Source organism: Balaenoptera musculus, chromosome X (assembly GCF_009873245.2).
Source record: "Balaenoptera musculus isolate JJ_BM4_2016_0621 chromosome X, mBalMus1.pri.v3, whole genome shotgun sequence".
Lineage (NCBI taxonomy): Eukaryota > Metazoa > Chordata > Mammalia > Artiodactyla > Balaenopteridae > Balaenoptera > Balaenoptera musculus.
Genome location: NC_045806.1, coordinates 116441771 through 116573176, shown reverse-complemented (window position 1 = coordinate 116573176; position 131406 = coordinate 116441771). Strand labels below are relative to the sequence as shown.

Below are 131406 nucleotides of genomic sequence, written 5' to 3'. Positions count from 1 at the left end.
TGATCATTTCTTAAAGTAGTAACATCTTCTCTTTTAACCATTTCTTTTAATTGAGGTGTAGTTGATTTACAATACTATGTTAAGTTTCAGGTGTGCAACATAGTGATTCACAAGTTTTAAAAGTTATACTCCATTTATAGTTATTCTAAAATATTGGCTGTATTCCCTGTGCTGTACAATATATCCTTGCAGCTTATTTATTTTATACATACTAGTTTGTACTTCTTAATCCCCTACCCCTATCTTGCCCCTCCCACCATCCCTCTCCCCACTGGTTACAACTAGTTTGTTCCCTATATCTGTGAGTCCGTTTCTTTTAACCATTATTTTATCCTTTTTTGTTAGTGTGTAAATGTCATTTTGTTGGCATAATTGTGGGAGACATTTTATGATAGTGTGTTTTCCTTATATCTATGGATTTTACCTGTTGTCGGATCTCAGAGAATGTAAGGGGCCTTGGAAAGCATTTGTTGTAGTACCCGCAGAGGGTAGTGAGCTGAGGGGTAGGGAGTGACTTGCCCCAGATCCCAGAGCTGCTCAGTGGCCGAGCCAGCACTGGGCCCAGGTCCTCCCATTCCCAGCCCTCGGCCTTTTATTTTATGACCTGATGCCTCTCTGATTATGTGAATGGATTAAAAAAAAATTGTAGAGTAAGTAGACATAGTTTCTGTAACTGTGCAAGAGCCTGAATGGTATGGGAGGAATCAGGTTGCAGATATTAGTGCTTCCAGATCTGCCACATGACATAAAATTTATCCATTTATGTTGATAGCTATTTCTACTGATCAAAGCAGGGGAGAAAATTGGGTCTTATTATGTAGGAATATTTTAATGCCTAATGCTCTCATCTAAACGGTAGAACACATTTGGGGCATTGCCACTTGTGCAGGCCTCTGAGAGCAGAGAAAGTTCTACTCCTCTTTGCACTATCCCCATCTCATCCTTCCTTCAGGTCTCCAGGCGTAAAAATGTCAGTATATGACACATGTTTGTGACTGTCATAAACACATGCTTTTATCAGAGGAAGCATGTACCATTGTAAAAATAACTGCTTTTGGCAGTTTGGGTTGTGAAGACTGGGACGTACCAGGAGCCTAATTTTTTAAAATTACAAGACATTTTTAGGAATTGATTTTTATGTCCTGACAAATGGTGGATTTTTAATGGCATGTTTCTTATGAAAAATAAAGTTGTCAGTGAATTTATGTTTCAAATCATGTGTGTGTGTGTGTGTGGGTGTGTGCTTGTGTGTGTGTGGCTCTGTAACAGAGGCCCTATTCCACTGTCTGGTGTGGGTCATTGAGAACTTGTCTGTTCAGGGCCCTTGAGCAGGATGGGCCCTGATCCACCACCTCCGTATGGTATGATCTGAAGAGCACTAAGAAGGGTAATGTGTCACCAGTCTGACACCACCAGAGACCAGGTCTTTGAAGGCCCTGTGTATCAGAGGGCAAGGGGAAAATATGGTTTCTCTGAGAGATGTCACAGGCATTAAAACCAGCAATCCAAAATAGCTGAGTTTGATGACCCATTTTCTTTTAAAAAGTTATCCTTGCTCATGGACCAGAGGCAGGTAGTGAACTTTGACCTGGGGCCCCTGTAGAGTTCACTAGAATCGAACATTACAAATTAGCACTTAAGATCTGGGACAACTAAAACATATTGAACATCACATGGATGTGTCCCACCTCTAGTGGTCAAAGATGAGTTAATAGGCTGCTGTTCATGGAACACTGACTCTTACGCCAGTTATCTTGCATTTGGTCGGCAAGGCACCCTGTGGGGTAGATGTTATTATGCCCAGTTTACAGATAAGGAAACTTGAGGCTCTGAGAGGCTAAGTAGCTTGTACATGTTTATACAGCCAGTAAATGCAACAAGCTGGGATTGGAATCTAGGTTTCTCACATGCTTAACCAATACTTTGTACTCGCTCTCTGACATTTTTCCTGACCTGTAAGATGGGATAATAATACCTTTCTCCGGGTTATTTTGAGGATCCAATGCGATAAACGATCCGAAAAGTGCTTTGTAATCGCTAATAAAGCTTTGCGGAGTGAAAGGCATTATTAGAAGTAAAAGACACTATGCCAGTGTCTCTACGTGACTATCTACCCTTTAGATAAATAAATCTGGATGTCCTGGAGTTTGGACCTTTGCCCCTCGCTTTCTGGTGAGGGAGAGTAGTTTATGTACCGGGCGTAGATTCTGAGAACGAGGACACTGGTCCTACTTACCCAGTGATATTGTCCAGAGTGTGATTTCCTTCTTATGTGGCTGAGAGGAATAAAGAGAAGGTCAGCAGTGCGTCTGGGGACGCAGATCTGCGGGACCCCCAGAGTTCTTTTCGGCACGATGAGAAGTCATGTGTGCGTTTCTGGCTGTCCTCTAACGTGCCCGCTGTTTCTCTCCCTTTCTCGTTTGTCATAGAAACCGAGGTGCTCCTCCGTGTGAAGGACATCAGCCATTTCTTAATGCAAGACATTGCCTTCCTGTCTGGTAAGCAGACGTTTTCATATATTTAGACCAGGTAAATGTTTGAATCTATTAGCAAAGTTAGTTTGGTCCTTCTTATATAAGTGGCTGTATAATTTTTATATTTTAATAAACATTCATACATTGTGCATGTAGTTGCTAAAAAACGGACATTTAGAGAATAACTAGAGGTTTGAAATATGTTTAGATATGTGATTAAAACCAGTCTTACCAGTCTTGTATATTGGACGTTTGGACAAGTCTTCAGCAATCTGTGATGGGCGAAAGGGGAATACATCTCCTAGGTGGGTGCAGGCTGAGTGAGAGGGTAACCCCTTGGGTGGCCTCTTTGAGGTTTCCCCCTCCACCACAGCTCTGATGACTTAAATGTTCATTACAAATGCTACAAGTCACCCTAATTAAGCAACATGTATTAAGTTTTTTTTTAAAGGATTTCATTTACACATGATAAAAAAGTTTGCTTTTCTAAAATATGTATAGGTATTTGTATATGTATATGCATTTGTATATAATTTCTAAAAATTGTGATGAAATACACATAACATAAAATCTACCGTCTTAACTATTTTTTTCTTCTTTTTTAATGAAATTTATTTTATTTATTTATTTATTATTATTTTTATTTTTGGCTGCATTGGGTCTTCATTGCTGTGCACGGGCTTTCTCTAGTTGCGGCGAGCCAGGGCTACTCTTCGTTGTGGTGCGTGGCCTTCTCATTACGGTGCCTTCTCTTGTTGCGGAGCACAGGCTCTAGGCGCGCGGGCTTCAGTAGTTGTGGCGCATGGGCTTAGTTGCTCCACGGGCATGTGGGATCTTCCTGGACCAGAGCTCGAACCCGTGTCCCCTTGCATTGGCAGACGGATTCTTAACCACTGTGCCACCAGGGAAGCCCATTTTTAAGTGTACACTTCAGTGGCATTAAATACATTCACATTGTTGTGCAACAATCACCACCATCCATCTCCAGAACTCTTTTTTTTTTTTTTTTTTTTTAATTTATTTATTTATTTATTTATTTTTGGCTGTGTTGGGTCTTCGTTTCTGTGCGAGGGCTTTCTCCAGTTGCGGCGAGCAGGGGCCACTCTTCATCACGGTGCGCGGGCCTCTCACTGTCGCGGCCTCTCTTGTTGCGGAGCACAGGCTCCAGACGCGCAGGCTCAGCACTTGTGGCTCACGGGCTTAGTTGCTCCGCGGCATGTGGGATCTTCCCAGACCAGGGCTCGAACCCATGTCCCCTGCATTGGCAGGCAGATTCTTAACCACTGCGCCACCAGGGAAGCCCCTCCAGAACTCTTTTTGTCTTATAAAACTGAAACTCTGTACCTGTTAAAAAAATTACCCCTCATTCCCTCCTCCGTCTAGCCCCTGGCAACTACCATTCTACTTTCTGTCTCTAGGTATTTGACTATTCTAGGTGCCTCATATGAGTGGAATCATTGCTGTATTTGTCTTTTTGTGACTTGCTTATTTCACTTCGCATAATGTTCTCAAGGTCTTTCTATGTTGTAGCGTTTTTCAGAATTTCCTTCCTTTTTAAGGCTGAATAACATTCCGTTGTATGGATGGACCACATTTGTTTATCCATTTATCCATTGATGGACACTTGGGTTGCTTGCACCTTTTGGCTATTGTGAATAATGCTGCTCAAAAGAATTACATATTTTTAGAGATATAGCAATGGGAAACCACCCTTGTCTTTTTAATTTGGTCAGATATCTAGGGAAGGCTTTGCCTAAAGACAAGCAGATTCCTTTCAGGTGTTAGAGTAACTTGAACTATGCCATTAAACATTATATTTATTGTATTAAACAGATAAGAAGAATTTACGAGTATATGCATTGTTTGCATGAAAATCCTTCTTAGGTGTTGAGAGTACAAGAGACCATCTTATTCCTTTTAAGTAGTTTAATTATTTCTTCTGAAATGATACCTACATGCTCGGTTTACTAAACAAACATTTACTTTACAGATGATCCTAATTGGACACTTCAATCTGGCCTCTGCTTTAATGATTATAATTAGCGGTAATTGTGGTGACTTAATTAATGTGGTTTTATGTTTTATTTTATAAGTGGTATAACTGTGTGATATGCTTTCACTGTTGAGATTCAGGGATTTTACTGAAGCTTCTTAGTGTTTTTGCAACTGTGTTCCAAATAGAACCACCCTCAGGACCTGTTCCCAGACCTAGATCCCGCTCCACAACTTCTTTCCTTATCTGATTTTTGTAGTTGTTTTCAAAAATGCTTATGCCTATCGTTTCTTTTGAAGAAAGGGTTCCCAATGGGAAAAATACTGAAAACCTCCCAATTTAGAATATAAATATCTCCCTTGTTCTTTTCTCGCATGTTTACTACCTAGTGTAGCACTTGTAGGTACTCAGCGGTAATAATGGTTTATAGATTAGTCAATGACAATCTGTCCTTAACAAGAACCAACATTCTTTCCTTTGACAGGTATAGTTTGCCTAAGTGTTGCTTGGCAAGTCTAAGTTATATTATATATAATATATATATAGAGAGAGAGCATTATATGTTATATATTATTTATATTCCTAGTTCTACACCATACGGTACCTATAGAGGCCCTTTGTTTCATGATTGGCTAATCTCTTGGTTCAGAGTTGTACAGTTTCTCCTTTGAGTTCCTTTAAAGTTCTTGGGTGGGTGCCATCATTTTTCATGATTATCTTTCTTCATCCTGCTCTTTAAGTCTAGAATGTTATAAAGATTTATCGTCATTTGATTTATTACTTTGGTCTAGTTTGATTCAACAGATACTATGGGAATGGGGACCTCCCTTCAGTTTCCGTTGGTAAAGATTAAGGCAAGGAATGAATTTGATCTTTCCCAAGTACACTTGTGTAGAATATGTGTTCTGCTTTTGTTGGATGGAGTGTTCTAGAAACGTAAATTAAGTCACAGTGCTGAGATTGTTATTCGGGCGTACTGTTTCCTAGTGAACTTCCTGTCTACTTGTTCTATCACTTATTGAGGGGGTGGTGAAATTTCTGACTAAAATCTGGATTTGTTTATTTCTCCTTGCAGCTCCATCCATTTTTGTTTCATGTATTTTGAAGCTCTGTTATCAGATACATAAGCGCTTAGGATTGTTATGTCCTCTTGATGAATTTACTGCTGTTTGATTATCAAATGATCTTCTTAATCTTGACTCTGAAATCTTCTTTGTCTAAAATTAGACACCTTCCTTTTGACTACTTAGCATGTTATATCTTTTTCCATCTTTTTGCTTTTAATGCATTGTGCCTTTATATTTAAAGTATATTTCTTGTAGGCAATATATAGTTGTGTCTTGATTGTTTTATCCAATTTGACGATCTCTAACTTTTAATTGGGGTGTCAAAATCGTTTACATTTAATGTGATTATTCATGGCTCAGTTTAAACCTATCATTTACTATTTGTTTTCTATTTGTCCTATTCTTCGTTTTTTTCCCTCCATTTTTGCTTTCTTTTGGAATTAGTTGCTTTATCATTCTACTTTCTCTCCTTTGCCTTTGTCATAGTTTTATTGCATCTTGAATTTTTTTATATCCTGTACCTTTATTCACTTAAATTTAGCCAAATGAGAATTACAACTAAACCTCTCAAAAAATTTCTTTTAGCAAGCTAAATTCAAAGGCCACCGTACAACTTTCCTCCTAAAATAATCTGTCAACTTCCATTTAGCACTAATATGTATTGAGCACCCACTCTGTGCCCAGGTGTTAGGCTGACTACAGAGTGGGACCTTAGGCACATCTAAGGCTCATCCCTGCACTAGGTGGCTTTCATTCTCAATCCTCCAGGCTGCGTAGAGGGCTGTGGAGTGGGGTGCACACTGAATTTTAACCCATGGAGAATTTGTGGTCTTTCTTTCTTTGCATTAGTAAGATTCCTATTCCATTGTTGGTATTATTGCTTATATTGTTTCTTCCACCAATCCGTTAGAACATCACTTATTTCCTATAGCTTGTATCCTATACTGTTTTCATGCTCACCATGACTCTAAGTGGTCAGTTTTATCAAGGTTTCCACTTGTTATCAAGCTGTCAGTGACTCACTTTGAATTTAGGCTCATAACACTGGTATAGAAACAGTTATTTCCCAATACCCATGGTTGTCCAATATGAGTGATCAGCTCTATTTTCAACTGCATTTATTATACATATTCTGTGAAATTTTTTCTCATTTTGCCTTCTCTACTCCCTCCCTCCCCTCTTTCTTTCTTCCTTCCTCCCTCCCTCCCTCCTTCTCTTTCTTCCTTTCTTTTCTTCTTTCTTTCTTTCTCTCTGTCTCCCCCCCTTCCTCCCTTTCTTTCTTTCTCCTTTTTTATTTCCAAACCACCCTGCCACTTTTTAGACTTCAGCAGGAGCATGGTGCCGTTTTGCTTTCTGTGGAGATCATCATCCTTATAAAAGTTGCATTGGCCCCAGACTGTCTTCTAACCACTCCTCTCAAATCTAAAATCCTCTTTCTTACATTGTTGTCACATAAATGCTAATTTGGTTTTTTATACTATTTTAGGTGGCCGGGGAAAGGACAATGCTTGGATCATTACGTTTCCGGAAAATTGTAATTTCAGATGCATACCAGAAGAGGTGATAGCAAAAGTGCTGACTTACTTGACGTCTGTTGCAAGGTATACCATTTCATTACATTTTTTTTCAGTTCGGTTTCTATTGGCTACCCATTTGAATGTAGTAACAGGAAAATGGTGTTTTAGTGTGGCTTTTGTTATTGTAAATGATCATAAGACTCACCTTCAGAGTAGATAAGAAATAACTTAGAAGGGGAAGCTGACAGCTACCTAAATTGCTATAAAAATTATACTGAGGATCTATGAAAACCAAATTGGGGGCCTAGAAGTATTTGTCCCCATGCAGAAGAACATAGGTTAAAAATGATGATCATACATAAAGCCTTTAATTCGCCTAAAAGGAACTCTCACTAGCCAGTAGCTAGACAGTTATTCTTCATTTCTTCCAAGGATAAAATAAGAAGACTGAAAGTTAAATAGACTCAAAAGTGATATTGGAATGGATTAGGAGTTACTTGATATTAGAAATCATTTGAGATGAGAATGCTTTACGGGGAAAGTTTCAAAAGCTTCCTTAAAGATTTTATTTAGGTTGAAAACAAATTTTTTAAAGGAAACATTTTCTGGTTATTAATCCTGAAGACTAAGAAGGCAGGAATCTAAAATCATAATATTGTGAAGAACCTCATGAACAAAAATCAAATCCCAGAAAACTAAATTTACACTGCACCCCTTAAAGCTTGAAAGTGGTCTTTTTAGGGCAAATGAAAGTTTTATTATCCATTACACTGCCTTCCCTCAAGGAGCACGCAAGAGGTAGGGATATGTATTTAACAGTGTTTTTCTGAATGAATGAATGAATGAATGAATGGATCATTGACTCCTGATGGATTGCCATGAAGTTACATCTGATGTCATGAAGGACAGCTGTCTATAAGGTTTTCCCATGCCCCAAATCGTAGTATTCCGAATCCATTTTAGTGGCCTACCTGCATGACACTATTACTTGCCTATTTAAAAGATTGACATTAGTGACAAAAAAGAAATTTTAAATAGTGAGTAGTGGAATATGGAATTAAATTGGCTTTCCATTGTAGCACTTTGTGATAACTTTCCAAATCTGTCTTCAGGCAAGGCATCACATGTAAATGAAATAATCAGAAGTAAGGACATATCTAGCAAAGTTGGGTTATTACTAAGAAAAACAGAGTATTTCCTCTCATCTTGTAGGAAAAATGGATCTGACTCCCGATTTACCATTATTCTTGATCGAAGACTGGATACCTGGTCTTCTCTCAAAATCTCTCTCCAAAAAATCTCAGTGAGTACCAATTTATTCTACAGTAACTTCTTTTTTTTTAAGTAGATCTTTATTGGAGTATAATTGCTTCACAGTGCTGTGTTAGTTTCTGTTGTACAACAAAGTGAATCAGCCATATGCATACCTATGTCCCCATATCCCCTCCCTCTTGAGCCTCCCTCCCACCCTCCCTATCCCACCCCTCTAGGTGGTCACAAAGCACCGAGCTGATCTCCCTGTGCTATGCGGCTGCTTCCCACTAGCTAACTGTTTTACATTTGTATTCTACAGTAACTTCTTGACTTTGTTTTGCATTATACTTTCTGTTTGTGGGGTACAGCTTATTTTGATACTGATGGAGACAATAAAAATAGATGGAATGGGGAGGTGGGAAACTAGAGAGGCGAATTGGTAGAGGAGATTGAGCTAACCAACTCTACCCAAAATAAAACCTAATAGGAAAGAATGAGTAGTTAATGGTTCAAGTTGAGTGAGAAGTGATTCATGGTCCCCTATGCCTTTCAAAGCAAGGCAATTTTTTTATGAGAACTGCTTAAAAAATGGAAATAGGTGTGTTGCTGTATACTTATTATATATGGAATAGTATAAAGAAGAAGGTTTAAAACAATAGTCAATAATCGAACTGTCCAGAAATAAGCACTTTTTAATATTTTGGTGTGTATCTTTCTAGACTTTTCTTTCCCCTGGGGTAGAGAGGGAAGGGAGTCACCTGCAAAATGACATATTGTCCCTATTGGAAGCTAGTCCCCAGCTCTCCAAGACCCAGAGAGGAAAAACAGTTTCCCTAAAGGAGACAATATGAGAGATGCAATCCTGCCCACAGCCAAGATGATCTTTTACATTATTAGGCTCATCTGGATATTGTCTGACACTTCTCTTTCATAGAAGAAGAGGGAGGTGAGGAACCCATAGACTCCTCCTGAGCTGGTAAGAGTGGGGCTGTCTGCAAAAGTGCCATGCAGTCAACTTCCTCTATCAGACCAGAGTAGCTGGGAATCAATATATGTTTTTCTTTGACAGTCCAATGTCATCAGCCATCTGAAATTCTTCCTTGTCTCCGGACTCACGCGGGAGGCCACACCCAGCAGAGGCAGTTGGTTTAGTTGTGAAGGCAAGAAAAAAATCTAGGTTGTTGGACTTCTGAGCCAGTGTTCTTTTTGCTCTACTAACTTGCTGACGAGTGTAAGAAATACACTGGCACTCAGATGGTAAAATGAATGAGATCATTATTCTTCTCATACCCAGTATGAATTATTCCTCATCTTGGGCAAGTCAGCAAGGTGGTTTTTTGTTTATTTTTTATAACAGAAGTGTTTAATCCTAAGCAGTGAAGAGAAGAGTTAATTCCAGATTCATAAAAGTTACCAGAATAAAATAGTAAAACCTCGATTTTGGATAATACATTTTTGCTTTTTCAAAGGCATTCACATTTATTAAGTCATGTTGATTCTCTTTGTTTCCTGATTAAGTCCTGTGGGCAGGTATCATTATAATTGTCCCATAGATGAGGGAATTACATTGATATATGCATTTTGGAAAGATTACGTGTTGAATCCAAGGTCAAATACCTGCTGCTTCCTATCATTTTCCAAATGACATGTGGAGAGACAAATACATTAAATTTTTTTTAGAAAAAGGTAAAAATTCCTTTGGAGAGAGTACATCTGGCCTGCAGGTACTATTGAGCCCTATCAATGGGCTGAATGATATAAAAGGTATTTATCGTGCCCTGGCCTTTAGGATCGGTCCTTGGGCTTATTGAGCAGACTTTAGTTTATGACAATTATCAATTATTTAATACTAAATATAGCACTTGTTACAATAAAACATTTTTTTATCACCCAGCCCAGCGTTTTTTCTTTTGGCCAAAACTACCTGCTTGATGAGATTAATTTTCACTGAGTGACTGGTTGGCACATGGCATCAGTTTTTTGGTAAAGTTTTATTTTTATTAATCAAATAGATTGCTTAGAACAGAGGTCTTGTTTTTCCCAAAAGAGAAGTACAAAATTGGGTCTTGATACTATTGGTTTGGGGTCAACAAAGGAATAATGACTTTGTTGACCCCAACAGAAAGGGGAGGTAATGCTCCCCTTTCTGTTTCCCTAGGGAATGCTCTCTCAATGGGGAAGCGTGAAGTATGCCCAACAAAGAGCTTTGAGCCCAAGGTCGCTTTACTTGCAGAACAGCCGGGCAGGAGTGGGAGGTGGGGGGACGGCAGGTGACGATGACATGTAACTGGCTATAGATTAGTTTAAGCGTTGTTTCTTTTTAGCATTTTAAATGTTTCTGCTTATGGTAGAGCTTCTATACCCATACCCAAAAGCACATTAATTATATCTCAACCATTAATAGCCATTGGACACTGTTTGCAATAGAGGTAAATATTGAATGCAAGCCAATTTCAAGAACAAAAGTTGACATTCAGAAAGAATTTCTGGTGAAAATGGCCATTGTGTAGATAGGTCTAACTGTCTTTAGTACATTATTTTAAACTAGTGTCTATGAAGTAATTATATAATTCAATTTGAAGATCTTAATTTCTAGATTCCAAAAGAAACTACGCAGTTAGGCTATACTTCATAATGATAAGAGACAAAATTTTTTGTTTTTTAGTTATACATTTTGGGGAAGTGTTCATTTGGGAGAGAATCCTATCCGTCTTAGAAAGTTTGCACGTTCTGCTCTTTCTAGATTATCATCTGGCCAAAATTTCACAAGCTATTAACCTTTCACAAGGCTTAAACCCAGAATAGAATTTAATTTAAAAAAAAAACAAACAATTGAATTTCAAGTTACAGACCAGGGTAGGACAAGATTAAAGATATCAGTTAATACTACCTTCACAAAGATTCTTAGCATTCCACCTTAAAAATCAAATTGCGCAGAGGAGAAAGCCAGTCCCATCTAGCCCCTAGGAGGAGAGTCGTTTTTTTTTCCTTCCTCCACTCCCTGGACGAGGCTGATCTTGAGCAGTCCAGCACCAGCTAATCCATGAGGTTCAATCAGGCTAAGTAATTGGGGGAATGTGTCGACTCTGAATTACAATGAGCAGCAGGGAAGGCTCTGTCAGCTGACGAATCAGGGATAGTGGTTTTTTTGCAGCGCTGCCACGGTGGTAATGGAAGCAGCTACGGTAGCTTTGTTTGATAGAGATTTTTGGCTGCCGCTTTTAAATACTACCTAAGAAGCAGCTCATATTTCATCAATGTGGCATTGACAATTGGAAAAGAAGAGTGTTATTGTGTATAGGCGAGATGGCAGAAGCAACTCCCCCGAGAGGCAAGATGAGGTTCAGAAGGAATGCGGTAAGGGCTCTGCCTGCAGTCCTGGAAAGCCTATTGCCAAGTTCAAGTGCAGGGATGCGGCAGCATGGTGCTATAGCACAAACTGCTGAATGGGGCTTTTAAGGACAGAGGGCGAGAATGGAGACTTGTGTTTGCATGGACTGCATTGATGTGATTCCTGTGATACGGACACAGGGGAATGTTAAGGCCAAGGTGGTAGAATGTAATTTCAAAATCTAAACGTGATCAAGTTTATGAGGAAGCACCATCCGTCATGGTATTTGTTCAAGACTGTATGAGCAATTTTGAATCGTTGGGCAGAGTAGCTTTAAGTGACTAGTTAAAATAATATGTAACGAAAGGATTCATCCTTCCTTTCACCATGGTCAAGTAGAGTATGATATCATGGACAGATCTGGAGACGACTTCATCAGCATTTAAAAAGGCAGCCCTTCCTGGGTGTTACCGGACAAGTGAAAAAATGTTGAAGTCTGATGATTTGAAATCTTTCTGATTTCATTTCTTCCCCATATTCAAACTTGAAAGATGCAGATTTCTAGCCTGTTGACAACTGTGTCTTAAAGGAAGAAAAGTGACTCACTGTTCTTTATAAGCTAGAATTTAGAAATCTCTCCTTTCAGATACATTTTCAAATTTTCCCATCGTTGGTTCACTTGTATACTAAATTCCCAGCAAATTTCTGAAGGGGTATTTAGATGTATTTTGGAGAGATACGAAGTAACACTAGCTAATTTGATAACTAACTGGTCATCAGCAAGGTTTTCAGTGCTACTCTTTTTCTTTCAAAGCTTAAGGTAATGTTGTTGATGTTGTGATTTAAAATATAATACTTGCTTATTTAAATAATCAAGACAACACACAAAAAATAAGAAAGTGAAAATCAGTCATAGAAAAAAATGACACTTGGAATCAAAAGTAAGATCAGGGAAATAAACCAGTAAGAATTTTATTGTTGTTGAATGACAGTGAACATCAATGGGTAAGTAAACGGTTTATTTTCTAATGAAGCTCTTGACACAAAATGATATATTAAAAATTACAGTTTAGGATATGAATCTTTTTATTATGACAAAATTGTATCTCCAGCTCTACACATGATTTTGTATTATGGGAATAATAGCTTCAGACTTTTAACAGACAATTCATGGTGCACAAGAGATGCCTGTGTATATGCTTTGCAATACTGAGTGCAACTGACATCAGTACTTTTGTTATCAAAAGTAATTTACTTAAGCTTTCAGAAAATTCCTAATTCCTTTATATGCATAGATGTTTTCTCAGTTCTGAACTTTGTTTCGTGTAGATGCACATCCCTTAATATACACACAAATTAATACAGCACACAAGTACTCAGTGAATAGATATATCTAGTACTGTGCCACACACAACATGGGTTACAAAGGTAAACATGGAATGGCTACAGAGCTGAAGGAGCTTTCAGTCTAGCAGAGAAGGTAGGACATGTTCATAAATAACTTAAATAACTATTATGAAAGAACTTCTAGTTGGTAGGGAAGGGCTCACAAAGGAGATGACGTTTGTTTGGACCTTAAGGAAGAGCATATGTGTCTATTACTTTCTTGGTTTCTTTCTTCTCTTTTTCTCTCAAATGAATTACTTTAAGTGGTCCCTATGAACAGCTAGCTTGAAATGAAATTGATTGGATTAAGCCTGAAGCCCAGAACTATGGTGGAAGACAAATTTGTTCTGCTTGCATGCATAGGGCCTGACCAGAGTGAAAAATTTGCAACTCAGTTGGTGACACCATAGTTTGACTTGGAAGGATCTCTGGAGTTGGGCTGATTCTAGAGGCTATGATAGGTAGCACCTGGAAGGATGGTAGCAGTGGATTTAAAGTCCAAAGAGAGGCTTAAACTGGCTACTTGGTGGAAATTGCAATGAGTGTGAACAAGTGAGGGGGTTGAGAATGGATATGGGACAAGAAGGGCGAATCACAAGGAAAAGAGTATTGCCTGGGACTGTCCCACTCCTGAGATCACTTGGCAAGTTATTTGGGTATCTGTGGAGTAACTCTTCCTTTCTATACTCTTTAAGGGTGGGGTATGTGGGAAGAGTGCAGGAGTAGCTCACGGCCTTGGAAACTCTTCTCTGTAGCTTGAGGTCACAAGATGTTTCCCAGTGTATTCTAACGTGATAGTTTGGACCTTATCGAGGTCAATCACATGCCAACAATTCAGTATTTTATATTCTGTAATAGTTATATTCTGTAACTATTGTAATATGAAATTATAATAGTTTTGTTCAGTAGGCTCCATGTTGCTAAATTGTTTCAAACATTTTGTTTTTTTTTTTTTTCAAACATTTGTTTTTACTGTTAGTATTTGTCCCATTTTCTAGATGGCAAGGTCAAGTTATTCCTAAATGCGAGGCAGCAAGTCTGAGTTTGCATTCAGCCTGTGCGTTGTTAAGTACGTGTCCTGGAAAGGGTTAAGGGTCCTGGAAAGAGCTTGTCCTTAGCATTCAGACTGGCCTGGTTTCCCTCTTATTGTGACTGCATTTCTCTGCCCTAAGGATGCAAAGAAAAAGCTCTAGGAATATAAATTGTTTTCATAGTAAAATAATCAAATTTTTATGTGGCATCAGCCACTGTAAGCGTTTTTAAAGAAATAACTAGAATAACTGAAAAGCGAGCAGAGGGTGTATGAATTGCCTGTCTGAGATGCCGCACAAAAGAATATTAAACAAGGTTAATTTCCAGACTTCAGTAGTGAAAAAGCGATGCCTTTTGTCATTGTTATCGCTGTCCAAACTGCCGTGAGGCCATATAACTGGGTGATCGGAAGACAGGCATGAGGAGAAGGGAGTAAATGTCTTCTCTAGGAGGGGAAGGGGAGAGAAAACGAATTCTGTGTGCCTTAACTTGAAGAACCGGTCGGAGCTGCTGCCGAGGGCTGGGGTGGGGCCGTGCTCAGAAACGGGAGAAATGGCTCTGAGCCCTATGAAGACAGGCGGCATGTTCATTTTTACTGAGGCGCCTTCAAGCAGTCACATGTTGGAACTACAAAAAAAAAAAAAGCCTGCAACCAGTGCCTAAAACCAATGCTGTTTCCTCTCTCATGCTGCATGCTTTTTTTTTTGGTAAAGCAGAAAGCAATAAAAGAAAACAAGGCTGACCCTTGCTCACATCTTTTTGCTTTTTTGACAAGCTCTCAAAAACGATTTATAGTTTGCAAATCTAGGGTTTGATTTTGGAGAAAATAGAAACTGTGCCTTTTCATGTTTATATAACCATCCAGATTAGAGATCTTTAAGGCAGCATACCAGAGAATGTAGAGATGTAGTTTCCCCAAACCGAATGGGAAACCTCAGGGGGCTTGCGCTATATTTGCTATAAGATACGTGCATCTGATCCTGTTTATGATATGTGATATGCTGTTTGAATGTTCATTTCAATAGCGGCTTTAAAATAGATTATCTTGAATCTTTTAGTTATGCAAATATCTGTATATAAAGAATAGAATCTGTCTCTATACCTATTTGTATGCTCACATGCAAACACATGCAGACTGACCCTAAATCCAAAATGGCCTTTCAGGTTAAAATTTCTCAGGAGTGCCCTGTCCCCTCCAGATTCTCATAGCCCGCGATCACAGCCAGAGAAGTGGACAGAGCGTTGATACTGGCCCAGGTTCAGATGTATGAAGCTTTAGTTCCAAGGTTGCAAACTGGTACTCCATACATGTGTTTTGTTGAGACCATCCAGTGCTTTAACAAACTTTCCATTTGTTTCCCATCTTTGAAAATCGTGTTTCCCACAGAAGTCTGGATTTCTGGCTTCTTTTGAGAAATCACAGCTTTGGCAGAGCTGGGCCCACCTTCCCACATGACAGCGTTTAGCTGGAACTGACTAGTTGTGAAATGAGGATAAAAGAACCTATTGCATGTAAAATACTTAGTATGATGTCATAATATCATGATGAGGATAATTCTCATAATAGTCATTCAATAAAAAACAACACTCCCACCCATGGCCACCTAACCAATCTCCTGTCCCTACCTTAAGGCTTTGAGGGGTCCTGGATACATGTAAATATATGTACATGTGTATACATATATATATATATATATTTTTTTTTTTTTTTTTTGCTGGAGAGAAGCTATTAAAAGTCATTCACATGAGGTTGTGGTTTTACTATAACTAGTTTGACAAGCACCTATTTAAATTTGGGATAAGTGAGTGGGACTGGGATTAAAAAATCAAGTTTTTCTGATTCATACATGGGATCTGATGAATGTGAGGCATAGAAACAATATGCCTGGTCTGAACTGTATGATTTAGTTTTCTAAAAAAATAACTCTGACAAATCAAATGAATTGTTTGAGTGCCACCCAATTGTTTAGTAGTTTTGCCTACTAAATAATAACTATTGCCTACAAGTTATTTGTTCCTTCAAATGGCTTAGATTTGAGAGTAGCTATTGGGTTAACAGAATCCATGTATTCTAGGAAGATTTGCATGGCAGCTCAATAAAGGTCCTAAAATTATCCTATAATGAACAACATTGCAAATGTAATTATACAGGCAATAAATGAAGTGTTCATCCTTGATAGTGCATTTTCTTTAGAAATGCAAATATTTGTAGGCTTTTAAAATATATATATATATTTATTCATTTATTTGGCTGCATTGGGTCTTAGTTGCAGCACGTAGGATCTTCGTTGCAGCATGTGGGATCTAGTTCCCTGACCAGGGATTGAACCGAGACCCCCTGCATTGTGAGCTCGGAGTCTTAACCACTGGACCACCAGGGAAGTCCTATAGGCTTTCTGTGATGAGCGAATCACTAAACATTTTGAAGGAATTAAGGGAGGAGAAGGTATGATAAAATAATCAGGAAGTTTTACTTAAGAATGATCTGCTTAGAATGTAGAAATATCTTTAGAAGCATTTTATTCAGCTTTCAATGTTTGGGATAAACCACTTTATCAAATAGACGGAATAACTGATTTAATAAAACAGCCAACATGAAATCCCTGACTTAGGAGCAGCTGAATACCCCCAAACCCTGCCTGAACTCTCTTCCCCATGGATGCTGTGAACAGTGGTTCTGCTTCTCTCTCCTCTCTACTTTGTTCCCTGCTGTGTGATCAGCTGTCCCAGGGCCTGGCTGCTTGTTCTCCTAAGAGTGGCAGGTTAGAGACCAGGGCCTGACCTCGGGGCAGAGAGTTGCCACATGGTCTTCTCTGCTCCCATAGTATCCTCCCCACCCCAGTTTTGGAGGTGGGTCAGTATTCCAGGCTTTAAGTTAGTCATCCCTAGGGTGTTGCATCTAGAGAATTCCAATGCAATACCAGAGAATATGACATTAAGGAAAGTCAGAGACAAAAAAGACAATGAGAGCAGATCAACCTAGAATCCATGAAACAATAAAAGTAATAGTGCTTTAAGTGTTGGCAAAAGTAGGATGCTTTCGATTTCATTTAAAAGTGAAAAAATAAGCTGGGGCAAGGCAGGTTAAGTATAATAATTATACTGGTAATTTGCCCCTCTGAAGGAGAAGGAAAGGCTTAACTCCTAAAGTGAATAGGATAGAAATACACTTAGTGCTGTCAGTCTAGAAGTAGGTCCAGAGTTCTCACAAGTGCCTGTCAGAGTTTCCCCTTAAGCAAGCCTTTATCCATATTCCGAAAAAGTTTTCTACCTAAGTCTGCTTGTTCTTCTTTAGGTCCAGGAACCCAAGGTAAATTAAAAAAACTATCTTATTAATTTTTTTAGAGTTGACGAAGTAGCTTTATAGTCATTATTCCTTTTAATTCTTATAATAACTATGGCAAGTATGTACCATTCTTAGCATAAAATATAATAGACATTATGTACATAATAGACGGTAGGATACACATTATCATTGGGACTCTCTGTCTCTACTTCCAGTTCTCTATACATTGTTGGCTTTGTTCTTTGGAATGAGCTTCCTCTAGCAGCAGGGGTCATGGCTACCAGTAGCTCTGGAACTGCACCCTCAAAGTTTCCTTCCCTCAGCGCTAGTTTGAAAAACCCTAGTGTGGGACTTTTTACATCAAATTTTCATCCCACTACAAATCATTGTGTGTTAGAAGGGCAAGGTCATGAAGAAACAGAACAGTTCTCATTAGAAACCAATATTAAGAATAATAAGAGGTTGGGCTTCCCTGGTGGCACAGTGGTTAAGAATCTGCCTGCCAATGCAGGAGACACGGGTTTGAGCCCTGGTCCGGGAAGATCCCACATGCCGCGGAGCAACTAAGCCCGTGTGCCACAACTACTGAGCCTGCACTCTAGAGCCCACGAGCCACAGCTACTGAAGCCTGCGTGCCACAACTACTGAAGGCTGCACGCCTAGAGCCTGTGGTCCACAACAAGAGAAGCCACTGCAATGAGAAGCCTGTGCACCACAATGAAGAGTAGCCCCCGCTCGCCACAACTAGAGAAAGCCCATGTGCAGCCACGAAGACTCAACGCAGCCAAAAATAATAAATAAATAAAACAAATAAATTTATTTTAAAAAAAAGAACAATAGGAGGTTGTCTTAGTCCTTATGGGCTGCTATAACAGAATACCATAGACTGTGTGGCTTACAAACAACAGAAATTTATTTCTCACAGTTCTAGAGTCTGAAGTCCAAGATCAAGGTGCCAACAGATTCGGTGTCTGGTGAGAGCCTACTTCCTGGTTGGTTCATAGATGGCCATCTTTTCTCTGTGTCCTCACATGGCATAAGGTGTGAGGGAGCTCTCTGGGGTCTCTTTTGTAAGGGCACTAATCCCATTCATGAGAGCTCCACGCTCATGCCCTAATCATCTCCTGAAGGCCCCACCACCAAATACCTTCACTTTGTGGGTTAAGTTTCAACATATGAATTTTGAAGGGAGGGGAAGTAGTTTCTCATGAAGGGAGAGGGTAGTACAGATATGGCCACCTAGAGGAGTTTTCAGGTAGATAGCCATCCCGATTTGTGTCTATTTGTCATCATTGTTTAGTTTAATTGATTTAATTTTGTGCTCCTTTCTTTTACCTATTTGTATCACACTCAGTTCTCTTTCCCTGACTCTAGTTCTCATTGCCACTTGTTTATGTTTTTATCATCATCTCAAGTTGAATTTTAAAAATCTCCAGTTTTGAATGTCATTTCAGAGTCTAGGTCTTATCCCTCTATGAAAGTTACTCTTTTTTTTTTAATAGACTTTATTTTTTAGAGTGGGATTAGGTTCACAGCAAACTGAGCAGAAAGTACAGAGTTCCCATATACCCCCGCCTCCACAGTATCTTATTAATTTTTGTTTTATAGTTTTGTTCAATTATTAATATTCCAGCATTCCTAAAAGATGACTGTATTTTAAACATTTTGGACATATTTTGCTTTATTATGCTTTAATCCACTGTTCTGAGACTGATGACTCCCAACTCTACATTCCCAGTGTAGGCTTCTTTCCCTCCTTACTTGTATATCCGTTTGTCTGATGGATATCATCAGATTGTCCTGATGACCCTTCCAACAGGTCAAGGAATGGGAATCAGTATCATATCCCCCTCCTGAAAACCTGCTTCTCTTGTGTTCCCATGTCAGTGAGGGTCGTACCATTCACCCAGTTACTCAAGCCAAAAATCTGGATATTGATTGTCCTAGTCTTTCCTTTCTCATCAGACACAGCCAGTCATCATGCCTTGCAGATAGTACCTCCTAAATTCTACCCTCATCCCTGCTATTGTTGCTCCAGTTCAGAAGCTCACCATCCCTGGCTTGGATGACTGTTCCAGCCTTCAGGCTCATCCGTTTGCTTCCACTCTTGTCCAAACCCTGTCCTTTTCCGAAGCCAAAGTGATCCTTCTAAAATGCAGATCTGATCGTGTTGCTCTGCTGCTTAAAAACTCTTGAGTCTCCCTTTGCCTCCAGGAAAAAACCCAAGGTCTTTCCTGATCTGGCTCCTGCTCATCTTTCTAGCACCATCCATCTCCCATTGCTGCACCCCTCCACCCCCATCAGCATTTTCCTCTAGCTTTCGGGACTGGGACCTCTTGATGTGGGGCAGACTCGGGTGCCAATTCAGACTTTACCAGCTGGGTCAAGTTATACTTAAACTCTATGAGCCTCACTATTTTTTGTTTGTAAAAGAGGATAGCCTAACTAATTCACAGGATTATTATGAAGAGGAACTGTGATAATGTTGGCAAAATACTTCGTATACAGTAAGCGTTTGATATGTGGTGTTTTATCATTTATATCAAGCCATACTATTCCACCCCTTGCAAATTCTGCATAGCGCCCTCCTTGTCTTTTGCATTCTTTCATTTAACGATTATTTCTTGACCACCTACTATGCCCCAGTATTCTAAGAAGCTGGGAAACATGGGTGCACCAGAACAACATTCTAATCCAATTTATTCCTCTTTATGGGAGACCTTTTTGACATTGCTAGGTCTAGGATGCTCTGTGCTACCACTTCCTGTTGTATATTATTCTAATTCCCTTGTTTCATTTATCAACTTATCGTCCTATAGAGTAAATGGTACTAATGGACTCTACTATTAGACTGTCATTTTCTTGCAAGCTGGGTAGGGACTATATTTTATTAATTTGTGTACACCAAGTGTTAACAGTGCCTGATAATCATTCACTTAAATACATGGAGTAGACACGTAGAAGATATTCTGTGAATGTTGCTTGGCTGAAATAAAAATATGAGTCCATAAAATAGTTTTCTTCCATTGTTTACTGCAGGTATTCAGTATTTCAGCTCCCTTGGGCATTTAGGGCTATCCTAGAAACCTGCCTCCTAATTCTATTTTACAGGGATTAAATGCAATTTGAGTATAAACAACTAAGTTTAAAATGAAGTTTAAGAGTATAATTTTTCATAACTTGTGATTGACTTTAGTGTGAGAAAATTCCAGGCCACGAGAACTGCAAGGATCTGACCTGATGACCTTACATTAGTTTTATTTCTATTTTCGTGTTTTTAGATTTTATCAATATCCATTTTTTGAAGTTTTATCCTTTTGGTGGCTTTTATGACTTTAGAATTTGTTTTCTTTAACTATATATTTTCTGCCATGTGCTCACTTGAATGCATGTTTTGACAATTTTTTCTTGCTTTCCTGTGGTCTTTCTTTCTATAGGCTTCCTTCCCTGGGAACTTGCACTTGGTTTTGGTCCTTCGTCCTACCAGTTTTCTCCAACGAACTTTCACAGACATTGGATTTCGATTTAGTCAGGAAGATTTCATACTCAAATTACCAGTAAGAGTATTTAAATGTTTTGTCCCTTTCTCATGAAGACTTTGCACCATGCTATTGATGTTTTACATGTGGTCACAGAGCATGTAAAAGAAAAAAATAGAATTTGTCTTCCGAGAATGTAAAATCAAAATGCCTAAAAGTCTTCTGCTCCTACTGTTAAAATAGAGGAAAAGATTAATCAACTTGTAACAAAGCAGTTCCTTTTGAAAAAGATGTATGTCACATATGTTGTATATGTGTATATATGTATGTGTGCATGTGTATAAAATCAGGACATTTTATTTTTAGAGAAAAAAAATGAGTGTGTGTTTTATGTATTTGAACTCCCATGAACTTACATCCTGAGCTAGTTCAGAGTAAAATTTTTTTTTTCCAAAAGATATTTTTATACGTTTTTAGAGTTAGGAATAGAGTGCTCATAAATTTTGGTACTTTTGCAAAGATCAGTCCCTCCTGATAAATTATAATTTACTGCAGAAAGCCCTTTTACTTTGTTATGGGCTTAACATTCTTTCAGAAGGTTGACCATTGACAGTGCAAAATTTTAGATCAGGGAGAATCAGGTGTTTGGGTTTCTATGGAGATTACTTTCACTTTACAGAGAAATGTTTTGTAAATGACAACTGTTATTCCCTGAGGAAAGGTAGTGTATCCATGTGGGAGGGGATGTACAGGAGAGAATTGTTAGAACCGTTTATAAAAGATAGCATTCTGCTAAATGAATGCTAAAGTTCATTGTACGGCTGTGTGGAGGGATGCCACGGAGGGCAGTTAACGGTATCTTTCTTGCTTATTTATATAGGTTGTTATGCTGAGCTCAGTTAGTGATTTGCTGACATACATTGATGACGAGCAGTTAACCCCTGAGTTAGGCGGCACCTTGCAGTACTGCCACAGTGAATGGATCATCTTCAGAAATGTATGTTTCTTTTGCCCTTACCGTAGAGCCTATAGTTTGTGTCAGCTTTGAAATCTAGTTCTAGAGTTGTTTTTTTTCCTCCTTGGGAAAAACAGGTTTCTGGGGCTCCTATTTTTCAAAAAACATGTATAATTCAACATCTTGATTCTCTTCCCTAGGAAATATCTAGAAATGATGCAGAGTCACTGAGGATGGCATTTGAATGAGAGGCCTATAGGGAGTAAGGGGATCCTACTCTACCCACCCCCTCCTGTGGCCATGTAGTAACTTGAAGAAACCAAGGGTTTGGGTTCAAATCCTAGCAGTGCTGATTTTTAGGGATATAACTTTGTGCAAGTTGTAAAAGCTCTCTCAGCCTCAGTTTTTCCAAATATAAAATGGGAAGAATAAGACTTTACCTCATAGGAATATCAGGAAGATTAAATGAGATTACAGATGTAAAATGTTTGGCATTGTGCCTGGCCTATGGTCCACCCTCAAAAAATGCAAGTAATCTTATTAATCTCATCAGCCTAGTGATTCTCCTGGGGCAGTTAGATTTGTAGCAAAGATGCCTTCTGTTCTAGAAATGTACGAATAGGCAAGGGCCCTGTGCCTCACAGGTGTGAATCTGTCCTATAAGTATCTTTACGCCAAATCCCAGAGATATGGGAACCCTTCTGAAGGAAATAATGATATTTAATTCAATCAGGATTCTATTTTCCTCATCCTTAGTTTCATTCAGCAGTCCTGTTCACTCGTATGAAAGTGTATTGTCAAAATAAGCAGTGTCTTGCCTTTAATAACCTATAAAGCTATAAATAAAAGAGCAGACACCTTGAGTTGCATGGTAAACAGAGGGTTTATATGGTCTCTACATGTTGTCTTTCTTTCTCTGAGTCATTGATTTTGGAAACAAAATAAACAACCCAACCTTACTTGACATTTTAGGGCAGCAGAGCCTTTGGGGGTCACAATTTCAAATCTTCCCCAGTACCTGAAATGAACTGTTGTGACTAATATTCCTCTGTCACCTTAGTCCATTGCCTTGTTTGAAATGCTAATACTTGCTCATAAATGATAAATATAAAGTGGCTTTGATGTTCTCATTTCTCTTCAGGAGCAAAGTTATTATAAAATAATTTTGCAGTTTCAGAATTTAATAGAATAAGGAAACACTGTGTTTTGCAAGAGAATAAAACAAATTACTCTTTACCTGGCATCTTTAAGAAAGAGTTTTCATCGGCGTTCGAGAAATAAGTACGGAAGTTTAGGTAAAAGACATTTGAGAAGACTTTCCACCTCACTTTAGTTTCTTAGGGGCTTAGATGGAAAGTTAGAGTTGATTGTCGAGGGCATTGCCAGCTTTCCTCAGCAGAGTTCATAGTATATATGTTTGCTGTCATACCTAAATGAAAGTTAATACAATTGCTGGTCTAGGTTTTGATATGCTGGCAGAACTTCCATACAATTAAAAGAATCACGGGCTCTTTGCAGGCTATAGAAAATTTTGCCCTCACAGTGAAAGACATGGCTCAGATGTTACAGTCCTTTGGAACTGAACTGGCTGAGACAGAACTACCAGATGATATTCCCGCAATAGAAGAAATCCTTGCAATTCGTGCTGAAAGGTACCACCTGTTAAAGGTATGTCTGATAGAAGGGACAAACCAAAATTTCCCGTAGTCTTTCTTTTGATAGAGAGATGTTCAGTGTCCATTTCACACAGATTGCTGGGTAGGGAGACAAAGGAGATATTTATATATTATAAAGCACACTGTTAAAAACAAAAGAATACTTTACAAGAGGAAGATGTCCTGGATATGTTGAATCGAAGTGTCCCTTGTTTAAATGGTGCATTCTCTTGAGCAGCTGTTTATTTGTAAATAGAATAGTTTATCAATGCTCCAGAATAAGGGATCCACAGTCATTTTTGTTGCCATGCATTCTGTGTCTTATAGAAAGGCCCTCTCATTTGGAAAGCTAGAGTGAGGATCAAGAGGCAGACAGGTGTTCTGTTTCAACATCCAGCAGAGGTACACTGTGAAATGGAGAAGGAGAACTTGATGAGGAGTCAGGAGGCCTGGTTTCTTGTTCCAACTGTGCCATATACTAGCATTGTGACCAAGCCAAACATTGCTAAATTGATTACAAGCTTTCTTTTCCACAGAGTACTAGTTCTTGATGTCTTCTACAATAGACCATAGCTAGCAAGTTGATCTTACTCTCCTCCCCAGTTGTCTGGAGTGTTGTGTTGTGAAGGATTCTGAGTCACGTTTCAGACAATCACCAAATACTTTTAGATTCACTTTCCCCCAAAAGTTTGAGCATGATCTGAACAAGCACCAGGCATCCCTGTAAAACTTATGTCCTTTGTACGATAACAGGCATGCTGGGGGCACTGACAGATACAAGCTCTATGTGGAGGTGACATTTTTATGTTAAGAAGAGGAGAGAAATGGAAATTTTGAATCATAATCTAAAAGCAAAACTCTATTCAAGGAAAAAAAGCTCTGTCCCTCACAAGCTGAGTGACTTGGTCATTTGCTTACCCTCTCTGAGTCTCAGTTTCCTTATATGTACGATGGGGTTGATGATGATGATGATGATACATGCATACCTTGTAGGGCTGTCATGAGGATGAAATGAAGTAAGTATCTGATGTATGTCAAACAGTGTTTGACACATGGTTGGCACTTCATAAACAGTAGCTCTTAATGTTTATGTTATTATTTCGTGTTGGTGGTGGTATCTTGGAACCTGTTCCCAGAAAATACATGGGCACCCAAATTTTTCCTTAAAATTTCAGAGGGCCTTTGCATCTCCTGAAGGGAGTCATAGATCACTCTTAGATCCCTAAAGGATCAAGATCCTCCTAAGGTTAAGACCTTCTGAATAGAAGTACATGCTTCATGGTGAATTCATTAATCCAAACGTGAAGTAACAGAGTACTTATGGCCAGCAGTGATTGGTAACAATTAAGGATTAGTAGGAAAGATATCTAACTATATCTGAATATGCATTAAATATCATTTGTAACTGTATGCTTTCTAGGGTGGTAGTCTTTATTACACTACTACTGCTTTATTGGAGCACATTAAAAATATTAACAAAATAGAATAGAATAAATTAGAACTTTCTTTTTTTATTGAGGTATAGTTGATTTACAATACTATATTCGTTTCAGGTGTACAGCATAGTGATTCACAATTTTTAAAGGTTATGCTCCATTTATAGTTATTATAAAATATTGGCTATATTCCCCGTGCTGTATCCTTGTAGCTCATTTTATTCATAGTAGTTTGTACCTCTTAATTCTCTACCCCTATTTTGCCCTCCCCCCTTCCCTCTCCCCACTGGTAACCACTAGTTTGTTGTCTATATCTGTGAGGCTGTTTCTTTTTTTGCTGTATTCACTAGTTTGTTGTATTTTTTAGATTCCACATATAAGTGATATCATACAGTATTTGTCTTTCTTTGTCAGACTTACCTCACTTAGCATAATACCCTCCAAGTCCATCCATGTTGTTGCAAATGGCAGATTTCATTCTTTTTAATGGCTGAGTAATATTCCATTGTATATATATACCACATCTTCTTTATCCATTCACCTGTTGATGGACACTTAGGTTGTTTCCACATTAAATTAGAATTTTTTTTTATTAATTAATTAATTTATTTATGGCTGTGTTGGGTCTTCGTTGCTGCGCGTGGGCTTTCTCTAGCTGCAGGGAGCAGGGGCTACTCCTCATTGTGGTGCACGGGCTTCTCATTGCAGTGGCTTGTCTTTGTTGTGGTGCACGGGCTCTAGGCGCGCAGGCTTCAGTAGTTGTGGCACACGGGTTCAGGAGTTGTGGCTTGAGAGTGCAGGTTCAGTAGTTGTGGCGCATGGGCTTAGTTGCTCCGTGGCATGTGGGATCTTCTGGGACCAGGGCTCAAACCCATGTGCCCTGCATTGGCAGGCGGATTCTTAACCACTGTGCCACCAGGGAAGTCCCTAAATTAGAACTCTCTACCTGTGACAGAAGGAGGCTACAAACCGAGCATGGGGTACTTCTGTCTGTAAGGATCTTATAAAATTAGTGATTGCAAATCCATCTCAATAGGCAGGGCTTCTTGGAGATCCTCACAGCTTTTGGATTCTGTGGTAATGAGGTATTCCTTGATTTTTCACTTATGAAAGCAAAGGCCGTTCTAGAACTGCTGTTTCTATTCTGCATGCTGTTGCTGTATGCTTCCTTTTCCCCAGGTCATTCAGAATAGGTTCCCAGCAGGCTGATTCATCCTATTTTGCCTTTGTACAGAAGGATATTACAGCTGTAACCAAAGAAGGAAAAATCCTGCTAACAAATCTGGAAGTGCCTGATGCCGAGGATGCTGTGAGTTCAAGACTTGAAAATCATCAGCAAATTTGTGGTGACTGGCAAACTATTAATAAGTGAGTAGTACTCTTCTGGGTTTAGAGTTACTTATTTCATACCTCTGAAAGGGAATTATACACTTTTGCTGCTACCTGTTAAGTGTGGAAGTATTCCTGGACCTCTGGGAATCTGAGAACTCCTTCCTGAGTTGTCTCACAGAGACTAGTTTGCTCATAGAGGAGGTTCTGTGGACACTGATAGTCTCTACCTGGACCAAATGTCATGGGCTGTGACTTTGCCTATAATTCTTAACGTCCAGACCAGGTTTATCTGCATACCTGCAACACAAATCGCTGTTTTAATTATGACTTTGCTTTGTTAAGATTGCTGACTCAAGTACATGATATGGAAATAGCTTTTGATGGATTTTGGGAAAAACACCAGCTAAAAATGGAGCAATATCTGCAGCTCTGGAAGTTTGAGCAGGATTTTCAAGAGGTCAGTTAAAACTTTCCTTGATACAGTGTTTTGCATTATGCTGGAGGTTCTTACTCCTTGATCATCAGAAACAGTCTCGCGAGGTGCCCATTTATACCCCCAGAGAGGTGAAAAGAGGCAGGTGTGAGTGAACCTTGACTTAGAATGAAGAAAACAGCTACGAAAATGCCAAGACTTCTACTTATCTGGCTTAAACTCATTTCTTATGAGAAAGCATTTAAGTGCTAACATAGATGACAGGGATAAAGTTGCTATCTACACTGATGTTTGATATTCAAATTTATTTTAGATACAAAATGCTTTCGGCCTATGGGATAACCTCCAAGGAAATAATGCCAAATTCCTTCATGATTTTTTAAATACCATATATCTATGCTGACCATATTTAATATAATCTAACGAAACATTTTTTTCTGATCCAGCAATTTATTTTCTATGAAAAGCCTGATGTGTGAAATTAAATCATGTTTAATTATACATTATTTAAAAGGTTATAAGTATATTCTAGTTCCATCCTTCTGAAAAATCCATCCCATATGGATTTATTTTCTTCTTTTCTTTAATAGTCAGCATCCAAGCTTCTCCCAGTCTCTGTCATAGTATTTTCCCAAGGGTCCAAGGAAAACTCACTTCTCTCTCTTGCACGTGGTCAGCTTGTTTCTACCCATGAGTGGCTGACTCCTCTGGCAGAATCAGTTGGGGGAGGGGCACTGCATTCTGGACTCAGGGCTCAGTTACTACCAGCCTTTTCCCTCCAGTGATTCAGATTTTGAAGTGCTGTGCTCTCCATGAAACCTTTCTTAAAGACAGAATAGGTCAAATTGCTCTTGGGCCTTCCAGATTATTTGTGTCCGTCCCTCCTCCCCAACCAAACACATGCAAAAACAGCACTTTTCCTGAATAGACCCATTGCGCCTCTACTTATATGTTAATTTGCCTCCAGGTTAAATTCTTGTCCCGTGGTTATAGTCTGTTTCATGAAGTCATTGTTGCCTCTGATCAGTATTGCTGTTGTTTGTCTTGGATTGTAATCTCACTGACACGATCTCTCTCTCATAGTGACATGCAGATGGATTCTGGATATTTAGGAATTAACTAAATAAAGGCTTATTTGGCAATTCAGACTTACAAGAAAAAATTGAATATTCTCAAACTTGAGATACACTTGAACATACAGAATAGGAATATTTTCTTGCATAATCACAGTACAGCAATCAAATTTTGTACATTTACGAATAATGCAATAGCTTTCTAATTATCTGCCATCAGTATTCGGATTTTGTCAATTGACTCAATCATGCCATTTATATCATTTTCCCCCCTCAGCACAGGATCCAGTCTAGAGGGTCGGGTATTGCATTAAGTTGTCATGTGTCTTTAGTCTCCTTTAATCTGTAACATTTCCATAGCCTTTCTTTGTCTTTTATGACACTGACATTTTGGAAAAATAGTCATTTTTTAAATAAAATATTCACCATTTTGAGTTTGTCTGACATTGTCTCATGATTAGATTAATCTCCACATGACCAGCAAGAATACTGCATAAGTGATGTTTCCTTTGGGGGGGGTATCACATCTGCAGGTAGATGAGGTCCATCTGCCCCTCATTGTTGGTAGGGGTTTTGATCACCCCGTCAGAGTGTTGTTGAATTTCTCCAGAGTATAGTTACTTTTTTCCCTCTTGCAACTAGTAGACAATATGTGGGGAGAAAATTTAAAGCCATGCAAATATCTTGCTCCTCATCAAAAATTCCCCATCCAGTTTAGCTTCAAAGTATGATGGTTGTGAAATGCTGATTTTCATATCTCAGTGTAGGTATGTCATGGAGTTGTAACTGTTTCAAGCCCATCAATAGGAACAAGAGTACAAATCATTTTGAAGAAGCTAGGAAAATGTCTATCAAGAATGCTGTTTGGGGGAGTTCCCTGGCGGTCCAGCGGTTAGGACTCTGCGCTCTCACAGCTGAGGACCCGGGTTCAATCCCTGGTTAGAGAACTAAGATCCCACAAGCTGTGCGGTGCAACCAAATAAATAAATAAACAAATAAAGGGGGGTTTTCAAAAAAAAAAAGAATGCTGTTTGGTGTTTATCTATTTATTGGGCTCATGGCTTCTAGTTTTTAATTCATTACTGTTCTTAACTGTTTTGGTGTTTCCACCTGACTGCTGTGTCCTTGTGACATGTCCAAACATTTTGATCACTTCTTTACTTCCTGGCATAAAGAGATGTTCCAAACTAATCTTATTCCTACTCTGCCTCAGCCCTGGAACCAGCCAATTTCCTGCAAAGCCCCGGTTTCTTTTTCTGGGAAATGATATTAAAGACCAAGATCTGGGTGCTAGGTGTGCTCATTGCTACTGAAGGGTCTTTGTTTCTAGAACCATTCACCATAGAGCTAGGGAATACATATGCATGTATATACACGTATATATACTTCCATACCTGTCCATATACACATGCCCTTACATGTACATAGTGATCTTTTATAAATCATCAGTACACACTGATGTCTAGCAGGTTAAATTTTAACAGATTAAATTGATTTCTGTGAATAAAATAACTGAAGACATTTTCCATATGTGCAATTTTTCCATATTGATGTTCTTAATTGCTAGCATTTACTACAAAACTTGATTATTGAGGGAAAATGCTTAATAATCTATATGCTTTTAAGACTTTTTCTCCCCCTTATTTTTAGCTCGTGAGTGAAGCTGAACTTCTTTTAAACCAACAAGCAGAGTTGGCAGATGTAACAGGGAATATAGCTCAAGTAAAACAAAAAATTAAAAAGTTGGAAAACTTAGATGAAAATTCTCAGGTAAGATTACATTTTAGATGTTCTCTATATTTATGGAGTATAATAGTCACATTTTGATGTTTTTTTTAGTAATATAAACCCTTATTATGATTAATCTCTCATAGCAACAATCTGTATAATTGGTTCAGTAATATTGGTCTATATTCTGTTTTGTTCAATGTGGCCCTGAGTTGACTCTGCAGTTATGTTATGTAGTTGTAACTGTTTCAGGCCCACCAATAGGAACAAGAGCATAAATCATTTTGAAGAAGCTAGAGAAATGTCTATCAAGAATGCTATTTGGTATTTGAAAATGATGGAACATAACAATATAATTCCTTAAATAACCATCATTTGATATATGCAACTGAACCAAACATAGATTCATACAGATAGATCTACTTAGCCTTACCAGTTGTGTGACCTTGGGTAAGTCGATTTAAGTTTTCTAAGCCTCAGTGTCCTCATCTATACATTGGGGATGTGATGACCTACTTCTCAGAGTGATTGTGAGGATTTATTTAGATGCTGTAGATAAAACACTTAGCACAGGGCTTCCCTGGTGGTGCAGTGGTTGAGAATCCGCCTGCCAATGCAGGGGACACGGGTTCGATCCCTGGTCCGGGAAGATCCCACATGCCGCGGAGCAACTAAGCCCGTGCGCCACAACTACTGAGCCTGTGCTCTAGAGCCCACGAGCCACGACTACTGAGCCCACACGCTGCAACTACTGAAGCCCGCGCGCCTAGAGCCCGTGCCCCACAACGAGAGAAGCCACCACAATGAGAAGCCCACGCACCGCAACGAAGAGTAGCCCCCGCTCACCGGAGCTAGAGAAAGCCCCGTGCGCAGCAACAAAGACCCAACACAGCCAAAAATAAATAAATAAAATAAATAAATTTATTAAAAAAACAAAACAAAAAACACTTAGCACAGTACCTGGGATATATGGATATATGGTAAGTACCCACAAGAGCCAGCTATCATTGTTCTGCTGATCTTAAAGCTTGGACTCATGGCTTTAATACTCAGCACATTCTAGCTTTGCTCTCCTGTCTCGTATGTGAGAGCAAGGCCATTGTTTTTAAGGTGTGTTCTCAGCAAACAAATAGATTTATGGGTGTACCACAAGCATCTAAAAACCAAAATTGAGAGGCAGCAGTTGTGGTGCCCAGTTCTGAAATTGTGCTTGTAGATCTTTGTGATCATGGGGCAACTTACAAATCTTTATGGTATAGGAGAAAGAGAAGGCAAACTGGCTTGCAAACTAGGGAGCTTTGAATTTTTTGTTTGGTTTTGTTTTGTTTGTTTTCATTTTGTTTTGTTTTGTTTTGTTTTGAATAATTTTTAGTTTTAATTGTGGTAAAAGACACACGACATAAAATTTACCATCTTCACCATTTTGAAGTGTACAGTTCACTGAGTGTATTCACGTTGTTGTATAACAGATCTCCAGAACTTTTCCATCTTGCACTATACTGGGTGGGGTTGGGGGGCGGTCAGTAGTTGATGGAGTAGAGGCTAGGCTGCTGAGATCCCTTTGACAGGGAAACCCTGTGACAGTCACTTCATGTGTGTAAAGTACTCAGGTAGATGCCGACTAGACCGAATGGGATTTCCGAGACTGAAGTGATATGAAATCCCTTAGCTTTCATTTGGCTTTTGTGTACCTCATTTGATATATGCGGTTCTGTTCTAAATCTGTACATAGGGGCTTCCCTGGTGGCGCAGTGGTTGAGAATCTGCCTGCTAATGCAGGGGACACGGGTTCGAGCCCTCGTGTGGGAAGATCCCACATGGCGCAGAGCAACTAGACCCGTGAGCCACAACTACTGAGCCTGCGTACCTGGAGCCTGTGCTCCGCAACAAGAGAGGCCACGGTAGTGAGAGGCCCGCGCACCGCGATGAAGAGTGGCCCCCGCGTGCCGCAACTAGAGGAAGCCCTCGCACAGAAACGAAGACCCAACACAGCCAAAAAAATAAATAAATAAAATAAATAATAATTAAAGGTGCTAATAATTTTCTTAAAAAAATTTTATATCTGTACATACCAGGAGGAACAAATCTAATCCACATTCTGGGCAGGCTGGTTAATTTTCTGTTTCTGTGACCAGAAGTGCATGAGCTTCTGATGACATCACTGCCATAGCTAGTGACTGACTGGAGGCTTTTTTTGCAGCCAGCAGAAGTATGACAACAAACTGTATATTTGGCAATATCTGTCTCTGGTTCAACCAATTATGCTTGTTTAATTACATTCTTTTCTCCCCCTCTATTCACACAGAGATCATGCAGTTTTTGTTTCCCTTCTTTCTTAAAATCAGGACCTGTTAGCAAAGGCCCAGTTCGTGATACTACATGGACACAGGCTCGCAGCAAATCACCATTACGCCCTGGATTTGATCTGCCAGAGGTGCAATGAGCTACGTTACCTTTCTGATATTTTGGTGAATGAGATCAAAACCAAACGGATACAGCTCAGCAGGACCTTTAAAATGCATAAAATCCTCCAGCAGGTAGTGTCATGGGACATGGTGCATTTCTGAAAGAGAAGATACTTTTTTTTTTCCTGGGTCCTTCTCAGAGGCTATGGGGCTAAGGTCTGGTATAGCTTTGGAATTAAATTTATAAGAAGTCTGAAGGACTGCGTTTGATTATCCTTGTTTAATCTGTCTACTTTGCAATATTCAGAGCAGGTCCAGTACTGTACGAATTTTGGCCTCTGTTCTGAATATTGACATGGTGGTGGCAGTGGCTTCCTCTGTATTTTCGGTCCATCTCTGTAGCCTCTGCCCTGGCGATAGTTTGCAATCAGAACACTTAAAAAAGCCCTGGGGGCATTTTGCTAAAGCCTGACACTCATTCCACATTTCATAGTTACAGCAATAACAAACAGTGATTGAAAACTATTCCTCCATGGCTTGTGGGTCTGACCCCTTTGATGATTAGGCGGTGAAGAGAAGTTGTGATCGTGGCAGTGGAATGTAAAATAGGAGTATCACTTATAGGCATCGGATCTGAATGTGAGCATTCTAATCTGTACATCTCCTTCTCTGGCAAGGAAACTTTTATCCTTGTCCTTGGCAATCATTATGCATTTATATTACACTTGATATTTTGCAAGGAGTTTCATATTTCAATTATTGATTTTGGGAAAATAGCGTGCAGCTGAAGTGCTGGTGTTGAGAGAATGGTCAGACACCTGCTGCAAAATGAATTCCTCATTATGAAATGAGTGCAGCACTTCCCAAACTTGGCTGTGTGTCAGAAATACCTGTGGAGACAGAGACTTGTGGTTGCCAAGGCGGAGGGGGGGGTGAGGGAGGGATGGAGTGGAAGTTTCAGATTAGCAGATGCAAACTATTACATATAGGATGGATAAACAACAAGGCCCTACCATATAGCACACGGAACTATATTCAGTATCCCGTAATAAACCATAATGGAAAAGAATATGAAAAAGAATGTATGTATATGTATAACTGAATCACTTTGCTGTACAGCAGAAATTAACACAACATTGTAAATCAACTATACTTCAATTAAAAAAAAAGAAGGGACCTCCCTGGTGGTGCAGTGGTTAAGAATCCACCTGCCAATGCAGGGGACACGGGTTCGAGCCCGCAGGGGACAAGGGTTCGAGCCCTGGTCCGGGAAGATCCCACATGCAGCGGAGCAACTAAGCCTGTGCACCACAACTACTGAGCCCGCATGCCACAGCTACTGAAGCCCATGTGCCTAGAGGCCGTGCTGTGCAACAAGAGAAGTCACTGCAATGAGAAGCCCACGCACCATAACAAAAAAAGAGCAGCCCCCGCTCGCCGCAGCTAGAGAAAGCCCGCGCACAGCAACGAAGACAACACAGCCAAAAATAAACAAACAAATAAATTAATTAAAAAAAAAAAAAGAAGTACCTGTGGAATGCTGTAAAAATATAAATGCCTGGCTTACAGCCCAGAGCTACTGAATCAGAATTTCTGGGGGTAGAAACCAGATATCTTTTTTTTTTAACAGCTCTGAAAACAACTCTGATTCACGGAAGCCAGAGCTGATAAACACTCTCCTAAGGGACAAACATATTTCTTCTTTATTCATTCATGGTTTGTGCATGTGTGTGATTTGCTCACCAGGCTCGCCAGTGCTGTGATGAAGGAGAGTGCCTTCTGGCTAATCAAGAAATAAATAAGTTTCATTCTAAAAAAGATGCTCAGAAAGCCCTCCAAGACATCAAAAATTTTCTTGAAATGGCTCTACCCTTTATAAATTATGATCCTGAAACCCTGCAGTATGAATTTGATGTGATTTTATCCCCTGAACTCAAGGTAAGAGGCTTTTGGGGGCAAGTAAACAAACTTTAAAAAACTATAATTGCATTAGTGTTGATAAGAGTTTTACTGCTTCACAGGTAACTTTATATCACATTGCAATTACACAGTTCTCTTAAGGATTAGGGGTTCTATCAGAGCCACTGTTAGGCGTCAAAGAATCCAAAGGCTTATGTTTGCCTTATAATGAAGAGTAATTTCCTTTCTGAGCTCTGACTGCAGTATTTTTAATTTTTTAATTTATTGTTTATTTATTTTTTTTGGCCACACCGCGCGGCACGCAGGATCTTAGTTCCCCGACCAGGGATAGAACCTGTGCCCCCTGCAGTGCAAGCGCAGAGTCTTAACCACTGGACCGCCAGGGAAGTCCCATGACTGCCTTATTTTTAAACTCTTTTCACATACTAGGAGCTCTCACATACATTTTCTTGTGCATCCTTGAACTAAGGCCCCAAACTGTCCTAGAATATTGGACCCATATCAAGAACACTCTACCCAAAACATCTTTCCTTTGTGCTGCAGTGACCACCAGCAGTTGCTCTGGGGACACAGATCTGGCTTTCCTACTCAGTTTGAGGATGAAGAGATGAGGGAAGGATCTGGGTCTTCTTGGGGAACGGGGAGCAGCGGAGGCTGGTGTTGGCAGGGGGAGAGAGCTATAGGTTAGTTCAGCACCACCCTGTTGCAGCTGCCATGAAGCCCTGTCTCCACATTGTGGATAAGAGCATTTGTGATGCTATTTGCTGCTAAAATGTCTCATTGACTCTTAAGTTTGGAGCAGTATCTAAATCCATTCTTAGCTGCAGATCTGAGGGGAATGCCCCAGAAGATCAGAAACATGGCGATAACCAAGTGATTCTCTAGCTGCCTCAAATCATCAGTGGCTCTGAGGAGCCTTTTACAACATGGTGAACTATAGAATGTCCTGCAGGCTAAAATATAACAAACTACCGTGATAACGCTTAACTTGGTGGCTTTCTCGTACTAAACACGCCTTCTTTTCAGGCCTTGATCCCCTTTCAGCCAATGAAGGGTAAATCACTTTATGCAGTGACCTATTTCATGACTGCTTGATAAATTTCTTCTTCAAGTTGTTTTGGCTGAGACCTTCTGGTTTTGTAACCATGTGAAATAATGCATTAATCTGTTTCCCATTACTTTCCTAAATTTCTTCTAGTTATATATTAAACTCTATATTAATTTTTTATCTGAGTCTGAGAAATGTAATAGGATTTGTAATGACCCCCATTTCAGAAACTATTTCATAGAACTCTTATGCAACCTGCAGGCTCAAGTGCAGACCATACAACTCAAGCTTGAAAACATCCGAAGTATATTTGAGAACCAACAAGCCGGTTTCAGAAACCTGACTGATAAGCATGTGAGGCCAATTCCATTTGTAGTACCTGCTTCTGACAGTTTGATCAGATCTAGAGAACCATTTTTTTCACCTAAACAAGGTAGAGTATCTTACATTCCCCCTTTCTATCTCTTCTTTCCCTGCTATTGTTTACTTTGTTACTCTTGATGTAAATACTGAACTCATTCTTCAGTCCCGAGAAACTGAAATTTTATTTTTAGCGTCCTTGGTCATGTACAAATTATATTGCACAAGGCAGGAGTTGTGATAGAGATTATCGTACAATAATTAAACATAGTAGTAGTATAGTATAGTACAGGATGATGAACATCTGGACGGAATTGCCCAGTCTTGCAATGAATATGAACATTATACTAGCATCAAACTCACCCTTTTCTTCAGCAGGTGGAGGAAAGCATATGAAACTGGTATATACACGCATACATTTACCACTTCTTGGGATAAACTATTACTTGGTTCTTATAAGCTTCTAGTAAGTGAATGATAAGATAGATAGATAGGTAATTGAGTGAATTGCCTTTTCTAATAGGCACAGGTAAATTGAATAGTTTCACTGGTAATTAACTGTTACAAAGCTCATTTACTCACTTTAATCTTTGTAGACTAGTGTTAAACATGTAATATCCATTTCTGTTTTCTACGTTCTATGGGATAAAAGAATTATCCTCACTGTGGTGTTGAGCTACTTTGGAAATAAGATGACTATTGCCCCAAGGTTTTTCTTGAGCTGCCTCTGGGGCCTCTTAGGGGAAAGAAATTTGGCCTTTGGGGCCCTAAGTTAGTTGAGTGGGTGAACATGGGACTCAATTCGGTCTCTTTGATCTGAGAGAATCAGAGACTTCATTAATGATGGGAACTGCTTTGAAAATCAGAGAAAGCCTGAGCCAGGCATAATGAATATAAAAATCCAGCTCAGCCCCAGCATGGATCAGATTAAAACGAGGTGATGAAAGCAGATAGCTAGGCTAAGATGATAAAAGTTATATAGTTAACAGTTATTAAATATAAAAATATACTCACAAGTAAAACCATGAACAATGCCATAAATAAATTATACTAAGAAGATACTGGGAAAAAGAATAAAAAGAACAAACAACCAATAGGGGATAAAAACCAACAGCTATGAGAATAAAAATAGAATAGGTTGATATTCCTAAACAGAAGACAGAGCTCAGATTTCTGGCTCCATTCATGGGTTATGTGACCTTGGGCAGTTCACTTAATCTCCTTTGTTGGTTTTGCCTTGGTTTCCTTGTCTGTAAAATAGGAACAATAATACCTACTGATTTCAAAGTGTTGTTGTGAAGACAAAGTAGAAAAAAATTGTAGGGTATAAAAAAATACTCAATAAACTAGACTATTCTTTCCCTCATGACTAAGGCCTCTTGCTTTATGGTCTTCTAAAAGCTCAACTGCTCTGAAGGCGTTCCGAAAGCAGCATGCCTCGGGTTGAGGAACAGGGCTCTGAAAAGACTGCCCAAGGCCCACTCAAGGCCTTAGTCACTAAAAGTACATTTTGTTTTGTGTTGTTTCATTTTTTTTCTTTCTGATATTCTTATTTAATGGCGTTACACTTTCTTTCTGCAGTGGGAGTTGGATACTCTTTCTTTCAAGCATGTAAACTTTTTTCAAAAGGTACCCATCTTTATTACTTTTCATCAGTACATTTTCTGAGTTTGTGTACGTGTGAAAAACCAGTTTGGCATCTAAAACCAGCAGCAATTCATTCTTGCATTCTGCCTAGGATTAACTTTCTCCTTTTTTTCATAATAAGCATCCATTATTCTCTCAATACTAAACTTACCTTGGAAAATAACTATATAAAAAGTAGATTATTCCCTTTCATCAAATGACCACTCATAAGACGAAAACAGGAAAAACAATTGGCCATGTTAAAATAAATCAAGCTTGCTTTCACTGTAGAGACTCTCTGTCACCCAGGATAAAACTATTTGTTGGGAGTAGCTTGAATTTGCCTCGGTTTAGAACTGCCTAATGTATTTATAAGGAAGAAGGCAGCTTACTGAATAAATGACATGGACGGATAAATGATTTTATCTGTTATCCATCATGGTTTCTAAATTAAATCAGAGCATTATTTATGCTACAAACACTGTTCATTTTACCTAACTGGTCTGTGAGTAGTGGGGATTCTAACAATCAGTTCCAAATAATTCTTCAAGACTTTTAATTGCTAAGCCAAATATATAAGATTGGTTAAAAAAAGATTTGGTCAAATCAAGGCATAAGTGTTAATTTTTTATAAAATAAGTCAAACTGTTTTTTTGTTGTTTTTGTTTGTTTATTTTCATTAATTTGCATCAAATAGAATCTTGTATCTAACACAGTGCCTGGCACCTAGCAAGATGTAGTAACTATTTGCTGAATTAACATTTCATACAGAGGGAAGTTATGGGAGAACATTGTGTGCGAGGGGTAAAATGTGGTTTGAGCTCCCAGATCTGTAGCTCTAGTCTAGATCTTTCTCCTAAACTTCAGAGTTTGCGTTTCCAATTTGCCTCCTTGAATTTCCTATCGGCAGCTCAGTCTCAGCATACCCCAAAACTGATGCCATTTCTCCTGCTCCCCTTTCTCACTCATTCCCGACCTCTAATCAGTCCAGAAAAATCCACTTGTTTCCATCTGCCCTGCTAGCCCTCACTGCCACTTCCGGAATCCAGCCTAACAACCATCTGTTGCCTTGGCAACTACAGCAGTCTCCCTGTTTCCCACTTTCTTTTCTTAAATGCCCCTAGTTGTCTTGCCTTTTGGACTTTACACCTACTGTTCTCTCCTACTCCGCCATCAGATTTCCTATCTCTAGGCCTCTTCCTTCAGGTAAGCTTTTCCTTCCTGCCTCTCCCTCCCCTGCACCCCAGTTCGGTCAGGTGTTCATGCTATGGCATAACAAGCCCCTCTTCATTTCTTCTCAGCTTTAGCGTCATTGCCTGTTTCCTGTCTCTCTTGCTAGACTATAAGCTCTGTAAGAGCAGGGACTGTGTGCAGTTCACGTTTGTATGCCCAGCACCGGACACAAAGCTTAGCAGAGAGTATAGGTGCTTAAGAATTATATATATATATATATATAGTCATATTGTTAAAAGAATGAATACATCTACCTTGCTTTTCAGAAAAAGATGCATTCTTCATAAATTGTGTATATATTCCTTTTTCACCTCTTAATGTATTTGCAAAGAATTAATTAGTAAAGCTAATAAGTAAAGCTCCCTAAGTTTCCTTTATAAGTATCTTTGGATGTCTGTATATCAAGTTTCTTTAAGGTGATGGGTATCAGTATTTATTGAGAAATTGATTTTATATGGTAATTGCCACTAAGTCTAATTTATATTTATCTATTTACACATATATCGTGTAAAGGTAAATATTCCCATATAGAATCTATATTTAAGTAAATGAAAGTGAAGGATAAGATTTAGAGAACTTAACAACAGAGTCTTTCCCTGAGTGGGCCTTGTAATGGCTCCCACCGAGGAGGAAAGGACAAAAAGTCTATTCCTTCCAGCAGCCCTGAGAATTAGGAGCCTAAACGGCCTAGTCTTTGGCTGGACCATGCCCTGGGCTGTGGAGGAACGTCTGGACTCCTTTCTTAATAATACAGGGGCTCACCCTTTGTAAACAAAACAGAAAGATTAAACAGAAAGAAAAAGAAAGATTACGTAGGAAGAACAGAAAGATGAAAGCTTGGAATTTTGATAAAGTATTTTTTTTGTTTTATTTGGTTTTCTTTTAGCATTTTAATGTGCTTCAGAAATGTTGTTTTATATAGTGGTTAGAAACACGGATTCTGATAGTAGACTATATGGATTTGGGTACCACTTCTGCTTCTTGGACAAGATATTAAGCTTAGTTACCTATAAAATGGGGATAGAAGTAGTACTTATCGCTTAGGGTCGATTTGAGGGTTAAAAAAGAAAATGCACATGTAGGGCTTAGAATAGTGCCTGGCATGTAGTAAGTGCCAAATAAATGTCAGAGGCTATAATTGTTAGTTAAATTGAGATTTTTTTCCGAAATTCTTTTTGATTCAGTTAATCATTGAGCTACGATCTGATTAAATGCTTATGTTATCAGAATGAACACTAAACCTGCAAATAATCATGGGTACTAACACCTAGCTTCGTGCTTGCTCGGCAATCCAGCGAATGTTTGATGAATGAGAGAATGGGTGAATACATAGCAAGATCATGCTCTGTAAGAAGTTGAAATCATATAGATAAGTCTAACTAATCATCTGTTATGTATAGTGTGATTTAAAAATACTAATATAAACATGATGGAACATTAATGTCTCTCTAACACACATGCACGTATTTTTATGAAAAGTGTTGATTTTAATTCTCATTTGAAATTCTTCTTTCATATTTCTCTACCAGGGAGGAAGACTTGGAGACAAAATCAGAGCAACATAAAAGTAAATATCATTAATTAATTCAAAATTGGCCTTATTGCTGTAGTTGCAGAATTGGGATAGGGGCTAAAACCATATTTTTTCATTCACTAAACCAATATTGTGCATTTGAAAGCCTATTTCATCTAAAAGAAAAAGCTGCTGTTGCATTGTGTCTAATTGCAGTACTGGCATAGCCCCAGATATATGAGCAGTTTCTCAGGTCTTGGCTCAAGTTCAGAATAATTGCTGTAGAACATCTCAGATAAGTTCCAGCTTCTCATTCCTGCCCCCACCGCAATTCACCTAAACAATTGTTGCATCTTCTTACAAAAGGAGATTTCTTTCATAAGTGATTCCAGTCCTGCAAGTATGAAACATGGACAAAGGACAGATTCTTTTTTTTTTTCTTTTTTGGAACATATTTGCAAAATCATCAGAGTACACCCAGAACTGCAAAGGACAGATTCTAATGGACCATCCCCTGGGCTCAAAAAAGACATCTATTCATTTCTTGATAGATTTAAGATTCCTTTTCAGTTAGCCATGATATTCTGGTATCTGCAGAGAGTAGCCTCCTCAAAACTGCAGCACCCTACGTTTTCTTTGTGTGTTCTTTTTTTAAAATAATTAATTAATTAATTAATTAATTTTTGGCTGCATTGGGTCTTCGTTGCTGCGCGTGGGCTTTCTCTAGTTGCAGTGAGCAGGGGCTACTCTTCGTTGCGGTGCGCGGCCTTCTCATTGCGGTGGCTTCTCTTGTTGCGGAGCACGGGCTCTAGGCACGCAGGCTTCAGTAGTTGTGGCATGCGGGCTCAGTAGTTGTGAGTCGCGGGCTCTAGAGTGCAGGCTCAGTAGTTGTGACACACAGGCTTAGTTGCTCCGTAGAATGTGGGATCTTCCCGGACCAGGGCTCAAACCTGTGTCCCCTGCATTGGCAGGTGGATTCCTAACTACTGTGCCACCAGGGAAGTCCCAAAGCACACCTTTCAAAGAGGGAGCATGTTAATGGTGGCTGACCATGGGCTTGACTCTGTTTCATCACTTACTAGGTGACCTTGGCCCTGTTGCTAAACCTCTCTGAGCCTCAGTTTTCCCATCTGTAAGACGGGGATGGGGATCAGTGTGCCATCACTTGCTAAATTGCTGTGCGGATTAGATATAATGAGGTGTGTTGAGCACCTAAGACAGTGCCTGCTCAATATATAGAAAGCAGTCAATGAATGTTTGTTCCTTTCCACGTGTATCGGTAATAAGTAGGTCATATCGTGTGGAGATGCTTTTCAGCTGATAGATCCTGTACTTCATTTTCGGTTGTAGCTGTTAAGAAGTAACACTACATTTACTTGGGGGTTAGGCTTTTTGCAAGCTCAGCTGTCCAGTACAGCCAAGATCCCTGGAATATGCTTCCAAAGAGCAAATAACCATCACAAATCTCATGCAGTCGACTCAGTAGGGCAGTCCAAGTCCTGTGGAGTCTGCAGAATAAGGCAGCGGTCTAGGATCAAGGAGATCACTGACATATGACAGAGAGCAGAGAAAGATGAACAGGTCACAGCCATTTCAAGACACAGTAGACAGTTTTGCACATCTTGTTGGCCTTGGAGTGTGTCATTAGATTTTATCATATCATTCATGTTCATGATGATGCCACTGAGTCATTGGGAAAAGGGTCAGTGATACTGTGTGTCCTTGGTTAAAGAATTCAAGGATTCATGTAATATTTGCTATCCAGATTTCCATAAAAAAATCAGTAAGGTTAGGGACTTCCCTGGTGGTGCAGTGGCTAAGACTCTGAGCTCCCAATGCCGGGGGCCTGGGTTTGATATCTGGTCAGGGAGCTAGATCCCACATGCATGCTGCAACTACGAGTTTGCATGCCACAACTAAGGAGCCGGCGAGCCACAACTGAGGAGTCCACCTGCTGCAACCAAATAAATAAATAAATAAATAAATATTTTTTAAAAATCAGTAAGATTAAAAAGCCATGTTGGTTCTTCAATGAATAAACTTTAGTTATCTGGACAATCAACTTTTTTGGCAGCGGTGGGTGGGGGGGGCATGCCGCATGGCATGTGGGATCGTTTTGTTTTTTTTTTTTAATTTTGCCTGCATTGGGTCTTCATTGCTGCGCGCGGGCTTTCTCTAGTTGCGGCGAGCGGGGGCTACTCTTTGTTGTGGTGTGAAGGCTTCTCATTGCAGTGGCTTCTCTTGCTGTGGAGCACGGGCTCTAGGCGCGCGGGCTTTGGTAGTTGCAGCACGTGGGCTCAGTAGTCGTGGCTCACGGACTCTAGAGTGCAGGCTCAGTAGCTGTGGCATGCGGGCTTAGTTGCTCCACGGCATGTGGGATCTTCCCAGACCAGGGATTGAACCCGTGTCCCCTGCATTGGCAGGCGAATTCTTAACCACTGCACCACCAGGGAAATCCCGGCATGGGGGATCTTAGTTCCCCAACCAGGGATCGAACCCGTGCCCCCTGCAGTGGAAACACGGAGTCTTAGCCACTGGACCGCCAGGGAAGTCCCAGTACAATCAACATTTTATGAATTAACCTCATTTTCCCGAAGTGCCAAAGAAATGAAACAATCCTTAACATATAAAGTAAATGGTAATGAATATCTTAAATCTGTCCTCTTAGGCAACTAAAATCATTTTTTTAACTAGTACATATCAAAGTTATTTCTGAAAAAATCATACTCATAGTGTTACTTTTCAGTTTATCTATACAGTTAGAACGTAGAAAGAAGAAAACTTAACTTGAGCTAGAGTTCCATGAAAAAGAACTATACCTACGTAGATGCTAATTTCACGTTTATTTTCATTTCAGATTGAAGCGGTGCATGATTGTCAGGAGAAGAGTAGTTCTGCTCAGTCCTCCAGTTTGGACAATGGCAATAGCCTGGATGTTTTAAAGAAGTATCTTTTATTTATTAACATATACCCATATATACATCTACCAGTAGGAGGCTCTGATTCAGTGTTCAAGGCAAATGTGCTTAGAATTTTGAGTTCACAGAATGGGGTTCTACTGGATGTGATGAAAAGTACACTAGAGAAGGTGTCAGAAGTCCTGGATTTAGGCCTGGCCAACCTATATTCTGTTTATGTGACTTGAAAATTAACTAGATCTTTTCAGAATCTTAGTCTCCTCTTTTATGAAAGAGGTGAGAGTGAATGGGTCAGTGTTTCAAAAACTACAAAGGATTATGTAGATATACAATGTGATTTTATAGGTGCTAATAAAAATCATTGTTTCGTTCACTTTTATATTATTATGTTAATATTCCACACATATGAATATTCACCTTTTAAATTTTATATCACAGACTTTTGAGTAAGTAGCCAGTATTTTGGAGCAAGTTATATATATAGTCAAAGATGGTTAAATGTTAATTCTTAAAAGTGTAAAAATTTAAAAGAGGCCAAGGATAGAAGTTAAATTAAATGGGTAACTTATATTGGGGAGTGAGGAAATAAATTTTAAATATGATGTCAATTAGAAATCACATTGGAAGGAGAATGTATTTTATTTTAAAGAGACAGTAAAAAAATTACTACAGAAACTTAAGTATGATCTATATTTGGGAAAACCAGTATAATCATGTCTTGGAAAATTTCAGAACATTACTGGGAAAAAAAGGAAAAATTGTGCCTAAAATGCTAATATTATTTTTTTCTGAGAGAGAGAGGGAACTATAGCACAGAAACTGTGCTGTTCAAAAAAGTATTCCCAGCTTTTGCGCAGTGGCAGTATCATAGCCAATGAGGTTTATCCGAGGCACAATTATTGCTAATTGAAAAAAGTATTCCCCAGATTTTTAGGAATAGATTTTGTGAATTTTTAGTAAATGATTCTTAAGCTTAGTGAGTTAGAAATAAGATGGGTTTTTTTTTTCTCATTTAAAAATAACTCCTGAGCCCCACTCCTCTTTTTTAAAAAAAATTTTTAAGAGTCTTGTGCGTAGTACTTACTCTAGAAACCATAGAATTAATTTTATATTTTGATGATAAAACCAAACCATTGGTAGTTCCCCTGCATTATTAATTTTCATCTTAGACAATTTATAATGATAATAAGTGAAATGTTGCAATACAATTCTAAAGCCGTAAAATAACTGACAAATGTGGTCCTTTCATTTTAGCCACGTCCTAAATGAGCTGGTACAGACAGAGAGGGTGTATGTTCGGGAACTATTTGCTGTTTTGTTGGTAAGTGACTCAGATCGTATTTTCCTGTCTTTTAGGAAGTGCTTCGGGCAGACTTCTCTTTTTGTCTCCTTCCTTGATTGTTAAATGTGCATATTCAGGTTCCCCCTCAGCAGTGAGAATTGTAGGTTCAGAATTTATTACAGAACAGATAAGCTGTTCCCTTAGGAATACAGCAGATCGTTATAATTATTCCCAGGGTGCTCTTTAGAGATTGTGATGTAAAGCATTAAGTATGGGAGAAAAACATTCTCTTGATACAAATGTCATAATATTAATTTGGTCTGAAAAAACCCAAACAATTATTGCCTGTTTAAGGAGAAGTTAATGACCTGTAATATCATTTTTCATACCTGGTTTCTATTTTGTTTCCTATTTTGTTTCTATTTTGTTTTCCTATAAGCTACCCTGAAGGCCAAAGAGCTGTCACTTTATTCTACCCATTGAGTAGAAAACCTTGACTTCCTTGTTCTGCTATCTAAAATAATAATAATAATAGTGGATAAATTTGGGAACTAGAAAATTTGAATGTTAAAATTACAAACAACTTTACCCATTAATCCCATATATGTTCTGCTATACCTATACCTTTGGTGGCCCAATCAAATGTTGATGTAAATATTTTTTAAATGAATAAATGTATTTATTTTGAGTAGGGCTATAGAGAGGAGATGGATAATCCAGAGATGTTTGACCTTATACCACCTCTCCTGAGAAATAAAAAGGATGTTCTCTTTGGAAATATGGCAGAAATATATGAATTCCATAACAAGTATGTAATTGCTGAATTGAATTTTCTTTTTCATGATTATTATTTAAAAGGTTATTGACCAATTTAGCATATTTTACACAAAATCATATCATTTTTTTCTTTGAAATCTTTACAGCGTTTTCATGAGCAGTCTGGAAAATTGCGTTGTTGCTCCAGAAAGAGTGGGACCTTGTTTCCTGGAAAGGGTTAGTTCAATGATTATTTCAAAATATATAAATATAGGCCACCAAAAGAGCAGGCCATTTTACAGATTTAGAGACAAGGTAGGCATTATTTTTTATGTCTTTATGTTTTTGGAGGAAACACATCACTCCAGCAAGTATTTGAGGCTAAACCAAGTTTTGTTACAGGAATGGGGTATTCGAACGTGCAAATGGCCATTGTATTCTGTGGTATCAAATGCTACAATGGCTCAGCTTGTGTCCACTGACCCCTGGGTGATCCCAGGAGTCCAAGGACCATCCTGGCTGTGAAGATGGGAGATCTGGGATCATCTCAGCACAACCATTCTTGGCTTGGTTAATTTTTAGCCTAAGAGATGCCTTGATATTCCCCTCTAATACATGTGAAGTCTTTGAATCAAATGGAGTCTGGCTTTCAGACACCAAGGCATCTATCACAGGAACTTTGCAAAATGGGGAGCTGTGTGTTCCTTTTATTCTACAAGATCATTCAGGGAGGCTCATTTCTCTGTGTCCTAAGAGTGTACTTAGTACAATTGACTTCCCAGGCTTTGTAATCATACTCTCTTCCATTAGAGTTTTCTCTCACAATGTTCTCTGCTTATCTAGTTCCTCCTCTTCTTGAAAGATCAGTTTTGTCTTGATTTGAGAGTCAGTTTGATAGAGGTGATCACTGAAAGCTTCCAAGGAGATATCTTATCTCAGAAAGCGTTTATGGTGTGAGAAGATAATAGGGATAAGGCAGAACCTTTCTCAACATATCCAAACTTCAAATGCGTTTAAACCATGGCCAAATTCCTCCCCGACCTCCCTAAGCAACAACAACCTCTCTTTCCTTTGAACTCCTGTAGTACTTAATGTCTGTGCTACTCATTGGGAATTTTACATTACTACGCATCTTTACACATATTCATGAAATCTGCTCCAACTAGATGGAAAGCTCATTGAGGCAGGGTCCATATCCTATGTATTTTTGTATCTCTAATAAGATCAGCATGGTTCTTGGCAATCAGTAGGGGTTTAATAAGTGCCTGTTGATCTGTTCATTCATTCAACAGCCATCTACTGAATACCTACTCTGTGCCAAGCACTTTACTAGGCAATGCGGAATACCGAGACCATCCTCATAGAAAGACAGGGAATCCATTGTGTACAGTGTGAGATGTGGTATATTAGAGATATACAAAGGGTCCTATAGGAGCCAAGAAGAGGTGCATCTGATATTGACTGGAGGTATAAATGATGGCTGTATAGAAGAGATGACTCATGAGATGAATGATAATGAGTGAGTAGGAGGTAGCCCATTACATGAGGGTCAAATAAAGATGATTCCAGGGAGAGAGAATAGCACGGGCAGATACCTCGCAGTGTTACGGTACAATGATGATGCTCCGAGGAACCAAAGACCTCGGGAGTTACTATAAGTTCATTCACTAGGGAGTCGAGAGACTGAAAGCATAGAAAGAGCATATTTCTTGGTACCCTATTACCTCATAGTAATGAAAAAAGTAGTCTGTTTTCATAGTTCATTCAAAGAAGGCTTTTCTCCCTCTGACTTTTCTTTTCTCCCTCTAACTCTTAAACTTGGTAAATGGAAGTTATGAAATTCCTTGGATAATTATGTGTCCCTCTACCTGGTCTGATGGGCATGCTGTTCTTGGAATATAAAGAGGGCTTCTGACCAGCTGCCAGTGTGACAGGCCCTTTAGGCCACATTCCCTGTGATGCTTGGCCATACTCACTCTTGCTCAGCCTTCCTTGATAAGAAAAGTACATGCTCACAAATTGCTAATACCCTTGAATTTTCTTTTTATCACAGAAAGATGATTTTCAAATGTATGCAAAATACTGTCAGAATAAGCCCAGGTCAGAGGCAATTTGGAGGAAGTATTCAGAATGCGCCTTTTTCCAGGTATAGTAATTGTTCAGGTATTGGATGTACTCTCTGTGGAAGATACTGGGATATTTCTTATTTATAAATTCATTTTCTGCTTTAAGTAAGTTATATATATATATATAAGAGTGGTTTGACCCTCCCCAAAATATACATACATGCACACAAACATATATGCTGCTCCCCAGAGGCAACTACTTTCTGCTCTTTTAGCTACTTCTTTCGGTATTTACCTCCATACCTCCAAATATCATACTCATATTGCTACTTCCCATGATGGAAGATGAGGATGTAGCTTTCTTTCATTGTTCTTGCTCCCCAGCACGCAGACACACACACACACACACACACACACACACACACACACACACTTCTTTTCCTCCAAATAGTCCAATCTAGTTATATTGTGTAACTCTGGTTAGATTGATATACAGTGTTAAATTATTAAGACTATGTAATTTCTGTGCTCAGGTGAATAATGTGGAATAAGACAGTTGCTTTTCCATCCTTATTGTTTTTCTTACAAGTGTCTTTTTTTACTCACTTAATTTTCTAGGTACTTATCCCTATTCTACCCCAAACTCTCCCAGTTGTGAGAGTTACATCAATCTCTTCTAGTACATTTAAACATTATATTTTCTTTGAATTTCATCTTGAAAAAATCTCCCCTCGAGTCTTCTGACCTGCTCATCTAGACTCACTAAGCCCGTTGTGCAGCTACCATCTTGGAATGCTGGTGAATATCAATTTCGGGGAGTCTACTCACGTGTCTCTTGCCTAGGCTCTCCCGTTTCCTAGGCGCCATATCTGTCTCTTCCTTGTTTTATTAACTTGTTCAGCAGAATACATCCTCCAGTAGCTTTACTGAGAAAATGTGCATGATAGGTAAATGTTTTTGAGAGCTTGCATGTCTGTGAATGTCTTTATTCTACCCTAACACTTGATTGCTAGCTTGACTGGGTAGAGAGTTCTATGTAAGAAATAATCTTCCTCAGAATTTTGAAGGTATTTGCTCCATTGTTTTCTAGTTTCCAGTGTTGCTGTTAAGAAATCTTATGCCATTTTGATTTTTGTTCCTTTGCATGTGACCTAGTTTTGTCCTCTCTGTGAAAGCTTATGGGAGCTTCCTTTATCCTCAGGGTTCTGAAATATCACAGTGCTGTGCCATTATCCAATCTTACGGTGATCCCTTTGAATTTGGAACCCCTTGTCCAAATTTACTTGGATTTTTTTTCCTTTGATTTTCTCCACACAATTTTCTCCATTTTCTCTTTCTGGAATTTCTATTGTACAGATGTTGGAGATTCTGGACCAGTCCTCTAATTATCTTTTCTTTCTATGTTCTGGGTCTTTGTCTTGTTGCTGTATCTTCTGGGATTTATCTTGCAGTCCTTCTGTTGAGGGTTTTGTTTCTGCCATCATGTTATTAATTTTGAAGAGCCTCTACCCTTTTTTGTTCTCTGAATGTTCCTTTCAGTACAACCCTGTTTATGTTTCATGAATTCAATATCTTTACTTATCTATATGAGGAGAATTATAATAGATTTTCCTTTTAAAAATAGCTTTCTCCTCCTTGCAGAGTTTCTGTTGTCTTCATATTGCTTTTCTTCTTTCTTTTCTTTTCTTTTTTTTTTTTGTTTCTGTCACTTTCCTCAAATGTCTGGTGATATTTGGTTGTCCACTTGCTTTAGGAATAAGCACTAAAAAGCTCACTGGAAGTTTCCTGTGCTTATGTGGGTTTATTGACCATGGTCCTCACTGTTGGGTCCTTGGAGGATCCCCAAGACCTGTATGTTTAGGTCCTTTTGCTCAGGCTGGTCAGATTCTCCAGTCTGCTACCTGGAGAATAAGGATCTGGCTGCCAGTGTTCTGGTAGCCAAGTGGGGGGAAAGGCTGAGAGTCTCTTAGTTGGCACATAAATATTCAAGTAATCTCTTTGCTTTCAATATGGTATGACGCCGTCAGCTGGACCTGGTATTCCCTAGTCCAAAGGCCCTCTGTTTCACTCTTTTCAGATAAACATCGTTTCTTCTGCTGTGGGGACAAGGGCGGCAGCCACCCAGTTTTGCACAGTGGCGTGCTGGCTCAGATGCTTACTGTTGCTGCTGCTGCCGGTGCTGCTTTGTTTAGATTTAATTCTCATTTAATTCTTTTTTTTTTTTTTTTTTGGTAACAGCTTTGTTGAGATATAATTAAAATAGCACAAAATTCACCCTTTTAAAATGTACAATTCAGTAGTTTCACTATATTCACAACATTGTGCGACCATCACCACTGTCAACCTAAGAACATTTTCATCACTCCAAAAAAAAATACCTTTTAACAGTCACCTCCCATTTTCCCCCAAGCCCCACAGCTCTCTGCAAATACGAAGCTACTTTCTGTCACTATAGATTTGCCTGTTCTGAACATTTCATATAAATGGAATCTTAAAATATGTGACCTTCTGTGTCTGGCTCCTTTCATTCAGCATCATGTTTTCACAGTTCATCCATGTTGTAGCAAGTGTCAGAACTTAATTCCATTTTATGGCCTAATAATATTCCATTGTAGGGATGGATAGTCCACATTTTATTTACCCATTCATCAGTTGATGGACATTTGGGTTGTCTCCACCTTTTGTGTACAAGTTTTTGTGTGGACATTATTTTCATTTCTCTTTGCCATAGACCTGGGTGTGAAATTGCTAGGTCATATGGTAATTCTGTTAACTTTTTTTTTTAATAGTAATCTTTTATTTATTTATTTATTTTTATATTTGGCTGTGTTGGGTCTTCGTTTCTGTGCGAGGGCTTTCTCTAGTTGCGGCAAGCGGGGGCCACTCTTCATCGCGGTGCGCGGGCCTCTCACTATCGTGGCCTCTCTTGTTGGGGAGCACAGGCTCCAGACGCGCAGGCTCAGTAATTGTGGCTCACGGGCCCAGTTGCTCCGCGGCATGTGGGATCTTCCCAGACCAGGGCTCGAACCTGTGTGCCCTGCATTGGCAGGCAGATTCTCAACCACTGCGCCACCAGGGAAGCCCCTGTTAACTTTTTGAAGAACTGTTGGGTTGTTTTCCAAAGTTGCTGCACCTTTTTACATTCCTACCAACGGTGTATGAGGGGCCTGATTGCTCCACACCTCTACCAACACTGGTTAGTATCTAATTACTTCTTAAACAAACTTTTAAAATTACTTCTTAAACAGCCATCTTTTTTCAAACCCCACCTTCATCTCCAACTGCCAGAGGTACTTGATTCTGGAGTCTTTGTGGAGGAGGGGGAAGTGTGTTCTTTAACATAAATTGAGTTGTTCCTTGGCTTTTCCCTCTGCCAGTTTCCAAATTTTGTCAATGTTTTTCCCTCTTTCATCTTTGTAACTTTGGGTTTTTTGTTGTAAAAATAACTTTTCCATCACTTTAATTGGGTTTCATGAGTGGAGAGCTAAATACATGTATCAGTCCACCATTTTTAACCATAAAAGTTGATAATCGAATTAGATTATGTATTGGATTTTATCACATACAGAGGAGGGTCCTGGATCTTCCATAGATATCTCCTCTCCCATTCCCTTTGTGTTCTGCACTTCCTATATGCAGATTTCATCCTAAACAGCTCCATCTTGCCCTAATTATGGACCCTACAATGTTCCCAGGACTCAAAGTCATGGCTTTTATATTTATAGTGGCAGCAAGCCAATAATCAGATGAAATGTAGCACCAGTTGATAAGGGCTGTATTTTTCTTGTGACATTTAAAAAACTCTTCTCATACCCAGTCTGATTTATATTCAGTACAACCTATTTCTTTTCTGGGTCTTGGCCTGCACAGCTGAGCCTTTTGTTAATTTTCTTGGATACTTTGAAGAACTTTTTGGTCATGTTAACCTATGGTCGTTCATTGCTTTCTTACTTTTTAAGCGTTTCCACATCATTGTGAATTTATGCATAAAAACTTTTTAGTCTTTGAAATTTGGGGATTTTCTAGCTCTCCGATCCTCGAAATAAAGTTTACTGTAGTTTTTTAGACATACTGCCTCTTACGATTTCCATACCATATATAACAGCAATTTTTCTGGTAAATTTTCCTTGAGATGTAAGAAACATGCATGCATTGGGTCTAATCAATGAACATTTGACATTTTCATAGGTAAATGTCAATTTAAATTTATTGATAATTGTATTTTAATGACAGGAATGTCAAAGAAAATTAAAACACAGACTTGGTCTAGATTCCTATTTACTGAAACCAGTGCAACGGATTACTAAATATCAGTTACTGTTGAAGGTAATTACATGAAACATTTGTTTCTTTCTTTACTTACTTCTTTGGGTCAAAGGTGGCAAAGCCATTAAAACGGGAGCAACTGACTAGTAAGCACTAGAAATAGGTCGGCTTCCTGACTGAGACAGCTGCATTTAGCTGTTGAATCAATGCTTCTAGCTATTTAATCGTCCATACAAGTTACACTGATATATGGATAACCCTGACTGTAGAACTTTTACTGTTGTTAAGCAGAACTAAACAAATATAGTTTTGAGACTGTATTTCCTATAGTTTTGAGACTGTATTTCCTATGGGCCTTCTCAATGAAAAATGAAGATGGCACACCTCTGAGTAATGTGAAAAGATTCCAAAAATGTCACGTTAAGTATAAATACAACACAGCTTGTTTTAAAATATCTTTTTACAATGTTCTATGGTATATGCATAATGAATAAAATGAATTGCTGTAAGTGGAGGACCAAAAAATGTGTAATTGCTTTAAAAACGGATCTGTAGTGTGTCCTAATACCTATTGTCCTCCAGCTCCAGAAGCATTGAATGCCCTTTGCTTTCTTTTTTTTTTTTTTTTTTATAAAGTATGTGAAAGTTATATGCTCTGACATTTTATTTATTTATTTATTTATGGCTGTGTTGGGTCTTCGTCTCCGTGCGAGGGCTTTCTCTAGTTGTGGCAAGCGGGGGCCACTCTTCATCACGGTGCACGGGCCTCTCACTATCGCGACCTCTCTTGTTACGGAGCACAGGCTCCAGACACGCAGGCTTAGTAATTGTGGCTCACGGGCCCAGCTGCTCTGCGGCATGTGGGATCTTCCCAGACCAGGGCTCGAACCCGTGTTCCCTGCATTGGTAGGCAGATTCTCAACCACTGTGCCACCAGGGAGGCCCATGCCCTTTGCTTTCTACTGTTCAGTCACTATTCCATTTCTTCCCCAGTTTTGACATTGTTATTAAATATAGTATTAATGTGACAAATAGCATATGAAAGAAATTACTCGAAAAACTGCCATTATCTTTGGATTCCTCCTCGAAAGCGTGTTAGCCAACAATGTATTCATATTCTCCAGTTGTTAATATCTGCCTAATATTAAGTTTAATTCTTGACTTCTAATTACAGGAGCTATTAAAATATAGCAAAGACTGCGAAGGATCTGTACAATTAAAGGAGGCACTTGACATGATACTGGATTTACTGAAGTCAGTTAATGACTCAATGCATCAGATTGCAATAAATGGCTATATCGTAAGTAGATCATAATGATTGTTGCAGTTTTACAGGGTAAGCATGTTAACATCTCTTTCTTCCTCTCCTGGAATCAACTGAGAAATAAGATGTAAGAGGCAGACAGATGAAGGATCCGAATGTCAGCATTATTACTTATGATGCTAAGTGGAAAATTGGCTTCAGATCAGCAGCCAAATGAATTTATGACATTCCCCGTGTCCCTAACAAGGCCTACCCCCAAGTGCAGACCTTGGGAGATCCCGCTTGCTGGAATGTTTGGGTCTATTCTAAGGAGGCATATGGTCCCAGAATTGCTCTTTGCCTCAGTCCAGGATAGAGATGGAAGAAAGAGATCAAATCTTTAGAGTTAACTGCCCCCTGTGGGAAAACTTGGACTGGGAGAGGTCATTTACCAATTAGGATTGAGGAAGTAATGGAAACATGAAGCCAGGGAAAAGGAGGCTTCTTCTGTCTCCTGGTCCCACAGTCATTTTGTAACTGGGTGACACATGGCATGTTTTCCTGTGAAAAGTTATGATGAATGAAACTTTAAAAAGTATAAATTAAGCTTCAGGGTTTTAGTAACTCACATCTAAACACTGTAATATTGATGTCAGAGGTCTGAATGTTGCTCTGCCTTGTACTAATGAGTTTGGGTTTTCCATTCCAGGGAAACTTAAATGAGCTGGGCAAGATGATAACGCAGGGTGCATTCAGCGTTTGGATTGGACACAAGAAAGGTGCTACAAAGATGAAGGATTTTGCTAGATTCAAGCCAATGCAGCGGCACCTTTTCTTGTATGAAAAAGCCATTGTTTTTTGTAAAAGGCGTGTTGAAAGCAGAGAAGGCTCTGATCGATACCCGTCATACAGTTTTAAGCACTGTCTGAAAGTAAGACTGTTTGAATTGTGTAATGTAATAGTCTTTCATATATACATATACTGTATTCCAGTTTGTATACTTTTTCAGCTCAGATGACTAGGCTGAAAAAGTATATATACTCTTATACTCTAGTTGCACATCTTTTTTTTAAAAGAAAATCTTTCTTTTTAAATTGAGGTATAACTGACATATAACATTACATTAGTTTCAGGTGTACAGTGTAACGATTCAATATTTGTATATGTTGTGAAATGATCACCACAAGTAACATCCATCACCACACATAGTTACAAACCTTTTTTTCTTGTGATGAGAACTTTTAAGATCTATAATCTGTTAGCAAGTTTCAAATATGAAGTACAGTATTATTAACCGTGGTACCCATAGTCACCATGCTGTGCATTACATCCCTAGGACTTATTTATTTTATAACTGGAAGTTTGTACCCTTTGACCCCCCCTTCACCACCCATTTCGCACGCTCCCACCCATGAAACCTTAAGTAGAAATCTTAGAGAGAAGTCAGGTGAAGCAGAACTTTTCTGCCTGAAATGAGAGCCACAGAGGGCAGACCGTGGCCTCCTTCCTTTCCTCTCTCACTTCAGTCCCAGGCAGTCCCCAAGGGGGCGCCCTAGACTCCTGCACGGCACAGTTTGAAATTGTGGGCAGTGACCCAGGCTCCCCCATTAGCACTCTCTTACCAATGGCACCAGGTGGAGTTCTTGGTCTTGGTAGCAAGGAGCTTTTCTCATACGGGAGAGTCAAGGAGGAAAGAGTTTCTTCCTTTTTTTCCGTGTGATTTAAAAATGGATCACTTTTATGGTTAGCACATTCCCATCGTATCCCTCCTCCATCCCCTCCCTTCCTGGGTGTCCAGAGCCGCCTACAGCTGGATCCTGCCCACACCTGTCCTGTCCGATCCTTAGAAATTACTTTCTTCTCTCCCATAACCCAAGCTGCCATTGTGTCCTAATGTTAGTTTGGTATTAAAATGAGAGCAGTATTGTTTGAGGAAGTCACTGGCAATCCAGTGACACTCCCAGCTGGTTTTGACATTTGACAAGAGGAACCTCCAATCCACATGAGTCTGTAATTGGCAAATTTGATTTTTTTCACACCTAATTAATTTTATCTTTCAAGTTCTACATTGTAAAAGCGGTATGGCATTTGTTGAAGAAAATTTGGAAAATGGAGAAAATTATGACCCTCGACTCCCCAGCCACTGTTTCTTGGTTGTTGGCGTGTTGAGAACTGATGCGATGTCCCGCAGTGGTAATGGAGAGGACGTGCCATGTGTCCTGAGCCAGGCCCGAGGGCTTTGTGTCAGGAGGCCACCCAAGAAGCAGGCCCTGCTTTTGATTCTTCCCAGAGGCCAACGACCCCATGCTGTTCCTAATGGGGTTCCTGCCCAGGGTTAGGTTTCTGACTTCTTCCTACTGTCTACTTTCCCTGCTTCACTTCTGAACCCACAGCAGTGGCTATTCAAAACCCTCACTGTTTTCATAACAAATGCCCAGTTGCTCCTTTTAAAAAATTAATTAATTAATTGATTTTTGGCTGCGTTGGGTCTTCATTGCTGTGCCTGGGCTTTCTCTAGTTGCGGCGAGCAGGGGCTACTCTTCGTTGCGGTGTGCGGGCTTCTGATTGCGGTGGCCTCTCGTTGCAGAGCATGGGCTTTAGGCGTGTGGGCTTCGGTAGTTGTGGCATGCGGGCTCAGTAGTTGTGGCTCGCGGGCTCTAGAGCGCAGGCTCAGTAGTTGTGGTGCACGGGTTTAGTTGCTCTGCGGCATGTGGGATCTTCCCGGACCAGGGCTCAAACCCGTGTCCCCTGCATTGGCAGGCGGATTCTTAACCACTGTGCCACCAGGGAAGCCCCCCATTTAGTTTTAATTTATATAAATATTATTCTGTTATAATTCTCATTTTCTTTCTTTTTTTGATCCCAGAAACTATTTTCAAGATACAGTTATGTTACTGTTTTATACGCAATATCTTGTTTCTAACTGCTTCACGGCAGTTCAGCCTAGCTACGTTTTTTTGTTGTTGTTGTTATTGTGAATCAAGATCAATTTTTTTTTTTTTTGGCTGTACCACGTGGCATGTGGAATCCTAGTTCCCTGACCAGGGATCAAACCCGTGCCCCCTGCATTGGAAGCGCAGAGTCTTACCCACTGGACCGCCAAGGAAGTCCAAGATCAATTTTTTCATAGTACAGACCCAAGAAGTAATTATTATATATCCCAGAGACAGAAATAGAAGTCTTTTTTCTTTTCAGTTTTACAACATGGACTTTTCATTTAATATATCAAGTGCTTTCCCTCCCAATATTCAACTAGTTTTTTTTTTAATAGATCTTTATTGGAGTATAATTGCTTCACAATACTGTGTTAGTTTCTTTTGTACAACAAAGCGAATCAGCCATATGCATACACGTGTCCCCATATCCCCTCCCTCTTGAGCCTCCCTCCCACCCTCCCTATCCCACCTCTCTAGGTCATCGCAAAGCACCGAGCTGATCTCCCTAATAAAAGTCTTAAGATAGGTAGTTATTGGTTATAATCCCAGAGTTCTGACCCACTGGGTGACTTTTAACAAGGTAGTTGACATCTTCACACTACCCTGAAGACAGAAAATTAGGTTAAAAGTTGGGGCCCTGAGCACTTGATACAACAAGATGTCTTCAGATAAAATGCTTTAAAATAAAGAAAATATATTCATAGCTACCAGAAATCATCAGTGAAAATGTGAAGGATGAGGCAGAGACCACAGTTAGGGTATAACTGTAGAATCACCTCGTTCTTTTATATATATTATTTATTATATATCGTATAACTATATTCATATAGTTAGAGCTTTAACTCTGCCTCTAGGTTCTAAAGGTAAGTTTTCATGGTATAGTAAATATTTAATAAGAATAAAAACCTTTTGATAAAACCTTTATATTGTGTTATTTGAGAAAATATCTACAACCCATGAATTACAAATGGATTGTATTACAGTGGATCATTTGTAGTGAATTGTTTAGAACTAAGAACAGTGTTGTTTGATAGCTATCATGGTTAGGTTTCCAGAGTAACTCGAAAAAGCTCATTTAATCTATAATGCTGTGCTCTATGTATACAATGAAAAATAGCAAAACCATTGCTATTCAAATAAGGGAAAGTTGAGAAAGCAAACTCATACTTTTAAAAACTCATCATGTTATCTAAGCCTTTAGTGCATGCTATTTAATCCTTATATCAACTCTATGAAACAGGTACTCTTCCCACTTTATAGTTGAGGAAACTGAAATTCAGAAAGGTTAAGCAACTTGTACCAGGACACATAGCTAGCACATGGGCTTTCCATCTTATCATGCTGTTAAAAAAAAACCATGTATTGAAACAAAATCAATTTAAATAGAGATTGAATATGAGATTATTGTTTATCTTAAAACCTGATGTTTGAGCAAAAGTAGGTTAGTTAGAGTGGTTGAGTAGGAATGAATGTAAAGATATTTTTGGACATTCTGAAAGTAACTTCTGAGTACATTCCGGGTAGATGTCACAGGCTCTTTCATTTCTAAGTATAATCCTTTTTCTTTTCCTTGATATGGGGATCTCACTAGCACTACTTTGAATGCTTATCAGCTCTAATTAGGGTCATTTGGGAGGCATGTAAATGGAACAGAGAGTGAGATATTCCTTTAGTTAATTAGGAAAGGATTGAAAGGAAAGAGAAGGCAGAAGGAAACTGAAAGAGGATGTGTGTACAAGGGAGTGAAATTGCTCAAAATGAAATTAACCAAGCTATCAGCAGCACAGGATGAAAGAAAATGGAAGAGTTTGTGCTTTGCACAATCATATGAAAGAGAAGAAAAACTATGGTAAGGAAGGGATATTGAATACCTAATTTTCACTGGCTACAAGAAGACATCACTGTCCCATGACAGGTTGTTTTCTAGAGAGGCCAAGAGATTGGTGGAAATAGAGGGGATTTCTGTGTACCTGGTTGGTTCTCCCCTGACCCATAAATTGGATGTCTATAACTTGTAGGGCTTCTATAGACATAAGTAGTAATTTGTGAGATTAGCTTATCTGGCATAAAGTTATTAAAAAGAACCATTTAAATTAATTTTGGATGACCTTTTCCACGATGTTTAATTAGTTTTACTTCTGTGTTTGACACAATAATTTGTTTTTATAGTGTACAGTTAATTTATAATGGAATTCAATCTTACGTGGGCTACTTGGATGCTCAGATTTGAAACATTTGTTTCACTCAGTGGAATGGAGCATGTAGTCTGTACTATATAAGTGCATAGTTTAATGAAAGCATATAAACACTCAGGTCTCTGATTATATTTATCATTTCATATTCTTTGATTATAAAACATATATTTTGCAGAAGTGAGAAATTCTGTTTCATTAGAATATGATGGGGGTAGATTTAATGTAATTTCATTTTCAGAATAAAATGCTCATGAAAATGGTGACTCATATATTGTAGATGGATGAAGTTGGAATCACTGAATATGTAAAAGGAGATAACCGCAAGTTTGAAATCTGGTATGCTGGGAAGGAAGAAGTTTATATTGTCCAGGTTGGTTATTTAAGAATTATTCTAGAAACCATAACCTGCCTTAAGATACAAAAGTCTGAATTTGCAAACAAAAATAATTTTGGGTACATTACAAAAGTTCTCAGTCCTTTCCTGTAGGTTACCTAAATATTATTTGATTATTATTCTTTGTGATGCAATTAAACTTTTTCTCAGTTACCAAGTTTTTTTTTTCTTTTATTGAAGTATAGTTGCTGTATAATATTATATTTTACAGGTGTACAATATAGTGATTCACAATTTTTAAAGGTTATACTCCATTTATAGTTATTATAAAATATTGGCTATATTCCCTGTGCTGTACAATATATCCTTGTAGCTCATTTTATACCTAATAGTTTGTACCTATTAATCCCCTACTGCCATATTGCCCCTTCCCCCTTCCCTCTCCCCACTGGTAACCGCTAGTTTGTTCTCTGTATCTGTGAGTCTGCTTCTTTTTTGTTATATTCACTGGTTTGTTTATTTTTTAGATTATACATATAATCTCTAGGTCCATCCATGTTGCTGCAAATGGCATTATTTCATACTTTTTTATGGCTGAGTAGTATTCCATTGTATATATGTACCACATCTTCCAAATCCGTTCATCTGTCGATGGACACTTAGGTTGCTTCCATATCTTGGCAGAAGTTTTCTTTAACTTGAGATATGTCTGTGATGCTTTCTATGGCTTTAAGTTTTCACCACGACACCAGGAGACTTATCAACAAGAGCTGATAGCCAAGAGCTTGGCGGTGCTTCTCTGTCCCCATCAAGTTTCTTGAGTTACAGATTTATAACAGTTCTGAGTTCCTCTTGTGCTCAGCATTCAGAGGGGACCTGATTACGAGACAGGGTGATGTGATGATTCAGATCGGATTGTTTTTTCTAAAGAATGTGGTTAAAGTCCTGGCTAGACACGCTGTAAGCTTCAACCTGTTTCATGGAAGAAGAGAGGAATTAGAACATTTCAAGAGAATATTGTCATTTCAAAGAGTCTTTTTTTTTTTTTGGCCGCACCACATGGCTTTCAGGATCTTAGTTCCCCGACCAGGAATTGAACCCCAGCCCTCGGCTGTGAAAGCGCCGAGTCCTAACCACTGGACCGCCAGGGAAGTCCCTACAATAGATTGTCTTTTCAGAAACAGTAGGACTTATTTTGTTTTACCAAAATTAAACATAAAAACATTTATATATTTAAAAGAACCCTCCTACACAGAAAAAATAAGTGAGATTTATATTTCACATTTCTCTGAGCATTATTATTGAAGGCCAATTTCAAAATGGTTTTGGCTATTATTTCATCTAATCCGATGGCTACTTATTTGCTTCTTAGAAGTTTTAAGAATCAAAATGTTAGAGTTGGAATATGGTGGTTCAGGTTGTAAATCGTGTTTGATATACTTAGTGACATTTGTTTTATTATAAAGCATCGTTTTAAAAAGGAAACATGTCCTCTCCTCTCCTGCTTTTTAAATCTTTAGGCTTCAAATGTAGATGTGAAGATGACGTGGTTAAAAGAAATCAGAAGTATTTTGTTGAAGCAACAGGAACTTACGACAGGTAAGTTCAAGCATGCATTGTCCAGAACAAGAAGTACAAGAACAGCTCAGTGACTCAGATTTTGTGATAATTTTTACAGGGAATGGGGCTGATATTTACTTTCTATTATTTATAATGAAAGGATTTGTTCAACTCATTAGTAGGAGATCAAGATGCAGGAGGCTGTTTAAACTATGTCGGAGAATGAATTTTACAATGGAAGATGAGCTCTAGTGCCTGAGAAGCAGTGGTGCAGTGATAGAGCAATCTGAATGTGTTAATTCTAAATGCTTCCCATGAGGCAACTCTGCTTAGGACCTCAGTAATCAGTGCTTGGTAATGTTGGCCTGGGGGTGGTGCTAGTTATAAACTTGAATTTCTTGAAAAAAATATTACATGGTTCGATCCTTTCCTATATTCCAAATTCAGACTGGCCTTCCCTCTGGCTGTTTCAAGTTTGTGAAGGTGAACTCACATGGGATTGGGGGGGTGGGTTGTGTGTGCATATGTGAAGGTCATTGGTCCTCAAGGAAGTAAGAAGTGTGGCTTCCGAACAATGCTTATATAATCTTTGTTTTATTTCACAGTTAAAAAACAAGAACAACATAATCAGTTAACGGAACAGAATCTTTCTTCTCAGCGGAATGAGTAAGTGATTATACTTTAAGAAATACCACTCTCCAATCTTCTGTTTTCCATATATAACATGAAACAATGTAATTAAACTATCAGACAAAAATTACCTGCCCTTTTAGCAATAACTCGTCAAATTCTATAAACACGTTTTCTCAGTTCTGTCCTTCGACTTGGAGCCTGATAGTCCTTAATAGTTATCTCACTGTTCCCCTGATGTTAAAAAGAATATAAGGAAGTGCCTTTGTTCAGGGAAACATCTTGACCCTGTCCGCCTGTGGATGGCTGCAAGAAACAAGAAATTAACACATCCTCTCCCCCAGGAGATGTTTTGCAAGACTGATGGCCCTTTTTAGTTTACTTCCTCCCCGCCTCTCACTCTCTATTATGCCTTTTTACTTTATTTCCCTCTCTGATTCTATAAAAGAAACTGGCATCCAGACCCCGATAAGATGGTTATTTTGAGACATTAGTCTGCCATCTTCTCGGTCTGCCGGCTTTCCGAATAAAGTCGTCTTCCTTGCCTCAAAAAAAAAAAAAATAGTCTGGGCTAATTTTTAAACACGATTATAAGTGCTTTGTTCTCAGTATACCCTCGGGGGAGTTGCATGTAGGCTGCTAGCAAAAGCGGCTACACTCATGGCTTTCTCTTCAAAATATTTCTGGGCACCTTCAATCTGATTGGAGAAGGAGAGGTATAAGAATGATGAAGTACTGGCAGCTAATACTGGCCTGCAGCTTTGTGGTCCCTTGATGGAGACCACTTGCTGGTGACTTGGCCTCTCTGTGTAGTTAGAGAGGAGGTATGGATCCCGGGGGCGGGGGCTGTGCCTGGACACAACCACGACGTCTTTGAGGAAGGCAGCCATCCTCAATGATAGCTTTGCTGCTGGTTTAGAGATGTGGCCTTTGTATTCCACCTCTAGGAATCCTAAAAGGTGGAGTTTCCATACAATGTTTACATATATGCAGAAAGAATCCCCACGCTGATTCCAAAGGCTTGGCACAGAAATTCACCACGCAGCATCTGCATGATGTAGGGATCATTGAAGGACTTATTAAAAGTACTCTTTTTCAATGGTACAAATGAACTTATTTACAAAACAGAAATAGAGTCACAGATGTAGAAAATAAACTTACTGTAACCGGGGGGTGAGGGAGGGATAAATTGGGGAATTGGGACTGACGTATACATACAACTATAGATAAAATAGATAACTAATAAGGACCTACTGCACAGGGAGCTCTACTCAATACTATCTAATGACCTATATGGGAAAAGAGTCTAAAAAAGAGTGGATATATGTATATGTATGACTGATTCACTGTGCTGTACAGCAGAAACTAATACAACATTGTAAATCAACTATACTCCAATAAAAAATAAAAATACTCTTTTTCTCTGTTGCACATCATCTTTCACAGGTAGCTAAGATCAGGTGCAAAGTATGTTGATTAATCTGAGGCTTTAGGAGTACCATTTTAGTTTATTTTTTATTTATTTATTTTTGGCTGCGTTGGGTCTTTGTTGCTGCGGACAGGCTTTCTGTAGTTGTGGCGAGCGGGGGCTACTCTTCGTTGCGGTGCGCGGGCTTCTCATTGCTGTGGCTTCTCTTGTTGCGGAGCACAGGCTCTAGGTGCACAGGCTTCAGTAGTTGTGGCACACGGGCTCAGTAGTTGTGGCTCGCGGGCTCTAGAGCGCAGGCTCAGTAGTTATGGCACACAGGCTTAGTTGCTCCACGGCATGTGAGATCTTCCCGTACCAGGGCTCGAACCTGTGTCCCCTGCATTGGCAGGCAGATTCTTAACCACTGCACCACCAGGGAAGCCCCAGGAGAACCATTTTAAAATCACGGTGGAAGTCTTTGTTTTCCACGGTTCACAGTACTCAATGTTTTATCATGTATTCTGGAAGTAAAGGCTTTAGATTTCATGGAGCAATTGACTCTATAGTAGCTGATACAACTCAACAGTATTAATCAGATTGAGGTTTCATTGTCATTCATATACACTTTGCCTAATTCACTGAAGTTAAAAGTTCATAGAACAATCGGGTTTTTTTTGTTGTTTATATTTTTTCCAACTTATTGAGTTATAGTTGACAATTAAAACTATATACGTTTAAAGAGTACAATTTGATACCATATGCTAACACATATATATGGAATCTAAAAAAAAAAAAGTTCTGAAGAACCTAGGGGCAGGACAGGAATAAAGATGCAGGCGTAGAGAATGGACTTTAGGACACGGGGAGGGGGAAGGGTAAGCTGGGACGGAGTGAGAGAGTGGCATGGACATATATACACTACCAAATGTAAAATAGATAGCTAGTGGGAAGCAGCCGCATAGCACAGGGAGATCAGCTCGGTGCTTTGTGACCACCTAGAGGGGTGGGATAGGGAGGATGGGAGGGAGACACAAGAGGGAGGAGATATGGGGACATATGTATATGTATAACTGATTCACTTTGTTATACAGCAGAAACTAACACACCATTGTAAACCAATTATACTCCAATAAAGATATTTTTAAAAAAGAGTAAAATTTGATGATTTGACATACATATACACTGTGAAATAATCAACACAATCAAGCTAATTAACATATCCATCACCTCACATAGTTATCCTTTTTTGTGTCTGTGGTGAGAACATTTAGCATTTACCTCTTAGCAAATTTCGGGTATACAATATAATATGCAACAGGAATTTTAAACAATATACCTGCCTTGGGTCCAGAAGGGAGCCTTTTCTTTCCATGCTGGCTTGGATCCCAGGATTTAAGCTTTTGTATATTATGAGCTATTATCACACAGACTTAAATACGGGGGAAAATCAGCTCTGTTTGAATGGATTCTTAGACTATGTTCTTAACACATGGTATTAGTAGAAGAAATACCATTTAAAATTTCTTATTACTCTTAAACTGAAAAAAAGCTTACCAAGTTTTACACATTTACTATTTCAGAAGGCAACAGGGAGCTTTTATAGGCGCTGAGGAAACTGACTTGGAGCACACCAGCGCTATGGTGGAAGTCGGTGAGGCCATCGCGTCAGTTCGGGCAGAAGCAAATACAGGTATGTGTAATGCTCATCCGAAGGGAGAATTCATGGCTGTGCAAATTGTTTCCTCCCGTTGTTAATTTGAGAAATCTACCCATCTATTCACTTTATATGGAGAAAACAAAGTTAACCCATTTTTAGAAGGCTCTTCTGTCTTGTGCATATGCAAGATACTCGGCTGAAAATCTACCCATCTATTCACTTTATATGGAGAAAACAAAGTTAACCCATTTTTAGAAGGCTCTTCTGTCTTGTGCATATGCAAGATACTCGGCTGAGCAGAGGTTGTCAAGGTGTGGACCAGTAGCATCGGCATCACCTGGGAACTTGTTAAGAAGGCAGATGCTCTGGCTCCATCCCAGACCTTCTGAATCAAAAACTCTGGGAGTGAGACTCAGCCAGCTGTAAGGTAACAAGTTCTCCATGTGATTCTTTCTGGCACCTTCTCAAGTTTGGGAGCCCCTCCTACATAGGATACAGAGGTGAATAAAACACATCCTGCATCAAGGGATGCACACTTGCTTGACTCACCGTAAGTTTAATGAATAGAGAAGAGTCATTTACAGCTCAGGAGTATTTCTTTTTATTTTGCAAATTGGGTCATTTAAAGGGATTTAAAACAATTTGTTTAATTTAACGAACATAACAGCCTGTGTGCCAGGAACTGTGCAGTACTCTGGGCATACAGTCTAACTGAGATACACTCAGCTGCCATCCCCGCGAAGCTAGAAGAGTAGAAAGATAATGCAACAAGCAATGAAAATTCAATTTGATAGTGTGATAACAGGGAAGGCGCTTCAGAAGCACCTGCAAGGGTCACCTTAACAACTCTGGGATCAACAGCATAGACTTCCCTGAAGAAATGCCTAACGGGGTGCCTGATACTCAATGCTTAAATATGATGGTCCTTAATCTGGAAGACTTCTCTACTAGCTGAGGAGAAACAAGGAACAACAACCTTGCTCAGCTTCAGTTCTCCATTTACGGGTCACTTCCCTCAGGTCATCTATACTGTGGCCCCCTGAGCCATCAGGAGAGAGCCTAGTACCGCTGCCTTCATTTGACAGATGAGGAAACCAAGTCAGAGAAAGTTAACATGACTCTTCCAAGGTTACATGAATAGTTTAGTGTGGCCAAGATGAAATGCTGTCATTTCTCTGCCTACATCAGATTGCTTCATCCATACCAGTTCAATGCATTTTATTAATTAAGCATCTCTTACAGGCAGGTTCTTATGAGACACACAATGTGTAACACATGGTTTCTGCCTAATAAAAGAGATACGACAAGTCCAAAATAACAATATTACCAGGTAGAATGTTATAAGTGCTATTTAAGTGGGACCAAGAAGAATGCTATAGAAAGAATTTTTGGAAGAGATAATTTTCTATAAGAAGGGATAAATGTTCTCTGGAATGTTATTTAACTTATTATTATCTGTAATAACTCCCACCAACCCCAACATGAAACCATCCTAAAAAGTAAAAGAAATGTAGATATTCTAGGCCCTTTCTGAAATACCAGAAATTCTAAACTAGTACAACCTAATTGGAGGTTTTATTACAAAAGATATTATTCTTGGACCATTGAAGGGTATGGCCTTGATTGTTACACTTCATTTTACTTCTCTCCTTGTGGTGAACCAGTAACTGCCACCCTCCATGTTTTTCTTACAGTTTGGACTGAGATGTCATCACCTGCAGAAATCTCTGGTGAGCCTGAGGAATGGTCCAGTAACTATTTCTACTCTTCTTATGATGACAATGAAGAAGAAAGGCCTCTAATGGTTAGTAATGACATATTAAGATAAATAAAAACCCTTCAAGCAATTTTATTGATGAAATAGGTGAGGCACATAGGGGCAATCCTTTGTCAGTATCCTTGAGGTCATGTGGTCATTTCCACAGTCAAAAGATTTGAAACAAGTCTTACTGTGAACATTCAGTAAGCACTTTTATCTCTGTGAGAACTTGTTTGAGCTATACATGGAGCTCCTAGTGAAGTTGATGAGATAGTCAATCATTCCAAGTCCCATATTGTGACCAATTTTATCTTTAATTGAGCTTCACCACTCTGTTTTCTATCTGGGCATGTGAGATAAAGTCAGAGCACAAAGGAGGTTCAGATATACTTAGAAATCAGTTTAGATTCCAGATTAGAAAATATAGGAAATAAACATTACACATTAAAAACTATTTAATACCATCTGGGGAATATATTTTAGTGGGCTGTCAAAAAACATGCTAATGCTACAGATCTCAGCATATCAGAGCAAGAGGGCACCCCATGAAAGTAAAGGTTGCTTTAGGGTAAAAGTAAGTGTTTTATAGAAGAACTAGTTTGCAGTGTTGTTAGGGTCCTGGTGGATTATTACAGGGGAGTTAGGACTGTTTAGGATAAATCTCCAATTTTCTGAAGTCATCAGGGTGGAGGGTGGAAATGATGCTTTGTAGTGGACTGTTCCTTGGTGCTTTTCAGAGGAATAAATTCAGTTTGGCAGTTCTGGTGTTGGGGTAAGGGAGTCATGGCATGGAGAATCCCAAAGCTGCATCGACGCTGGAATGCTTTCTTTAAAAAAGCAACAGAATATTCTTTCCACTAATAATACAGTGACCATAATTCATATTTGTATGGTCGTTTACAGTTTTCAAAGTGATTTCACACTGAATAGTCATAGTCTTAGTGAGGCTTTATTCCCTCCAACTGGCGGAGGAGGAGACCGAGGCTCAGAGCTGGTAAGAGATTTGTCCAGCGTTCGTTGTCTAGACTGGCAGTGCTCAAACGTTTTAATGAATTTACATTTTTGAAACCAAAAAAATCTAGTGAGAAGAGTGGCATTTAAAATATTTTTGCAGCCTAAAAAATAAAAAAATAAGGGACTTCCCTGGTGGTCCAGTGGTTAGGACTCTGTGCTTCCACTGCACGGGGCATGGGTTCGACCCCTGGTCAGGGAACTGGTATCCCGCAAGCTGCGCAGTGCAGCCAATAAAAATAGTAATAATAAATGAAATATTTTTGCAAATCTCTTTAACATCTGGCTTCAGAAAAGACAGCTGGATTCTCATATCTGCGTTTGCATTCAATCTGTTGTGCTATCACACATTCGGTGGCCTCTTGAAAACTCCCCTGTAGACTTGTGAGAGGATGAGAGTGAAAAAGGCAAATAATATATTTAGCTTTGACCCTTACAGACCCTTGGAACTCCCAACGGTCAGCCTCCCAAACTTTGAGAATTGCTGATTTAGACAAAAAAAGAACTTCATTTCCTGAAGTAACATTATCTGAGGACGGGAGGGGTCGCTGTTCAGATGTGAGCAGTAAGTCAAGGGAAGCCAGTTGGGATTTCAATGTTTGCTGTAAATGATGCTCTATGAAGGGATTGTCAAGAACCGAGAAAGCCTTCAGTAAGCATTTTTCCAGCTATGGTGTCAGAAAATAAAGCCAATATGCAAAATTGATTAATGCTTTCATCATAGGGGATGGGAATGTAGAAAAACCTACTAGCTCTCCTCTCTTCTCCCAAGAATTCCCTGAGTTGTGCTACTAAGGAAAACATACAAGGGACAATATAGTGCATTCCATATCCCCTCAATTAAATAACCCCCAACCTAAAAAGCAAAGCAGGTTGGAATGAGCTGATCTTTTAGCCTCGCTTTATCGAGTCAAAAACAAGAAATAATGGGTGCTGCTTCCCTTGTAGAGGCCCGTGTCGGAGACGGCTGTCCTATTTTAATGAAGCTACTCTGTTAAATGGCAAGTAGCTCTTTCCTGCCTGCTCCTCGGCCCATTTGATAAAAATACTGCTCAAAAGACGTTCAGCCCGAGTGATGCGGATAATGTTTTCAGGTTAATTCCTTTGGACGTGCAAAGAATCAACACCAGATAATTATTTCTTTCCTTTTATTTTAAAAAAGTTTTAATTATGGTACTCTTACTCTTTAAAATCATATATTCAATGTGTAAGATACTGTGCTGGAAAAATTCTCATCTCAGAATACGTTTGGACTTGAAGATTACTATTTCTTCTCTGTCTACCTTGTAACCAAATGCAATCAGTGTGCCTTGAATTATTTAGCTTATTAATGAATCAAGTTAAAATTATAGCTGCAAAAAGATTAAGGCCAAGTAAAGCACAACATTATGGTTTAATATGCTTTTATTGGACTAAGCTTTTGTGCCCATTATTTTTACCTGTGCAAAACGATAACAAAGCACAGGAATCCTTTTGGGGGCGTTAGTAAATCTTTGTTCAGGGCCATTGCCTTTTTTATGTGTCAAGATAATTATTTTTAATGAGAGTAGTTTACAAATAACAGTATTTAAAAATTATTTTCATGCTTGTTTTTTTTCTGGATTTATGTTTATTATTCATGTAACTTAAATCAGTTGTGCTCTGTTATTTTCTGTGTAGTTCATGCTGTAATTCTCTTTTTGCAAATAAAAGTGAATTCTTCAGGTTAAATAAACACGTCCTGCTTTTTTTTTTTGCCATCACAAACTGCTCTCTGTTTGTTTGTTCTTGCAAAGCTGCTGCAGCTAACCACATTTACCATTGCAGTAAAGAATGAAGTCTGTACGTCACAGAACAGGCAGTTATGCAAGTAGTTTTGCATTCAAATTTGTAATGTCATTTTTCAAAACAACCTTACAGTCTCCAGGCAAATATAAAGCCCTAGCAGATTGCAGGAAGAGAGGCTCAGAAGACCTCCTGATTAGAAATGGGGATGTCATTCAGCTTCTCCATGAGGATGCTGAGGGTCAATGGTAGGTGAATTCTCCATGACTATGTTGACCTCTGCCTGGGGCACACGGATATCTAATCAAATGTTCTGCTTTACTTTTATCTTTGTTATACGGTCTCAAGAAGCAGAAATAACACATTTCTTATCAGTGTTTCATTTTCATTGCTTCAGCCATGCCTATATAGCTCACTGAAAGGAATGTTAACCTTTGGTGAGTGAAAAATGCTTTGAAAGAATGAAATGCTATGAGTCTGCATGCTCTTTTGTGGTTTACCTTTGGCTCAGATGTTTCAGCTGATACATCAGGCTTTGTAATGGCTACAGATCACATTACATTAGGTCCTTTAAGTCATTCATTAATTCATCACATGTTTAATGAACGCCCACTATGTGCCAGGGACCATGTTCGCTACTTTACAACATAGCCACACTTTGCTTTATCAGTTCGAATACTGACTTTTTAGTCTTATCATTCTATCCTCACGCATTTGACTTTATACAGCACTGATTGCAAAGATGCTTCTGCCAGATATGCTGTTTAATTATAGAGAACCCAAAGCAAGAAGGAAATATTATTTGGAAGAGGACTGAATGAAACTTACATAAAGCTTTTGGAAATTTTATATGAAATAATTCTGCCTTCATTGTGTCAATAACTTTAACTGAATTGCTACATTGACTGTGTACTCTGACCCTAAAGGGGGAAATGCAGGTGAAATTAATGATGGATCATTAACATAATAACCATTTTTGCTAGTGAGCTAAGTCTTTTGTAGATTACTCAAAGGACTCAAGCACAGTGTCATGAAGGTCTTTGAATACGTGCAATAGTTTGTGAAAATCTGAGCTTTAATGCAATGTATATGTTATTACCTTATATTACCATTATTGGCTACTAATTAGTTTATTATTTAGGTTGGTGAAAAATCTAAACAGAAGAAAAGAAGATCTGATTCCAGGGAACAGTTTGCAGGGGTTGTTTGTTTGTTTTTTTTTAAATGTATTTATTTATTTTTGGCTGCGTTGGGTCTTTGTTGGTACGTGCAGGCTTTCTCTGGTTGCGGCGAGTGGGGGCTACTCTGTTGCGGTGCGTGGGCTTCTCATTGCGGTGGCTTTTCTTGTTGTGGAGCACGGGCTCTAGGTGCCTGGGCTTCAGGAGTTGTGGCTCACGGGCTCTGGAGCGCAGGCTCGGTAGTTGTGGCACACGGGCTTAGTTGCTCCGCGGCAGGTGGGATCTTCCCAGACTGGGGATCGAATCCATGTCCCTTTCATTGGCAGGTGGATTCTTAACCACTGCGCCACCAGGAAAGCCCCAGTTTGCGGGTTTTAATCGGTGACTATAGGTTTCGGAATGCCAAAGTTACAGGTATAATATGAACTTGACTGTATGCTATTTGTTTAAAGGCTAAAAATTTTAAAGCTCCACCAAATATGTAATTGGCATAGGGTAAGAACCTCTCTGCACTTAGAAATAGAGCTGCAAGCATATTATGTTAGCTAGGATTTAATTTTTTCCCTTAATAGTTTTAAATTAATGAATAGAGATGTTTTAAACATGTTAAACTTTTCTCTACAAGGTTGATAGGTTTGAAAGAAAGTTTCATGTACAGTGCTGTCTTATAAGAGATCCTTCAGAACTAAATACTGATGATATGATTTTAAGGAACCAGCCTTACTGTCCAAGGGTGCTTCACCAGCGTGTTTTTACTCAGTTCTAAGAGCATGCTATTTCCTTATGGTAGGTTTCTGCTACACGTTTGTGCGTGCACGTGCGCACGCACACACACACACACACAAACATATCCTGTGTCTGTGCCCAAGACTTAATGTGTGAAGATATTACGAAGAAATGAGAATGTTCCTTTCTATTAACCCAAGCATTAGTACATGAAATTTCTGTATACAAACCAGTATTCTTATAAATTTTTCACCTGATACTGAGCTATCTATAAAAAGGCAGCACAAAAACAACAACAACAACAGATTTGTTTGTGAACAAGATTATTATTATTATATGTACATATTTCCTTTGAATTCCTAGTTTTGGACTTGTATTTGAATTCTAGGTGTTGTTACCTTGTGTTTAAATGAATCTACTAGGCCAGGAGTAACATACTTGGTTCTAAATTTCATTTATGACATGAAACAAAATCTAAGGGTGATAGGGCTCAATATAAATATTGGGTCACATGGGAATCCCCAAAATAGAGTCACTTTTTGTTTGTGTTTTTGTCTGTTTGTTTGTTTCTCTAAATCTGGGCCACCTTTCAAAGGTTTTTTTTTTGTGATAATTATTGAATTACTGAATTATTTAGACAGTTAGTAATCAGAAGAGTCTGATAGGCCAACAACCTGAACCAGTTGGCATTTATTCAAAATCGACACCCAACAACTGCAGAATACACCATTATTTTTAAGTATACATGGAACATTCACCAAGATAGATCATACGTTGGATCACAAAAGAAATAATAAATTTCAGAAGACAGGAATCATATAAAGTCTCAAAAGATATTATATTAGAAATAGATTATCCCTAAATATTTGGATATTAAATAATACACATCTAAACAACACATGGGACAAAGAGGAAATCACAAGAGTAATTATAATTATTTAAAATTGGATGAAAATGAAATGTGACATATCAAAATTTGGGGATGCAGCTCAAGAGGGAAGGAAATATAGGGAATTGTATAGCTTTAAATTAAGTACTTGTATTACATGCTTCAAAAGTCAGTATAATTTGCCATATTAACATAATGAAGGGGAAAATTATGTAATCATTTCAGTAGATACAGAAAAGCACTTGACAAAACTCCATACTCATTCATGATAACAACTCTCACCACACTAGGAATAAAGGGAATAATGTGTGCTTGTGAAAAATCACAGTTAACCTCATTCTTAATGATGAAATATTGGAAGCTTTTGCCCCTAAGGTTGGGAATAAGCCAAGGATATTCATTCTCACCATTTCTATTTAACATTATATTGGAAGTCCTAGCCAGTGCCATAACTCAAGATAAAGAGATAAGGAACCAAAATATTAGAAAAGAGACAATGCTATCATGCTTAGCAGATCATGTGTATGTATGAAACCATTGGGAATCTATACACAAAAAGACCCTATTAGAAGTAATAAGTGAATTTTATAAGGCCATGGTATATAAAATAATTATATAAAAATAAATTGTAATTCTATATCCTAGCAACAAAGAATTGGAAAAAAAAGAAATAAAAAATACCATTTACATTAGTAATATAAAATATAAAATAAATAGGAATAAATCTAACAACAGATGTCTAAGGCTTCTATACTGCCAACCACAAATAATTGCTGGGGTATATTTAAGATGCCCTACTAAAAGGAGAGATATACCATATTCGAGGATTGGAAATCTCATTGTTAAGAAATCCATTGTCCCCAAATTGACAGTTAATGAAGTCAAAATCTCAGCAAGGCCTTTTGGAAGAAAAAATAAAGACAGGTATATTCTAAAATGTATATGGAAGGCAAAAAACCTAGAACAGAGGAATCTCAGAAATCTCGAGGATTTACATACCTGATTTCAAAACCTACTAAAAGGCTACAGTAATGAGTACAGTGTGGTATTGGTTTAAGTATAGAAAAATAGAGTTCATAAATAGACCTACAGGGACTTCCCTGGTGGCGCAGTGGTTAAGAATCCGCCTGCCAATGCAGGGGACACGGGTTCGATCCCTGGTCCGGGAAGATCCCATGTGCCGCGGAGCAACTAAGCCTGTGCGCCACAGCTACTGAGCCTGCGCTCTAGAGCCTGTGAGCCACAACTGCTGAGCCCGCACGCCACAACTACTGAAGCCCATGCACCTAGAGCCTGTGCTCCACAACAAGAGAAGCCCCCCGCAATGAGAAGCCCACGCACCATAACAAAGAGTAGCCCCCGCTCGCGGCAACTAGAGAAAGCCAGCGCACAGCAATGAAGACCCAACACAGCCAAAGATAAATAAATAAAATAAATTTTTAAAAGAATTAAAAAAAAAATAGACCCACATATATATAACTGATTAATGTTTAATCGAGGTGTCAAGTCAACTGAATGGGGAAAGGAAGGTTGTTTTAGCAAATTGTGCAGGAGCAACTGGGTATCCACATTAAAAAAAAAATGAACCTCCATCCCTACACCTCACTCCATACACAAAAATTAATTTCAGTTGCATCATAGACCTAAACATAAAAGCTAGAATCATAAAGCTTCTAAAAGCACAGGACAATATCTTCATGCCTTTGAGCAGTTAACCATTTCTTTCTTGTTAATTATACAGGGCAGAAAAAGTACTAACCATAAAAGAAGAGTATTAGACAAACACAAAGAAAGACTGCACATGCTTAATTGAGCACTTTACACTTTAAAAACGTATATGTGTTCGAATAAGGTGAAATCTAAGATAGTGACATTTTGAACACTTTCAAAAGCCAGATAGTTGTAATGAATCATATATTCCCCTCAAATTAACTGATTCCATCTTACACATTAAAGAGTTAAGTTTGAAAATAAATACGGCCAGCTTTCTGCCAACTGCTTTATGCTTATTTAAGTGGTTAATGAGAGAGAGACAAAGAAACACATGAGTCACTTAAAATACGTGCTCGAAGAGCTGTGTAAATTAAATATATAAATCATTTTTTAATGAAGCATATTTTATAAACCAATAAAGCCATGAAATAAGAGTGCAGTGTATATACTAGAAAATAATGGACTTTCCTGTACTCAGGTCTCCAAAATTCAAAATTGAAAACACCAAGTGTATTCATCTAACTTCCATATAATATTAGCATTTGTATTCAACATTAGGAACACGCAGTAGATTTTCCATAACTTTTATCATCATCATTTTAAATATAGAGCCAGATGTCCTCGTAGTTAATTCAGGGCAAAGTTAATTACATTCAATTTTAGCTAACAGTAATGCAGGACATGTAAAATTACATATATGATTAGTTTTAATTTGAAATGATTCCATTACTGTAACTAATCACAGTAGATTTAGGGCATATTACCACCTTTTAAAAAGTGCATGGCAAAACAACTTAAATCTGCTTTGGGCTTGTGCTTATTTTTCAGGCAGTGAAGGGCTTACTATACATTTGTTAACATACATACACACTTTATTTGGAAAAAATAACATTATTCTTTTCATTTTTATTTTCTACCATCAGTACACTTTTTCAATATCCTTTTCTTTTTTGCAGTGTCATCAGGAGAGTTAAGTGTAATGGATTGATAAACCATCAGCATTTAAAGCATGTATTACTCTCTTGGTATGACATGCTACTAGATAAGGTGACATGGTCCCATAGTTCCCTGTTCTCTAGAAAGTTCTGACTTCGGAAGTTTTAAAAATATACATTACTTTCAAATAACATGGATTTATGACAGATCGAATTGACAAATTAGTACTTGGTAGATTTTGGTTGAATGCTATATCAAGTGGTCTTGATTGAGATCTGTTCCTCATATTACATTGCATAGAGCAAAATAGTATAATGTGGCCTACAAAAATATATTGTACTGTGTGTCAATTAATGGATTAGGAAATGAAAGTTGATCGTATATGCAACTGTCAACAGCACTTAGGTTTCAAAATATGTATTAGAGTATCTTATTTGAAATCTGGCAAATGGAATGTAAAGGTCTCTCCATTAATTATGTGCTTAACATGTTTCATCTATATGCACACAGCATAATTCATACAATATTCGGGAAATCTGGTTTTAGGAGATGTGAATTCTGTTTATTTTGCTTCTAGTGAAGTTATGCCGTTCATGAAATAGATGCCTTTAATAAATCACTATGTAACGGAATAACGACTTTCAAATTAAAATAAACAACCAAAAGACATCACCTTTGAATTTACGATGGACCTTTTGAATCCTCACATTTAGTGTTAGAAGTCATAGCACAGACATTTTTGGCCTTAAAAGTCACGAGTATTAACATCATTCTTCATTATTTTGTAGATGCTGCTCTGAGTAACACAAGGAAACTAAGTTCCCCTTGAATTAAAGGAGAATGAATAGACTTTAAAAAATAAGATTTCCTTTGGAGGTATGAACTAGATTACAGTTCTTAAAAGTGTTACAGATAAACAGCACAAGAGTCAGGATGATCCTATGCTACCCATGACATTCACAGAACTTCCTCAGGACTGAGGTGGACTTCGTCATTCACAGTTTGTCTCATTCTTGCAAGAAGCCATCTTCACACCTTCCATCCCCCCAGGTGAAAAGTGCAGTGTTATTTTGTTTCCAACTAGGGTTTTTCATGGCATGCATTCAGATTCCATCTAAACAAAACAGAAAAAAATCCAAAGAGAGAAAAGAGATAATCAGAGGTTTTAACCAAAGGGATACGTTCTGAAGGACCTCTTTTGCACTTGGACTGGTATTTAGGGTTGTCAGAGCTGTCTTAATGGTTCTAAAAAGACCCAAAGCTAAAAATCCTGCAGTTAGGATGTGTTGAAGTTTACACTTTATGCGTTGAAATTTAGATACATTACAGCTTTAAGTTAAATATTCATATTTACACAAGAGGTGTTCCTATAACAAAGCTCTGCTTTCCAGTGTCTTTACTTGCTTTTGAGTTTTCTAGAAAAATCTATCCTAGTGCAGGTTTTCTTAAGTTATATTGTGTTTCTTCCTGTGGTTTTTCTTTGATAATATATGTATAGATGTGCTTCTTTTAAATATGTAAACAGCGAGATCACTTGTTTTAAAGCACAGGCCCAGTTGTTGCATGCAGTGTTGAACTTAGGCTTGGCGTATTTTATATTATGGGCCACTGAAGACAATGGTTTGAAATTGCTGCCTTTTGAATCATGGATCGTGAGTTTTACTATCAAATTGGCATATTAGGTGCATGGTTTTTGATGATTGGTTTTACAAAAAACAACACAATAACTATATAATACATAAATTATCTTTTAAGTAGGTTTGTGTATAATGTCAAATCATAGTTTATTTCAGTGGTATCATTAGATGTAACCATTTATATGACAAACCAATTGTATTTTATTCAAAGTTACCTGTAAATTATAAATCTTCTAATGTCAAATTGCTGGAATTTGTGATGGTTGATTTATAACTGACTCATGAAAATGTCCATATGTTTGATATTTCAATTAATGCTTCTGCCACAATAACAACAACAACAAAATGATATTAAAATACATTTCTGTTGTGTGCTGACCCTGTGGTTAGAAGACAGAATTAGGAGATAAAATCTTTGAATAATGATGCCCCTCTGCACAAGGCATTTTATTTTCATGGTATTAAACTAGGGATTTTAATCATTTAAGAAAGTACTGAGTTCTATATATTCAAACATACAGTGTAGTCTTTTAATGTTTTAATCACTGTACAATGAATGCTATATTTGTACATGTATTTGTATATGTAACTGCACTGTATTAATATTTTTGGGTTTATAAATGTGTGTTACTATGAAACATAGCAGCAATTTCCCTTTAAGTCTTCAAATTTTAATTACGTTATAAATGTACTTAAAAAGTAAATGTACTTGCATTAATTCCACATTAAAAATATCCAACCTTAAACTCACTCATATATTTTTTTCGGTTTAGTATAGTATCATTGAAAACTCCTTTCCTTTTTTTTTTTATTGAAGTATAGTTGATTTACAATGCTGTGTTAATTACTGCTGTACAACAAAGTGATTCAGTTATACATATATATATATTCTTTTTTATATACAATATATATTCTTTTCCATTATGGTTTATCACAGGATACTGAATACAGTTCTCTGTGCTATACAGTAGGACCTTGTTGTTTATCCATCCTATGTATAATAGTTTGCATCTGCTAACCCCAACCTCCCAATCCATCCCTCTCCCACCCCCTCACCCTTGGCAACCACAAGTCTGTTCTCTATGTCCTTGATTCTGTTTCTGTTTCATAGATAGGTTCATTTGTGTCCTATTTTAGATTCCACATATAAGTGATATCATATGATATGTCTTGCTCTTTCTGACTTACTTCACTTAGTATAATAATCTCTGGGTCCATTCATGTTGCTGCAAATGGCATTATTTCATTCTTTTTTATGGTTGAGTAGTATTCCATTATATATATGTACCACATCTTCTTTATCCATTCATCTGTCCATGGACATTTAGGTTGTTTCCATGTCTTGGCTGTTGTGAATAGTGCCACTATGAACATAGGGGTGCATGTATCTTTTTGGATATATGCCCAGGAGTGGGATTGCTGGATCATATGGTAATTCTATTTTTAGTTTTCTGAGGAACCTCCACACTGTTTTCCATAGTGGCTGCACCAATTTATATTCCCACCAACAGTGTAGGAGGGTTCCTTTTTCTCCACACCTTCTCCAGCATTTGTTATTTGTAGACTTTTTAATGATGGCCATTCTGACTGGTGTGAGGTGGTACTTCATTGTAGTTTTGATTTGCATTTGTCTAATAATTAGCAATGTTGACCATCTTTTCACGTGCCTATTGGCCATCTGTACTTCTTCTTTGGGGAAATGTCTATTTAGGTCTTCTGCCCATTTTTGAATGGGTTTGTTTTTTTTTTTTGATTGTTGTTGAGTTGTATGAGCTGTTTGTATATGTTGGAAATTAGGCCCTTGTCTGTTGCATCATTTGCAAATATGTTCTCCCAGTCTGTAGGTTGTCTTTTCGTTTTGTTTATGGTTTCCTTTGCTGTGCAAAAGCTTGTAAGTTTGATTAGGTCCCATTTGTTTATTTTTGTTTTTATTTCTATTGCCTTGGGAGACTGACCTAAGAAAACATTGGTACGATTTATGTCAAAGAATGGAAAACTCCTGTCCTTTCATTTATTAGTGATACAGTAAAGACACAGTAAGTATTTTGAGTTAAATGCTTACCTTCAGATTTGTCATAAAGTTGTAATAAAGAAAGAGAATGAGCTCAATGATAGACAAAATACAATAGAACAAAGAAAACCCAGAAACAGAGTCTTACATATATTTAATTTGCTGTATTGATGGATGTAGCATTGCATGTGGGAAAATAAGGGACTGTTTAATAAATGATGCTAGGAAATGTAGAAAGAAATGTTTACTTTCAGCCTTGCTTCTCTGAGAGACACAGAGACACAGAGATCTGACCAGAACTAGGATAAAATGTTTGGCTTAAAAAATTTCTTTACCCAAATTTGTAGGATAGCAGTTTCAGGGGTTAGATAGCCATGTTTATGAGTGGATATTTCCACACACTGAAAAAATCTGCTTCCATGTGATGGAGCCCAAGGAAAGCTGGAAAGCATCTAGATACCCACAGTTGTTTTCTGAACCGTTGCTTGCTTTTGCAAAGGGCTCTTAGTTGGGTTTGCCAGACTTAATCTCTCCCACAGCCCATTAGGGAGCTAGAAGTATGCCTTAATATAGAGGGGGAATCAAAACCTATCAAACTGGTTTGGTTGAATCTTCCATTTCTCAAAAACTCAGATTGTTTCGGATGTCTTAATGAACATCCCATGACAGGATCAACTATTCCTTTTTTGCCTTTAATTTTATTTTGACCTTTTTTGAGGAAGCACCATTGGTGAACTACTTAATCAAGCATTTAATCCATCTTCAAGAACTCCTTGAGGACTTCCCTGGTGGTCCAGTGATTAAGACTCCACACTTCCACTGCAGGGGACATAGGCTCGATCCCTGGTTGGGGAAGTTCCGTGTGCTGCGCGGTGGCCAAAACATAAAAAAAAGAACTTGAAAATTAAAATGTGTATTCAAGTCTTTATTCCTGTGTTGGCTGAGGAGTAAGTATTATTGTTGACATTTCCAAAATTACACATGAATCTCACAATACGGAGTATGTAGCTGTTTTAAAAGCCTCCCCAACTTCTAGGCTACACTATTCTCTTAAGAAGAGAGAAAGTTTCAGAGTATATATTTGAAAGTGTAAGGGAGTATGAGAAATGCTCCACCTGAAGAGAAATTAGGTCAGTGATTTTGTCTGAGGTTTAGTCAGAAATCAATCCAGTTTCACTTAACAGACTTCTCTGAGAAAAATGCTTATTATTAGTAGGTATTAGAACACAGGAACGTGCTTCTCTTAGGAGCAGTAGACTCCAGAGTGCTCAGTGAATCAAGTCTCAAGCAATTAATTGTCAAAACAAGTCATTTTTATTACATTTCAGTACACTTCCCCACGTTGATTTGGAATGATCAGTTTGCAGTTGGTCTTATGGGGCCTGTCCAAGGACAGCAAACAAACAAACAAACCAGTGTCACAGACAAAACGTAAACCCTTTATATTGTTCAAAAGGAAATTAATAGAAGTGACAATAGTCTTTTAAAAAAAAGTAATTCCTTTTTAGTTCAAAATGTATTTTCTATATTAAAGCTCATGACGCACTCAAGTCTAAAGTTTTCCCTTGTACTTGGTGAGGGACTACCTAATATTTGTTGATCACCTCATTTTCACATATATGAATTCGTACTTTAAATTCTGAAGAGATAATTTCAGCAAATGTACACCAAATAGGAATAATGTGCATTGAGAACAGCTAATGAAGCTGGACTTTGTGAAGATGAATTCCTTAAGGTAAAAGAAACTTTCCTTAAGCCCAAACCCAAATAAAATGTAAACTGTTTCAAAGATACGTTTCATCTAAGTATTTCTGAGATGGACTCACTAACGCAGTTACTCCCAAAATAACCAAACAAATAAAACCAGGCTGGAGTGAAAGTCAGAAAGATCTGAAGCATGAAGAGAACTCGATGTGCTGAGAATTATCTAAGTCAATTTTTTTTTTTATCTCAGTTTGCTAGTGAATGTGCTCTTTTACATGGCAAGCTATGAGAACAAATAAAATGTTAGTAACTAAGTGAACTGCAACTTTTCAACCATGACAAAAATGACTTAAAAGGGAAAAATCCTAGTGGATGTTTTGGAATCTAATGTTAGAAGCTAAAGTGGTCTCTTTACTGACCTTGGAGAAGACGCGGAGCTATACCTATACATTTAGAACTAGTTTCAAAATACCTGAATTCAATGCAAAACAGCCATTTTACATGAGTATTAGTAGCTTTAAAATCTGCCTGTATTTCTAAAAATACCAAGTGTTAGAAAAAAATGTGAAGCAAGAACTCTTATACGGTGCTACTGGTGCATAAATTGGTACAACCCTTTGATGAACAATTTGCTAATACCAAATAAAGTTGAAGTGAATACTGTATGGCTTAGCAATTCCACTCCTAAGTGTCTACCCCAGAGAAACACTCACACATGTGCTCAAGGAGACATATGTGCCAGAATGTTTATAACAGCAATGTTTGGAAGAGTAAAAAATTTGAAGACAATACTAATGACCATGAACAGAAGAACAGATAACTAGATGATGAAATATCATACAATAAAATACTATTTAGAAGTTAAAATGAATGATCTAGGGCTTCACCTATCAACGTCAATGAATCTTGCAAGATAGATGCAAGATGATAGCATCTGTATAGTTTTAAAATGTGCAAAACTCTATACTTTTAATGGATAATTTAGAGTAAAATATGCATATGCTGGATAATGATGAACACCAAATTAAGGATGGTAGCTACCTACCTCTGAAGATGGGGTGGGGGGGAGGGGAGAGACAGAGACAGAGGGAGTTTATGATATTGAATATTATCCTCTCTATATATTTTTTTTAAATTTATTTATTTATTTATTTATGGCTGTGTTGGGTCTTCGTTTCTGTGCGAGGGCTTTCTCTAGTTGTGGCAAGCGGGGGCCACTCTTCATCGCGGTGCGCGGGCCTCTCACTATCGCGGCCTCTCTTGTTGCGGAGCACAGGCTCCAGATGCGCAGGCTCAGTAATTGTGGCTCAGGGGCCCAGCTGCTCTGCGGCATGTGGGATCTTCCCAGACCAGGGCTCGAACTCGTGTCCCCTGCATTAGCAGGCAGATTCTCAACCACTGCGCCACCAGGGAAGCCCCTCTCTATATTTTTATATGTCTGAAACATTTCATGCTGTAAAGAATTCTGCTTGCTTTAATTCAGTACTGGAAAAGTGGATTATAACGTCTTGTCCCCTGATGACAAGTATAGTGAAAATCTACACCAAACTTACCTTCCATACATCCTTGTGGGATTTTTTTTTTAAATCTTACATGCTAGCTGAAAATAACAGTCAAGGACTCTTTTCTGCAGTCTTCATAAATATCTTAAATTACTATGAACTAACATACCAGCAGAAAACTACCATAGAATAATCCTTCATTGACTTCACAATGTGTGATTGTAAATGTGTTGTATAGGAGAAATATTTGCACTTAAGAAATGTCATGGGACTTCCCTGGCAGTCCAGTGGTTAAGACTCTGTGCTTCCACTGCAAGGGGCACAGGTTTGATCCCTGGTTGGGGAGCTAAGATCTGGTATGCTGCGTGACGCAGCCAAAAAAAAAAAAGAAAAGTTAAAAAAAAAATTGTTTTATTTTTCAACAAAATAACTACCTGTTGCCACCTGAGAACAACTTTAAAGGTCTGATTTTTAAATATTTCTAGCTCATGAATATTCTGCTTCCTTAAACAACTTTTATATTTTAATTCACAGTGTATTTAGTGCTCACTCAGCAATAACTGAGTAGCAGGACTGTAAAAATGATGAATTTTTTAAATCAAATAATTAGATTGTGTCAATTGGTATGTTGATAAATGTTGAACAACTGGCTCTCTTAAAAAAAGTATTTGTAGTATTTGTCAATATCTGTTGTGTAAATACCCCTATCATGGTGGATTTCAAGCTACTGACATGAAGTCACTGAACTGGACGTTGGAAAGAGATGTGCAAAATTCACATTTGTGAGTTGGTATAAGCCAGTTACAGCACATGGCTGATTTTATCTTATGAAACAGACACAGTGCTAGGCCCACAGTAAGTGTTCAGTAAAATTCCTTATTCCTTATGCACTAAGATTTCGGAATTATAACCCAACATTAGGTAATGTGTAGCTATGCTTTTAGCTGTATCAATTACCCAAATTTACATTTTCTAAAGTAAAAAAGCAGAGATTGTGATCTCAAGCACAATCATCTAAAACAGAACATATGGAAGAGAGTGTGGACAATGAAAAATATGGGAGGCATATTGAGAGAAATTAAATCCCTGTGGTGAAGAACAACAGTTTGATTCAGATATAAAACTTTGAAATCCAAATGAAAGCCAAGAGCTGACTATAAAACCAAGGTACAACAATAAAATACCTACCTAAATAAGGATACAAAGCACAGATAAGAGAGGTAAATACGGCTTCTGGAGAACACAAACACAAAAGCAAAAAATGTTAACAGGAGAGGAAAAGGCTAAAACAATGGTCTCATGGGCGATTCTTTTTTACATTTCCTAGAAATTAGTAATAACTCCTCTCATAATCCTTGGAAGGACATGGATGTAGGCATTCTCTCTGTATTTGTCTTTCTTCCTTTCTGTGGCATATTCCCTATGTGTTCAGGTTGAATATCTCACTCCTACCCTAGATAACTGTGTTTTGCTCTGAGGTAGTCAGTAATAGCTTATTTTTCTTCCATTTCATTCACCCATTGGTTTATTCAACAAGCATGCACTGAGTTTCTCAGAGACCTGTTGTATTCTTAATTTGGCTACTTACTTTCAGAGCTGAGTTTTAATATCATGAAAATGCATGTTTATTTTTGTAATATATTCCAAGAGGAAAATAGATTTTTATATATAGATCTTCACTAAAGCATGTCATGTGTAAATCGTGAGACCCCTTAACTTTATGACGCCAGCACCTAAGCTGCTACACGGTTATTGATCTGGAGAAGCTATCTACTGCAGCATTTCTTTTTTTTTTTTTTCAACTTTTAAAAAAATAGATTAATTAATTGATTTATTTATTTTTGGCTGCGTTGGGTCTTCGTTGCTGTGCGCGGGCTTTCTCTAGCTGCGGCGAGCGGGGGCTACTCTTCGTTGCGGTGCGCAGGCTTCTCATTGCGGTGGCTTCTCTTGTTGTGGGGCACGGGCTCTAGGTGCGCGGGCTTCAGTAGTTGCAGCACGCAGGCTCAGTAGTTGTGGCACGCGGGCCCTAGAGTGCATGGGCTTCAGTAGTTGTGGCTCGTGGGCTCTAGAGCGCAGGCTCAGTAGTTGTGGCGCACGGGCTTAGTTGCTCCGCGGCATGTGGGATCTTCCCGGACCAGGGCTCGAATCCATGTCCCCTGCATTGGCAGGTGGATTCTTAACCACTGCGCCACCAGGGAAGCCCTGCATGCTGTCACTCTTATACTTCTAGAAATGCTGCAGTAGGGCTTCCCTGGTGGCGCAGTGGTTAAGAATCCACCTGCCAATGCAGGGGACATGGGTTCGAAATATAGAAAATATTCCTATTTCCATCCTTCTCCAATCAAGAGGTAACTCTTGGGGGTAGGGTGGGGGTGGGGTTCGGGGGGCAAAAAAGAGGTCAGTCTCCTTCCAAGGTGAAATGATCTGGCCAGGAGTTCAAAATAGTACTCTCATTCTGTGAGGGGGTCTTGGCTCTCTTCCAGAAGCCGTTGCCTTTTTATCTATAAGAAAGTGTCTGCTTGCTGTTCTTCCCTTCGGATACATTTATCCATATAAGAGGTTGAGATTAACTCTGGAAGTCTCAAGGCAAGCTATAACCCCACGGACATGGTGGAAGAGGTCTGCCTTGAAAGTACTCTTGGAGAAAATGAGTGATCTGTGTCCCTGGATTGGTTGGAAAGGGCAGGGGTCCCATAGTCTTTTGCCTGCTGTGACTCCATAGTTTCCAGAACATGATTTTTGTGGCTTTAACCATGAGATTTTTTCCCCCAAGTTTTAATTTTGTATTAATCCACTGATCCTAGCATTTTTTTTTTAAACCCTGAGGTTTCTAAATGGCATCAGCCTCAGGTTCAAAAAGAGCCCTGATTCCTGAGTGCTTTGCTCAGACAGGCCTGTCAACTGCTGAAGTCTGTTTTCCCGTCACCCAGGGCTGGGCGGCATTGTTCGCATCCCAGATTCGGTGGGCCTTTGAAGCGTTCCTTCAACTCTCAAACAACAGCTTCTGGGGTAGGCTGCCGTCTCGGCGTGCTGCCTATGTTTTACCCTGCGCAGTTGCAATGAATCGAGTTGAAATGTTGCCGGGATGACTGTGTGCCAGATGACACTGATGAACTTGCTCTAGAAGTCAAATGTCACATCTGGAAGGCCCGGTGCTCACAGCTGGGCTAAAAGCCAGACACCAGCACCGCAGGTTCATTCCACATGTGCTGCTCTGAGTCCAGGACTGCGGTTCCAGTTTGCTATTCGACTGCCACTCTGCCTTCCCCGCCACCTGTTGGTCTTCTTGATTTGGTCACCTGTTTGTCAATTAGAGCATCACTAGTGAGAATTTCAGGCAGTTTTCACTCCCAGGTTTGCTGAAAGGATCGCCACCAATGCAGAATGCCCCAGCGGCCCTAAAAATATAGACAGGGCTCTAATTGAAGGCACTGTACTTTCACAGTGTGGAGTGGGACACCTGAGTTCTAGTCCTGGCTCTTGACATTGTGTTACTTTGGGCTTGGCATTATCTTGGCCTCAATTTCCTCATCTGTTAAATGGGTAGAGGAGTTTGGATGGTGTCTAAGGGCCTTTGCAGCTCTGACATTCTTAGATTGGACTGTAAGCCTTCAGAAGTGGTTTAGAAATTATAATTAAGCAATTTTGCGAACTGGTCTGTCATGGTACAGGAAAGTTGGGGAGAAAACCTTTCTTTCTCCCTTGGCAGAGAAAATTGGACACTTTGTTCCTGTCAGCATTTAGCAACTAATATTCAAAAGAACCCAAAACAGTCATACTTAAACAGCAAGTTGAAATGACCGCACTACATTAACACACTTTTCTTCACTCAGCAAGAGTTCTGTTTTAATCTGTCACTCCCAATATTGTTGCAGCAGCATATTTCAGCCAATTTAGGTTAAGTAGCTACAGGGATTTTTGAAAGCATTAATGATTCTTATATGGCGACTGCAAATGCTCTAGGTAGAATCTAGCGAGGGCCTGGATCCAAAGCCGCTGGCTCTTAGGTGGGCTTAAAGGCCCCATATGTTTAGTGGTGGCAACATGCCACACGTGGGTCCTAATGAATCCAGTCATTTTTGAGCTTATGGGGGAAAAGGCTGTGGATTTGAGGCTGATGGGCCCAGGAGCTCCTCCCTCTGCCACAGGGAAGACCAATCACAGGAGGTATAAGGCCATGCCCCCATTGCTGCCTTTGTAAGGGGTGGTCTCCATGGCAACAAGGCCAGAGTGGCTCCCTTTTATCAATTGCAGAGCGCTGGGCCTACAGACCTTTCCTCATTCAAATTTGAAGTAATGTGTTTCCTTGCATGAATCAGTACCCTCCTTACCCTAAGGTGGACCATTACAGTGTCTCCTCTCTCTCCTTTAGCCAACAATAGCCGAACTGATTTCTTTTGTTTGTTCATGAAACCTCAATCCCAGGCATTATTTTTATTTAAGTATGTCCTCTTCTCCTGATGCTCAATACAAGACTAATTCCTATTGTGGGAAACATGGGTTCAGATTCAGCTAACATTTACTGAGCAACTACTGTGTAGTAGTGTAGTAGGCACTGACAAGGCAGTTCACATTCATTATTTTAGTTAACTCACAAAATATATAAATGTGAACTTAAATTGTAATGAACACTCTTGGTGTTTGGCATACAGTAATCACTCCTTGAATATTTGTTGAATAAAGGAATGGAAGAACATGAACCCACCGACTATCACAGGGTCAACAAGGGCCTTTGGAGAGCATCCTGCCAAACTCCCTCATTGCACAATGGAGAAATCAAAGCACAAAATGTGGAGTGACTTATCCAAGGCCATATTCACAGCTGTTTAGACTCAATCTTCCCATGTGGATCCAGACCACTGTCCTCACCAGGATACACACACGCTGCCTCCCATGAAAGCTGGGTGACAGCAGACCGTCAAATCTCTGCTGTGTCATATGGCACTTGGACACATTCTTCTGAGTGTCCTGCTGAATGTAGGGTTTGAGAGCTTTCTCTGGGAATGATTCAACAAGAAACACTTTTTGAGAAATTGAAAACTACATTTATTGATACTTATGTTTGAAAGACTAAAGGAAAAAGGGATTAACTAGAGTAACTTGAAAGAAATCAGCAAGTGTGAGGCCTGGCGGAGGGTGAGATGAGGGCAGGAGCAGCAGCAGCTTGGTGGGGTCAAAGGGGTCCAAAACATGATGTTGTCAGTAGTTCCACATGTAATCTCACACGCAGGGTAAATGATTCACATCACCCAAATTCGTGAAAAGCCAAGGTATGAATCAGAACACCAGTTTAATTCACAAAGGGAAATAGTCTAACAGATCGAAGTATTGATGTGATTGATGTGTTGGTTGGTCAGTAACCCTCTAGAAAATACAATATAGAAGGCCTAATTATAATCAAAAAGTGGCTTGGGGAGCATGAACCAGAAAAAGGGAGTTGGTTGGCTCATTGGAATGAGTGCATCCCTCTTCACTGTGGTGGTACACCAGTTGAGGAGGCATGATGCCTATCTTCTCTGGTCTGGGCAACTTCTTCCTTAGCCCTAGACAACACTGGAGACACACCAACAAATTCTTTCTTGAAGACTCTATTAGCTCTAGTTGCAAACTGACTGTTCTGACAGGGGACAAAACACCTGGGTTGATGTCAGCTTTCTTGGTTACAATGACATGCCAGTTTGCCTTCATGGAAGCATGTCTAGTCAAACCTCCATAACAACACAATTAAAGCTCTTAGGAAACTATTCTGATGGGTCATTCCTTCCATTATGTATGTATTTTAATAATGTGACTGTCTGAGAGGAACTTTTCCTCCAAGTTCAGGCACCTTACTTCATCCCTATGTGATGAAAAGCAAGTCCAAGACCAAACTGAGAGCAAGTCTGGGTTTGATAGGTATATATAATTGTGCACAGCAGTAAAACAGTATCATGCTCCCCTTCCCTCCTTTAATGCCTATGTAAGGAAAAGGGGAGAGAGGGAGAGAGAAAGAGCAAAACTGATTTGGGGATTAGGAGTTGGCAAGGACAAAGGATGCAGGAATAAGGGTACCGAAAAAAAAGTAGTGTTTCCCATGAGTTTTAACCTGTCAGCTGCTCCTGTGTTCTTCCTGCATGAGTGTGGTGCTGGCCTTGTGATGGACTAGACCAAATATCCTGGATACGGATCTAATAAATTTTAACGTTTTGATGGGAGAGGTGAGAAATATCTGGCACATGGAATGCTGCTAAGGATGGAGAAGCAGGGAGTCGCCCCAGTGGAGAAACATAATGCCTGATGCGCAGGATGAAGAACTTAACTTCACAGTTCTGTCAAGGGCTGGACCTGGAGGAATGGGCACAATTTCCCACCACAGTATATTTCTCTAGTGATTACATTTTCTAATCTACTTATTCTAGTAAAATATGAATTCTAGCTAGACTTCTTCCGGTAAAGAGAAAAAGCAGTATTCCTAGAATGTATATATTCAAATCTAAAGAGATGGGAAAGTGATTAGTTAGTAAAGGACCTTGTCCATGTTCAATCCCAAATATATCAGCCTTGGAAATACATTTTTCTTTAAGCGAACTTTGTTTTTTCCTTAATCCAGTTGACATACCGGGATACCTTGGTATATATTCCATATTTTCCTTTCACTGCACACTCTTCGCCCCAGCTAATAATTCCAGTTAAGAAACTGGTACCTTCCACTTCGGTAACATGGGGTCCCCCACTGTCTCCTTGGCATGAATCTTTACCTCCCTCATGGAAGCCGGCACAGAACATGTGATTATAGATGGTGAACTTTGTGGATCGAAGGCATGTAGCTCGGTCAACAAGTGGAACTTTCAGGTACTGAAGAATTGAAGCCGATCTCCCTCTGTTGAAGACTCTCCCCCAGCCACTCACATAACCATATCCAAATTTGAGGAAGATGTTCGTGTATTCCCTGTCAGCAATGCAAATAGGGGTTACGTAGCTATTTAGCATTAAGGGTTCATCCAGTTCCAGAAGGGCAATGTCATGGCTGTACTTATTAACAGATGCGTTGTAGCTGTGGTAAGGAATAGCACGGATCACGTTTCGCTTTTGCTCTGTAGGTTCTGTCTCCTCGGTGTTATGCTCACCTATTGAAAAGAAATTTCTTTTTCAGTCACAGTCTTTCCCACAAAGAAACACGTTTTCCAAGTGTCCACCTAGCATCATTGAATTACCTGGCAGTCAAGTGTCAAAGATCTTATATTGTTACGATTTTGGTAAAATGTAATGAGGCCCGATGCATACTTTTCAGACCAAAAAGCCATTCAGGACCATCGGATAGATGGATCTGTTCACCCATGCTGTTACAAGTCTTACATGGTTCACAGGTGATAATGAATCGACTTGTTATGAATTATCCTAGATGTTCCCAATTTCAAAGATTTTGACCCCTTTTTTGAGCACAGATAATACATTCATTTGGTCATTCATTCAATGTTAACTGAGGGCAGGTTGCAGCTTGTGCCAGGTGCAAGGATACAAGAATCAGTGATATGACACGGCTTTTGGGAAGGCTCAGTCTGGTGGGGAAATGGACACATCAGTAGATAATTGTACTGCACTGACATGAAAGGTCCGCCAAAAGAACGATGGGGGGCTTGGAGGATGGAACACATTGGATTTTGAAAAGATGGCCCCTCTACCACTAGTTCAACTTATTTAGCAATGAGCTTACTAGACCTTAGTAAAGTATGATCTAGCAGTCATGTAGAAGATCTACGGATGTTGCAGACGTCTATCATTCTTTATTTACCTGCGACAACAGTAATTTTAACACCAGGTTTGATACAGTGGGCTGCAGTTACAACCCATTTTTCATTAACGATGGAACCTCCACAGAACCCATCAATTCCATCACTCAAAAGGACCTGTGGAAACAAAATTATGAATGTTACTACATAATATAATTGATCCAGAACAAAAAAAAACATGTGTGCTGTTTAGAGGAGTGGGCAAAATGTTGGCTTCTAGGTGCTGGCGGAACTGGAGTGTTTCTGGAAAGTGTCAGCTTTGAAGATGAATTAGTGTTTCTGGAGCACAATCAAAAAAGCCATTTCTGAAACTCTTGAAGAGAATGAGCAGTGATAGCCAGGGGGAGCACTAGATGAGGCAACTCTGAGGCAATGGCTTCTTTTGATGATTCAGGGCCCTTGGATTCCTTTTCCAGGTGCGTCAGGTTCTCTGATAGCACGAATTGCTTCACGGGGATATGGCAGGTACATTCAGAAACGCACTTATTTGACTCCTGGGGATCAATAGTTATTACTGAGTCTTCTGTCCCTGCACGAGGAAATCTCCTTGCTACAGATCATTTGAAAGAGAAAAACTATTGATTTTTCCAGGAGGTCTTTTCAAGCCCTTTCTAAACCAGAATGATGTGAAATGAGACCTATGGCCTCCCTAAGGGCTGTGCTATGGCCATCCAGGCAGTGAAAACAGCGGAACTCGCCCACTCCTTCCGGTCTCCCCCAACTCTATTCTCCTCCCCCAACTGGATCCGTAAGCTGCCTCTGTCCTAAAAGGTCTATTAAGCTATGTTTGATTTGGGGACAAAGCAGACAAAGGTGTTTGGGCGCTGCTTTGAGCCTGGACATTATTAGGTAAGAGGCCAATCCATTCTTTCATCTGTACATTCATTGTATAGCCAGAGTGGTTCATGAATATTTTTACCACCTCAACGTCTAGATCAAGTTGGAGAATTTCACTTCTTGTGTATGCAAGGGCCTTGCTCCATCTGAGAAGTGTGAACACTAGAGGGCGCACTAACATTTGGTAAACCCTTCGTGGGCCCTGACTAGCCCTTGTGAACTGCTGACTTTTTACTAAAGCACACATAGCCCCAGGCATAAACCCATTCATAATAAACTAGGGAAGGGGTGTGGTCACTCCTTTCAAGTGTGAGTCTGAGAAGGTCCTTGGGGGCGTATTCTAGTGAAGATTCTTTTTGTCCTGAATTCAATTCATGGAACACTTGCTAAATCTTAGACACCAAAGCACTAGCCTCCTACCTGAAGACCTATGGGCCTGACTCACTGCAAGCCTCTGACCCTCTTTTCCATACTCAGGTTTCCCTCTCATTCTAGCTGTTGCTTCTTATGTTGAAAAGTAAAAATATAGGGAAACTCACACAATATAATAAACACCAGCGTACCCATCGCCCAGACTTAACAATCTTCTTAATTTTTTTTTGACCCTGTATTGATTGCTTACTATGGATAATCACTGTGCTAAGTGTTTTATGTACTTTGTGGAGTGACAGTAACATATCCATGTATAGATGAGCAAACTGAGGTTTAGATATGCAGTTAGTTAGTTAAGGTTAGTTAGTGGTGAGGCTGGGATGCAAACCCTAGTCAGCCTGGCTTCAGAATCTAGGCTTCTAAGCACCCAGTATTTCTCCAAGTGTGCTTGGTGGGCCGATTGCTGTAGAATCATCTGGGATGCTTGTAAAATGCAGCTGTGGGAGCCCACCCAGACTTAATCAGAATATTTGGTGGCTGGGATGGGAGACAATGAAGATCTCCAGAATATCCTTATGCATAATTAAATTTGAGAAATTCGGTTTCAGAATTCCCAAGGCTTGGTGACCTTTCTGTTTTAAAAGTGCTCACTCCAGGCAGGGCTGGCCACATAATTTGTAGGGCTTGTTGCAAAATGAAAATGCAGGGCCCCTTGTTCAAAAGCCAGGGAAAAGTGTCACAGAAGATACTAAAATACAAACCTTTTTCTTTTCTTCTGTGGTCTCTCACAACCTATCACGGTGTTTTGAATTTACTATTTAAAGTTGTGCTTCCTCGGGTATGGGGGATATTCGCTGGGCGAGCGCAGATCCTCACAGGTGCCCAGGGGCTACAGCCTGAAATCGAGCACTCAAGCACAAACGCAGCCCTCAGCTGCCAGGTCCCCTCTTCCGCCAGCCCTGTGCTGATGCCCTGTGCCCCGGCAGGGGGAAGGGTAAGTCAATCTTTCCCACTGGTCCACTGTAGCAATCAACAGCAAACAGTGACTCCCAAGGGATTTCAACTTCCCTGCCAGGATATGTTCAGGTCCTGGAATGAAGGTGGACAAGAGGTTTGCCCCTGCCATTCACCCTCCAAATGTGCTATGATGCATTTCTGGTCCTGAGATGCCATGTGGCCACGCCCCGTCCCCAAATGGCATAGAGTCTGTGCACCCAGCCTCAACCCTCCCTGCCTGTGCCGGAGGAGGATGACAATGGTAGCTGTTGAGGGTGAGGAGGGGGCATCTGCCAGTGAGCCAGGGGTTGGGGGTGGCAGTGGTCACTGGGCAGCTGTGGAAAGGGGAGACAGAGCTAGCCAAGGCACCAGAGGACAGGGGAGAGGGAGGTCAAGAATCCATCCCTGGGTGGTGCTGAGAGGTCAGAGTGTGGTGACTTGAGGTTCCAGGTCCCCAGCGCACCCATGCTCCATTGTCTCATTGAACTTGAGTTACAAAACACAAATGCAAAGCACTGAACTACAAATGCGGGAACCTTTTGAAGACAGAGCCCTGTGCAAGTGCACTGGTCACCAGCTCATGAAGCTGGCCCAGACCTCAGGTGAGTTTCATCACCAAGCAAATTTGCGTAACACTGTTCTTTACTGGGCCTAATGATTACAACTGAATACATTTGCTCAAGTAACTGGAGTTAAGCATTCACATGCAATGATATAATGGTGCTTCTCCTCGATATGAGAGGTGAATTGGACATCTCTGAGCTTAATGGGCTAGTTAGGCCAGAGTGAATGATAGCCACAGCCCCTGGGCACAGAGACTAATCTGATGTAGCTAGTCTGACTCCTGCCAAAGACTTGCTGCCCGGAGCTTCTACGCTGTTCTGGTGGATGGCTGAGAAATACAGTTGTGTTCTCCTAAGCCCGAAGAGTGTTTTTTTGCCCATTCCTGATTGGTATTAGAAATTTTAGCAAACATCTTTGCCAAGAAAAAGCCATAAAATACATTTGCATTTAAAGATATTACAAGCGACTTGGTTTTGGAATGTTTGCTTGGCTACCTCAGGATCACAGCTATCTAAATATTAGCTGTTTGGGTATGAGCTGTCTGCTTGGCCAAGGACAAGTTCTTGTATGACATCACTTTGGAGAATGTTGGGAAAAATGGGAAAGCATATGTTCTGAGCAAGGATGTCGGAGTTCTGATCTGTCAAACATTTTCATGTTTGTCACATCCTAACAGGAGCCTGTTTTCTCTTTCAGACACCCACACACATCTGCAAAACACACATTCACATATCTGTTTTGATGTTCTTCACTGACAATGCCAGCCTAGAGTAATAGCTGCTGCCCTGTTCCCATCCTAACCTTTTAACTCAAACTTGGCCTTTCCCTGTGATTTCAGTAAACCCTCACTCTCCCTTCCTAGCCACCTCCAGCTTTACAATAACGTTTTTTCTTTGCACACTTGTTTTCTTTCATATGAAGAGCAAAACCATTTCTACATTATGCACAGCTTATTATGCCCACAGGTGTGATTCGCCCAGCCCTTGGCCCTATTTCATTTTTCTGGGCACAGAGGGGATGCTCACTTTTGGCTTTTAATGGTTAACTAGACTCGTCATTGAAAGAGACTTCATCAAACCATCCTAGAGAATAATTGTCTAAATGTTCTGTTCAAAATAGTTTTGTGAGGCCAGATGAGATTACATATGTTATGTTTTCATTTCTGCTAATTGGAGCTGTATCATCTGAGCTAGGAAAAATAGAGGATTACCTTTCCAAGTGAAGATATATCTATAGTCTTAGGACCTTCCTGTAACATCTTCCTCCCAATCCCCCCCGCCGCCCCCCCCCCGCAAAAAAAGAGGAAGTTCTGGTTTGTACAGATGGTAACTGCATGTTGTCTGCCATGGGGGTGTATCCTAATCAAATGGAAAGGATTGGGTCTGTGTAGGTAGCTGTATAGGTCAAGTGCTCAGGTACCTTTAAGGACAGCTTCAGGCCAAAGCTGAGGAAAGCCAAGACTGGGGAAAATGCTAAGACATTTTAAAGATTGTTTAGGCCAAGAATAGAATAAGGAATAGACAGACTGCCTCTCAAGACATATTTTGTTGGTTAAAATGGTTAGATACAGGCAATTGCATATGATACAGCCTAATATAAAAGATTAAGAAAAGCTTAACTACTTGGTTTCCATTGTATTCCGTTTTTATCAATCTCATAGAATGATCTTCAAATTATTAAATGTTCAATAATTTTGGCTAATACAGAACCTGAGGCCCATGATAAAACAAAAGAGAAAGATCTGGTACTTCACACACAGGGCCGGTCGGATCCTAACTCAAAGCAGAAGAGGAGGACAGAGCTCTTGGGGGCAGGCTTGCGCATGCTCAGGATTGTGGGCTGGCAGGGTCAAGTGCATGGGACCAAAACCCAATTAAAGCTTTAGAAAGCCGAAACACAGTGCTACTTCCTCAAATCTCTCACTATTAAGTTGTTGATGAAGGTGGTCTCATGGTACAGGTGTTTCGATTTCCCAACTCTAATGTTCACATTTTTCATTGTTTCCCTTTGTAGCTGTATGAAATTCGAGTTCTGTTTTAGTTTCCCACTCCGCTAAGGATATACCGACTCTAGGAAATAGCCTTTCTGTTCCTATATAAGAGTTAACCCTCTAGCTTCCTCTCTCCGCTCCTAAGTGGCCCTGCAGAGTCCCTGCTTCCCGTCCCCAGAGTTCTCCAGAGGCTCTGAGCCCAGCGCTGGGCATCTGGAGGGAATATGAAGGAAACTGGCCTCACACCTCCCTCCGCTCCTTTCTTGGGTGTTCTGTCACGATGATGTGGGGTCAGAGGTCAGAGGTCAGGCAAGCCTGCCTTCACCTTTGGCCTTGGGGGTCGGGGGTCAAGGCGGCCGGAAGTGCAGGGGCTTCTGGGAAGCGTCTGTGGCTGACGCGGCGCGGCTGTGGCTGCGGCTGCGTCGGCGGCGGCAGCGGCAGCGGCAGCGGCTTTTCCTCTAGCCGGGAAGCGGAGACGAAAGCCCTAGAATAAGGTAAGAAATGCACGCGGCCGCGGACAAGCTGCGCGGAAGGTGAAGCTCGCTCCTTAGGGTCTCAGAGCTGGACGGGGTGGCTGCGGTCCCTAGCCTGTCCTGTCTCGTCTCCCACCAGGGGGGCCCGAGCCCTCGATGCTCTCCGGGATGGGGTTGTCCCGCCGCTGCTGTCCCAGTGACAGAGCAGCTTGAGTCAACAGTTCCACGAACATCTGTTCAACCAAATCTCCTCCCGGAGCTGCCCAGCCCACGTGGCCGACCCAAGTGGTTGGAAAGGGCTTTCTTAACCGGGGCCAGGATCGACCTGCCTGCCTGGAACTTTCACCTGTAAGTCTACAAAGGAAAAGTCGTCGTCCCCTTTCTCTTGTGGCGCTTTAGCTCTCGCAAACAGCTCACCTAAACCTTTTCTTTAACAGACTAGACATTTCCAGTTCGTTCAAACTGTTTGTTACTCCAGAGGAAAGTGAACTCCGTATGTGCTGCTTTGTGGGATTGCTTCACCCACGTGGTCGCGTTATTTCCCATCCTCTTTTATTGACGCATCAGCATTTTGAATCACTTTTTTCTAGGTGACATTGCTAAACAGTATTTCCTATGTCAGAGCCACAGATCTAGTTTGGCCATTGAAACCCCAGCTGTTGCTAGCTTTCTCTTGCTGCCTGGGCTGCAGCAGGTGTGTTGCATTCTTGTCTGCAATCAGATCAAGCATTTCCACCTTGCAGATTAACGGTGATATGGTCGAGCTGGCTCATCCACAAATGGGGAGAGATTCTGGTTGGTTTTATTTCTTATTTTGTCTAAAAGTGACTTTTGCACACTCAGTTTGTCTCCTATTTTTGAAACCCAGTAACCTTTTGTGAGAAACTGGGTGGACGTGGGTGTGGAGAGACGGTTCTCTGGTGAGGAAGGAATCAGTGTGAAAGTATGGCAGGGTCTTTCTCAAGTATCCTAGAAAGTGGCAAAGCTCTTCACTTTTGGAAAAAACTAAAACCTAGCGCTTGGTACCTCTACAGTCAGTAATCTTACTTCATATGGATGAAATGGCGAGTGAACGTGTATGTGCACAGGTGTGGATGAGTGATCTTGAACATTCCTAATGATCTTAGCTGGGCTCCATAGGAAGGAGACAACAGGTACACTAAGTGTGCAGCGAGGAGGACGTGAAAAGATTTGAAATGATGGGTATCAAATCTAGCCCTTGGCTGTTAACTCAGAAATGTGCACAGGTGATTTTCATGTGGGTTGTCTGCAGATAACACCTGGAGAAATGTGGGACTAGGTACCACGAGTCTACTGTTCGGTGTTTTGGAGCCTAGCTTCTATAACAAGTTTGTTTCCTTTGGACCAGTGCGTTTCAAATTGTAGAGTGCGTCAGAATCACCTGAAGGGCTTGTTAGTGCACAGATTGCTGGCCTCACCCTCAGAGATGCTGATTCAGTAGGTCTGAGGCATGAAAATTTACATTCCTCACAAGTTCCCAGGTGAATCTGATGCTACCACACTTTGAGAACTACAGCCTTTGACCAAGCCCCTGTCTCATATCCCCTGGTTCCAGTATCCCAGTTCTTGCCTTAATCCTTCCTGAGTCCTTTTAAAAATGCAGATGCCTTCGAAATAATTCAGTTTCTCTGGACCTAGAGACTTTTTGACTCTCACCGGTTCTCCCAGGGGCTGAAGCTGAAGTAATATGCAGAACCCCAGCACCGGTGACCTCGCTTCCAGACCTCCCTGTTGCTTGTCTGAAATCCTGCTGTGCTATTTCCTTGATGCCAACCTCTCCTTGACCTTGTGTGGTAGCTGTCCCTGGACTTCTCTCTCACCGGCTCCTCACCTGTCAGAGCTTTCTCATCCGGCTTAGTGTTGAAACACTTGCCTAAATACTTCCCTCATCCCAATAAGTCTGTCTGATGTCCTAGCCTCAGCCTCCCACCTGGCCTGGCCCTTGCCCACTGGGCTCCGGTTTTGACACACCATAAATATAGAGTACCTGCCAAGGGAATTGACCTCTTATGGCGTCTTCTCCACCAACAATGCGAGTGACGTCATTGGATGATTGGTTGCTTTGAGTGATGTTATCCAAAATTATTTCAGCTTCAGTAGAATTTTCATAGTCCATATTGGAAAAAATAGTCTCAGCACGGGTGAACTTCATACGAGTGTTTGAGACAGAAACTCTTCCACAGGGAAATGGCACTAGACAAATGGAAAAAAAAAATTACTGTTCTGGTATTTCTCATTGGCAAGCAGAACTTGTATTACAAAAATGGAAAATGAGGCCCATCCTTGTCACTTCTGAGAAGTAGGCCCGTCGATATTTTTAAAAAAATCAAATCAGTGAATATAGTCTAAAACTAAAAGGTTAATTGAATTATTTTCATGGAAAGTTTTCAGACCCTTCATGAAAAGGACATTTGGCTCAGGAATCCATCATCTTTATGGAAATAGAAGAGGTGTTCCAGAATTGAATTTTGTAAGACTTTTATAAAGTCTAATGACTTTCTGTTTAGTTTCTTTGCTAAAAAGTCTTACTCTCAAGTACTGTCTCTGAATGGAAATCTGGTGCCATGTAACTTTGATTTTAGAATTAGGTAAATGGGATGTCTGCTGCTTATTGTTAACAGGATTTCTTTCTTTCTTTCTTTTTTTTGGCCGCACCACGCGGCTTATGGGATTTTAGTTCCCCGACCAGGGATCGAACCCGGGCCCTCAGCAGTAAGAGTGCAGAGTCCTAACTGCTGGACCACCAGGGAATTCCCAGGGTTTCTTTTGTAGACCAGAATGCCTTCTAGATTCCAAGGTGGACTTTAGGTATCCATTGGGGAGAGATCATTGTGATTTAATTACCTACCTGGCTGTTGAGTATTAACCAAATAAGTTATTGATATGATTATTACAGCCACATCTACCTGGGCACTGGCCACCTTTTACCTTGGGTTGGTTTATTTCCTAAAGAAAAGAAATCATCTACTGAAACACTGGGGACAACCAGAATGGAAATTTGTAGTCCAGCAAAGTCACCTCACATTTCATTTCTCACTTTCCTTCTATCCACATTCCTTATAACAGACATTTCTATAGCAACCAGCTGCGGCAGGGTATCATGAAGACAGCATGTGGTTGGGAAAACAAGAAATTAGTTCAAAATACTTATGTATAAATATAAATCATCAACAATAGCTAGAGAAAAGGGGCCATTACTATTGAAAGGCAGAAAAGCTTATTTTAGGTTTGGCCTATTTATTCTGCTAAAGCTAAGGCTATATTCAAATATAACACTTAATAGTTGGAGGTGGTTCTCCATTTTTTTTTCCTCGCTTATAACAGAGAAGGGCTTATAAGGGTTTAGCTACTATGCTATCTGTCTACACTGGAAGTTAGGTTTCGAAGGTTAAAACAGATATACGCACACACTTCTCCCTAGGTAGGCTAATTTGAAGCAGTGCATGTCAAGAACCAGGTAGAGGGACAGGAGGCAGGCAGGTCTCTGAAGCATTAGAGACTCTTCATTTTAGTGCAGCATGTATACTCTTGGCTTCTGATGCTGCCTTTAATTTCCTCTGCCGGGTGCATTGCTGAGATAGGTATCGAACCCAGTTACAGAGGAATGGTGCGTGATTTAATGTACCAATTTAATAAGATATCAGGCTTTGGAAATGCAAAAGAAATTATATCTAGTTTGCTTCAAAAAGACCCCTCATTTATCAAATGTAATTGATCCCGCAGAACCTGCTTTTTTCAAAATCCAAGTTTCTACTGCCTTCTTTTTCAGAGAAGAGCAGTATGAGTTTGGAGTGGAGATGCTCTGAACACACCAGTCAGCTGTCAACATGGTGGCATGGTTGACATGAGTGGGAAACATTGCTTTGTCCACTGCTGTATAGATTGACTGTGCTGATCAGCCTGACACAACTTAAAACAGATGGTTGTCAGAACTATTCTGATGCCAAGCGTGTAAACTCAGCTGGGACCCAAGGATAGGAAATAACTTTCTTGGAGTAAGCCAGCCACACCCGGACAGATCATGCTTAAAATTCACTGTCCTTGTACTAGAAGCCTATCAGTCAATCACGTACGTATCTTTTATGTTATGGGATTACTACATTAATTTGACTTGGCGAATTACAAATATGCATACAGAAATCACACAGATCGATTGCTTCATGATATAAAGGTCAGAGAAAAAAATCGGACACAGCAAAGCATTCAGACTGAAGACAATTGCAGAATTTCTATTTAAAATGATGATGCATTTTGAAAAATTAATTTGTCCATGCTACTAGTCTTTTCTATGATTTCAAAAGGAAGTAGAAACAAGTAGGGCATAAAATTATGTAGGTTAGTTATAATGCAAAAAGTTCAAATATGGATTTGGAGAATGTGTCTGCCGAGCTTAAAAGAAAAACTTATTTAGATTTTGACCTGCTGGTTCGCAGGACTTTTGGTCTTCTGCAAGTCGGTATCCGGCAGTACAGGAACAAACCACCTTGTTATCAGCGCCCTTTTTACAAAACTGCTTGCATCTGCCATTCTTAATGCTGCATGTCGCATCTGAAAGAAAGCAGAATCAACAGCAATAGCATCATTTATTTTTTTTTTAAGATTTTTTTGATGTGGACCATTTTTAAAGTCTTTATTGAATTTGTTACAGTATTGCTTCTGTTTTATGTTTTGGTTTTTTGGCCACGAGACATGTGGCATCTTAGCTCCCTGACCAGGGATCGAACCCACACCCCCTGCATTGGAAGGGGAAGTCTTAACCAATGGACCGCCAGGGAAGTCCCAGCAATAGCATCATTTAACATGCATTTCTAAAAAGTACATGAAACTACTGACTCCTGTACAGGTCAGATATAAGCTGGGGGCATTCATGGAGAGAAGTGTGTGAACCTTGAGCTAAGAGTAGGGAAAAAAGATAAAATTCTTAATAAGGCATAAAAATGGTGGCAGCAATATATGTGATTTGGCATAAAACTGAAATTGTAGATATACTACTTTTTTTTTTTTTTTTTTTTTTAATACTACTTTCACAGAGTCATAGAGTGCAATGAAAAAAGCTGTTTATAGATATACTACTTTCACAAAGTCATAGAGTGCAATGAAAAAAGCTGTTTATTAGAGTATAACATATTCCGAAAAGTACCCAGAATTTTGGAATAAGTTTTCACAAGGTGACTGCGCTTGTTTAAACAGTAAACAGATCAGTACATAGGATGTTATCAATGCCCCAGAAGCTCTCCTAATTCCCCCTTCTGGTCACTATTTCCTCCTTCCCAAAGTTACCATTACCCTGACTTCTAACAGGGAATTAGTTTTGCCTGTTCATGAAGTTTATATAGGGAGAAGCTCCCAATATGTACTCCTCTGTGTCTTTCAGTTAACATTTTGTCTGTGAGCTTCATCCATGTTGTTTTGTATAGCTATAGTTCATCTGCATGCTGTGTAGTATATTCCATTGTATGAATATTACTACCTTCATTCATCCATTTTACTGTGGGTGAATATTTGAGTTGAGTTTCCAGTTTTTGGCACTTATGTATAATGCTGTAATGAACATTCTTGTACATATCTTTTGGTAACATATGCGTGCGTATTTACTGGATATATACTCATGAGTGCAATGATTGGACCATGTGTTCAGGTTTAGTAGATACTGCCAAGTAGTCCTCTAAGATACTTGTGCAAATTTGGATTCCCACCATCAGCGTATAAGAGTTCCAGTTACTGGATATATGTATTGCGGATATCTTCTCCCACTCTGTGACTTACCTTTTCACCCTAAATAGTATATTTTGCTGAATAGAAGTGCCTGGTTTTAATATAATCCAGTTTTTCAAAGCAAACTTGAAGCTGGCTGACGTGAGTATGTGTCAACACAAGAGAATGAAATAGGGTCCTTTAAGGGAGCTAAATGCCAGAAACACTATGTGTTGACAAATGATAAGCATTCTACTGGCTCATATTTTCTTTACTCTCCTATACAATCTCCCTTATTAATATAAAATATCTTTCTTTGTCTCTTATAATGCTTTTTGTTGGGATTCTATTTTATCTGATATTAAGATAGCTTTGCCAGTTTCTTTTTGTTAGCATTTGCCTGGCAAATGTTTTTACATCCTTTTATTTTAGCCTCCTGGTAGAGTTTTATTTTAGGTATCTCTTTTATCAACAGCATACAATTAGATTTTTAACTCCAGACTGAAAATTGTCATTAACCCCAATTCACATTAATTGTGATTCCTGATATATTTGGCTTGTTCCTGCCATCTTATTTTCCATTTTCTAATTTGCGTGCTTTCCCTTTGTTTCTCTGATGCGATCTCAATAACAGGAAGTAGCAGGGTTTAGGGCTTGCTGGCTGAGACCTGCTGAGTTAAGAGAAACAGGCTCTGCCCTTGGGCCTATTTCTGTCTCTAGAGCAGCATAGGAACACAGGCGTAGGCACCTTCCCCCTTGCCTACAGGCTCAACAGCAGTACAGCCTTCAAGAGAAATGCTCACTTGTCAGTGCAGTTAGAACATGGAGAGTTTGAACATGAGCGACTGTGTTAGCCACCTCTTTGTGCACCACCTTAGTCCCCACCAGCCTCACCCACGTCCGTCCCCAGCACCCTGGTGATCAGCTCTGCATGGACTTCCGCTGGCCTCGTCCAGGTGCAGCCTTGAATGGCCTGGGCTCAGATCTGTACTGTGTGCCTCTCGCCTCTTAGCTTGGCGTTCCCGGGTTGATGCTGAGGCCTGGGATGCCACGTGACCTCTAGGGGGCCCCAGCGTGTACAACCTGGTGATGCAGGGGAGTTAAAGCCCCACAGGCTGAAGTGTTGACCATCTGGAGAAGGATGCTGATGGACAGATTCTTTCACCTCTTCTCCCCTCCGAGGCTGACTCTCCTGAGGCCAGCTCACGTGGCTTCTTGGAAAACAGTCCCCGGAGATCAAACAATCAGTTGCAGATGAGGAGAGATGACTCCTTTTACTCTTGGTTCTCCTTTCCTCACTGCCTCACTCCCCCATCCCTTACTCTTGCCCCCCTAGAATTGCACACCCTAATAGATAAGCTTGTGTCACAGACTCTTTTTTCCTGGGGGATTCCAGGCTAACAGAGTGACTATATGGTTTTGGAGTATATTATGGAGTTTTGAGTGACAGATCTAAATTTTCTAATTACATTTTACATAGGTAGCATAGGCTAATGTAATGATTCGCTCATGTTCCTTACTGATACTTCAGGAAATAAGGGGAGGCAAATCAACTGTTACTAGGTGGACAGAGGAACCAGACTGAGCTTTAACCTTCGCTACCAATAATCCACTAAGTGCATGATCCAGAAAGGTGGCACTTGGTCCTTTTTAATTATTTATTTATTTTTTAAAGACCTTTCTCCTCACTATTGGTGATTACATCCCTGGCTCTTCTCATGTTACTAGCAATCATTTTGTTGCTACAAAGCAATACTAGAGTGTTCAGCCAAATCAAATACCACCTGCAGGGAGTGTTCAGTCAATATGAGATTGTGCTAAGTTCACAGAGGTGGGTGGTAGGTGCTGACTACTTTGGTCCAGGCCATGCACAACGGGAATGGGTAAAGTCAGGGTGCTTTTCCCGATTCTGATGCTGCGTCCTTGGCTAGGTAACTAGACCTCTCTGTCATTTTCCTCGTTCGTCATTGCTCTTTGCAGCCCAGTGTGTTGCCGCTGCTGCTGTCCTCTGGCTTGGTTTGCACACGCAGTGGGAAATATTGCTGTCCGACCAGCAGTCTTTTGACCTCAGGTAAAGAACTCGAGTCTGGAAAGAGAATAACAGCACGAGGAGTTCCAGTTGAGAGGTCTGTAGTCCTGGACCTCAGGGACAGTCACTGTGGGCCTCATTCATCAATAGTTTCTTGAGCACTCGGACGTCAGGCACTGTGTTGGGTGTGGGTTCTGCCTGGTCCTGGGGCTGATCTCAGTGCCTAGAATATCTGTGGAAGGACATGTCAAAGCATCTGTTCTTCTCCCTCCGTGTTAGCACAAATACCTCTTTCTAATTCCCCTCATGCCTACTACAGAAGTTACCGTGTTCTGCTTTATCTTACTCTGCCTTCATCTTCCCTGATATATTCATGGATGGGAAAACCAAAGCTTGGACAAAAGATGTTCTGTTTAACCAGTGTATCACAGAGTATGCTGTTATTCGGCTAAACTCAAGATATTTTCTTTTTTCTACTCCGCAGAAATACGCAGTAAATTAGTAGTGTCTGTGACGTGTTAGCAAAACGAAAAAAAAAAAAAAACTGTTTATATGCTTGTTTTTCTTTCCGTCCTCTGTTACTGTGGGGAAATGCCTCTTGTACTCTGTAGAAGGGACAGGAATGACCAAGTTCTTACAGACTTTGATTTATCTGAAAAGGACTCAGATGTGATGTGTAGCTGGGCACATACAGTGGTCTTTATTCCAGCCAAAGGGACACAGTAGCCAATTAATTGTTCTAACTCGAAGCGTGCCCTGAATATTTGCACCTCTCTCCCCTGGAGAGGAGCCTGATGAACAAGAGAAGAGGAAAACAACAAGGATTTAACAATGGAAATCTCCTTCCCTTTCTGAGACGGGGTGAGGCAAGGGACTTGGGGCCCAGATACTCCATGAACTGTGCTGTTTTTCTAGCAGCTTTTGAGATTAGTCCTTAGTTCAGTTTGAAGCAACAGCTTAAATGGGAGTTTGTATATGCTTTTGCTTTCCTCTAGTGTCTGAGATAAAGAGCTTTTTGAGAGAATTCCCACTTTGTTTCTGAACTAAGCAAGCTGGGAGGATTTTTCTAAACCTTGATCAGATGGGCTGGGGGAGCTCAAGACACCCTAGAGGCCAGGTGTAATGGTGGCTGCAGAGCCCTGACCAAACCAAAACGTGGGGAACCCGAGAGGCCTGAGATGGTGCCCGTTGTAGACCTAGCACTTTTGCTGTGTAGATTGTAGCCTCACACACGTAACAAAGCCTGTTATAGCAGTTTTGTGCTTATAGCTACATTCCTCAGGGCTCTTTGCCTCTTCTAAAGTGTCTATTTTTAAACTAAAGACATTTAGGAATATTTAATACTAAACACTGTTTTCAGTTATACTTTGCTACCACATGCCCTTCATTCTTAACGGAGACCAGTTGAGTCCTTCATTCCCTCAGCTCCAATAGTTATATTATTTAAGCTGATACTCCATCAGTTTCTGTAGGTTTCCATAATAGCAGGATGGGATTTATCTAGGTCAATCTGAACTTGAAATTATAACCTTTCAGATGAAAGTAGCACTTCAGAGGTGTTGAGCTAATGAACACACCCATAGGAAAGGGAACCCAGACATCGGTTTGTCCCCATGCTGGGAAGCCTGCAGGAGTGGGAGTCCAAGCCTGGGGTACAGTTCATCCACCTGCATCTCCTTTTTTCTTTTTTTTTTTTTTTTAATGTTTTTGCCCTGCCACCTTTTCTTTTTCCTATCTTCTATTCCTTTTTATCTTTTGGATCTCAAAGGAAGATGATCAATGGATTTCTCTTTAGCACTGAAAGGATTTCTGAACAGCATTAGAGATGACTTTTTCCCTTCTCAATAGGACAAGTGCAGCTGCTGCGTTTCATTTTGTTTTATGCCCTTTTCATCTGTGTGTCAGGTGGGTTGCCATAACGCCTTAATAGAGTCTTGCTAATTTTCTACTCTTTGCCCTTAGTCATGTAGCCTGTGGTGTTAAATTCTTTTCCTAGAACTGCATCTCTATTCTTCTGGAGTTTCAGAGGAGAAAGAGAATCCGTCATTAGCACTGTATGCTTTTCACAATCACGATACCAGTAATCCTGCATCCAGAGGTAATAAACAAGTAGGTAAAGGACTTTGGGGTTTGCTGTTCCAATTGCCAAAATCTCAGAACAAAAAAATTCTAGGATATGCAAAGAAAAGATGCACAGTGATCCTAGATTTTCTATGTAACTCTTTCAGCTTTATCAGTATAGTCAAATTCAGGAATGAGTTTTGATTTTTGTCAACAAATTTCATATGTGAAGTGGTTCGTATGCGTGGAGAAGTGCCGAGTATATGGGAGAATTGGCCTTCCCATACCCCATTTCTTTACTTAGTTGACTTCCACTGCTTTTGTTGATAGCAATTTAGTCATGAGTTCTAACAATTTTATGGGTCAGTTTTCTTTGTGTTTTGTGGGTAGCAGTTAGAAGAATGGGTTTTGGTCAAACCAACTGAAGTTCAAATCCTGGCTCAACTGTTTACTGCTTCTGTGATTTTTGAGCTGTTTGAGCTGCACTTTTCTCACTTGCGTAGAATGGAGATGATAACGGTGCTGACTGCATGTGGTTGTACTGAGGGTGAATATGCTAGTGGAACATCGTTACCACTTCCTACTAGCTACCAAATCTTACTATTGTTCTTCATCTAGTTTCTTGAGTGCATCCTGGAAACTATGACTGCAGATAAAATGAATGTTTATAAGCTTTGAAAGTATGTTTTATACAATGGAATATTATTCAGCCTTCAGAAAGAAGGAAATTCTGTCATAATCAACAACATGGATGAGCCTAGAGGACATTATGGTAACTGAAACAAGCCAGTCGTAGAAGGACAAATACTGCATGATTCCACTTATATGAGGTGTCTAAAAATAGTCCAACACATAGAAGCAGAGAATACAATGGTGCTTGCCAGGGGCTGGGAGGAGGGGAAAATGGGGAGTTGTTGTTTAGCAGGTATCAAGTTTCAGTTATGCAAGAGAAATAAGGTCTAGATGTCTGCTGTACAGCATAGAGCCTAGAGTTAGCAGTACTGTATCATACACTTCAAAATTTGTTGAGTGTAGATCTCATGTAAATGGTTCTTTACCATAATTTAAGAGAAAATTATGATACATACACATTCCATTTTCCAGTTGCATCTGGTTTCAAAGGGAAATTTTGAACCACGAGTAATCCAAAGGTAGTTACTTACCTAATTCACAGTTCTTTCCTTCAAATCCAACTTGACACCAACATTCATAGGAATTAATGTCATCCTTGCACAGGCCGCCATTTAAACATGGATTGGACTCACACTGATCTCCATCTTTGAGATAGATTAAGAAATTGAATTAGCAGATCCATTGCTTAGAATGCTTAGTCTTCCCTGCACAGATTCATGGAGAGGGGAGCCTGATTTTAGGGTCAGAGCAAGACTGCTGACCTGGAAACCAGCTGCTTATGGGATGCCCCTGTCTTCCTAAGTTTCTAAAAACAAGTAAAGGTTCTTAGGCTACCATTGTCCTAGGAAATGGCCCTGAGGAAGGCATGTACATTGTTTATGTAACTGAAGGGAGGAGGAAGAGGGAAAAGAACGTCTGAGTATAGAGATGTATTCTGTCAGCAGAGTGTGAGAAGAATTTTCAATCCTTCCTTATCGAATGATGATGGAGTTAATTCTAAATCAAATCACATTGCTTCAGCAATCATCTGTGTGTTGCACAAGGCTTGCTCTGTCACAGGTCTTGTAGAGCAAGCTGAGCTAGGTAACAGATGGCGACTCCACCCAGGGACCTGGCAGCCTAGGCATGGCGCACGTGCATCCACGTCCTCATCTTATCACTTCACTTTTAAGCAGAGTATGCAGTGATGGTTCCAAACAGTACAAAATATGCTTTACTCCTGAAAGATATTCTACTGTCTGTGATTAGGTCCCAAATGGTTTGGTAAAGTGAGAAACGACTTTCAATACAAAGAATTAAAAAAGAAAAAGTTCTGAAAATGTGCTTTATTTATATATAGATTGGCTATGTTTCCTTCCTACCTTTCCTGAAGTTTCTACATTTGCAGAGTTCTGGAGAGCCTTTGAAGATACTGGTCATCAGAAAACAGGAGGAAGGAATAGGTAAAGAGGGGAAGGGTCAGGATGTGGAGGGAGCCTTTAAGTGTGGTTTCTTAGAGCTCTGCCTCCATCCGCGCTTCTAAGGAAGCTTCAGGAGAAAGGGATGCATAGAACCAGAAGGGAGGCTGGTGTGCACTGTGAGCTGAGAGGGAGCCCTGAAGAAAACTGGGCGCGAGATCAGCAAGGCTTAATGTCTGAGTAACAAAAGAGTAAGTGATAAAGATGATGTAAGAGTAAAACAGTGAGCGAAAGGGGGCAATTTAAGAGAAATTTCTATTGGTCGTTCATATTTTAGAGCCGAGCTCTGTGACATCTAGTGTGTGGACCCTTGCCTGCTCTAGGGACAGCAGTAGAGTGTCTGTCGTGCTCGCTGTCAGTAGCATGTTTCCAGGTCCCACTGGCTGGGGGTTAATACCCCTTTTTAGGAATAGTCCCTCTCTGGAAAACTGCTTGTTGTAAAAATTAGACCTTGTCCCCTCTGCCCCTTGATCCAATGTGCTTTTGCACAGATACTTCAATTTGTTCCAATTCTATGAAAACAAAATACGTTATCTCTGGTTTATTATTATTGATGTTCAGAACTGGTCTAAAATAACGAGCCACATTTGCACTTTATATTACAGACCAACGGAGCTGAATTATTTAGGATGTTTCACTGAAAGGCTCTGGGCTTGCAGCCAGCTACACAGCAACTCATTTGCTGAGACATATCTTTAAAATGAGTGTCATTTCTTCCGCATTTAGTCCTCCTTTGGGTGCTTGTCTGTATGTACTTCGGGCTGAAGCAAAGCCACAGACTGTAGGGGTCAAAGACAACAAGGGGCAAGACCTTGCCAAGTGAGAGCTTCCTGTTTAAGCCTACTAGGTGGTGGTTTAATGAATAACTGCATTTAGATTTGAAGGCCGGGAGGGGTAGTAGAGAAAGTGGGGATTGGGCAGTGGAGAATTTGGCTCCGTGACTCCCTAGCTGGGTGACCTTTGACAAGTCATTTAACCTCCCTAAACCTCAGTTTCTTCTTCTGTAAAACGAGGTTCATAGTGCTTTGCTCACAGGGTTGGTGTGAGGATTAAAGGTGACAGGCACTCTGTAAAGGGCTGGGCAGATGCTGGTTAATGGGGTTGGGCGATGTTTCCTCTTCACCAGGCTCCTTACTTGGTGAGATGATGGAAGAGAGTAGGGCAGGGGTGAGGGGCCTGCGTCCCTACTGTGTGAGAAAGCCCATACAGGGAGAAACAGCATAGGCTATTTTGTGGGGGTTGGGAATCTCGACTGCAAAGTGAAAAGAAGCCGTAGAGTTGGGTTTTCTTTTTCTCTTTTCTTGTTTTTGTTTTATTTTTAGCAGACAAAGCAGTAGTGACAGTGTAAAAAATTAATAAACAGAAACCTCAGTTAAATAGAGTCAAGAGGGACTTCCCTGGTGGCGCAGTGGTTAAGAATCCGCCTGCCAGTGCAAGGGACACGGGTTCGAGCCCTGGTCTGGGAAGGTCCCACATGCCACGGAGCAACTAAGCCCGTGAGCCACAACTACTGAGCCTGCGCTCTAGAGCCCACGAGCCACAAGTACTGAGCCCGTGTGCCACAGCTACTGAAGCCCTCGCGCCTAGAGCCCGTGCTCCACAACAAGAGAAGCCACCGCAGTGAGAAGCCCGCGCACCATGAGGAAGAGTAGCCCCCGCTCGCTGCAACTAGAGAAAGCCCACACGCAGCAACGAAAACCCAACGCAGCCAATAAATAAATAAATTTATAAAATAAAAAAAATAGAGTCAAGAGACTGGAAGGCAGAGCTCTCATATGAAAAGCCAGGAACTGTTTGTTTACTGTAGCCCTCCTCACTTCCTTTTCCCCTCTCTAAAGGAGTTGTCTGCCCCCTGCCATGCAGGGACTTGCACCTGGCTCATGGTGGTTGTAGACCCTGAACTGCAATTCTCTGCTGATCCTGAATAAACCCATCTTTGCTGGAGTCTGTTTGTTTCAGGTCAACGGCAGAATCATGCCCTTGATGTTTTCCAGGTATCTTTACCTGAGTTACAGTAAACAACACAGCCTGTGACCTAGAAGGCAGGGAGCCAACTTCAAAATATGGTGTTTAAGAGGTACTGATGAACCCCTACTCACAGGTGGGAGGCCAACTGGGTGGGGGGTGGGCAATGAAGGGACCATGAGAGTTTAAATGCAGCCAGGAATATTTTGGGAGGAAAGGTAGAAATTGATTTGCTTTAAAATACAAGATTCAAAGTTTTAAATAGATTAGAAATAGAGAATAAAAAGACTTGTTTGGACTAACTGTAGGGCAGTGCCTTAGTAGAGAGTTGGCTTGGTAGCATTCATTACTAAGAATGAGGAAAGGCAGATAAAGCAAATGTAACGGAATGGACCTCTTCTTCCCTTATGATTTAAAAACAAAGTGGAGAAATTATGAGTTACAAGAGTATGAATAAGTCCATTAGTGTCTACAGAATAGAATCTGGGAAAATAGAACTGATGGAATTCAGTGAATTTGCTGTCCAGGTTAGTTTCTGTCCATGCAAATGGTCTTAGGTAAATCAAGCTGGGAAAGTTACACTGCCTCAAAATCCTGCTGCTGGATTTTAAATTAGTTTTAAAACTTACTTGTCATTAAAGTTTTGACTTTTCCTCCTTTTGGTCAATTCATTCAACAAATATTTACTCAGTGCTTCTGTACCAGATACTGTTCAAGGTACTAGGACTACATCAATAAACAAAACAGTTGAATACCCCTGCCAACATGAAGCTTGCATTCTAGTGAGGTGGGAGACATAAATAGTATATGTAAGACCATTTTATGATACCTCCGTGGTGAAAATTGCTGTGAAAAATAATAGAGCAGGATACGATGTCTAAAGTGATGGGGTTATGGGGGGCAGGTTGAAGTATTAATAGATGATCAAGGCAGGCTTCATTGAGAGGGTGACATTTGGGTAAAGACCTGACGGAGGTGAGTGAGTGAGCCTAGGGGAACCTGGCAGAAGACCGTTCCACATTAAAGGAACAATCAGATCTAAGACTTTAAAATGGAAGCATTCCTAGAGCATGCAAGGAGCAGCAGCAAGGCCAGGATGGCCGGGGTCCCGAGTGTGAGGAGGAGAGGAGGTCAGAGGGGCAGCAGGAAGGGAGGGGCTGGGCAAGCAGGAGGGCCTTGTAGGCCGCCAGAAGGAGGAGGACTTTTAAGTAGTATACATTTAAGTCAATCAGCATTCTCTGATTCTCTACTGAGGATTGCAAACTCTCATTCAGTCCCAGATGCAATTCTCTTTGGTCTCTCCCTTCCAGATTCCTGGGGTGGAACGATGTTCCTTTTGAAGCCCTAGGAAGGAGTAAGCGTATCTGCCAACGGATATCTCCCACGCTGGCATAAACCTGGAGTCTCCTCTCACCATTCAATTTTGGGTAGAAAAAGTTGGACTTATTTTTCTGAGCCCTTTTGACAGAGTTTAATATATTATATGTTTATACAGAAGAAAAAAATACATAATTCTCAAATGTTTCGTATACTAGTTAGAGGATAAAATGAATTGCTTACCAACATATTGCTTCCAAAATTCAGTCTATAACGAAAAAGAAGACAAGTTAATGGTACTATTTAAAATGTTTTTGATTTGATTCCTTCTCTATTATAACATTTATAAAACACGTGTATGTATAGATATTTTAAAATTCCAAAGAGAAGTATGGTTCCCCCGCCCCTTTTCTTTTTAAAGGTTTTCTGTTCTTTGCTCTGCATCTGAAGGATGTTATGTGGAAATACTCACAGTTTTCTCAGTGTTTTCAAAAACTTCTCGTGCTTCTTCAAAACTACACTTTTCTTCTATACATTCTCTCTCAAGGTTCCCTCGAACAAACTCTTCCAATTTACCTGAATTATACCTCTTTGGCCGGTTCAGAATTTTGGTGGCATTTTCACGATCAAGAAAAACTGAAATTTAAAAGAAAAAGAAAACATCATGAAAATTAAATACATCTCTTAAGAAAGGATTTCTTTTTAATCCAAGTAATCCCAAAGCCAATTTATCTTTGGGGCATGGAGCCAAAATCTATGATGTTCTCATGGTACTGTATACACATGGAGATTTAGGAATTAAAATTCAATTTTACCCTTAGTCAAAAGAACTCTGGTAATAAAAGGTCAGATTTTCAATCATATTTGAATTCACTCTGGATGAAAAAGAAATTTCTCAGATAAGCAGTTAACTTCACACTTTGTCATCATTTGAAAATAACTAATTGCAGATCCTTGCAAGGTGATCCATCACGCTGGCGGGGCTGTGTTTACAGGACGCAGTTGCCCAAATGACTTTGTAACACATTTTCCTTGGAAGAGCAGAAGCCTAAATGCAACCTTGCTGTCTCTCACTAGATAGTAAAGAAAAACCACTGCATTCATGTTTTTTTTACCTTCAGACTCACAGCACCTTAAGTTGGCACGTGTTCTAGGAATTCCAGTGACATAAGTCTTTCTCTGGGATTCAGGATGTGGTTTATTTTAGCTCTGTCTAGCCTGTTAGGAACGCACTCCTGAACTCTGGAGGATTGAGGTCTCTAACCTAATTCTCCACCCCAGCCCCTCCCCGCCACTCTCCAATCTCAGTCTCTTTCTGTTTCACTCTCTGTCTCTGTGTGTGTTTCTCTCTAGATAGAGAGATACAGATGTAGTATCTATATCTATAACTAATAACAGGAACTCAAGAAGTTGCCTGGAGTTATTCCTTTCTTCTAGAGACTGTCTGATATCATCTCAACAGGACCAGGTGTTTATAACATGAACTTTCCAGGGCATTTTGGGACTGTTTTCTCATTAGCGCCAAAAAAAAAAAAAAAAAAAAAAAAAAAAAGGAAAGGAAAAGAAACAAACCGAAGTTCCTTATTTCCATTGCAGCTGTTCGCTTTATGGAGCCTTCTAGTCCCTTGACAGCCTCTCGCTTTTCTCTTGCTCTTCAAGTCCCCTTGGGCTTTACTTTTTCCCTGAATTTAGCTTAGACTTTTTCTCTTCAACTCTTCCCTTGCCAACTTTCTCAGTTCCCTTCACCCCTTCTTCAGTGCTGCAATACCCCGCAATCCCAGCCACTAGGTCAGTGCCGTCAGCTGCCTCTTCCTTCCCTTCCCAGGCAGCCAGGCGCCCTGGGAGAAAGCCACAAGCTGCAAATGGGTGCCATGGCATATCGACGCCTCCCAGCCTCCACCAGGCCCTCCTCTCTGCTTGCCAGTTCATGTGCTTGGCCCTGGGCGCTCCTACAGTAGCATCTGTGTCTGTATCCATTTACAGTGCGGTCTAGTGGAAAAATAGGGGTTGGAGTCAGAGCAGACACACCTGGATTTGAATCACATGTCTACCAGCTATTGGCAGTGAGACCTCAGGCAAGTCACATAATCTCTGCAGCTTAACTTTGTCAAGTGTAAATGGGTATAACAGTAGTATCATCAGACTGTCTACCTCCCAGCGTTGCTGACAGGATCAGTGAGATAATGTGTACAGGCTGGTGTATGTTGGTTTTCTCTCTTCCTTTCTACTCCTCTGTCTGGTCTGCCTTCCTAATTTTCTCCATCCCCTTTTTATTTAATGCACTTTTCTCTGGCTCTTTCTCTTCTTTACCGCCATCCATATAATGAAATGACTACCGTCAGGAAGGGTAATTTTGAGCTTCTGTATTTCCTGCCTGCTCTGAAACATTTCTAATTGTTGATCTTTCCCTTTTCAGGGTGCTCTTTTCATGAACTCACTCTCTCCTGGTTCTCCTCTTCGCTCTGATTCTTGTTATTCATCCACCACTTGCATCCATTCATTCCCCTTCTTCTGTTTGCCCCTTATATTTTCAGAGTTCTCCCAGGCTCCAGCCTCCAGCCTCAGCCTTGTCCGTCTTCACTCCATACATCCTTGCTAGGGCCGGGGCTGGGGCGAGGTAAACAAGGCCCCTAGGGCACAGAATCTAAGGAGTCACTCTCTCTCAGTGTGTGCAAGTATGTTTATGCCCTGTGTGCCCTGCTTGCCTCACCCTAGTCCAGCCCTGACTCAACACAATTTTCTGAGCACTCACTACTGCCAGGCACTGTACTAGGTGCCACAAGATCCATGCTCACTCCCTGGATCCTCACACACGTGGTTGTAACTACTGTCTATACGACAGTGAGTTCTGAATATCCATCTCTAGTCAGATATATCTTCGGAATTCCGGATTGTCTTTCCAACTTTGTAACTGTCCATCGTCATGTGGCTGATAAGAGCTGATGTTTATTTAATGCTTCTGATGTGCTGGACAATGTGCTTGGTGCTTTGCATCCATTATTTCATTCCCTTCGCACGGCAGTCCCATGAGAGAGGTGCTGTCGTCTCATTTTCGTAAATCAGAAAAACGGAGGTTCAGAGAGGTTAAGTGATTTGCCCCAAGTGATATATTAAAGTGTCAGAGCCAGAATTTAGACATTGGCAGTCAGACCCCACAGTCCGTGCTCTTAGGCACTGTGCTATATCCTAAGTGCTCAAGACATGGTCTTTCCACTTCCTCTAAACCCGTTCCCCTTCCATACCCACGTGGTTAAGTCATATCATTTCCACTTCCTCAGTGTCACTTGCGTTCCATTCCCTCTTCTCTGTCTGTACAGCTAATGTCCAGGTTCAGGCCCTCGTGCCTTCCCTGGATGATTACAGTAGCCTCAAGACTGGTCTGCCCTTGTCTGGCCACCCCTTCCTCACACAGTTCATGAGAATGTTGCCAGGCCGAGCAGCCTGAGCCAGCCACCAGTGGTATTCATGTTTACACTTCTGATGCCTCCGCATTGCATTCTGTTGTCCAGACTCCTTAATGTAGGGCCTTCCTTATCTGATGACCTGACCCTGCCTCACCTGTCATATTCAATATTGAAAGCATACTTAGTTCCTGAAAGACCTCACGTTCTTTGTGGATCTGGATCTCTGCACGTGAGTGATCCTCTCTGCATAGGGTGACCTAGATCAGTCATTTAAGGAGAGTGAACCTACTTATTTTTTAAGACCCAGCTCAAAATATTGTCTCTCTGTCGGTGTCTCCCCAGTTAATGTGTTCCTTTCTCTGTGCCCCTTTAGCACCTGGTATACATCTCCTCATGTTATATTGAAATCTCTCAGCTGACCTCATGGTGCTTTAGGTCAAAGAGGGAATCTGGTTTATCCCCAAGCCCCTAGTACCTTGCCACAGTACCTGGCGCCGTAGTACTCACCTAGTTTTGTAAGGTTTTGTAAAGCGTGTGGACTGAAGCTGTCTTTCATTTATTTCATTCATTCATTCTAAATGAAAGACAGGTTGGGTCCATATGCTTTACAAAACTGAATTGGTTTTACGGAACACATCTGATTTCAAAATTCTAAATTGATGCAATAATATCTAAGGGCAGCAGCCATGAAAATGCAACATCTCAGAAAATCATTCATAGAAACTGCTTTTAGAAGCCAGTGGCGGTTCAACAGCAGAGGAGAGCACTGCATCAACACTGTCCCTGCTTAGGGAAGGCCCCTTGGCGCTCCGCTCAAGGACCTATTATCTCTGACTAAGGTGACTCCGGAATCACACTGCCTTTCTCCTCACCATTGTCTGAGGGTCATATATTTAACCTCCCTTCGGGCTTATCTCTTCTAGTCATTATCTCCCAAGCTCTGAAATCCTAGTCCTTCTTTTTTTCTCTGAATCTATCCTCTTTCCTACATCTGAGGTCTTCAGGGGGTCAGCAGTCCTCTTAAAACCTCCATCATCTCAGCACTTATCCTGAAGGAAGGGTTTGGATCCTTTGTCCTCCTAGATTTCACACTGATGAGATGTGTGTAAAGACTTAGCATTCTGTCCCACTTTGTGAGTGTTCGTGCTGAATTTCTTTATTGCTTGACTCTAGCCAGTTTGCTGGTTTGATTTAACCTCTGCATTCTTGTACCATTATTTCTGCATTTCAGTGTGACATCATGTCTGGAGTGGGAACCACGGGCCAGTCTGCTTTCTGGGGATGCTTGGGGTTGGCACCCCTGATCCTTGCACTGTCAACTACTAGATTTGATTGTAATAGGTTGACAAGTAAGTGTGATAAATGCTTCCTGTGAGAACATGCCGTTTGTCTAAATGGGGTAATTTCTTCCCTATGTGCCTGCCTTTGGGGAATGCATAAAGTCAGTAAAGTTGTGAAAAAAAAACCAAGTGATGTAAATTGCTTTAACTAAGTTCCTACTCGACATCAATTCTTGGACTTGCTTTGCTGTCCTAAGAACTCAAGTGAGTATTGAGTTTCTGCCTGTATTAACTCCGAGATGTTTAGAATCAGACAAAATAATTTCTTCCTCACCCATGGAAAACTTCAGTGATAAATAACAACTTACTAATGAAAAGTTTGTATTTTAACTAAAACTTTCAATTGAAGGTATATAATTTTATAGACTAAAAATTAGAGGCATGACTCATTAAATAGTTCTAAAATTTTGAATCACATCATGTCTTAAAATCAAACTTTTTGTGTAAATAAAACCATTGTTTTTGCTTTAATGTTTCCCATTTTGATTTCAAAATAATGAGTTAAAAACCCACAAAATGACAGTTAATTTTTTCTCCACATTCAGCTGTTTCCTTGTTAAAACATTTCCCCCTTTTAATTTTTTTTTTAACCAAGGAGATGACTTTTCTAAGGAATTACATTGTCAAATCGTAAGCCCAACAGTGTCCATTAAAAAATGTACTATAAACATTGTAAATCTATTTAGTTTTAAAAATGAGGAAGAACCAGTACCAGAGAACTAGTACTCACCAACCCACATGCTAACTAGTAGAATCTTAAACATTGTGGTCAAATCCTGTAATCATTATTTAATGAAGAAGACAGCCCCAGACGTTTCTATATCTAAAAGCCAAGCACATTGAATGTATCTTTATAAAGGAAACAAACCTGTACATTCAGCACTGAGTAGATATCCTAAAAGGCAGATGGTGACGAGGCCCGGTGATTCTGCCATGATCATGTTCAGGCACCGCATAACCTTTGCTAGTAGATTGTGCAAGTAGCAAGGTTGACAATTGTTCCAAAGTACAAGCTGAGCTGTATTTACTTCTGGGAAACAATGTCCATCTCCCTCAGTGGGTCTTTGGGCTGTTTCCGATGTCCTCTTGGGTTAAATGAAGAGAGGAGGCAGTGGCCATTGTTAAGCTTCACCTCTGATTCCATGGGCTTCTGTCACTGTGGCTGATCTGAGGCTGAAGCAGGAAGTGACCCATCATTAGAATAGGGGGAGGTATAATGGCTGCAGTTGCTGTGGCAGCAAAATTCATCATAGGATCCATCTTATCCTTGTCAGGGAGCATTAATGTCATATAGTTGAAAGGTAAAGAGATGGAAAGAATGAAGTCATTTTGTCACCCACCTTAAAACATCTCCACTGCTGATATCTCTTGAGTCACCTGGTGGATCCTTTATGTTCCTCCTCATAACAAGGAGCTTATAAACTTTGTTGTGCTGTGTACCCATATGGTGAAACATATGGGCCCTGTCTCAGAACACATGTATGTATGAGTGTATGTATATGCATATATACTTATGTATAGAAAATAAATGTTATAAATATTATTATGTAATAGTTCATATTGATATACCACTTCACATGTAATATAAAAACTCATAATAGTATACCAACATTTACCTACCATTCTTTGTGCTGTTGTTGTGATACATTTTATTTCTAAATTAAAAAAAATTTTTTTATTGGAGTATGATTGCTTTACAGTGTTGTGTTAGTTTCTGCTGTACAATGAAGTGAATCAGCTATATGTATACCTATATCCCCTCCCTCTTGGACCTCCTCCTCCCATCCCACCCATCTAGGTTGTCACAGAGCACCGAGCTGAGCTTCCTGTGCTTTATAGCATATTCCCACTAGCTATCTGTTTTATGCATGGTAGTGTGTATATGTCCATCCTGATCTGCCAGTAAACCCTATATTACCTTATTCTGCCTCAAGCAATCAACAGTCTTTCAAAGAAATTTAAAAATGAGGAAAGATATTTTATATTTAGTCACATATTCTTCATTTCTTTGTGTAGACCCAAATTTCAATCTGTTACAGTTTTTCATCATTGTGAAGAATTTTCTTTAATAATTTTGATAGCGTAGGTCATCTTTTGATGAATTTTCTCAACTTTTGTTTATTTGAAAATGTCTCCATTTTACGTTCATTTAAAAAAAGTAATTTGGCTGTATGTACAATTCTAGGTTGACTTTTTTTTTTTTTCTTTCAACACATTAGTCATCCTGTTGCCTTCTGGCATGCATTGTTTCTGATGAGAAGGCAGTGAATATTCTTATCATTTCTTTTCAGCAATTGGACTACAATGAGCCAAGGTATTCTTGGGGTTCATTGAGATTCTTGGATCTGTGGCATTAAAATTAGGAAAATTCTTGGATCTTATTTTTCAAAATTTTGTCTTAAAATAATTACAGTTATGGGAAATTGCAAAAACAATACAGAGAAGTCCCATATACCTTTCGCAATGTTTATATCTTACATAAATATAGTAGTATGATATCAAAACCAGATAGTGGACATTGATTGGTCTGTTGTATGTGTATAATTCTGAGTGATTTTATCACATGCATAGATTTATGTGACCACCACTACAATCAATATACAGAACAATTATAATTAACAATTATGTCACTACAAAGGTCTCCCTTGTGCTGCTATTTTATAATCACACCCCTCCCCCTCCTTCCAATTATTCCTAACCCCTGGCACTACTGATCAGTTTTCAGTGTCTATAGTGAGAGTGTTGTATAAATGGAATCATAGAGTATGTGACCTTTTGAGGTTGGCTCTTTTCATTCAGCACAATGCCTTTGAGATCCATCTAGATTGCCGCATGTTTTAGTAGTTGCTTTTTATCGCTGAGGAGTATGGATATGCCAGTTTAACTATTCACTTACTGAGGGACATTTTGATTGTTTCCAATTTTTTGCTAGCAATAATGTGCTTTCAACATTCATGTACAGGTTTCTATGTGGATGTAACTTTTTAATTTCTCTGGGGTAAATGCACAGGAATGCAGTTTCTGGGTCATGTGAGAGTTGAATATTTGGTTGTTAAATAAACTGCCAAACTATATTCCAAGACGGCTGTACCACTTTACATTCCGACTGCAATGGATGAGTGGTCTAGTTTCTCTGCATCCTTGCCAGCGTTTGGTGTTATCACTATTTTTTATTTTAGACATTCTGATAGGTATGTATTTAGACCATTTATATTGAAGATAATTATTAATATGTTAGTGGTTGAGTCTGCCGTTTTTTTTAACATCTATATTGGAGTATAATTGCTTTACAATGGTGTGTTAGTTTCTGCTTTATAAGAGTCTGCCATTTTATTATTTGTTTCTTTTTCCCCCCTCTTGTTCTCATTTCTCTGTTCTCTTTACATGCCTGTTGGTGGGTTACTTGAAAAAATTTTTAGAATTCCATCTTGATTTATTTATAGGGTTTTTAAAAAAGTGTATCTTATTGTATAATTATTGTAGCTTTTGCTCTGGGTTTTACAATATACACATGTGACTTGTCACAGTCTACTGGTATCAGTATTTTAACACTTCAAGTGAAGTATGAAGCCTTGCTTTGATTTTGGTCCATTAACCTCCACTTTTAAATATCATTGTTGTGATAACCAGATAGTGCTATTTTTTGTCTTAATTATCAAATATCATTTATAAAACTCATGAGGAGAAGGATAGTCTAATGAATATATCCATATCTCTTCTCTTTGCATTGCTAGATCTTCCTATCCAATTCGTTTATCATTTGCTTCTCATTGAAGAACGTCCCTTAGCCATTCTTTTAAGATAGGTCTGAAAATGCCTCTATTTCCCATTCATGCTTGAAGGATAGTTTTACTGGATATAGAATTTGTGTTGGACTGGATTTTTCCCCCCAGTACTTGAAAAATGTACCACTTCCTTCTGGCCTCCATGTTTTCAGATGAGAAATCTGTCATTCAAATTGGTCCTCCTCTACAGGTATTGTGTCAAATTTCTCCGGCAGCTATCAAGTTTTTTTTCTTTGTCTTTAGTTTTCACAAGTTTAGTTATGATGTGCTTTGGCATGGATTCCTTTGGCATTATACTGTTTGGGGTTCACTCAGCTTCTTGAATCTGTAAATTTGTGTGTTTTGCCAAAATTGGGAAATTTTCAGCTATTATATCTTTGGCCCCACTTTCTTTTTCTTCTCCATCTGGGATTCTAATGACACCAGTGAGTGTTGCATGTATTTTATTGTCCCACAGGTCTCTGAGTCTCTTTTCATTTATATTAGTCTATATTTTCTCTCTTATTAAGTAAATTCTGTGAATTCACTGTTGTTTGGTGATTTCTGTTGAGGTCTCTTTTAAGTTTACTGAGTTGATCTTCTGTCATCTCCACTCTGCTCTTGAGCCTCTCCAGAGAGGTTTTTTTTTTAAAGTTATTCTTTTCAGCTTTATATTTTCCATTTTCTTCTTTTTTTAAAAATAGCTTTTACACTTTTGCTGAGGTTTTCTACTTTTTAAATTTTTTTCTGAGATAATCTATAATTGATTATTGAAACATTTTTATGATGCCAGCTTTAATATCCCTCTCAGATAATTCCAGCATCTGATTCATTTCAGTATTAGTGTCACTTGATCATCTTTTCTCATTCAAATTGTGATTTTCCTGGTTCTTAGCATGATGAGTGATTTTCAATTGTATTCTGGACATTTTGTCTATTATGTTAGTAGACTCTGGGTCCTATTTAGCAGGCAGTCACTCTGTTAGACCTATCACACAGGTCCTGGCCTATTTTTCTGTGCTGTGATTCCAATTCTAATTTAACTTTTAGATCCTTTGTGGGATTATTTTGGTAATTAAAGTTCCAAGTCAGTTGATATTATGATATGGAGACTATCTGGGTGGGCCTGACCCAGTCAGGCATATCCTTTAAAAACAGAGAGTTTTCTCCAACTGATAGCAAAAGGAGAAGTCAGAGATGTTCAAAGTACGTGACAGATTTGATGAAGCATTGGTGGCTTTGAAGTTGCATGGGAGGTGGTGGGGCATGTGGAAAGAGTGGTCTCTAGAGGCTGAGAGCCATTCCTGGCTGAGAGCCAGCAAGAAATCAGAGATTTCAGACCTATAGCCAAATGGGATTTAATCCTATCAACAACCTTAATGAGTCTGAAAATGGGTTATTCCCCACAGCCCCCAGATAGGAGCCTAGCTGGCTGACATCTTGACCTCAGCCTTGGGAGACACTAAGCTGAGATCTCACTTGAGATCACTTGCTCTTCTGTTTACCAAACTGAGACATAATAAATGGGTATTGTTTTAAGCCACTGTGGTTGTGGAAATTTGTTATGTGACAGTAGAAAACTAACACTCCATCATTAGTGTTTTCGTTTGTGCTAAGCATTGCTTTCTTCTTGAAGTTCTGTTTGAATTGTTGGTACCTCTGGGAGGGTAAACAAATACCGTCTTGAGAACACTAATTTGAGATTATAAAAGCTTTATAGTTTTAGCTTTTATGTTTTAGTCTGTGATATATCTTGGATAAATCTTGTATATGAAGTGAGGTTAATATTTGAGGTTAATTTTTTGTTCTTTATGAATATGGATTTCTCCAGCACTATTGATTGATAAGAGTATTCTTTCCCTATCATATTACCTTGCTACCTTTGTCAGAAATCAGTTGGCTCTGTACATGTGAGTTTATTGCTGAACTCTCTGTTCTGTTCAGTTTGCATACGTTTTAATTTATATGAATGGGAGTATATTATATATTTTGTGTTTCTTTAATTTTTAAATTCAAACCCATCATTTTAAGATCCATTTTTATTGCTATGCACACATCTAGTCTAATGCTTCTAACTGCTGCCTGATGTATATGTACCACATTTTTTCCTAGCTTTTCTCCCAGTGATTGACATCTAGATTGCTTAAAACACTCTGATTCCACAGATATTGCCACAGTGGACACCTTCTTTTGAGTACCCTTATGGAATAATGTGGTAATTTACTTAGGATATATATTCAGGAGCAGAATGTCTGGGTCTTAGGGTATTCCTATTCCTGATTTGTCTGAGCACCGACAGATTGTTCTCCAGGTTGGCTGCACCAATCTACACTCCCACCAGCAGTGCGTATAGATTTCTATATGTGCACATTCATGCCAATTCTTGGAATTATCCCTTTATAATTTTTAATAGTTTAAAAGAGTTAAAGTGCTATCTTGTTTTAATTGATGTTTGCCTTATTGTTATGAGTTAGAACATGTCTCTGTATACTTTTCAGACTTCTGAATTTCCCCTTTTATAAATTGCCTGCTTATGACCATTGCCCATTTTTCTTCTGGGGTTGTTAATTTGAAGACTTTCCTTGAATATTCTAGATATTAATCCATTATCAGTTTTAGACATTGTAAATAATTAGTGTTTCCCATTCTGTCATATGTCAACTAACTTTGTGATTTTCTTATACTTTGTTGAATAGACACCCTCAATTTGAATTTATTAAATCCATCAGTTTTTGCTTTTTTTAAAAAAATTATTTATTTATTTTATTTATTTTTTGGCTGTGTTGGGTCTTCGTATCTATGCGAGGGCTTTCTCTAGTTGCGGCAAGCGGGGGCCACTCTTCATCGCGGTGCGCGGGCCTCTCACTATCGCGGCCTCTCTTGTTGGGGAGCACAGGCTCCAGACGTGCAGGCTCAGTAGTTGTGGCTCACGGGCCTAGTTGCTCCGTGGCATGTAGGATCTTCCCAGACCAGGGCTCGAACCCGTGTCCCCTGCATTGGCAGGCAGATTCTCAACCACTGCGCCACCAGGGAAGCCAGTTTTTGCTTTTATAATCTGTGTTTTTAAAGTTTTGTTTGAGAAATATTTCCCTGCCCCAGGTCAAAAGAATATTCTCTTATATTTTTTATACTAACTTTATAGCTTTATCTTTCACATCTAAATTTATAGTCTAATCTATGTCTAAAATTTGATAACAAGGTTGATGAGAGTGTGGGGAAGGAGTACTCACATTTACTGTTGGTGGGTGTACAGAGTTCTGGAGGTCATTTAGGTCTTATCAAAAGCCTCAAAAATTCATTCTTTTGACATAGAAATTAAGCTGATAATTATAAATGAACAAAGAATTTACCTCAAACTATATTTTTTGCACTTATTATAATAGTGAAATACTGAAAATAACCCAAATATCCAGCAGTAAGAATTATGGTAACAATTAAATAATGGTATATTGAACTATAACATGATACAGCTTGCCAGAATAGCCAAAACAGTGGGGAATTGTTGTTCAATGGGTATAAAGTTTCAGTTATGCATGAAAAATAAGTTCTAGAGTTCAGCCGTACATCATTATGCCTATAATAATAAATAATAAATAAAATTGCTACAAAGCCATAGTAATCAAGAAAATGTAGTACTGGCACGTGGATAGACAGATTGAATTAGTTTCCTATTACTGCTGTAGCAAGTTGCTACAAATTCAGTGGCTTAAAATAAAAAATTTATTATCTTATGCTTCTGAAGGGGTCAGAAGTTCAAAATCGATCTCACTGGGTCAAAGTCAAGGTGTTGTCAGAGCTGGTTATTTATGGAAGTTCAGAGAGAACAGTCCATTTCCCTGTCTTTTTCAGCTTCTAGATGCCACCTGAATTTCTGGCTCATAGCCCCTTCCTTATATTACTCCAAGCTCTTGCTTCCATCATTGTATCTCCTACTGACTGTGATCCTACTGCCTCTCTCTTATAAGGGTTCTTGTAATTACATTGGGCCCACTGACTAATCCTGGAAAATCTCCACATCTTAAGATCCTTAATCATATCTGCAGTCTTTTTTTTTTTTTTTCCATAGGGAAGATTGGAAAAAAATCCTAAGAAAATTTCCCTCCAGGTGCTGTCTGGGGAGTGAGACAGGAAATACCAATATCCAAATACCAAATACCTAATGTCCACCCATCTCATCTTTCTTATCTGCCCTATGGAAACAAAGCCTTAATATGCAAGGTCCTCAAAACCTGATGATGCCCGAGGACACAGATGGGAACCCACTATAGTTACAGAAAAACGAGGAGAAAAAAAACCTTACTCCTTGTGAAGGGTGAACGCATACTAAGCCCAGCATTACCTCTGGAGAAGGGCCAGGATCACTCGTGAAGACCTCAGATCTGGGTCCCGCTGTTTATAGTACCTGCCTAGGACTGCAGCTTAAGGAGAACTTCAGAGAATGGACCTTCCTGCCCGTCCCCCTGCCCCAGCATCCAGCTACCATACTCACAAGATTTGAGTAAAAATAAAAGTGGAACATAGCTGAGAGAGAGGCAAGAGAGAGATCCTTTCTGGTGAGAAAAAGTGAAGAGTAAAATGTGAAATTTCATATAGAAAAAGAGTAAAGCTAGAATTTGACAGTAAAACTGTATTAAATCCTGCTTAGCAAAGGCACTGACTAATCCTGGAAAATCTCCACATCTTAAGATCCTTAATCGCATCTGCAGTCTTTTTTGCCAAATGTAAGGTAACATATTCATCATTTCTGGGGATCAGGATGTGGGCATATTTGGGGGCCAGTATTAAGCCTACCATATATATCAATGGATTAGAATTGAGTGTCCATAGATAAATCCTCAATTTTATGGTCATTGATTTTGACAAGGGTATTGAAACAATTTGATGGGGCAAAGAACAGTCTTTTCAAGAATTGGTTTTGGGACAGTTGGATACCCACGTGAAAAAGAATGAAGTTGAATCCCTACCTCACATCATACACAAAAATTAACTCAGAAATCGACCACGGAACTAAAACTATAAAACTCTTAGAAGAAAACATAGGTGTAAATCTTCATGATCTTGGATTAGGCGATGGTTTCTTAAGCATGACACCTAAAGCTCAAACAACCAAAGGAAAAAAAGCAATAAATTGAATCTCAACAAAATTAAAAACTTTTCTGCGTCAAAAGGTGCTATTAAAAGAGCGAAAGTATAACCCACAGAATAGGAGAAAAAATTTGCCAATCATATCTGATAAGGGATTTTTAATAGGATATATAAAGAACTCTTACAACTTCACATAAAAAACACAAATAGCCCAATTAAAAATTGGCAGAAGATCTGAGTAGAGATTTCTCTGAAGAAGGTGTACAAATGACCAATAAGGACATGAAAAGATGCTCAGCTTCATTAGTCATTAGGGAGATACAAATCAAATTCACAATTAGAGACAACTTCAAACCCAATAGGATGGCTGTAATCAACAAAACAAGATAAGTTTGGTGAGGATGTGGAGAAATTGGGACCCTCATACATTGCTCTTGGTACAGCCTCTATGGAAAACAATTTTTTGGTTCCTTAAAAAGTTAAACACAGAGTTACCATGTGACCCAAGAATTCTACTCCTAGGTATATACTCAGGAGAAATGAAAATTTATGTCCACACAAAAATTTGTACATGAATGTTAATAGCATTATTCATGATAGCCAAAAAATGCTATCGGCAGATGAATGCCTAAGCAAAATGTGGTATATCCACACACTGGAATATTATTCAGCCATGGAAAGGAATGAATATAGCATCCATACATGCTACAATATGGATAAACCTTGAAAACATTAAGCTAACTGACAGAAGTCAATCATAAAAGGCCACATATTAGGACTTCCCTGGTGGTCCAGTGGTTAAGACTCCGCACTTCCACCGCAGGGGGCATGGGTTCGATCCCTGGTCAGGGAAGTTCCACATGCCGTGTGGTGTGGCCAAAAAGAAAAAAAAAAAAAAGGCCACATATTATATGATGCTATTTATATGAAACGAGAATAGGTAAATCCAGGTTGCTGAGGGCTTTGGTAAAGGGAAAATGGGGAATTACTACTAATAGGTACAGGGTTTCTTTTTAGAGTGATCAAAATGTTTTAAAACTGATTGTAGTGATAAAAAATGTTCAAAAAAATTGATTGTAGTGATGGTTTCACAACTCTGTGAATATACTAAAAACTTAAATTGTACACTTTAAATTGGTGAATAGTATGGCATGTGAATTATATCTCAGTCAGCTTATGAAAACAAGTGAACTAGATCTAAAAAATAATACGGTTTACAGTGATTTTACATTTTTTTTTTAACTTTTTTTTTGGGGGGGTTTATTTATTTATTTATTTATGGCTGTGTTGGGTCTTCGTTTCTGTGCGAGGGCTTTCTCTAGTTGCGGCAAGTGGGGGCCACTCTTCATCGCAGTGCGCGGGCCTCTCACTGTCGTGGCCTCTCTTGTTGCAGAGCACAGGCTCCAGACGCGCAGGCTCAGTAAATTGTGGCTCACGGGCCTAGTTGCTCCGTGGCATGTGGGATCTTCCCAGACCAGGGCTCGAACCCGTGTCCCCTGCATTGGCAGGCAGATTCTCAACCACTGTGCCACCAGGGAAGCCCTACAGTGATTTTAAACTGGAATATTTGTTTTATTTTCACCAAAGCTTAAAATAAACAAAGCCTAGGGTTTAAAAAACAATGATGGGGAAGTGTGTTTGACATGGACAGATGCTGTTAATTCTTACGTGAGGAGAAAACAGCAGCATGTTAGTGTGATTGTATTCTCATGTATGTGTTCCTGTGTGTGTAAATGATGTTCACACACGCATGCACACTTATAGTCACAGTAGATTACCCCAGAATTTTCAGTGTTTTTTTCCTGGGGCTTGATTACAGGTTTTTATTTTCCTTTTTTCCTCGTTTATAATTTCTTTTCTTTTCTTTCTTTTTTTTTTTGTAATGAGCATGTAATTTTCTTAAATTAAGAAAATTGCTAACACTTATGTACTCAGATACAGGAAGGAGAAAAAGTCCATCAAACTTCAGCTTTTCCCCTGAATATCTGTCTCCTCTGTTCCAGGACCAGTGTGAGGGAAGACAGAGCTTGCATCGTTGATAGGAAAGAATGAGCCTACTCTTTGTCCAGAGTTGGAGGAGGGGAAAGTGGGGGTGGGTGGGTAACAGGCACAGTGTGGTGGCGCTTCTTTTTGTTTTTAGGTGAACTCTCAGAACAGTAGGCATATCCACGATCAAATGTAAAAGCATCCCAAACACCTAAAGCTGAATGGAAATGCATTTAACAATGCCTATTATTTGTCTGATTGAATTCTCTACATTCTTGTTAATTTGCATTAGTATAAGTGACCTGTTGTTTTGCATTTGTTCACAAGTTGTTTCATTTGTATATGTTTGCTGTCCTGGAGCCCCTTGTGAGTTCCCCCCACGCTGGCATGGGATCTTGGCTTTTCTTCCTGTTCTTGCTCTCCCAGAGCCCAGTAACAGATCTTTTTTTAGATCTAGTTCACTTGTTTTCATAAGCTGACTGAGATATAATTCACATGCCATACTATTCACCAATTTAACAGCAAGGACACAGCCAGTGTGGATGCAATGGTTGAATTGGCAGAATCCAGGAGAGACTTGAATCATCAACTAGCCCTGCTATCTATTGGTAGCCAGAAAGATATTCTGTATTTTATTCTAAAACCAAAGGTTTTATCTTTGGCAGGTGGCCCCCACCATTTAACTGTTTTATAATTAAGAAATGAACTGCTATTTTGCCACATATTTTAAAACAAGTCTATCTTTTTATATTGAGTGCCTTTTTCTGCACCACAAATTACCACAAACTTAATGGCTTAAAACAACACACATTTACTATCTCACAGTTTTTGTGGGTCAGAAGTCTAGGCATACCTAAGCTGAATCCTCTGCTTAGGGTCTTACCAGGTTACAGTCAGGAACAGGTCCCAGCCAGACCGTGTAGGCATTTGGAGACTTAACTGGGGAAGAATCTGCTTCCAAGCAGCTCACGCAGGTGGTTGTCAAAGTTCATTCCCTTTGGGATGTGAGGACAGAGGGTCCCCTGGCTTTATGTCGGCCGCCCTCAGCTCCTAGGGGCTGCTCATAGTTTCTTGCTTTGTGGGTTTCCCCAAAATGGCTACTTACTTCTTCAAGCTAGTAAGGAGTCTTTAAAGCCCAACTGCTGACAGAATGAAGTCTTCTACAATGAAACCTAATCACAGGCGTAACCTCCCATCACTTTGGCCCCTTGTATTATTCAGAAACAAGTCACAGGTCCCACCCACACTCAGGGTGAAGGGATTATATAAGAAGGTGGCTACTCGGAGGAGGGCATCATGGGGAACTTTATGATTTATTTATCAGCCACACTTGTGATTTATTTTAAATTATATACCAGAAATTTATACTGTCCTAGATTAGACATTTCATGATTATTTTATGTTTTTAAAATAACTAACATGAGTATTTGACTTACTATAGCTGAACTCACTGCTAAAGCACATGCTTAGCTGGTTGTCTAAGAGCTCCATTTCAGTGACTTGTCAGGGAACATTTCCTAGGAATTGCTGATGCCAAAAGCCAAAACTCAGTTGTTGGTAACATATTTATGGAGAATGGCCTATAAGTTATGTCATCTATCCATTCCTAAAGAAATGCTAAAACCTCTCTGTAAGCCAGACCTTGGTAGAGCTGGTTACCCGGGTCCCATCTCTCTGGCTCCCTGTAGAAGTGCTTTGACCTGAAGTCATCAGCGTACAGCGAGTGATCCTATAGGAAACAGCGCTATGAAGCGTGTTGCTTGTGGATCATGTAATGTAATGTCTGGTCTCAGTACCAGGAATCCCTGTGCTTCTCTTGTTTGGCTTATTTCCTGGAGGCACTGTAAATCATGCCGCTGCTTTTCTTCCTTCACACTGCCTGATTTTATGGCTGGCTTGCTGTTAGCAAGTGTTCCGTACTTTCAGTAGATGTTTTGTGTATTAACTTTACTCCTAACCCTGTTTTTACCTTTATACCATTTTTTAAATAAATGTATTTATTTATTTATTTTTGGCTGCGTTGGGTCTTCGTTGCTGCACGCAGGCTTTCTCTAGTTGCAGCGAGGGGGGGCTACTCTTCGTTGCGGTGCTCCGGCTTCTCACTGTGGTGGCTTCTCTTGTTGCGGAGCATGGGCTCTAGGCGTGTGGGCTTCAGTAGTTGTGGTGCGCGGGCTCAGTAGTTGTGGTGTGTGGGCTCTAGAGTGCAGGCTCAGTAGTTGTGGCACATGGGCTTAGTTGCTCTGCCACATGTGGGATCTTCCCGGACCAGGGCTCGAACCCGTGTCCCCTGCATTGGTAGGTGATTCTTAACCACTGTGCCACCTGGGAAGCCCTCTACCATTTTTTTCACCTTGCCTTGATTTCCTGACCTTTTACCTTCTTATTTACACTTTTAATTTTATCATGAAATAAAATAAATAAAAATATATCGTATCATATAATAAGCTACCTTAAATCCTGTTGGTAACAAGGAGGAGTATAAATAACTTGTTTGAATGCTACGGGAGTCTCAAAGTGAGCCTTGTAGCTGTGCCCATAGAAGTTGAAGCATTTTTCTTGAATGGAAAGGTAGGTGGTGTGCTGAACCATTTGAACCTACTGAAGAGATGGTGTGTTCAGTAGTGACTCAAAGGTAGTTCTTTTGTGGCTGTCACTTGCCTTGGCTGATGGGAATAGCAAGCCACATGGCTAGGTGCTGACAAGAAGAGTTAAAGAGGAGGCATGAAGTTTGGGTGGTGGTGGGGATTGCTCTTAAAAGGAACTAGAACTGGTACAACGCAGGAGGAGGAGGGAAAACAGAGATGGAGGGGCCCTGGGAGGAAGGGTTATTTCATAAGAATCCTGTTTGTCCTCAAGTTCAGGCTTTTTGCAGGGATGATTCTTGGGTTGCTGAGAATCATTCTTGGGTTTCCTCTCTCTTTTTTTTTAAAGTTTTATTTGTTTGTTTGTTTGTTTGTTTATGCTGTGCCAGGTCTTCGTTGTGGCACATGGGATCTTTAGTTGTGGCGTGCAGACTTCTTTGTTGTGGCCTGCGGACTTCTTAGTTGCAGCATGCATGTGGGATCTAGTTCCCTGACAAGGGATCGAACCTGGGCCCCCTGCATTGGGAGCACAGAGTCTTACCCACTGGACCACCAGGGAAGTCCCTTGGGTTCCCTCTCTTAATCATCCCTGTCAAGCCAGGGCTGTGCACAAGCTGTGGCAGAAGAGGTTTGCAAAGCTGTGTGCAAGGTCAGTGTGTGGATAGAATTTTTCTGTGGAACCAGATTGGTCCAAAAAGGGCACTACCCTACGAGTTATCAGCATGTGCCAGAAGGAGAGATGATAGAAACATTTGGCCAGGAGGGAAGCCAAGGCTGAAAGTTTGGATGGACTAGATTATCTGTCCAGCTGATTGGGTGATTTGAAATTGGAATGGTCAGGGGCCAGTGGATGAAAGAAGTCAGAGTGAGGAACAAGGTATGGAGTGAGGGAGGGTGGAGTGTTGAGGAAATGAGTTTGTGCACACTGGGCATGTGGCAGATTGTGGCAGATTGTGGCAGGGGCAGCTTGTTAAAGTTCTGTACAGGGCTGCACCCTGCATCTTCCTGGGAAAAGGCCAGGTAGAGACTTCCTGGGAATTGGCAGTCGTGGCTTGTTACCATTAAGATGGAGTTAGCCACTGGATTGATTTCTGACTCTGCCTGACATCTACATTGTCTCCATTTGGCCAAAATGGAGCCGCTAAAAATGGTTTATTCAAATGTCACAATATGCTTTCCTCCAGTAACCATGACCCCAATGAAGAACTATTGAAGCAGTTGTCAAGTGAGTAAAATTGAGAAATAACACATAATTCAAATAAAAATAACACTATTTTCAGGACTAGTATTGGAAAAAGCTAAAATAAAAATCTCCTTTCAGCTTTCTTTCCATTCCCCCCTCCAACACTTCTTCCAAGATGGCTTGGTTTTTTATTCTTTTTTTTTTCTCTACTATATTGCTTCCTACGAATCTTGGTTTAATTTTCAGATTTAAGGAGTGATGAGATAATATACAAACTCACTCATTTGTCCTTTTCTTATTAAATTTAAAGGAAGAAGGAAGTGTAACATTAAACACCTGTTATGTGCCAGGAACTTTATATACGCTATTTCCTTAAATCTTGGCAACCCGTGAAGTAGGAATGATATGTTTTACAGATGTGGAAATTGACACTCCATAGTTAGACAGGCTCTATAGCTTGTCCAAGGCCACACAGATATTAAGTGGGGGACCCACAATTCAAATCCAGCACTTTCTGATTTCAAAACCCTTTGGGTTAACCTCTGTGTTGATACCTACCTCTTAGAGTTGTTGTCAAGATTAGATAAGATAATACATGTAAGGTACTTAGCAGAGTGGTAAACATGAATAGCTCAATAAAGGGCAACTGCTATAACCAGCATCACCACCACCACTACTATTCTGCTTTCCAAGTAGTTGAGGTTGACTGGAATACAGGATGTGTGAACAACTCCCTGCAGGGCCTATGAATAAGTAAGATAGTTTTAACTGTATTAGTGATGCTCATTTATTGAATGTGAACCATATGTCAGAGTCTTTTCTCAAGTGTTCTGATTTATTCTCTTTTTATCTGAGAACATTGTAAAGTTGGTATTTTTAAAAATTTTTATTGAAATATAGTTGATTTACAATATTGTGTTAGTTTCAGATATACAGCAAAGTGATTTAATTATATGTATATATAAATATATATATTCTTTTTTACATTCTCTTTCATTATGTTATTACAAAATATTGAATATAGCTCCATGTGCTATACAGTAGGATCTATTTTATATATAGTAGTGTGTATCTGTTAATCCCAAACTCCTAATTTATCCCTCCCCCTCTTTCCCCTTTGGTAACCACAAGTTTGTTTTCTATGTCTATGAGTCTATTTCTGTTTTGTAAATAAGTTCATTTGTATCATTTTTTTAGATTCCACGCATAAGTGATATCATGATATTTGTCTTTGTTTGACTTACTTCACTTAGTATGATAATCTCTAGGTCCATCCATGTTACTGCAAATGGCATTATTTCATTCCTTTTTATGGCTGAGTAATATTCCATTGTGTATATATACCACATCTTCTTTACCCATTCATCTGTCGATGGACACTTAGGTTGCTTCCATGTCTTGGCTATTATAAATAGTGCTGCTGTGAACATTGGGGTGCATGTATTTTTTCAAATTATGGTTTTCCCTGGATATATGCCCAGGAGTGGGATTGTAGGATCATATGGTAGCTCTATTTTTAGTTTTTTTAAGGAACCTCCATACTGTTCTCCATGGTGGCTGTATAAAGTTGGTATTTTTGCTCTCCCCAATTTACAGATGAGGAGACTGAGCCTCAGAGAGATGAGGTAACTTGCTTAAAGTCACAGATAGGACATAGCAGAAGTAGAAACTTGCATCTAGGTTTGGATGATTACCAAAACCTAAGCTTTTTGCACTCCACCTTTTTGCCTCCCTGTAAGACCAAATTCCTGTGGTTATTTCTGTACCTCACCCACATGTTGTACTGTAGAAATAATACTCTCCATGCACTAGGCCATAATTTAAATGGATCCATCCAGAGTTCCTGCTAAAGAGTTTTGGCTGTGACCACAAATCTCCAAGGACCGTAGTAACTTTTATTGAAACTGATGTGTTCAGTTTTTCCATAGAGCGGCATAATCAATTGGAGGAAATCTGGGGTTATTAAATGCTCTGAGTCTTTGTCAACCACCAGTTCTGATCTCTGGCTGCAAAATGGGATCAGAAGTTGCTTCCGCATTTAATGTAGACACAGCTCTCAAGAGCATGCTCAGGGTTCAAAGGGGGATACATCAAAGTGTGATCCTGAGAAATTCCCACATTACACTTTCGTGATCTAGGTAACTCAGAGTCCTGAACAGTGAGGCCTGTAAAAGGGAAGCAGTTATAATCAACTCATAAAGAAGAGTTTTTGAATAGAAACAGTTGGTAACTATAGTTACTTTTCTTCACCAAAGTGTATGGAACGGGAATGATGGTTAAATATACAAAGAATACTAAAATAAATGAAAGTACCCTGTATTTGGAGGTTGGAAAAACAATTACTGAAAATGGTATTGGAACAACTGAGTTACTAGGAAGAAAAAATGGTGTTGGGTTTATCCTCCCAAATTCTCTTAGCCATCCACAAAATAAGCCGCATGCTGCAATATACCTGGGAAATAATTATTGCTGTCAAATGGCCTCCTGGTTAGCAAGACAAACCAGTGTACTTGGAAGGTGAAAGCCTAAAGAGTGGGCCTGTGCAGCTGGGCAAGGGAATCTCATGCCAAGGATGCTCTCCAGAGGCTTCGCTGGCAGAATTTAATCTCATCCTTTTTACTTTTCTCTGGGTCTTGCCTCGCTCAGGGAGACAAAGCCTCCAGCATTCTGTCTCTGTTGGTGTCCCCTAGAATACCCTTCTGCATTTCTCCAAGAGAAGCAGCCCTAAGAAACGATGGAGGAATGTCTTAGAAGTCATTGCACTGGTTTTTAGAGATGAGTTTATGTTACAGGGGCAAAACAGTACGTCACAGAATTGTTCCAACCCCATATATCAAACTCTACAGGGAAACCATATTATTTCCTTCTATTCAGTAAACTGCTGAGCATTCTTTCTGCCCAAAGACAGCTCTGATTGTCAGCCTCTGCCTTCTCCAGCCTCCAGCCCATGGACTCAGCCCCAGTCCGCCATGAGGCAGAAAGGATATTAAGTCGTCCCATCCCTACCATCAGGTGAGGTCTGGACCTACTTTTGTTACCAGGCTTATATCCACTATGCCTGAGGTGAACCCATCCAACCAGGCCATGTGACTGGGCTGTTGCCTCATTTCCCTCCACCTGGCCCACCAGTTCTCCACGCTCCTCTAAACCATCTTCTACCAGTCTGTAGTCCTTTACCCACTGTTTCCCTGGAGCCTGGCCCTGGCCCTTATAATCTCAGGTGCTCACAGTTTCCACTTCTGAGGTGCTGATGTGTGCTGCAGCTGCATTGGCCTATGGAGGCTGGCTGTACTTGAGAATCATAGCTCCCCATGAGCCTTTGGGCTATGTGTGGTGGACTGTCCACCACTCTGTTCAGAGACCAGACTTTTGCCTGTTCACAGCTTTCTTCTCCCCTCGACTAGCTCACTGTAGAGGTCCTGTATGGCTCCTGTCTGAACTTGTACTGCTGATAGGTCATGTTGCATAGACAGGTATTCAGCCATCTCTGTGATGTGATGGAGGTGTTGTGGTATCACGGAGAGAACAGGAAGAAATGGATTTGTCTAATCACAGCTAGCAACTGTCTTTTTCTTCACACCTTTTGTGTGAGTTGGAACAGCTTCTCTTTCACATGCCATGTAGTGACAGGTCTCATAACTTTCGGTGTAGTAGTGAACTCAAGGCAGACTGTTGGGACAGAAGACATGGGTTCAAGTTGCGGATCTGTTATTAATTGTGTGGGACCTTGGGTAAGATGCCTCACCTTGCTGGATCCTAGTTTCCTCATCTATAAAAATGGGGGTGATAATGGCTATATTCCTCATGATAGTGGTGAGAAGATTAAATGAAAGAATGGATGTGAAAATGTTTTGTGAACTTCTCTTTATCCTGTAGGGGAGAACCTTGTGAGTTATGAAATTTTATGAATAGAATTTTATGTTCTGTTTCTCACGTGTGAAGAAATGCATCAGGGTATCAGGACATCTGGTGGCCAAAAAGTCTGGCCACCAACTGATCGATGCTTGTAAGACAAATAGTGGAGTTTCATATGCTAGGTTAAGCTGTGGCTCCGTGACTTAGTGCATAGAAAATCAAACATTACACATGTGATTACAGCCAAATCCATGCATGAGGAGGCAGCGTGTAGTAGTGAAAAGAGCATGGGCTTTAGTTAGACAACCTGGGTTCAGATCTCAGTTTAGCCACTTAATGGCTAGGTGAACTTGGGCAAATTAATTAACCTTTTTGAATCTCAGCTTCATAACAATAACACCACCCCCAAACT

The 131406-nt window shown here is 39.7% G+C and overlaps 2 protein-coding genes, 1 non-coding gene and 1 pseudogene across 13 annotated transcripts; 2 read left to right on the top strand and 2 right to left on the bottom strand.

The window, feature by feature from the left end:
* The first annotated feature begins 11326 nt into the window (after positions 1-11326).
* Positions 11327-73926, top strand: MCF2 (MCF.2 cell line derived transforming sequence). Of its 11 annotated transcripts, none has more exons than XM_036839102.1 (26): positions 11327-11662; positions 20778-20897; positions 21700-21816; positions 23293-23442; positions 26100-26233; positions 26540-26654; positions 29354-29473; positions 31777-31968; positions 33583-33774; positions 35066-35237; positions 36746-36793; positions 39553-39590; positions 42394-42482; positions 43709-43775; positions 44429-44544; positions 44660-44729; positions 46546-46638; positions 50792-50884; positions 51999-52124; positions 52777-52998; positions 57476-57568; positions 59053-59131; positions 59698-59758; positions 62711-62820; positions 64482-64591; positions 73552-73926. In XM_036839102.1, exons 1-26 carry the CDS (start codon positions 11612-11614, stop codon positions 73561-73563), a joined length of 2790 nt encoding a protein of 929 aa, XP_036694997.1. In that variant the 5' UTR covers positions 11327-11611; the 3' UTR covers positions 73564-73926. The 11 variants fall into 11 exon arrangements, with proteins under 11 accessions (XP_036694997.1, XP_036694995.1, XP_036694996.1 ...); XM_036839100.1 differs by lacking the exon at positions 73552-73926 and adding an exon at positions 67719-67868; XM_036839101.1 differs by lacking the exon at positions 73552-73926 and adding an exon at positions 66506-67190.
* LOC118889306 lies at positions 43300-43426 on the top strand (annotated as a pseudogene).
* A 10713-nt stretch (positions 73927-84639) lies between the features above and the next one.
* Positions 84640-113514, bottom strand: F9 (coagulation factor IX). Its single transcript, XM_036840852.1, has 8 exons — positions 113408-113514; positions 108268-108431; positions 108039-108063; positions 103587-103700; positions 97059-97187; positions 94627-94832; positions 87389-87503; positions 84640-86723 (listed from the first exon to the last, which is right to left on the bottom strand). Exons 1-8 carry the CDS (start codon positions 113493-113495, stop codon positions 86176-86178), a joined length of 1389 nt encoding a protein of 462 aa, XP_036696747.1. The 5' UTR covers positions 113496-113514; the 3' UTR covers positions 84640-86175.
* Positions 95317-95389, bottom strand: TRNAK-CUU. Its single transcript has one exon. It is a non-coding gene; the product is annotated as a tRNA-Lys (tRNA).
* Positions 113515-131406: the final 17892 nt, after the last annotated feature.

Excerpts from the sequence above, each read along its gene's own strand:
- F9 (XM_036840852.1), bottom strand. The coding sequence starts at position 113,495 with ATGCGGTGCCTGAACATGATCATGGCAGAATCACCGGGCCTCGTCACC. Across the intron at positions 87,504-94,626 it reads GAGGTCAATTCCCTTGGCAG|GTCCTTTTGAGTGATGGAAT; the intron begins GTACTCTATATT and ends TTGTTTCCACAG. Across the intron at positions 86,724-87,388 it reads TAAAATTACTGTTGTCGCAG|GTGAGCATAACACCGAGGAG; the intron begins GTAAATAAAGAA and ends TCTTTTCAATAG.
- MCF2 (XM_036839100.1), top strand. The coding sequence starts at position 11,612 with ATGGCAGAAGCAACTCCCCCGAGAGGCAAGATGAGGTTCAGAAGGAAT. Across the intron at positions 20,898-21,699 it reads ATTTCATACTCAAATTACCA|GTTGTTATGCTGAGCTCAGT; the intron begins GTAAGAGTATTT and ends TTATTTATATAG. Across the intron at positions 44,545-44,659 it reads ATATATGAATTCCATAACAA|CGTTTTCATGAGCAGTCTGG; the intron begins GTATGTAATTGC and ends AAATCTTTACAG.